This window comes from Brienomyrus brachyistius, chromosome 10, assembly GCF_023856365.1.
Source record: "Brienomyrus brachyistius isolate T26 chromosome 10, BBRACH_0.4, whole genome shotgun sequence".
NCBI classification, from domain to species: Eukaryota; Metazoa; Chordata; class Actinopteri; order Osteoglossiformes; family Mormyridae; genus Brienomyrus; species Brienomyrus brachyistius.
The window spans coordinates 29,145,680-29,289,858 of NC_064542.1; the positions used below are offsets into that span (position 1 = coordinate 29,145,680).

General features: G+C 45.9%; 4 protein-coding genes across 5 annotated transcripts; 1 reads left to right on the top strand and 3 right to left on the bottom strand.

The window, feature by feature from the left end:
- Positions 1-16,902: 16,902 nt before the first annotated feature.
- Positions 16,903-35,938, bottom strand: btk (Bruton agammaglobulinemia tyrosine kinase). 2 transcript variants are annotated; one of them, XM_049028632.1, is made up of 18 exons: positions 35,753-35,938; positions 31,174-31,339; positions 30,991-31,095; positions 28,208-28,289; positions 27,965-28,093; positions 25,393-25,451; positions 25,099-25,298; positions 24,264-24,326; positions 23,956-24,010; positions 23,117-23,196; positions 22,627-22,754; positions 22,433-22,507; positions 22,035-22,206; positions 21,543-21,756; positions 21,325-21,389; positions 21,093-21,211; positions 20,179-20,336; positions 16,903-20,057 (listed from the first exon to the last, which is right to left on the bottom strand). In XM_049028632.1, exons 2-18 carry the CDS (start codon positions 31,312-31,314, stop codon positions 19,986-19,988), a joined length of 1,917 nt encoding a protein of 638 aa, XP_048884589.1. In that variant the 5' UTR covers positions 31,315-31,339; positions 35,753-35,938; the 3' UTR covers positions 16,903-19,985. The 2 variants fall into 2 exon arrangements, with proteins under 2 accessions (XP_048884589.1, XP_048884590.1); XM_049028633.1 differs by lacking the exon at positions 35,753-35,938 and adding an exon at positions 33,557-33,654.
- A 422-nt stretch (positions 35,939-36,360) lies between these two features.
- Positions 36,361-43,717, top strand: LOC125750576 (60S ribosomal protein L36a). Its single transcript, XM_049028636.1, has 5 exons — positions 36,361-36,398; positions 37,069-37,174; positions 37,259-37,326; positions 39,452-39,574; positions 43,649-43,717. The coding sequence occupies exons 1-5, from the start codon at positions 36,396-36,398 to the stop codon at positions 43,667-43,669; spliced, it is 321 nt and encodes a 106-aa protein (XP_048884593.1). The 5' UTR covers positions 36,361-36,395; the 3' UTR covers positions 43,670-43,717.
- Positions 43,718-43,754: 37 nt separating this feature from the next.
- On the bottom strand, positions 43,755-48,205 carry gla (galactosidase, alpha). The gene is made up of 7 exons (XM_049028635.1): positions 47,928-48,205; positions 46,584-46,758; positions 45,748-45,925; positions 45,103-45,194; positions 44,713-44,874; positions 44,432-44,629; positions 43,755-44,328 (listed from the first exon to the last, which is right to left on the bottom strand). The coding sequence occupies exons 1-7, from the start codon at positions 48,092-48,094 to the stop codon at positions 43,978-43,980; spliced, it is 1,323 nt and encodes a 440-aa protein (XP_048884592.1). The 5' UTR covers positions 48,095-48,205; the 3' UTR covers positions 43,755-43,977.
- Positions 48,206-63,766: 15,561 nt separating this feature from the next.
- Positions 63,767-104,262, bottom strand: glra4a (glycine receptor, alpha 4a). The gene is made up of 9 exons (XM_049029879.1): positions 103,919-104,262; positions 85,645-85,778; positions 76,487-76,554; positions 74,645-74,868; positions 73,727-73,809; positions 70,474-70,611; positions 70,137-70,351; positions 69,901-70,050; positions 63,767-64,762 (listed from the first exon to the last, which is right to left on the bottom strand). The coding sequence occupies exons 1-9, from the start codon at positions 103,984-103,986 to the stop codon at positions 64,460-64,462; spliced, it is 1,383 nt and encodes a 460-aa protein (XP_048885836.1). The 5' UTR covers positions 103,987-104,262; the 3' UTR covers positions 63,767-64,459.
- Between the last annotated feature and the right edge of the window lie 39,917 nt (positions 104,263-144,179).

Below are 144,179 nucleotides of genomic sequence, written 5' to 3' on the forward strand. Positions count from 1 at the left end.
GATCAGAACCTTCCGGATCCTTGTGTCTGAAGGTCACAGCTTAAGCACCTGCTTCAGAACTCGGACACAAGCCTGTGACCGACTCGATAATCTGTATGCCGGATAACCAGTGGTGGCTGAACACCTGTAGTGACTGTCTGGAGACTCACAATGATGTCATTCATCCATCCATCCATCCATTTTCCAAACCGCTTATCCTACTGGGTCGCGGGGGGTCCGGAGCCTATCCCGGAAGCAATGGGCACGAGGCAGGGTGATGTCATTCAATTTCACACAAAAAATATTAACTAGAACTTGCAGATGGTCTAACCTGTCTGGTTCCTATCTGTAGTTTTCATTAATAATTGATACTTTTTCTGTCACAAATATGCTGAATTCAGTGCTTTTCTGTGCACGTGAAGAGAATCTGACATCGCTTCTGCAGTCCAGAGGATGAACTCATCACGAAATCCTCAGCACCCTCGCTCGACGAGGAGACAGCCTTGGGTCACATGATCTTCAGTCAGAAAATGCCCGGAAGCCTCCAGATAAGACCTCCAACTTAACGCAAAACCCATTTTTGAAAATGAGAATCAATCCAGTTTCATTGACAACACAGAAATGTCACGCCGAAAAAAATCATAAACTGTGAAATTGTAAACAGTGGTTCCGACCCGGGTCCTGTTAATGTCTTTGGGCCCCCTTCTGTGGACGCAGCTCAACATGCGTGTTCAGGTTCTGCTTTCATGCAAAAACTCCTATCTCTGCAGGTTCCTGGAAAGGTGAAAAATTAGGTGAAAAAGGACAGCAGCTGTTCGCTAAGAAGTCATTTTTCCGGCCTTGACGACTCTATCTGTCGTCTTGGAAACCCCCCTAACTCGACAGAGCTTTGATGCAGGGGTGCCTCAAAAACCTTCTACAGTGCAAATCACAGAAAGCGTCTGAGCATTACGTCAGTGAGAAGCATGTTCTGATACAGTATGTAAGTTTCATGGTTCCCTGAAAATAAGACCTTATATTAATTTTTGCTCCCTCCAAAACAACACGCTAGGGCTTATTTTCAGAGGATGCCTTATTTTCCCATGTACAGCAAACTACAGTACATTTACCGGTATTCAAATACAGACATCATGTAATCTTCTACCTTTCCATGTAAACAATCTAACGGTACATTTATTCATGAACAAAAATCTACTGTGTATGCAGTTATTCAAATATAGTCGTCATGTCTTCTCCTTCTGGAACATCATCGTAAATCTCCTAGTTCCAAATTCCAACCTGAATATCTCATCTTGTCTGGGGGGGGGTCAAAATATTATTTCCTGTTTACATATAATCGTATCGCAGTAACTAGGGCTTATTTTCGGGGAAACATGGTAGCAGTCCATCTACAAGTGCTATCGTGAGTATTATTATGATTATGATTATTATTATGATTATTATTATTAATGAGTATCCACTAATTATTGGCTCCCTTTGAAGTCACACTGTATGACCCCTGAAGTGCACCACCTGCAGCTTAAGCTGGTTATCTTAACACAAAAGAACTTAATTCAACCTCATTACCACAATCCTCAACGAATAGGCCAGGAAATTATTCACCCACGCCCCCCCTCCCACCAGTCACACCCATCGTCAAGGACACCGAGGTCAGCGGGAATCAAGCCTACGTAAAGGGGTTTGTGTTATAGAACAAAGCCAGGTGGCATTTGAGGACAGCGTTGGGACTGCCATCGCATCTATCGTCACCCTTAGTGTCGTCGGCGTCTAACTGCATTTCGCTTTCATCTGACTCATCGGCCATGTGACCGTACATGTGACCCAGATGCGGGTTCGAATCATTCTCTGAATCATCCTAATCTTTCACCTTGTTGAAGAATGACACCTCCAGCTTTCTATTAAAAATTCTGATTTATCATTTACTATTTGCTAATCTACATATCTTGTACTGTAAATGTGTACTTATTTTAAAAGTAACAATAACTGAACTACTCTATCTGAGCTCAGCAACCTTTTACCTAATTAAGTTCAAAAACTTCAAAGGTCCACAGTTTCTCCATAATTCCTGCTATGCTCTACCCCTGGTTTAATGTATTAAAATAAATTGCTCAGTAAGAAATAACTAGTTTTCAAGGAATTCCTCCCTCTAGTCACTTATTTTCAAAACAAAATCAATTAGTTAGGAGAATAATATCCTTAAAGTTCCTTTGAAAAGTGGATCTGAGCTTCAGAAAAGGAAAGAAAATGGGGGGAGGGCAGAGGAACGGAAGAATGGCAGCAGGTGTGTCAAAGCGGCACAAAGGGCCGAACGCAGCGTGGCTCCGTGCTGAATGTGCCGACTGCGTCGCTCATTCACGGGGGAAACTCATTTAGCAAGCATGTCCCTGCTGTCCCAGCCCATTGACAGGAGATTACCATGACAGCCCCCAGATCCCATTCACACGAGCCCTCAAACAATTATAACAATCACTGGACGCCTCCCAAAAATCTGTGGTATGGGGGCAGACTGAGGGGCCCGGAGGGGGACGCGCGCACGTGTGTGTGTGTGTGTGTGTGTGTGTGCACGCTCTGGCCTACGCACCTGCCGATGACGTGGGTGTTTGTAATCTATGGATAAAAAGCTAATATCCGGACAGTGCTTTCTGGGGGGGACTAGCGACACCTTTGAGGGAAATCAGTGCTGCATCGATATGACATGCAGTAGCCAGAGGTGCTCAGCTTGTCTCTTCGCAACTAGACATGGCACAGTCTCTAAAGGGGTTCATACGTACCAGCTGTGACTCTCAAACGAGTCACGACACTCTATCCAAAGGAATTCGTTCATATTGACTGTGACTCCTAGACACGGCAAACTATCCACAGGGTCCATATGTAGACTGTGACTCCTAGACAAAGGATAGTCCCCAAAGGAGTTCACATATATCAGGTCTGACTCCTCAACCTGAAACACTCTTCAAGAGTCCATACTATCAGCTGTCTGTGACTCCTAGACATGGCACATTACCTAAAGAAGTCCATACATATCAGCTGTGACTCCTAGCTATGGCACACTCTCCAAAGGAGTACATGCATATCGACTGTGACTCCTAGACATGGCACATTACTTAAAGGAGACCATACATATCGGCTGTGACTCCTAGCTACGGCACACTCTCACATTACAAAACATCACATAAAATAAGCACATTGCTTGTTTAAAGCAGGTGCATTTTTCGACTCTGCATCCACATGTATGAACTTGGAGACATTCAGGGACATAACAGAGCATGAAAGGGAGAGGGACCCCCACTCGTGTTATTCTCCTTATTAGGCTGCAGAATGAGACATTAGGAATTCCAAAGAAATTAAAAGCAATGGAGGATTGTGGGAATGAGGAGATTAACGTAGCCAGTAAGCCACTGGCTAAAAGGACTCTGCTAGATATTTTAGACCCAACAAAAGTGTATCGTACTCGGCTCCCAACCCAGGCTAATCCAATTATGTTCCAAATTTTTTGCCCCCCGCACTACTACCTGGGAATTCTGACTGTTCTCGGGGGCAACTGCTCCCTGCATAGAGGACGATGTCTCTAGTCATACCTTACTGGGTGACAGCACCACTTAGTTTAAATAGCAGGCCTATTATGAAAATTAGCGTTCAACTAAGCGAGAGGAGAGACCGACCACCGAAACGCTTCACGGGTGAAAAGGCAGAAAGCTGCCTTATCGAGAAACGGAGATTGTGGCTGCACCTCCGGCAATTTGGCTCCTGAAGCTACCGGTCGCTGTGTAAACAGACGGGCGGTGGCGTTATGGAGGAGGTAACAGCCCTGCTGGGGACCCGGCAGGCTGCGACGGGGGCCTGACGGAAAGAGGATTTCGTTTAAATTCATATATGCAGTGACGAGCCAAAACATTATCACCCCCACGTGAAGCAAACACCCACTCAGAGTGGTCCGGGGGGGAACAACCATGAACTGTATTGGGTATTCGGTGGCCAGGAGTCGTCAGTGCGGGGTGGGAATGCGGGCGATCCTGTCTGTTACAAACCAGAAGGGATACTGTGACACATATGGCAGATAATTATGATTATGATCATGCAAGTAATGTTACAACATTAGCATCTAATATATACCAGACCTTGACCGTTTTTACTAGATAGTTAACGTCATTCACTACACGTGGGGTGGTCTTATTGTTTTGGCTGATTCGTGTCAGGGTCAGTCCCTACCTGGCCAGCAGGTGTCTCTGGTCACCCCTTTCCTAGTGTTCGAGTCATTCATCATTATAACCCTCACCTGTGTTTTGTTGTTCCCAGTCCTAGTGTTTGGTTGATTGGTTGCAATTGGCCCGCACCTGTCCCTTGCTTGATCCCTCGTTACCTGTGTATATATGTGCCTGCCCTTGCCTTTGCTCCTCAGTCAGTCATTGTGTGTTTGCTGCCGTCATTCTCAGTTGTCACTGTGTAGCGCCCTGCCTTTGGGGTTTTTTTTGTCATTTACCTGCTTTGTCTTCACCCTCGTGGTCCTTTCGGCTTTTGAGTTTAGTCTGTTATAACATTTGTATAGTGAGATTCAAACACGCTCACGGTTATTATAGAGCTGTCCAGGGTTTAACAGGTCACTCCAAGTCCAGACGGTTCACAGACTGACACCGAGTATAGCTGATGGCACCGTTCAGGTCCTTCATGTGTATGTCGAGCTGTAATTTCGCCCCAGACCAACCCCCTCTGCATGCACTTGCCGCTTTTGCCCAAAGTACTTAAATTACTTCCCTTTAAAGATATGGAATTCCCCTTTAAAGAATCAACACCTTTCTACCGTCATCCTGAGCGAAAGGATTTGAGCAGCAGCCCCTAAAAAGTCTCAGCTGTTAGACCAAGAAAGGTTATTCAGTGGCAACTGGATTTGTTGGACGTTTCACCCTTCATTCCAGAGGGCTTTCTCAGTTCTGACTGACTGGTTACAGTTTCGGGTTTATAAATCCTGCAGAGCCCTCAAGTCGTTAATACTTGATGGTCACCTGAGGGTTGTTGTTTTCCCTGGCTTTCACGTATGTCCCTGTGCCAGTGAATAACCTTTCTTGGGATAACCATGAGCTGGATGACTGAGAGTCTTCACGGACATTCAGCCGTTAGAACCATTCTGAATTCACTCACAGTGGAAAGCATCTGTGAGAAAACGAAGCCCCAAACGCCACGCCCTTCCTGGCTCCATCTAGGTCCCCCCTTCCCCGCTTGCCTCTAATGGGGGACCCACAGGAGTCCAGGCTGCCAGCCCACCATCAGGCTATTCGTTTACCGGCTTCCCTGGTACGCAGGAATAACGCGCCAGCAATCAGCCACGGTGCCGTGCACCGTAAATTTGATGCCGGAGCGCTGGGCGATCTGTGCTCTAATTACTGCCGTCGTTATACCAGCCTTTGGCTATTAAATAAACAGCAGCAGCAGAAAAAAAAACATACCAGCCATAATTAACTTCTAATTTAAATGCGTCCCGTACGAGCCCCACGCCGTTTCGTTTATGCATTTCCGGTCAATTAAGCGTGAGAAGCAAGAAAGAAAGGGGAATGGAAACTGCATCAGGTGGGCTCATCTCCACATGGAACTTTGTTCACGAATTACACGCCGAATTTCCCATCTGTTTCAGGGGATTGTCCTGTCGTCCACTTTCAGATCCCTCTCAGATTCAATCAATTAAGCGAAAAATCAACCAATCCATATTGTACTGGTTACATACACAGTTATACTCCGTACAATGCGCAGTGAAATGCTTGGTTGCCTGATTCCAAGGCTGTGGTGACAGGAGACAAGTATAGACACAAAATATTAAAGAATTATCATAAAAAAGCTTTTAGTACACATTGCCACGCTATGATGGGTAAGGGGTAGCATGGTGTTGGATGGCATCTGGGGGTTGGGCGCAGTAAAGGAAAAAGTTGTTGATCGGAGGGCGTGTTGGTGAAAGCTGTCAAGCATGCTACAGGAAGTAAAAGACACGTTAATAATATAACTAAATAGTGTAATTTGTCTTTTAGTGATTATTGTTGTTTTTTTTGGGGGGGGGGGTGGCCATAGCTGCCAGCGGCACTGCCTCAATATCAAGTCTCCTACTTAAGAGCTCAGCCTGCTAATTGCTAATTGGCCACCTGGCGGTGTTGCTGGACCCTCGGCGGCCATTCACGTCCCCAAAATGCCAGCCTCTGGGCGGCAAGGTGTGCTCAGCAATCAGGCCGCTTCCCCCTTTCCCCGCATCTTGGCAGCAGAGCGGCCTGTAATTCCGTTTAATTACAGTGCGCAAAAAACAGCCTTTTTTTCCAGGTCGCATCTGCTGCCAGCTGCCTCTGATTCCCCGAAACACGGCCCTAATCACCGGATTTCTTAATCACCAGCACTATTTCTGATGTTTTTATTCAGTGGAATTGTTTGCTGTCTGTTTTCTTTTCAGATACAACATAAATATACAGAATGGGTTTTTTTTTTTTAAAAAAGCCAGAGTATAAATTCGCCCGAGTCAGTTATCAGGAATATCTTGCATGTGGTGAATCTTGTGGGTGTTCTGTCGCGTTAAGCTATTTTGTCGAGTCAGACTACCGTAGTGCTAATCGATAGCCCATACCCTAACCCTAACCCCCAAAAAACCTGTAAAACCCTTACCCTATAACCCTAACCCTAAAACGGTGAAACTGCACATGCGCAGAAAAGCTCGATAGCACATCAACTTGTCAGAACATCGGAGCTGAATGATCCCGGGAGTCCAGGCTGTTCGCATAGTGCACAAACACACCCTCAGTCGCATCTGAAGTCTCTGCCTTTAACACGCAGCTGAAAATGCAAAAGGGTGGATTAAAAAACTCACATCACACCCGTAAGGAATAACAATGGCGCGATGGCAACATAAAAGCAAACAGGGTCCGTTACAACGGGCACGTAAGTCCGTGCTGTGGCCCCAAGGGAAACGATGGATCCGCAGATGGTGCCGATTCTGCTGGGTCCATGCGTACGCTGTCACCCTGAGACTTATGATCAGGGGACCTGCTGCACACAAACAGCAAGGAATGAGAGACAACACATGGTATAAAGTGCTCCTGTAAACACTAAACTATTAGACAAAAAAAAAATTCCAGCTATACTGAGAACAGACCCAAATTTATTTGGGTAACGACCAGGAAATGTGCCGGAGGCTTCTCTAGATAGATTGACTTAATGCAGCTAAACAAACAAGCATTTCTAGCGCTCCGTGGACAGTGCCGAGTCACTGAGCACGATGATTAATCACTAATCAATGTCAGTAAGTTTATTCAAAGACTATCATCCCTGTGCACTCAGCGCCCAGGTCAGTAATGTGTTTATTCTAGATAATGTATTGCTCATCGACATCCAGAGCTTGGAACATACCGGATATTGCGGTGCAATTACGATGTGGCCACAGCATCCATGGCAGCCCTGCGCCGATTCCTGCGACGCCTAAATGTATTGCGCAAATATACTAATGAAGGCTTTTCTGTGTGCGAGAAGGCACGCATGGGGCTAATGGCACGGCTGCGTTCGGGGCGCAATAAAAGCAGGCAAATGCGATTTAGATCAGGGGGTTTGGAAAATGCGTCATTCCGGTGATCTGAGTGCTGTCGGGCTGAAAGAGGCTGGGAAATCAGTCTGATCACTCCCCGACTCCGTCTGGTCCGGGCTCTGAAGAGCTTTTGGAATGTGCTGGGTGGGGAGGTGCCTTATAGCCCCTGGGTGACTCACAGACCTTTGGATTCTCGTAAAGCCCCGTGCGCGAAGACAGGAAAATGCAGTTTTAACCAGGGGAACAACAGGAAAGTCACAGAAACGCAGGTAATGATCACAGAGGGGAAAAGTCAATATTATTCAGAGCTGAATTTAGGTCACTTTTTTTGCTACAAACGCGATTGTTTCCTTCATAGGCCATTTTAGGCTAAACAATTAGCCATATATCTTTTCACCAGTGAGTCAAATAAAATCGAGTTTAAAAAACATTTAGGTGACAGGGCCATTTCAGTGGCAGTACGATAAAAATTGAGGCATTTTAATAAAGGTGAAGTCTTCTTCATAGATTATTATTAGTCATTATTAGTCCGTAGAACCCCGATCCAGCTCTTTGTCTGATAAAAACGGCCGATTAAATGAGGCAACGTGGTTTTCATCGAGTTTGGGTACGTTTCCAAAGACCAGATGAGAACTTTAGGTCCGTTACTACCCCCTTGTGGACGTTCTCTGCAGTATCACAGATAATGTACTTTTTTAGAAGTTCCATCAAAATACTATTCAGGTTGCCTTAAGTGCTTCTTCCATTTGACCTAAGACAGAAAGAAGCTTCTTAATTTACTGTTGCTAGTTCCAGTGCTGAAGTCCCAAGACACAATGTGTTTTCCTTCCAGAACCAAATTCATTTAATCAACTTGTTTTTTTGGTTTTTGAAGGAGGTCTGTTGTTGTATGAGTAGAACAAGGACAGGATTGGAAATGAATGTCTGCGAAAAACACACTTGGGATTAACATGCTGTGGACGACTGGATGGCAGTAAGCGGGTGATTTTACATTGTTAATATGAATATCCAGTCAATGAGTTGATACCATATGACAACTATTCTCTTATTATTACTGTTTAAATGATGTAATTAGTGCTGAAGTACTTTAGCTCTGTATTGGTTTATAGTAGTCAGTTTTAATATCACACCTTTGCATACTGCACACAGGAAGAGACAAAAGCACTGCATGCCATCAAAAGTGACACATGGAAAGAAGAAAACATGTCTTCAGCTTATTGTGATTATAGAGCATTGAGATAATTTGATTTGACAAGAAGAATCATCTATCCCTCCATTCATCCATCCATCAATCTTCCAACTGTTTATCCTGGGCATCAAGGATCAATAAGAAAATAAGTTTATTTACATAGTAAATTACCCAAAATACTAATTGGACTTGCTAAATTGCCCGTAGGAGTGCATGTGTGAATGACTGGTGTGTGAGTGTGCCCTGCGATGGGCTGGCCCCCCATCCTGGGTTGATCCCTGCCTCGTGCCCATTGCTTCCAGTAGGATAAGCGGTTCGGAAAATGGATGGATGGATTACCCAAAATATACTGGAATGTTTCATTCATATCTCTTTAACTTAACTACGCTGACTGTTGGAGTGAGAGAGACACTCTGTCCCAGAGTAAGTGCTCCTTACTTGGAGGTCCATCACCGAAGACACTGGAGAGTAGCATCAGAGGAGCCTAATGTGTGTGTCACTAACCTCAGATGTAGACAGACTGACACCCCCCGAACTCTGCAGTCGCACTGGCGACTCTAACGTGCTTCACGCCTCAGCACTCGGCGACCCCGTTCGGTTACTTTGCCTTGACCCCCATTCCGCTTTTCCCCATGACGAATATAGCCTAGCCCTCTGCGAAGCGACGAAGATCACCTCAACACCCGCCTGTACCTCGACCACGATTTTGGATCAACACTTTTGGGTTTTTTTTCCCTTCTGGATTTCAGAAAGAATATTAAATTCCATTCTCCGGTCTGATCCACAGTAGTGTCCTCCTTATTCCCGCAACCCTCATGTGTGACTCTTTGTGGGTAATTAATGCATAAGTAATAGTATAATAATATATTATTTGTGGCTCGCAAGTAAAGTGTTACCAATCGATATAATAAACCTTGTCAGCGAAACAATTCTTATTGAGCTAAACATACAGTAATAATAAATAAAACATATCCCTGTTGAGCTGCATATACATTACTAACCTAATGTCGTTTATACTATCAAGCTAAATGTAAACACGTTTTTAAAACATTCGTAAACATATTTTATTGATGTGAACGGTTGCAGCAGTACGAGAACTTGAAACTTCCTGGGTAACTAGAATCTGCATCATCGGCCAAACAGCTGAGCGACACGTCACAGGGGGAGGCAATTTGGATGGGGACACAAGGTGGTGATCCCACTACGGAAACAAATATTTATATCTCAGAAACGAGAGCAGCACAAATGAAAAATGAAATGGCACAAACGCAGCACCAACGACTGCGACCGGAAATATGAAACTGCTTGTGCGTTTGATTCCACCTTGATTGTAACACACTGTGTTGCTTTCTGTCCCCACTGGAGATTTCAAAGTAAATCATTAGCAATGAAATGAGAGAGTTACAGTTAAATCAGGTAAGGAAATTTAATGTGGATTTTGCCGATCCAGGTTTTCAGCACCACGGACAGCAACTTGACTTTGTGTCATTTGACGGCTGTTACCCAAAAACCAGTATATGCACCTATCTATCCATGTTCTGCACCCGCTTGTAATATTCGGGGTCATGGCTGGTCCAGAACCTATCCTGGACACTACAAGCACAAGGCAGGGAATAACCCAGGATGGGGAACCAACCCATCACAGGGCACATGTACCATTCACACCTATAGACAGTTTGGCAGTTCCAGTTTACCTTAGCATGTTTTTGGACTGTGTGGGGAAACCGGAGTCCCCCCCAGTAAAACACACAGGGATATTTTCATTTGAAGTAGACCAATAGATATGAGATATACTTCTTTTTACTTTCGCCACATCCCCTTTGACACCTTATTTGATTTGCATGGGTTGCTGATAGCTGAGACAAGCTGACGTGTTTTTCCTGCAGAGTGAAAAGTGGAAGGTCACACTCTGAGACGGTCACTGATTGGTGGGCTCTGACAGGGAGGCATGACCTCAGTACCACATACCATTTACTTTGTTTGAAAAATTCTTCATTTTTAATAATTACCAAGTCCAGAAAAATACGAAACGCAGAGTAAGCCATCGGTTTATCAATCATTTATTAAATCTGAACAAATAATGACCAGAATACATTAAATATTTATTTCAGAGTTAATACGCAATATAATAAGAATAAATTTTACATAATTGCTTAATTTATTAACCCTTATTTAACATTTGTACTTCAGTGAAAATAGAGCTAAGTGGAAGATGAACAGAATGACAGACAAAGGGGGAAATGTAACCAGCAGGTGGCAGCAACGCACTCGTTAAGGAGAGATCGTCAGTAAACGTTTATCGTCAGTAAATCCAGTATTGAAGAGCAACCTCTCTGTGTTTCGCTGACTCTCCTGGTATGACTGGACAGACTGAGCTGGCCCACGTGACAAAGGCCTCACTGCAATTAGCATAACCATTTATTCTACAGTGCTTCTGTTTCATTTCATTCTGCTCCACAAAGGTCACCTCCCTCCCAGCTAACCTTTGGCTTCGTGCACAGAAAATGAGAGATTAATGCTCAAGAATATCTGTGCTGCTTTTCAAATATGAAGACAGATTTCATACAAGCACTGCATGATACTGCTGTTACTTACACTGTTGTAATGTGCATGCTAATCATTTTAACAGGATTAACGAGCTTGTGTATTTAATCAGAACTTCTTAGGACCTGTGGTTTCCAGTGGTCCCAGCTTTCAGTACAGCATCCGGAACCTGCTCCCACCTGTCAGATATATAATACATCACTGGGTCTATCAGTCACACGTATCACATTTAAACATGAAGAACTATGCAGTGAATCTACTCTGACTGAATTATAACCACCTTAGTGATCAACAGCCGCAGCAATAAGCCCAGTCCTACATACAGAGCCGGCTGCACCAAAGAGCTGAATAATAATGGATTTGAACAGTGAAGTTTTCCCTGCTTTAACGCGACATGGGGCAGCCACATCTGTACTATCACACAGGCGACATGTAAAGAATGGGAGACATTAACAAAGAGCATGGAAATAGTTAGGGAGATTTAACTGACAGCTTAATTACGATTATTACATTGTTTATGACACAACTTAGAGAAATCCATCCATCTCCTAAATATTTTTCCAGAACATGGTCACATGGGAGCCTATAGCCTCTTCCTGGCAGCACAGAACACATGGCAGGGGCTCACCTTGGATGGACCCCCACACTACTGTAAGTACTGTTGAATGGTTACCTTAGCGAATTGACAGTGATATGAACTGGGATCTGCAGGACTCCAGCATCACACCAGTACCAGCATGTGTCCTTCCTCTCCAGTCCCCCCACTGTCACACTGAAGACTCTGTTTACTTTGTCATCCCTGATCAGGACAGGATCTATCACTCAGATCTATCTGACACACAGAAGCCCCCAAACATAAACCACCCCTTTTGACCGTGAATGTCTGTGTAGCGACACTGAACACTGACGCTCTCTCCCTCCACATCCGTCACTTCCTGTTTGTCCACTGACAGCCATGGGAAACCTGAACACTGATTAGGAACAAAGTCACACCGCCGGACGGATCCCATTTAAACTGACTCCGTTACTTCTTTTAGGTCTCATTTATCATTTTGAGCAAAACTAAAATTTGGGACCTATTCAATCCAAAGTTTTAAAATATTTGAATATTTTCAAAAATATTTCCTTGTTCTTTGTGTTTAATATCTGCTATTTCTGAATGAATGGCATGTTACATACTGTGTGTCTTGTTGAATACAGTCTTCAGTACAAACATCTCACCATTAGTGACTGACAGCTGAACTGTATCTCCAACATCTGAGGCTCCCAAGATCTTCACAGCACACAAGTAGAGACCAGAGTCCCCAGTTGTCAGATTGTTCATGGTCACAGTGAAGACTCGTTGGTCAGGATCATCTTCGATTGGCACTTTACTCTTCATCTGTGTAGAATCACTGCTTACTATAGGTGGACATAAATCCAAATAAACTCTGCACCAGTATTTCACACGAGTTTTGTATCTGTCACCATATAGACATCGGATAGTGACAGATGCTCCACCCCAGCATTTATAAATCAGGTCTATGGAAGTATCCATATGCCGGGGTACTGAAAGTCTGCAGGTGAGATGAATTGTTTAAATAATAAATCACAATGAATTCGTGGTAGCACAAGATCAGTCATTGTAGAATACGACCGTAACACTAGTTTGTACTGCAATTTAGTGCGGCATACAAATTAGACACCGATGTATCTGAGGAAGAGCAGGATGTATATCTGATCAGGTCATCAGAGCTGTATTATGGGATGTCAGCAAGACAGGTAACGCTAATATTTAAAATGAAATAGCATAATCATACAATGATAAGAAAGAGAGTTAAAATACTTCATATATCAAGTATAATACAAGTAAGTAATGAGTTTATTATAAGAATGTCCTTTGAATCGCTGAAATTTTTAAAAAGCTAAAACTGCTTAATTTCATTCTTTTTAGCTTTACTCTAACCTTAGCTCAGTATTTTGTTCACCCTGGTGCTTGTTGGTAATACTCCAGTGAGTACAGTGCACCCCCCCTCCCCCAAACGGATTCTTCCCACAAAAATGCGCAGACCTCCTTCATGAGGGAAAGATTTGGGATCCATTTAGCCTTTATTTATTTGTAATAGAGTATAAATGACTCACATATTTTAATTAATTACTTACATTCAGTGCTGTATGTGGTTGTGGATTGACTTTAATATGAAGGAGGATCTGCAGGTTTCCTGCCACACACAGGTACCAGCCCGTGTCCTTCCTCTCCAGTCACCTCATTGTGACGCTGAGCACTTTATTAACTCTTTCATCACTGAGCTCCACAGGCCTCCCATCCAAACTCCCAGAATTCCCTACACAGGAGCCCCCGCCCATCTTACACCACATCATGTCGATGTAAATGTCAGTATAGTGACACTGAATACTGACAGTGTCTCCTTTCATAGGCGTCACCTCCTGTTTGTCCACAAGCTGCCCTGGAGATCCTGAAGACACAAATCGGGAACAAAGGAAGCAATAACGTTTGCATAACAATAAGATATTCTCACTATGATTATGAACCAGTAACAAGATGTTTATATCGTCTGTCCATATTTAAGTTCAGGCAGGAACTTAAATACAAAAACTGAACAGGGTGATGACAAGCAAGAGTGAAACAGACAATTAACCAATAGGGGAAGGTGCAGGACAACGAGCAACCAGGGAAACACATAAGGTCAAGAATAGGCTACAGGTGGAACTAATTAACTTGGGGACCTGAACAGGGAAACTAAGAACTAACCAAGGAAACAGGGAAACAGGAACTAAGACTGGGGAGTAACAGACAGGTAGGAACACAAGCATAGGCACAAAGAATTTAACCGAAACCAAATACAAAATCACCAGACACAAGAATTAGAAAAACTCATACAAATGAAACACTAGGGAGTAAAATATGAAAGGAGAGGAAGCAGGGTTTGAACATGCGACAGAGTGGTATAGATAACTGCATGATCGACAAGTTGAGCCATGTGGCAGAGAACAGAGGAAACACTACAGACTGACAACAGGGAAGACAAGAACGACTGACAACGCTTGGGACGGGATGAGCGACGACAAAAAAAGGAATTAAACCCAAAGATTTTTAAAATATTACAATGACCAGTTTGAACAGGAGTCTTAACAAATAGTCATTTATTTATTCTTATTTATTCATTTATTTAGTTATCTATCTGTTTATTTATTCTTTATTTATTTTTATTTATTTACTTATTTATGTTGCTGGATGTATATGTGGTATAATATTTTCAGTTGAATTGATATGCATTGTTATGTATTTAGACCATATATGTAGACAATATTTTACCTCTGGTATTGTTCGTTGTTATATAATATTTCCTGACGTTATTCTCAATAACATATTTTAAAAAGAGCGCCACGACGGGGGAGTCCCGGGACTGGCCTGCACCTCCCTGCACCTCCCGCATCATGCCACGTCACGTAAAGAATCACAATGCAGAGCGCGACTCACTTCGGGATGACAGTATATGATTTCTGCAAGTGATATCACTTGTTACCTGTCTGGCTCAAAGCTGTATTCACCTTCAAATCCATGCAGGGATATGTGATATTACTTGTAGACATCATATACTGTCATCCTTAAGAGAGTTTTCACTGGCTCAAAGCATTTAATAAATTAATCCGAATCGAAAGCCAGAAGTTATGAAGGTAAGTCTACGGGTCCCCCTACAGGCGCAATCGCGTCATTGCAAGCGGCTTCGCAGCTTTTAATGCATTTATTGATTACCAAGAAATGCTGTTCCACCAAGCACTTAATTTCTGGAATTATTTGTAAGTCTACATGACCTTTCGTTACAACTCTCTCTCTCGACACGACTCAGGTTACACAAGGCGAAATCTGGCCCCTTATTCGCAGTTCCATATTCGGATTTTCAGGTCCACCTTAAGTAGTCCAAAGGACCGCAGCCTGCAGTAGGGGCATTTCTATCTATTAAAAACATCAGTTCACCTGTGACCTGACTTTTTTTTTTTTTGAAGGAAGATTTGCATCAGGGTTAAAACACTCGGCTTGTTGCTTAAATTAGCCTATACATGATCGGCCTTAACGACGCCCATTTCTTGCAGCATTAATATCAGTCCATACCTGTACAACAAATTTGCGTTATTGAGTCGCAGTTCGGAGAGTGTGAAGAGTGTCCGGAGTTATTAAAATATTTCATATAAACATATATGAGATAAACTTTTAATGTTGCAGGAAACTGAAAGAAAATTGGAGTTATCTTTTCTCTTAATTCATTCCTCGCTGCGGCGAAGGAGCTCCGTTTCTTCGTAGTGGGGGAGTAGTGCGGGAGGTAGCCGAGAGTAGCTCTGTCGCCATAGAACCTAAATAACCGTAATGACTTAATAAACTCAGGAACACGAATAGCACGCCAGGCAGTTTCTCTGTGTCCTTTGCCCCACGCTATACTTGCCTGTGGTCTCCACCATGGTTTGCTGCATGTGCTGCGTGGGGATGCTTCAATCACTCAGATAGTTTCATTCGAATTTGGGGGGGAAACAATCACTTTGTCTTTTTGTACATTGCAACCACAGTTTTATGTCATGAGGTATTAAAATGCATGATTTGATTATCAGTTTGATGATTATTATTATTAAAGAGAAATCGGCATGCCATAGGCTGCCAGCTAAAGAGTATCTTGCTATAAGAAAAGTAAAAGTAAAAAAAATTATAAGAAGCGTAACTTTAAATAAATTTCTGTGGTCTAATTGTAATTAGCTGAGAGAGGAATTTTATTATTCTTTTGCTTGAACGTACTCAACTTTCAGACGCCTGGAACAGATTACAAGCCAAGTGAGCTCTGGGAGGAAGAGAGAACAGGAACAGAGAAATGGTGCGTTGGGTGCATGATTTACATGGAAGAGGAAAAGGGTGGATAAAGCTCAGAGATGCCTGGGGTTAACATGGCATATTCTGCAAGCTTAGTACTAAGGGTGCAGCGGGTGGAGTCTCCGGTTTCCTTCCACTGTCCAGAAACATGCAACTTAAATGAACTGGAGTGCCTAAACTGACCGTATGTGTGACCCTGCAATGGCTGGCTGGTTCCTACTTTGTGTTATATGCAACGTATATAATATATTACATGTAAATGATTACTGTTGTACAATATGCGGCACGCGGAGTGGAGTCAGAGGAGCGGCAGTCAGGATATCGGGGAACAGCAACAGGAAACAGCTGGTGAACAAGGGGAACCCACACGAGGTTAACGAGGGGGCGTGGCACACGGAAGGAGCGTACGATTTTGGCAGAACAATTACTTGATGAATCGTGAGATTAATTAATTGACTCAATTATTGTTAAAATCGATAGCGATAGCCCTAAATAATAATAATAATAATAATAATAATAATAATAATAAATCAGGGATAAGGTAAAAGGTTCAGGCAGTGTATTGAAATGCAAAAACTCACATTATGCTTAATCAATTTACTGTTACACTTTGTTACAGAATAAAACATTCAAGCAAAAGTATTTATTGGAATGTTTCTGGAAAAACACCACATTCATTCATTAATAGTGCAGATACGATACACAGATGCAGATAGTGCAGATGAGCCACATTTTAATCTCTTCACAATAGAACTGGAACAGATTTTCAGAAAGACACAGAAATGGTTCAGCTTTATGCAGAAGAAGTTTATTCTTAGTGCTGCAGAGCAGAGCAACTTCGAAGTATTTAATCTTCTGCAAAAAAGGAAGCAGAAAAAGAAGGAAGAATGGTAATCATTTTATTATTATTTTATTGACAGTATTATGTATTATGGTAAGTTAAAAACAAGTAGATTTGACAGACAACTCCAACAGAATTAACTTATTCTAGCTAGAAGCAGAAGTCTTTACAAACACCCAGTGATCACCATCCCATCATCCTTTGCCCTCCTAACTGCAGGTGATATCCATATCCACACACCCTTTCAGTAGGGCTCAGCTTCCCATCTGCATTTCATATTACACCGAAGGGCATATGAAGAGTGCACAACCTCATCCCAGACAATCCAGTGTGATGTGAAGAGTGCACAACCTCATCCCAGACAATCCAGTGTGATGTGAAGAGTCCACAACCTCATCCCAGACAATCCAGTGTGATGTGAAGTGTACAGACTGATCCTAGAGAATCCAGTGTGATGTGAAGTGTGCACAGAGTCATCCTAGACAATCCAGTGTGATGTGGTGTGCACAGACTGATCCTAGAGAATCCAGTGTGATGTGAAGTGTGCACAGACTCATCCTAGACAATCCAGTGTGATGTGGTGTGCACAGACTGATCCTAGAGAATCCAGTGTGATGTGAAGTGTGCACAGACTCATCCTAGACAATCCAGTGTGATGTGAAGTGCGCACAGACTCATGCCAGACACTTCGATCTTTAATCAGGGGGCACATCAGTTGAAGGTGTAGAGGTTCAGACAAAATTAGTTCCTACAGAACCGCTGTTACTCTAGGTTAAATATTGCTTTTTAAGGCCATATACAGTGAGGAGAGTTCATGTCTTCATTTAGTTAACCACACCACACCCATCACTGCCGAATAGCAACGGTGTGTGGTTCAGTGGGTTATGCAACTGCCTGTGATTGGAAGATTCCTGGTTTGAGCCCTGGCCTCAGAAGAATAGTCACATGTCTGCTGGGCCCTTAAGCAAGGCCCTTAACCCCCTCAAAGATGCTTCAGGGGGGCTGAATGGACAGATGACCCTGCACTCGGATCCCAAGCTTGGCCCTCAACAGCATTCACACTGATCAACCATAACATTAAAATCAAAAATTGGGAACGATCTGAGCGACTTTAACAAGGGCCGAATTGTGATGGCTAGATGACTGGGTCAGATCAATTGATCTTGTGGGGTGTTCCCAGTACGCAGTGGTCAGTACCTACCAAAGGTTGGTGAATTGGTAATGGGATCATGGGCAGCCAAGGCTAATGCAGCTTGACGTACTGCAAAATTAGTTCGGGAATGGTATAAGGAATATGAAAAATAGTTCAATATGTTTGCTTGGCCTCCAAATTCCCCAGATCTCAATCAGATCTTGCATCTTTGGGACCTGCTGGACAAACAAGTCTGGTCCATGGGAACCTCACCTCACAACTTACGGGGCTTAAAGATCTGCTGCTAATTTCTAAGTGCCAGATACCACTGGACACCTTCAGAGGTCTTGCAGAATCCATGCCTCGGATCAGAACTGTTTTTGCAGCATGTGGGGGGGCCTACACAATAAGGTGCAGGCAGGTGCTTTAATATTACAGCTGATCGGTGTATGTATGTCTCAAAGGAGAGCATGATGGAATATGCAAAAAGAAGCATTCCGATGTACTTGTGCAAATGGCAACTAAAGCTGCATTTCACTCATCTATAAGGGGATTTTGATACAATGTAGCAGGAAACTCAAAAATTCACACTTTCTGTTCAAAGACTCATATTCGAATTAATATCCTGAAGCGACATGAGCTTTTTCTATATAACTTCCCCTACTAAAGTTAACAATGGAACAGCTATCCATTCGCATAAGTGCATAAGTCAGATTTCAACGTGCTGGCTGGTTGACCCTAATGGGAATTAAAGTAACCAATGAGAAGTAGGTTATTCCATCATGTGACTGACAATGCACAGTCATCCCTCTCACCAGGCAGACTTGAAAGCCACAATCCACTCCCAGGCCATGTTTGGAATGTCCACTTGTTCACTCACTCACTGTACAGTGTTTTCTATGTAGAACACTCACTAGGGGACAAGGGCAGACAGCGGTTGATATATTTTGGACACTAGGCGGATGTTACGCTGCCACATAACGTGTGATGGATAGTCGTAATTTTCCTCTCTGTTGTTTAAATGCCAGAATGTGGACATCAATGTTGCTATTTCTGTCAGTAAACATTTTAATTGACATACGTCTTAACAACACTGAAATAAAAATAAAATTTTACGACAAAAATATGTGAACTTTATTTACAATATACTTGACTGCACTGTATCCACCTATGCAAGCATTGTGGTGACTGCAGTTGTAACTATGGTATTATAGTCTAATCTTAAGTATACTGTATTCATTACCCATGCAAAGCAGTGAAATATATTAAAATATTTGTTTTTTAAGCAGCAGTAGCTCTGCCACTGTTGTTATAGCTCGTGTGCATGTATTTCATAAGTGAGCTCCTTAACAGCGGTTAATGGTCACGGTTCAGACTGCGTTGCTACGGGGCAGCGATGTGTGTTGTGTAGCTTTTCCAAGTTTTTCCAATCTGGTTCCGACACTCACACGGCAGCCCATAATGCACGATGGTCTAAGTCAGCCAATGTAGGGTACAGCTTCAATGCACTAGATTTTCGTGCGCCTTGCGATGACTTTATATGGCGCAATAATAGTGAATGATATGTAGAGTTGATAATTCGAACAGCACTACCAATTGGCTAATTCAATCGTGATATAGCGGACATTCTGAACACAGCCTCAGTTTGTGGTGTTTTAACAAGCATAGAACTTCCTGAACTCTATGAAAACCTAGTTAAACAGGCTGTATCTACCCTAGCAACATTCAGTCGAAACATCACACAGTAGTTACATTGACAAGGAGTTTTCTGGCTTTACAGTGCTGGTATGCGTCTCTCTGACTCTAGGTAGGATGGATGCTTGGGCGGATGACTCTGCTAGCTGTAGACAGAAGATAGCGCCTAGACTGACGAGGATGATGCTTGGAGATTCCTGGCTACTGGAGGTCATATAGCAAGTCCTGAATAATGGACACAAGTTCTTGAAAAGGTGGACGATCTTCCGGTTTCTGAAAGGGGACACGAGTAAGGGACGCGAAACAGTCAAACAAGGAAGGATTCGATCTGTGGTTGTATGGATTACTTACAGTGACTTACACAAGTAAGGGAGAAAACATTAAAACCACACACCTCATTCCAACAGGCGGCCATAATGCTGTACACTCTCTCATTAGCCAGTTGGGGGCGATAGAGACGAAGTCCACTGGAGAGTTTCTGTACTATCTCTGTGTTATTAAGGCGTTCATAGGGCATCTTGCCCAGAGTGTAGATTTCCCACATGAGAACGCCTAGTGAAGTAAAACCCAAGCAAACAAAACATGTCGTATTTAGTGGGGCTCAAGCAGCATTTCAAAGACCAGCTACGGTCATTCAGTTCATCTTTAGCAAGGCGGAAGCTTTGGGCTCCCATGATGCTGTCAGTTTTGGTGCATTTAAATATAAATATGCATAAAAAATACATAATCTGAAAATTAAATGGCGTGCATGGTCTCCCACAGTCCCCCACAGTCTCCCACAGTCCCCCACAGTCTCGCACAGTCCCCCACAGTCCCCCACAGTCTCCCACAGTCCCCCATAGTCCCCCACAGTCTTGCTGAAAACATACTTCACTGCACATGTCTATGTCTTTTACTTCTATAGTACATTTATTCTACTCTATAACCACACAGTGCAATTATGAATAAATATGTATTGTGAGGTAACATAAAAGTATTGCGAGATAAATGCTGAGGTTATATGAAATGATGCAGAGGTATTATAGTATTTTCTCGCCAAAGGATTATTTATTTTAATGTTACTATAATTTTTTTCTGCCATATGTTTTTCCTTCGATGTCCCTTTACGGTCTCCATACCTCTTTTAAGTCCTACTGCGAAATTTGATCATATTTTGGCAGAAAAACGCAATCCTGTCATTTATATTTATATATTTTGTGAAAAAATCTGTTGCTCGGAAGTAATTTGACCCTATTCAGGAATTCTGGCGTTCCCGAATTTTCCGGGTGTTATCAAAGCAGCCCGATTTAACAACAAACAGACACTTACCGAATGCCCAGACGTCAGACTTGCTGCTGAATTTGCAGTAGAGGAGGACTTCAGGTGGCGACCAGCGGACGGGGAACTTGGAGCCCTCAGAGCTGGTGTACTCATCGTCCAGGACGTACCTGGAAACAGTGGAGGTGGGACGGGTGAGTACCACCATTCGCAGGTTTCATGCCAAGATGGTTCAGTCTGGTACAGCGGCATATTTATTATTTTTTTCCAGGAAAGGCCTTACCTTGATAATCCAAAATCCGTGACTTTTACTGTTCCGTTTGCATCCACTAAGCAATTTCTGGCTGCCTGAAAGCAGAGCAGAAGCATTTAAAAGGGCTCACAGTAGCATCATCGGCCTATGGGAAGCAAATAATGAACCTCGGCTATAAACCTAGAAGGGTTCAAAGCTGAGTCACCTATATGCAAGACGAAGCCTAAAGCTACAAGCTTGGCTCTCACCAGGTCCCTGTGGAGGTACTGCTTCGACTCCAGGTAGGCCATGCCCTCACTCACATCCTTGCACATTTCCAGCAGCTGGATGGGATGTGGGCTCATGACTTCGCGGAGGTAGCTCAGCAAGCAGCCGTTGGACAGGAATTCGGTGACGATGTAGATGGGTCTCTGTTTGGTGCAGACGCCATATAGCTGCACGAGGTTGGTATGCTGGAGTTTCCTGGCAAAGGGAAGCCGAATAAAAGAGGAACACCTTTAGCATCCTGGGAGATGATGTTGCTGCACCCAGTCAGGTTCATCGTCAAGGCAGATAGCATAGTAGATAACAGCAAAAATCCTCATCCTCATCTCACAGTTTAGGGCTCTTGTGGCCCTGGAAGAAACTTAATCACATAATATCCCTAAATATTTTGCTGTGAAAATGCTGTAAAATCTATAAATTATAACCCCCAGAATGCACACACTCTAGTGTCACCTTAAGGAGTGGACCACACCTACATCATGACTTTAGCCTCTTCAATGAAGTCATCTTCTGACATGGAGCCCTCCTTGATCATCTTGATGGCCACATCATGCCGGCCCTGCCACTTGCCGTACTTCACCACCCCGAACTGCCCGCAGCCTAGGTCCTTGATGCAGGTCAGGTGACGTGGGTCAATCTCCCAGACCCCTGAAGTCAACAGAAGCAGACAAGAAAGGAATGTCAATATCAATACCTTGTGATGAAGCTTTTAGATCAGGCAGTGCATAGGACAGCCCCCTACAGCTCAAGGCACCAAATGCTGTCTTTGCTGTTCTTCAGACTCTAATCATGCAGTTAAGCAACAGGCAGGGTCACCCATCCTTCTAACCGTGACATTTTGGCCTCCATAAGCCTGGCTCCATGCCTTACTCACCATATCCAAGGCCAGCCGTAGACGGAGCATTTTGGGTCTTGTTTGACACAACATACTTCAGCCTGCTCACCATTCCTTTGGATAGAACACACAGCCATATGATCACCAACATTATTATTACAAAAGGATGTTATTTGACGTAGTTTGGGTTCCAGGTGAGAGAGACGCAGGAGCGGTCCTGTGAGGAATCCAACCTGCGGCATTGTGCTGGTGGTATTTAATGAGATCAGATATCGTGTCGAAGTAGTGCCTCTCGGCGAGGTAGAACTGGCCCTGCTGATTCGTACAAATGTTGTAGTGTCTGCATGCAGGTGCTGCATCGCTTGAAGGCCAGAGAGAGAAGAGCAACGTTTCAGAAGCAGGACATGACAGTTCAGGTGTCAACATGGCGGGTGGCAGAGTTCCAGAGAAAAGATAACTTGTTATCTGCTGATAAAACATGTTCATCAGAACGTCATTAACCCCAGAGTGGCAAGGAACCAAATATGGATTTTGCATAAAGAGATTTACATGTCTTTGCAAGCTCAGACTTCTCAGTAAGCTATGGTCACGTGTACAGACGCACGCTCGCATATTCATATGCTGATATACTCATACACACTCATATGCTCATACACTCATACACACTCATATGCTCATACACTCATACACACTCACACACTTCATATGGACGTTTGAACTCACCCTCCACCCTTAGTGAACACGGAGACGGTGTACTTCCCAGCCTTGCTAGAGTCCCGTACCAGAAAGCCGCCATCTTTGTTCTGCAGGACAAATGCAAATAGCGTGATGTGCAGGCGGCATGAAGCTTTGGCGGGCGTGTACACATCCACGGCATCTCTAAGGGCAGCGTCAGTGACAGACGTGTGCGGTGATGTGATGGATCCACTGATGTGGGATAGTGATCCTCACTTAACCTGCATGTGCATTTACTGCTCCTGCAGACCATAGCTGTGTCCCAATTCAGGGGCTGTATCTATATAGTCTTCGTAGGCTGTGTCCTCCTAAATCTGCACAGTGAATCCTGGGAAAGATTGAGCCATGAAGGATTCATTGGGTGGATTCTTAGCAGCCTGGCAAAAGAAGGAAGCATTTCTCCCCCCCTTGCAAAGGGACAGCCTTGTCCCATCGCTGCGACGCAGTTGGTCTTTGAATGCAGCTGTAAAATGCTGCAGCCCCTGAATTGGGACACAGTTTATGTCACAAACACACAAGTTTCAAGAAGCTACTAACTCAGACAGGGTTAGCAGAGGCAGCTTATATTAAACGTGGCGTTTGTGATTGGTTATAGCCGCTGTTAGCAGTTGTCCATATTTCCATTCCCTATGCAGTTGATCCTCAGCCGACCTGGCTGCTAACTGGCAAGGCTGACACCAGTAGCTAAATGGTAAACTGGCAATGTAAAACAGGAAGAGAATGAAAAAAATGCTCGTCTGCACTTCCATATGTGAGAACAACGTCTTGAAGAACCACAACAAGGCTGTGGTGGAAGATGAGGGAGCCCACAGGTCGCCCGCCTTTACCTCCTTCCTCAGCAGGTTCTCTGCTTGGCTGCGGTTCATGTTCTTGCAGTACCATCTGCAGAGTGAATAAGGGCAGGAGGAAGTCTGTGTTTTTTCTATGTGCGCTGACCATAACGAACTTTTAGCAGAACAACCATTGAGTTTAACTAGACACAAAATATCTGGGACCCAGATCTTTGCCCATACGCTTATGTAAATCAACCTTTGTTTGCCATTTTCAGAGCACCATCGGACTGCTAAGCAAATTCCTGGGGGTTGGTTAAGGGTGTTCAGTTGTTGGTGAGAAGGTTTCATATGGTCTTACTTACTCAAACTGCTCAAGTCCATTCTGAACTTCACTGACGAAATTGCTAGGAATGTAGCCCTCATTTCTGTAGAAAAAACAAAAAATACAAATGACAGCCTTACCCGTGCAAAGTCAGTCTAAGTCTTTTGCTTTACTCAGATACTTTAAACATTTAACAAATGTCTAGTTACAACAAATGAATTGTCATTCAGTACAGTAACCTTACTCTGAAATTCACTGTAGAGTTGACTGTTTGAAAAGGGGGTCATGCTTAGATGATCAAGGGACACTTTATATATTTTCTGACAGCAAAAAGATATGACAATCTGGTCTTTAAATGTGTTTGAAAGCTGATCTCTATTAATAGTAACTACTGCCACTTCCTGTGGAAAATCACAACTCTAGGTGTACTTTCGTCTGTTAACCTCTTCGGTTTGTTTCTTATTGGAGAAAGTTCATTACTACCTTCAAGACCCAGACGTCTTCTTGACTTTTTACGGGAACGAAGGTCATCAAAATGACATCATTCACATCAAGGTGTGAATGAATATCTTATGATTTGGACAGTGTGACTTGGCACTTAACCATCTCTCCTATTTGACTCTCCCTGCCGGCACCTGGAGGATGGGCTCCCCCTTTGAGTCTGGTCCCTCCCAAGGTTTCTTCCTTGCCACTGTCGCCTTTGGCTTACTCACTGGGGGCTTTGGGTGAGGATGCTGTAAAGCACTTTGAGATGATGTAATGTCGTGAAACTGCGCTATACAAAAATTAATTTTTTGTTTGTTTGTTGTTGTATGTTGGAAGGACCAGCACCATCATGCATGCTGGCTATCCGCGGGCATGGAGCCCACACCCACCCGTATCTATCCTTGGCCTTCCACCAGTTGGCACTCTCCTTTGCCAGGACAGTGTACTCTTCTCCTTTCCTCAGCTCCAGGTCCTGTTCGCTCTGAGGTACATAGTCATACTCTGCGATGACCTTCATTTCCAAAGGCGTGGCAGGCTGAGGGGGCTCTGCGGGCAACGGCTGGAGGGGCAATGGCCTTGAATTCTTCTCCTGTGTGACAGGGAGAAGGTGGGGGATGGAATGTCAGGTGACCAGGGGACTGATGCAAGGGAGTCTTTCAAAGTTCAAATGTAATGAGACCAACCTGGTTTGGAGTTGGGGGGAGCGGCTTCCTGGACTTCCTGGAAACCTGGGCTGAGAATACTTTACAGAAACAGAGGGAAAGAGAAAGATAATGTTGGGCTCACAATCCTTCACAGAAAGAGAGGGAGAGAAAGAGAATGTTGGGCTCACAATCCTTCACAGAAAGACAGGTAGAGAAAGATAATGTTGGGCTCACAATCCTTCACAGAAAGACAGGGAGAGAAAGATAATGTTGGGCTCACAATCCTTCACAGAAAGAGAGGGAGAGAAAGAGAATGTTGGGCTCACAATCCTTCACAGAAAGAGAGGGAGAGAAAGAGAATGTTGGGCTCACAATCCTTCACAGAAAGAGTAACAGAATGCTGGACTAAGAATCCTTCACAGAAAGAGAGGGAAAACCACATCAGCATCACTCTGCCTCATGGGCACCAGGCTCAATCTGCCCCTTTTAAAATGGCTCCTACTAGCACAGCGAAAAGTTATTTATCTCAGCTTAATTTATCTCAATCATATTTATTGCACAGTACGTTGTTTCTACAGTGGGGCAAAAAAGTATTTGGTCAGCCACCGATTGTGCAAGTTCTCCCACTGAAAATGATGGCAGAGGTCAGTAATTTTCATCATAGGTACACTTCAACTGTGAGAGACAGAATGTGAAAAAAAAATCCATGAATTCACATGGTAGGATTTTTAAAGAATTTATTTGTAAATTAGGGTGGAAAATAAGTATTTGGTCAATTCAAACAAGGAAAATCTCTGGCTCTCACAGACCTGTAACGTCTTCTTTAAGAAGCTTTTCTGTCCTCCACTCGTTACCTGTCTTAATGGCACCTGTTCAAACTCATTATCTGTATAAAAGACACCTGTCCACAGCCTCAAACAGTCAGACTCCAAACTCCACTATGGCCAAGACCAAAGAGCTTTCGAAGGACACCAGGAAAAGAATTGTAGACCTGCACCAGACTGGGAAGAGTGAATCTACAATAGGCAAGCAGCTTGGTGTGAAAAAATCAACTGTGGGAGCAATTATCAGAAAATGGAAGACATACAAGACCACTGATAATCTCCCTCGATCTGGGGCTCCACGCAAGATCTCATCCCGTGGGGTCAAAATGATCATGAGAACGGTGAGCAAAAATCCCAGAACCACACGGGGGGACCTGGTGAATGACCTGCAGAGAGCTGGGACCAAAGTAACAAAGGTCACCATCAGTAACACACTACAACGGCAGGGAATCAAATCCTGCAGTGCCAGACGTGTTCCGCTGCTGAAGCCAGTGCATGTCCAGGCCCGTCTGAAGTTTGCCAGAGAGCACATGGATGATACAGCAGAGGATTGGGAGAATGTCATGTGGTCAGATGAAACCAAAGTAGAACTTTTTGGTCTAAACTCAACTCGTCGTGTTTGGAGGAAGAAGAATACTGAGTTGCATCCCAAGAACACCATACCTACTGTGAAGCATGGGGGGGGAAACATCATGCTTTGGGGCTGTTTTTCTGCTAAGGGGACAGGACGACTGATCCGTGTTAAGGAAAGAATGAATGGGGCCATGTATCGTGAGATCTTGAGCCAAAACCTCCTTCCATCAGTGAGAGCTTTGAAGATGAAACGTGGCTGGGTCTTCCAACATGACAATGATCCCAAACACACTGCCCGGGCAACAAAGGAGTGGCTCCGTAAGAAGCATTTGAAAGTCCTGGAGTGGCCTAGCCAGTCTCCAGACCTCAACCCCATAGAAAATCTGTGGAGGGAGTTGAAAGTCCGTGTTGCTCGGCGACAGCCCCAAAACATCACTGCTCTCGAAGATCTGCATGGAGGAATGGGCCAAAATACCAGCTACTGTGTGTGCAAACCTGGTAAAGACCTATAGTAATCGTTTGACCTCTGTTATTGCCAACAAAGGTTATGTTACAAAGTATTGAGTTGAATTTTTGTTATTGACCAAATACTTATTTTCCACCCTAATTTACAAATAAATTCTTTAAAAATCCTACCATGTGAATTCATGGATTTTTTTTTCACATTCTGTCTCTCACAGTTGAAGTGTGCCTATGATGAAAATTACTGACCTCTGCCATCATTTTCAGTGGGAGAACTTGCACAATCGGTGGCTGACCAAATACTTTTTTGCCCCACTGTAAGTATGTATACTTTAGTCTTTTGACTAGTCTTTATTACATAAATTGTTATGAAGGCTGAGCAAACATCACACACTGTCAAATACAGTGATGCAACTAGTAATCTGTAGAGATTTTAATTCAGCATATCGAAAGATTTCCTAGATAAAATGCTGCATTTTGACTCTGTGTGAAGGGAAAAATATTTTAAGTGTGTCATACATTTTATCACAAAATAACAGAAAAGCTTGTGGTCTTCAGTCTAATAATATCTGCTTGCTTCTGCTTGGGTTTCTCTGTTCCTATATGAAGGGGAAGGTGATGTGAAATTTAGCCAATGAGTAACAGGAGTTTATGTAACTAATAGAAACAAATATAAACACACACAGACACATGAAACGGCGCAGGATCGGGGTGAAGCGTGAGCCTCTGCAGAAGATCTGAGAAGCACTGACCAGTGCTGCGGGTCTCCAGCACCTTACAGCCCATGGCTTGCTTGACCTCCTGATGACAGCACAGCCAGACGCCGTCCACCCAGAAGCAGGGGTGATACTTGGGCAGTAGGTCCTTATTGTACTTCACCTCTGGTGTGAGACAGGCATGGGAAAAGGGGGGAGCATTAGAGCATGGGAAAGGGTGGGCTTCTTTCTGCCACGCCCAGGCGAGGGCAAATCCGTCTCTGTCCACGCCTTACTGACCTTGCTTCAGCACATGTATCCATCTCTTCCGGATCTCTTCCGTCTTGGCAAAGATATACAGTGGCCCTTCATCGTAAATGATCTGTCACGGGGGGGGGGGGTAAATGTTATCATTTCCTGTTTCTTTTAAGTTGGGGTTGCATGGTGGAACAGTGGGTAGTACTATTACCCCCCCCCACATGATGAAGTGGGGGTTCAAATCCCTCTGCTTTGTGTGCGTGAAGGTCACATGTTCTACACATGTTCTAAGTCTGTTTCCTCCCATGTCCAGAGACACACGGTGAAGTTAGGCTTACCCATAATGTGCCCCCAGTGAGGTTCCACAGCTCCCTGCCATCTTGTCCAGAATGGAGGAATGGATTCTTCTCACCATGTAAACTAACGGCCCACTACACTATCATCTTCCACTTATAATAAAAAAAAAAAAATTTATCTGAGCCTTAAATGAGCCTACCATTTGTTTGTTGATTTAACCTTTTCATCCAAAAAGATTTTCTACGATTTTTTTTTTCACTATGCAACTGAGATAAACCACCCACTAAGCTCCACACTAATCAGCATATATGACAGAATATAACATTCTGGAGAGCTGCAGAGAGCACTGCGATACCCCCGAATTCAGACCCTGCACGTCGCCTCTAACCCAATGCCTAGTTCTCTGCCACCCAAGATAACAGAGCTTGTCAGGCAGAAGGTAAGTGCTGAAGTAAGGGTGCACTTCCTGTTGTCAGACCAAATATGGTTTCGGATCTGGATGCCACAGTGAGTTCAGCCCTGGGCCTGCAGATCCCTATCAATATTAAAGACACATTTCGCTTCCCTTTAAATGTCCCTGCCAGCCTCACTGCCTGGTGCTGGACTTTATTATCTGTTTGCGATACTTTACTGATATTGTTAAATGATCAGTTATTTAAGGTAGGGAGCTGTGATGGCTGAGAGGTTAAGGCATTAAACTTGAACTCCACTGAGGTTTCCCCACACAGGTTTGAACCCCAGTGGCATGGGGAAGTTCAGTGTGGTGACCAGGAGGTTAGAACGCTGTGCCTGTGTTTGGAAGGTTGTTGGTTCACTTCCCAGGTTAGATGGGCTTTGGGTGAGTGCTAAGTAAATGTACAGTCGCTCAGCCCACAGAATTCCCACGAAAGGCCCACATGCTTACAAACCACGGATTACATGACAATCCCCAGTTACTTTCTGCTTCCCTGTAACCAAGGAGACATGAGAGAACAGACGTTCTGAAAACTTTCTGGCATTTTCATGGCCATATTGAATCTCTGCCTGAGAAAGTCTCACCTATTTTAAAAACATTCAGGTCTCCAATATAAACAAAGTAACCAGTTATAACCATCTACAGATGATGTCATATCACTGGTACCCCATTCCAATGTGGCTCACTCGGACAATAAGGACATAATTTAACACCTCAGCTGAGGGCAGACCACTGGCGATGAAGCTATGAAAAGGATCATTAGGTTAAAGCTCCGATGTGTCATCATCACAGACAACCTGAGCCGTCTGCGGTGTGAGGAGTCCTCCTGGGCAGTGAGGTGCACCTGTCTCACTGTGCTAAGCGTGATAAAAGCTGAGCTGTCTGCGGTGTGAGGAGTCCTCCTGGGCAGTGAGGTGCACCTGTCTCACTGTGCTAAGCCTGATAAAAGCTGAGCTGTCTGCGGTGTGAGGAGTCCTCCTGGGCAGTGAGGTGCACCTGTCTCACTGTGCTAAGCCTGATAAAAGCTGAGCTGTCTGCGGTGTGAGGAGTCCTCCTGGGCAGTGAGGTGCACCTGTCTCACTGTGCTAAGCCTGATGAAAGCTGAGCTGTCTGCGGTGTGAGGAGTCCTCCTGGGCAGTGAGGTGCACCTGTCTCACTGTGCTAAGCGTGATAAAAGCTGAGCTGTCTGCGGTGTGAGGAGTCGTCCTGGGCAGTGAGGTGCACCTGTCTCACTGTGCTAAGCGTGATAAAAGCTGAGCTGTCTGCGGTGTGAGGAGTCCTCCTGGGCAGTGAGGTGCACCTGTCTCACTGTGCTAAGCGTGATAAAAGCTGAGCTGTCTGCGGTGTGAGGAGTCCTCCTGGGCAGTGAGGTGCACCTGTCTCACTGTGCTAAGCCTGATAAAAGCTGAGCTGTCTGCGGTGTGAGGAGTCCTCCTGGGCAGTGAGGTGCACCTGTCTCACTGTGCTAAGCCTGATAAAAGCTGAGCTGTCTGCGGTGTGAGGAGTCCTCCTGGGCAGTGAGGTGCACCTGTCTCACTGTACTAAGCGTGATAAAAGCTGAGCTGTCTGCGGTGTGAGGAGTCCTCCTGGGCAGTGAGGTGCACCTGTCTCACTGTGCTAAGCGTAATAAAAGCTGAGCTGTCTGCGGTGTGAGGAGACCTCCTGGGCAGTGAGGTGCACCTGGGTCACTGTGCTAAGCGTGATAAAAGCTGAGCTGTCTGCGGTGTGAGGAGTCCTCCTGGGCAGTGAGGTGCACCTGTCTCACTGTGCTAAGCGTGATAAAAGCTGAGCTGTCTGCGGTGTGAGAAGTCCTCCTGGGCAGTGAGGTGCACCTGTCTCACTGTGCTAAGCGTGATAAAAGCTGAGCCGTCTGCGGTGTGAGGAGTCCTCCTGGGCAGTGAGGTGCACCTGTCTCACTTTGCTAAGCCTGATAAAAGCTGAGCCGTCTGCGGTGTGAGGAGTCCTCCTGGGCAGTGAGGTGCACCTGTCTCACTGTGCTAAGCCTGATAAAAGCTGAGCTGTCTGCGGTGTGAGGAGACCTCCTGGGCAGTGAGGTGCACCTGGGTCAGCCCACCTGGAATGGGTAGAGCCTTTCTGAGGGGGCATTCAGCTCCGGCTCCACGTTCTCCACACACTTGATCTTCTCCAGGTCCACAGACCCCTTCAAACTTTTCTTCTTCTATGTGTGTGAACAGAAAGAGGACATGAATATACCAAAGGGCTTTAACTCCCCAGTACCCAATTCCTGTGCACATACCCCTTTCTCCACATCATAGTCGTAGTAGGAGAGCTTCCCCTGCTTCAGGGTGAAAAACCTTTCCTTGTAGTTCAGTGGAGAGGTTTTCTTCTTCTGCTGAGAACGTTTAATGAAAAAGTCCTCTAGGATGATGTCCCCCATTGTGGAGTCAGCTCTGTCCCCTTACCTGAACACAAAGAATATGGGAATCGGTTCTGATAACTGTATACAAGTCTGATCCACATACTGAACTTGTGACTGGACAAGTCGAGGTGGCGCCCTAGGCAAGCCGTACCTACAGAGCCCCCTACAGAGTCTGCGACCCCTAAGAAGGTGGCGTCCTAGCTGGTCACCTAATGGGTTGGCGGGCACTGCATGGTAGCAGAAATTTATAGTTCTGAAGATAGCCTGGTTTGAACCCCCTGAAACTCATAGCATCCAGAAGTCCAAATATACACCCTGTCATTTCTCAGTGGCAAATTTTTAGCATATCAGAGTGCGTACAGCTCTGCAAAAAATTAAGGGGCCGCAGCAAAATTTTCAGCTTCACTCATTTCTCAATTTATGCGTATGCACCCATGTAAAATGCCTCTTCTGAACTGTCCTATCAGAGCACTCCACACCACTTAAGGTTTCCCCTTCTCTTTGAAGGTCACCTGAGGTCATCCTCTGATGAGGCTCTACCGGATAAGTTGACGGTCACCTCTGGCATTAGAAAGCCGCTTTCTCCCTCTACCTGGCTGGTTTCTGGTCGTTCCCAGTGTATCCTGCTTCACCTTATTCTTGTGTGCTGCTGTCTTAGAAATTTTGAACATGAAAGCACCATGCCACTCAGAACCAGGATAAATCCAGGAGTTAAAAATGCAGATATATATTTATTTATTATTATTTTAAAGTATACTGTGGTCTCAGTTTTTTCCAGAGCTGTATACAACATTAGAGTACACAGTAATACACACTCACAGATTTGTAATTATATCTTTGTGGGGACTCTCCATTCACTTCTATGGGGAAAACTAGAATTTCAAAATGTCGACCTTAACCTCTACCCAGGCCAGCCTTAATGATAAGTACCCAAACAAAATACTTTTAGCATTTTTAGTTTTTTTGTTTGCATTCTCAAATCTTTGTGAGGACCTGACAATGGTCCCCACAATGTAAAAATACGTTTTTATTACATTGTGGGGAACATATGGTACTCACTATGTAATATGGACATAATACAGATGTATAAGTTAGTTTTTACGACCCCACACGTTCGCGCATTCTGTTCACATTTGGAAAAAAATTGTAACGCTTAATCCCCCCGCGGACATCAAAAGGATGGAAACCCCTATGTCGCAGAAACCTGCGGTATCTTTACCAACTGCAAAAAAACAGGATAATGAACAACACAGGAAGTTCTCACAAAATGGAGAAGCACTTTACCTGAGGAACTTCGGTAAAGCTTTTCTCTATGCAAAAAAAGGTGAAAGCAAAACTGGAAAATTATTCTAGTTATCCGAGATCGATGTATCGGATTACAGGAAACATCGGAACCAGCATGCATCGTGCGATGTGCATGTCACTATTCTCGACTGAAAGTCACACCACTGCTTCAGGGGAACCGCTGGATAAGGTGTGACCATTCACACCAGCCCCAGCGAAGCGCCTTCGCACGTCGGCTTTGCACACAGACAAAGGAGCGTTGCGCTTACAGTCATGCCTGCCTTGTACATAATCATTCCCAATATTAAGCACCTCACTCCAAAAATGTACAGATCTCACTACCAATCAATAGCCTTATTTTGAATTGCACGTATGAATAATCTATCTACATTCACTGATTGTCTGATTGCCAAGAGGCAGCTCCGGCTCCCCACCGCCCACAGGCACCTGCCATTCAAGCCTATTTGCCGGTACATGTAAATATGCAAATCAATTAAGTTACAGCCTGTTATTCTCAGCTTCCATACGAAACCTGACTTAATCTTACTGAAAACAATGCGTTTTGCCTTGTGCAAATACAGGCATGCGAAGTGAGTAATATATGCAATGCGAATTTCGGTAATATTGGTCACACTCTTCCCGTCATATAATTAGCAATCGTTACAATATTCACCATAATCCCAAACCACAATTAGTTGTTGTGGGGGAGGACAGATGTACCATTTGGTCCAATACTCCTCAATCAGTCGAAAGGAAAATGCTAGCAGTTTAGACAAGTTTTACTGTGATGAATTTGGCTACAAACTTTTTAAGAAATGACGTAGGTCTATTTTCGAGACGCGATCAGTCACAGTCACTGGGCAACATTGAAACCATAAACCGGTCTTTTTAAGGGTAACATATTACAAAGAAACGTAAGAAACCTCGTTTTGAATTTAACGATACTTGTTTAGCTAAGCAATTAAACCAAGCCTACCTTTCCTTCACTGATAGACCACGTATTGCAGCTTACTGCCCATGTTTTGATACAGTAGTTACACGCAGGCTTACTTTTTAACCTCCCCAGTCATTTCCTGGTCTTGTGCTTGTTCATTGACACCTTCACCAGACATGTTACAAAAGGTTTGCTTGTCTCTAAAATGTCCTTTTTTCGTGCATCATACTAGTCGGTGGCTTTAGGACACCAAACGGACCCATTGTTAAGGGACAGTAAAAACCACATTTCTGCTTATGGTAGAGTGACGGGAATGGAGATAATGGTGGGAGAGACTGCTGGAAATGGCTGGCAGTCACGCAGGAAGTTAACTTTCAAATTTTAGTGCCCTTGGTGTGACGGCCAGGTGTTGATGTAGCTTTCCTGTTAAAAAACAATCCCTTGTGTACTTTTCCCATTAGCAACTTACGTTCAGTTATACGGTTCAGTTATATGGTCCTAGTATGTAAGTTACTAACATTGTTAGTGATTATGCTTTTGGGAAATGTACCCCCCCGAAGTGTGAATAAGCAATGTGCATCCCCTGGTTCACATACAGGGGCAGCGCCAGGGGGGCATTGGGGGGGAGGGGGCTAAAGCACCCACTGGAAACTGCTGAGCACCCCCAGTAACATCCCTGCAAATGTAACATCCATCCATCCATCCATTTTCCAAACCGCTTATCCTACTGGGTCACGGGGGGTCCGGAGCCTATCCCGGAAGCAATGGACATGAGGCAGGGAACAACCCAGGATGGGGGGCCAGCCCATCGCAGCAAATGTAACATCACCGGAAAAAAAATTAAGCGCCACATCGCATGAAGAGATGTGTGTGCTCCTCTTGCAAGTTCAGCGAATGGCACCCAATTGTTTTACAGCGTTTTGAAAATGGACCGATGCCTTGTATCTTTGCCAGCAAAAGACCAATCAAATAATAGACTCATTCGTAGTAACAGGTGGACTCTGCTCTTTTTAAAGGTGAGTGAAATGATGCTACCTTAAAATGTGGCATTTATGCAATAGCACATTTACTATTGCTCACCGAAAAGCACCCTGTCCAAATGCATTAGCTCCTCTGAAGCACTCTTCTACAAAATATGCTGGTACATTTGTAAGGTTTCAATCTGATCTACACTGTGTGTGTGCCCTACACTGTCTGGGATAGGCTCCAGCACTCTCACAGACGTGCCCACCAGCAGAGGATGGATGAGATGTGGATGTATTTGCATATTAGGGATTTTCTTGTATGAAAAGTCACAGTTGCTGTTAGAAGCGCACAAGATGTCAGACAGCCTTCTGAAATCAACAGGCAGTGGCAAGGAGCCAAACACTGCAAATCAACCTAGTCAAAGTACTTGTGTTTATCGTTTGATCATTAAAACAAGTAGAGAATTCGCAGCTTTTGAAGACTGGGGAGATAGTTTCATGATTTCAGAGTCTCTGACTGGCAGACAGCAAAACACGCCACAAAACACTAAGAAAAGAGCACCTACTGCTATATGCAACCACACAGCGAAGTGGGCTGGGCTGCAGTTTGCTGGCTGCCTGATGGAAACCTTTCACCCAAAATCGGCTGCAATGTTTAAGACCATGTCGGTCAGATAAGTCCTCCCCTAGCTACCCAGATTACTTCAGTGTCCATCGATCTGTTACTAAAACGACTCTGAAATAAGTTGAGCTCTGGGTTCTCTTTTAGCAATTTTCTTCAGGAAAGTTTGTTTCTTCCTGTCCTACTGAAGCAGCCAGTTGAAGACGTTGGCGATGACTGCCTCTGTCCGATAATTCCTGCACTCTTTGCCCTCGAGAGACCTTGCTGACATAATATGATCATGCAGAGAACAACTGGTCAGTATTTGACGAAAGACTCCTATCATCAGAAAATCACCCATAAATTTTATGCACCACGGACTAGCCGTCTCATCTAAATAACACAGAGCAGGCCGGTCCTTCACTTGTCACCTATTAAATACTACATAATATTATAGTATTACTTATAAATAACTTCAGGTCTGTCAAATTTATGCAATCCAATTAGATATGAAGTAACTTTTTTATCTACTTGGTTGCACTGCATATAGGCCTATTCAGATACCAGTACCATTAAGTACCATTAATCACCCCCATACCCCTTTCCCCTCCCCAGACAGTGGGTACTGTTCACACCATAATCCCTCTCCACCTCTCACTCCATCACACTTACCCCCGGGACTCGTCACAGTCAGAGCGGACGAGAAACGCTGAGCGCTGTGGCGTAGCACCAAGGGGGCGGCGGCGGCGGCGTGTCTAGCCCGTCTGCACTATGTCGGTGCAGGACACGGACGCCAAGCAGCACCCACCACACACAAAAGCCGCTTTCATTTCCTCTTTTTTGCTTCCTGGTTATTTTTCTTATCATACGAGTGAGCTTATAGTAAGGGGCTGTTAAATTGTTTCATATTTAGTTTCATGGTTTTAATTTACAATATACCATATTAGACGTTTTGAGCCAATATAAAACACGAAAAGCACATTTCTGCAACTTTAGAGAAAACAGCATATTTTATTTATATTTATATATTTATTTATCTATAATAATTTATCTTAGTATGTAGTGGTGTTTATATTAGGTATAAATCTGAGATATAACTTTAAAATGAAAAAGCGACAGTTCATCTTAAACTTTTTTTTTTCTCAAACTTAAAAGGTATATACAGCAAACACCCCCGGATTACTTTTATTGTTTATTAATTCCTCCAGGCCAGAAGGGGGCGCTTTGAGTGTTCGCCAATCAAAAGAGCGTTAGGGCTATTTAGACTGTTTCCGGTAATGTACTTCCTCTTCGCTTCTGCTAAGGCTCCGCAACCATGGTGAGTTTATAGTTGGAAACTCTAGAGTTACCAATCTAATGCCATCCTTTAAGTGCCAAGTGACTTTTGGCTCCATGAAGTAGCTTGTTTTGTTTAGTAATACCCTAAGATACCTTCCTCCATGCCATTAATGATTAAGACGGTCTCAAAATGTTCTGGCATTTACAAAATTGTTCCCATTTAGCCCTGATTGGAGTAGCGGCCAAAAATGGCCGCTTACAGTAGACTTATCTTCATGTACTTATGCGGCACTGGCACGCTAGCGTACACATGGCACATGCAGCGCACGTTTAATTTATGTTAAAGGTTGTTGTCATGAACGTAATATTGTAAAAATGATTGCAGTTATCTTCCTCGACGAGCTTATCTTTTGCAATAACGTAAGCTGGTTTACTGGGTGTCAGTTTGACGTGACTACAGTTAGGGATAAAATGCCCAGTTTGCAATAAAGAAGGTCTGTGCAAAGCTGTGTTCCCCTCCTGCATCTGCACACCAAATGTACTATGCCCTGCTTCGTGTTACACAGCAATGGATGTTTTATTGTCGCGCTTTGTGGATAGTTAATAAATTAGTTCAAACTATAATCGATTATAATCCGATTAAGACTGGCATCCTGGAGAGGGTTAACTGGTTAATATTGTACAAAAAACTAGGTTTCTTTCATTTTTAGGTGAACGTGCCGAAGACCCGCAGGACTTACTGCAAAAAATGCAGGAAGCATCAGCCCCATAAAGTGACGCAGTACAAGAAGGGGAAAGACTCCCTGTATGCCCAGGGTGAGTCAGGTCACATCTGGGACCAGAGTTTAGCAGGAGATGGGGTAAAATACACTGACAATGACTGCTTTTGGTTTCCCACAGGTAAGAGGAGATACGACCGGAAGCAGAGTGGATATGGTGGACAGACTAAGCCGATCTTCCGAAAGAAGGTATTTGAGAAGTTTTGCTGGGCACCCTTGTCACTATAAAAGGCTGATGTATTTTACCTGTAGATGACAGCAACCCTGTCAGTAGTAACGCTGGGCACCTTCGTCACCCAGAGAGCCTGATGTACTGTTTTACCTGTAGATGACAGTAACCCTGTCAGCAGTAACACTGAGCACCCTCGTCACCCAGAGAGGCTGATGTACTGTTTTACCTGTAGATGACAGTAACCCTGTCAGCAGTAACACTGGGCACCTTCGTCACCCAGAGAGCCTGATGTACTGTTTTACCTGTAGATGACAGTAACCCTGTCAGCAGTAACGCTGGGCACCCTCGTCGCCCAGAGAGGCTGATGTACTGTTTTACCTGTAGATGACAGTAACCCTGTCAGTAGTAACGCTGGGCACCCTCGTCACCCAGAGAGGCTGATGTACTGTTTTACTTGTAGATGACAGTAACCCTGTCAGTAGTAACGCTGGGCACCCTCGTCACCCAGAGAGGCTGATGTACTGTTTTACTTGTAGATGACAGTAACCCTGTCAGTAGTAACGCTGGGCACCCTACTTTATATTCCAGATAGACCCCAAGCCCTGCACTCGTGACTCTTGCCTTGCATTTAATGGCAGAGGGGGTGGTTGCCACTATAGTGTTTCTCATACGACCGTCACCTTCTGTTCAGGTCGGCGCCCATCGCATTGCCCCCAGGGTGACAATGCAGATGGGCCGGGTGCAGTTTTCCGCTGAGAAGCAGTTCAGCTTTTAAGCCCGTGCTTAGCTCTGGGTTCGTGCTGTGCATTACGCTGAGCAGTTGACTGGCCTCTTCAGCTACAACCCCACTGTCAGCAACTACATGTTTTTATCACAACCTGAACATTAACTGTCTTTGAGGACGAATCTCGCAAATTAAATTAAAAAAAAAACCCTGTACCACTGAAGATAGTGTGTGTGTGTGTGTGTGTGTGTGTGTGTGTATGTGTGTGTATGTATATCCATCCATCCATTTTCCAAACCGCTTATCCTACTGGGTCGCGGGGAGTCCAGAGCCTATCCTGGAAGCAATGGGCACGAGGCAGGGAACAACCCAGGATGGGGGGCCAGCCCACCACCGGGCACACTCACACACCAGTCACTCTCACACGCACACCTACGGGCAATTTAGCAACTCCAATTAGCCTCAGCATGTTTTTGGACTGTGGGTGGAAAGCGGAGTACCCGGAGGAAACCCCACGACGACATGGGGAGAACATACAAACTCCACACACATGTGACCCAGGCAGACTCGAACCCGGGTCCCAGAAGTGTGAGGCAACAGTGCTAACCACTGTACCACCATGCCGCCCCGTGTGTGTGTGTGTGTGTGTGTGTGTGTGTATATATATAAATAATTGTGTGTGTGTGTGTGTGTGTGTGTGTGTGTGTGTGTGTGTGTGTGTGTGTGTGTGTACGTACACACCTATGTATTTTATGTAACTTGTGTATTCTCCCATAAAAACATTTATATTTATTTAAATACTAAATTTGACGCTGTTTTATATGCTGCATTTTTATTCAGAATGATGGGAGCTCAGGGCCGGTTTAGTGTTGTCAAATCCCTTCAGACTAGAGCTGCATATCATCACATTGCGATATTATCACGATTATATGGCGTTTTTGCAACAATTGCAAGGGTTTTAGATGTCGGGTGCAAACATTTGTCCAGACGCCGGCTTTTCAGTATTATACATGCAGTGACTTGCGCATGTGTCGCATAATCGTGATGCGATATGCAACCCTACAAACCTCTGCTAAAGCCATATGTGCAGCTGCGTGTCCGTTCCATTGGCACAGACTGGCTGACTAATACACAAATATCTCCTTCCTGTCTGCTTTGGGGAAGTTGGGTTAGCATTATTATTGTCTTTGGGGCTCTGCACTTAGCTCCTGTTTTCAGTAGATTGCAGGACAGCTTAACCTCATCAGAATACACTGGTATCAGCAATTAAAATTGGAATGAAGTTTAATAACGGCCATTAAACAGTTTCATGTTTGAGCTCATGTTCTACAATTTAGCAAAAGACAGAACAGCGCCCGTATTTCGTCATACAAGGCTGTGTAATCGGGTCATGATCATGTGACCCCTTCCCTCCGCAGGCCAAGACCACCAAAAAGATCGTCTTGAGGCTGGAGTGTGTGGAGCCCAACTGCAGGTCCAAACGAATGCTGGCCATTAAGAGATGCAAGCACTTTGAGCTGGGAGGGGACAAGAAGAGAAAGGTGAGAGCGGCCCGCCCTTCAGTGCACCTCATTGGCCATAATTCTTCTGACGCTTTATTACTGTGCTTTGAACCAGGCTGCAGGTGCCATGATATTTCATTGTGAAGGAAAACTAAATAACCGTTGACCACAATTGAGAATGTCTTTTGAAACACTAGGGGGCAGTGTGTGTTTCTGTGGGATAGAAAAGAAAAGTTCGTAACCCCCCAGTCACTCCAGGGACTGTGATACAGGATAAATTTTAATTGGCTAATCAATTAAGTAACAAGCTGTTCCTCACGGCTGTCGCATGAAATGTGATTTATGACTGAGAAATGTATGTCGCTTTGGATAACGGCATCAGGAAATGTAAATGTTAGACAAATTTGCATTAGGTTATCCAGAATTATAAATTAATATTTTGTCAGTCACGTAATGTAGCGAGTAGTACAGAGAGTACTGCCAATTTTATTTTGAGTGTTGGAGAAAAGAGGCTTATGGATGTGGCCTCATAGGCTGAGCTGCTGGAGGGCGACTGTTGCAGCTCCAGGAACAAAGTGCCTGATCTAGTGAAGGTACCCAGCTGACATCCCAGCCAAGCACAGCGTGTAGTGAAAGGGAACAGCCTTCCTCCAGGACCACAGAGTAGCAAAGGGATAGCAGACCACATGAGAGACCACACACAAGGCAGGGTGACAGTGCGAAAAATACATACAGCGTAATAAACCACATGCATAACAGGACGTGGAACATCAGAGGTAGTAGAATATCGGGATGGTGGTCCTGGTGGTAATGTCATTAATCATTAAGACAGTTTTAAGGAGTATAGAAAAATTGAACTTCATTATAGATTAATGCCTAGTTGATACTTTAATCTAAACCATAAATTTTAACTGTCTGGGTCACTGTTTGGGAACTGGTCGTTTTCGGACTACAAGTCGGTCCTGATTACCTGAGTCGGTAATCTTCAGGGTAAGAGTCGGTTCTTAACCTGAGTCGGTAATCTTCAGGGTAAGAGTCGGTTCTTAACCTGAGTCGGTAATCTTCAGGGTAAGAGTCGGTTCTTAACCTGAGTCGGTAATCTTTAGGGTAAGAGTCGGTCCTTAACCTGAGTAGGTAATCTTCCGGGGCAAGAGTCGGTCCTTAAATTGAGCCGGTAATCTTTCGGGGCAATAGTCGGTCCTTAAATTGAGCCGCTAATCTTTCAGGGCAAGAGTCGGTCCTTAACCTGAGTCGGTAATCTTTCGGGGCAAGAGTCGGTCCTTAAATTGAGCCGGTAATCTTCAGGGAAAGAGTCGGTCCTTAAATTGAGCCGGTAATCTTCAGGGCAAGAGTCGGTCCTTAAATTGAGCCGGTAATCTTCAGGGTAAGAGTCGGTCCTTAACCTGAGCCGGTAATCTTCAGGGCAAGAGTCGGTCCTTAACCTGAGCCGGTAATCTTCAGGGCAAGAGTCGGTCCTTAACCTGAGCCGGTAATCTTCAGGGCAAGAGTCGGTCCTTAAATTGAGCCGGTAATCTTCAGGGCAAGAGTCGGTCCTTAAATTGAGCCGGTAATCTTCAGGGCAAGAGTCGGTCCTTGAATTGAGCCGGTAATCTTCAGGGCAAGAGTCGGTCCTTAACCTGAGCCGGTAATCTTCAAGGCAAAAGTCGGTCCTTAACCTGAGCTGCTAATCTTCAAGGTGTGATTCAGTTTCAGCCTCCATCTTATTTTTGACCTCAGTATCAGCTAATAGCTCAGTTAGGGAAACAAAAAAATCATGCAGAGTGATGGGTAGAGGAAATGGTGGTTACGTAGAACAGCAGGCGTGTAGAATACTCAGATACATGAGAAATGTTTACAGGGAGATGTACTACAAGTAGAGTTGTCACAGTACCAAAATTTCAAACTTCAATACATTTCAAAATTCAATACATTTTCAATACTAATACTATATGATATAAAATTATTTAAATTATTTGTTTTGTAAACTCATGTCACAGAAGACAACCTTTGCAGTGCATTGACAGTCATGGCATAATATTAAGTACAATAGTATCATTCTCATCCTGTACAGAGATATTCACAAGTAGTAAATAAATACTATTAAAAATTATACTTAACTTTTATATTATTACAATGCATAATAGAACAGAAAATTACTTTTAATGCCTTTATGTCTCAAAGCACAAACGCTTCTAACATTTGGACAATTCTAACAGTTTGTGTCTGAATTAGGGCTGCCAGTAATGAGAGACGTTCTATGGATTAATCTATCGACTATTTTACCGATTGGTCGATTAATCTAAATGATTAATTTTCCTCCAGAAAATCAAATAGGCCGTTTATTTTTATAACAAACTGAACGTTATAAGGCTTTAGATTATGAATGCCGCATTTTCAGCATTATACAGATGATATTTTCACCCACAATTCAATAAGCAAATTAGTAGTATGCCCAAAATATCAATGAGATGTATATTTTTGATGCCCAAAAGTTAGTAATGTGTGTAAATTTGGCGTCTCCTTATGCTCCTTAAGCTCGGTTAGCAGTGTGCCGCACGCTACTCTTTTGGTAAATCACGGACACAGTAAGCAGTGCAGTGAAGAAAGGGACAGCCGGGCAACCAGAACATCGTTTAAAGAGGAGAAATTGTGGATAAACAAGGCAAAAACATGGTGGTGTGTCCATTTCTTCTTGAAGTACAATGTATTTTTTATTTGTTTTTGTAAACGATTTTTATTTCGGTTCAGTTCTAGTTTACACTAATAACACTGATCCCAAGCATGGATGTTGTTGGGTCCAATCACTTGGGGCTATAGTTTTTTTTTTTTTTTAATATATTTTAAGCCCAGCCCTGAGTATTTTAGCCTCTATACCAGTCTTCCTTAAAATAAAATTAATCCCCATCGTTTAGCTAGAAAGTCCCCAGACACACTGGCGACATCAATCCACATAGAATAAGCCCTTCCAGTGAAGATTCTAAGGTAGCAGGCAGACTACTTAATGGCTTTAATAATGTGTATTTGGTAGCTACACAAACAAAAGATACCTCCATATTAATGGTAATTTAAAAAAACGTGAGGAGACGACGCTTACGCTGGTTTCCTTTATTCTGCCGGTTCCGATTGGCACCTGTGTGTGTTCTCTCCTCGGGGAGCTCTTGCATAGCGTTAGCGTCCCTCTAGTACGCCGTCGAACTTTGCACAGTGTAAAACCACCTTTTTTGTTTTGTGGTAATTTGAACTACCTCCATAATTGCGTAGTGAAATTAAAGGAAAACATTTATTTTAATTAAAATTAAAAAAAGATGCGTCTGCATTTTCAGCATCTACTAATCGCGGCAGCCCTGGTCTAAAAGATCAACACTAACCAACACAACCCATATCACTGCTTCAACTGGAACAGGCGGGTTTAATATTTAGAAGGGATTCTCCTGATAAGATATCTGTCGAACCTTGTTATATTGGGTAATGTGTCGGTCCATTATGTTTAATTTGTGGTGTGTGTGTCCCTTTGTCAGTACTGCTTGTATACAGGCCTGCATACGACTTGTGGTGTAATGTGCTCATTTGACACAAAGCCAAAGTATTTCCAGATGCCACTCTGGCGACACTCTATGTTGACGCCTCTGAAGTTGTCGTCTGAATAACACCCCATGTGGGAGACTGCAGTCAGGTCTGTGCATTGGAAGCCTATGAGCCCCAGTGGTCAGAGTGACCCGAAAGTGGAGGCTTGTAGAATCGATACCATAAAAAATGGGATTGATACTTTCGACAACTGTAACTTCAAGCGAATAACGTGTAGAACACCCAGAGAAACGTGTGAATCTGAAGTTCACAGAACGTCCATGCCTCGGCCGGTCGGGTCAGAACGCGCCCCGTTCCCGGGTCAGAACGCGCCCCGTTCCCGGGTCAGAACGCGCCCCGTTCCCGTGTCCTGGTGACGCTCTCCGCTGATAGTCACGCAAGCAGCCCTCTGCACTGCTTGTTTCATTCACTCGCATGGCCAGGAAACGCATAAATATACATAACTGACGGACCCTTTTCTCTCCTCCAAATGTGCTGCCTGTACCTACCACTCCAAAAACTAACCCTTCTCCCTTTTTGTCCTTTCAGGGCCAGGTCATCCAGTTCTAAGATGCTGAATCTTCAGGATACGATTGAATAAAAACTAAAACATACAAATCGACTTGTCGTTCATTGAGAGTCTTCATGGTCGTGATTTATTCACCAGTGGTAGTAATGTGTGAGCAGACTGGTAAAACAACTTTATTAAAATTAATTGTATAAAAGACATTGTGTGTGCACGATCTGGAGGAAGATGAAGGCGGAGTGTCCGTTCGTTTGCCTCCGTATTGTTACGTCATTAGTAAGTTGATCGAGGTAAATAGTGGACCTGCCCCATTGAGTTATTCAGCCTTCGAGAAGCACTGCCGCTCCCGTGGTTATAGAATACGGTTGGTTTTGCCCTTGTGGAGTATGTGATGGAGTGTGGGCATCCTTTCTTTGCTCGGCTGGGGTTTAGCTGAGCCCTCGACTTGCTTGATCATTAACAGGGTGGTGCCAGTTGGGTTGACTGAGACTTTAGTCGTGGTGTTCGGGTTATGGATGCCGAGGTCCTTGTACAAGGGCAGGATTTGGGTGATGTTGCACTTGGGGTAGCAGATTTTCCCATTGGGCAGTACGCCCAGAGTGAGGAAGAAGGTACGAGGACCACCTATATCCTGCTTGTTGGTCACCGCCAAAGCCAGCCTGTTCCCGGACAGAGGTCGCTCCCATACCTCAAAGTCGTTCACCTGTGGAGAGATACATTTATCCAATGGTACAATTGTTGTGGTGTTGTGAGTATAGCTCAACAAAATGCCTGTTGGAGGTTCAACCCCTTGTTGGGAAAATTACCTTTAACAGGAAATATCCCTGTTTTCCCAAAGGGTCTTGGTTGATAGCAATGACCTGCTTGTTCTGCAAGAGGTCCCTGGACTTTGGGTCAATAGCCCTCAGGTCATTCGACATCAGCAAAGGGGCAGCCATGACAGCCCACAAGGCCATCTGGGTCACTTGTTGATCAAAGCTGAGCCCAAAGTTTCCCAAGACCAGCTGGTGGAAAATAGAAAAGTTATTGTGCAGTGGAGTCAACTGCAGACACTTGGACAGAAGTATTGAGAAACACTCAACACTACCATGTCTGGGTCATTCCAGCCTCCTGGTCCTGCTGCTGGAACTATGACATTCTGGTGTTTTGCAGCCCAGTCGGTAATGGCTGTCACACTCGCCCAAGAGTCAAAAATGTCGCCAGAGTTTCTCCACTGGTTGCAGGTCTTCCGGATGGCAGTGTAATTTGGCTATAAAGAATTATGTTAGGGTAGAGGCAGAAAAACTATGGTACAAAACTGACTAGAAAATCTTTGGAAATGGACCTCTCTTGGCCATGAGAAGCCTGCCTGACTCTCATGAGGCAGTGAGATACCTTTGGATGTAAAGCAACAAACTGCAGATTCTCTCGTGCCCGGCTGACTGTCACCGTCAAGAAGCCCAACGCTTACTATACCACAGCAAATCTTGTGACCTACCTGCTGATGATCCCACTCATAAAGGGGCCATTCACAGGAATATAAAATACTCCTGCCAGTGTTGTTCAGTGCTCTTGACATGTTCATGTAGCCTGCAAAGAGTTCAAGGTGGCAACAAACACGTGACTTCTTGTAAGTTAACTGAACTGTACTTCAATTAAAAATGCTTGAATGGGCAGTTTACCCCAAAACTGAAAAAGACATTTTAGAGCAGTGATTCTCCTCCCATGGGTCATGACGCAAATTTGGGTTACAGCAAGTTCTGAAAGGGTCACGAGTTGGAACTATAAGGATTTTAAAATCAGAGTTGCCGAATTTTGGACATATCTGCTGTAGAAATGTTGGGCTTCTTTCGAGTATAATGGTGCCAGAAAAATACATCCAAAAATATTCAACAAATTGAAATGTCTCTTACTGGGAATCATGACCTAGTTACGCTTGTTAGACCACAGACTTCGTAGTGAGCAATTTAATGTAGGAACCATTTTGTTCTACCGAGCTCCACACACCAATCGTATCACTACACAGAAGATTTCACCAGGGTGCTCATTCCTGTATCTCCTCTGCAGTGGTGTGATTGATGTGTGGAGTTCGGTAGAAAACTATCAGAAAGACATCATGTATTGCAAATGGTTTTTCCTTCACCTTCTGCCAGCAATTTCCAGTCAGGCATGTAGCAGCCATCAAACTTCAGCAGGTCGACCCCCCACTCAGCGAAAGTCTTGGCATCGATGTCGTAGTATCCAAAGCTGCCGGGGTAGCCCGCGCAGGTCCTGACACCCACGTCGGCATAAATGCCCAGCTTCAGACCCATCGAGTGAACCTGCGGGCACATGGCATGGTGGCGCATCATAAATAAGCGTCTGTGATGTCAGCCAGCGGAGACATCCAGAATCTAGCTTCATATAGTGCACGGCATTATCAAGTTATATTACCACGTTATCTTTGAAAAGATCAGGACAGAATGAACAGCAAGACATATTTCATCCGCTGAGTTTTTATATATGCAAAACAATACATTGTAGGTTACGCTATGCGGCAAATCATAGTTAAAAACGTCCACTCCAAAGTCAATATCTGTAAGTTTAAAAAAGGAAAAATTAACGCCGAATGTTGCAGAGAAATTTCCATGCCTAACCGTCGATACACATTTTGTCCGGCAGAGGGGAGTGTTGCGCTGATAGTTACTTTTAAGGAGTAATTCATGGATATTTACCTCAGTAACTGAAGGCGTTTGCTAATTTTACTTTTTTTTTTTATCGAACTAACTGAACATTTTCCAGTTTATTAAAAAGATCATTTTTATTAAGGTTTTTTTTTTTTTTTACTTTTATACTTAAGGTTGTAATAAATTTCTTATATTTACTGCCTAGATGTGCAGATGACACAGGTGTAGGCTTCTGTCGGAAAGCGTTACTCAGGGACACCCTGTCACCCATCTGGGTGTGGTAGGTAGGGGTGGGGGGCACAGGTAGACTCACATAGTCCGCGAGCTTCTTGATGCCCCCAGGGAAGCGCTTAGGGTCGGCCTGGAGTCGGCCCTGTGCGTCGCGGCTAGAGGCGGGCCAGCAGTCATCCAGGCACACGTACTCATAGCCGGCCTCCTTCCAGCCGTCCTTCGCCATCCTGTCGGCCATCTGCATATACAGCTTCTCGCTGTGGGGGGGGGGGGGGGGGGCGCTATGAGCAAGGCTGAGGACACTGCAGCACAGTCCTTACAATATACTCCTTATAGCCCAGCCCCTAGCCCACCAGCACAGCGGGGGGGTTGGGGAACGGCCAGAGCTCTCAGACACTGGGGGAGGGGTAACTTCAGATCAGTGTCCCAATTAATAAAATTATCGCAGAAGCTCTGGCACAACCTGAAAATAACCCAGAGTGGGGCACCAACTCATCTTAGGTCCCCACACCCACAATTCGGTAAGTACAAATGTTTTTGGACTGTGGAGGGTGGACTGCAGAACATGAAGGAAACTGGGAAAACATGCAAACATCACACACACACACACACACGAGGTCAGGACAGATACTCGAACCCTGGTCCTACAATGGCAAGACAATACTAACCACTGTGTTACTGTGTCTTACCCAGCTGTGTAATTCCTTGGCTGATATTTCAACTATTGATATTCAAAGTTAGCAGCATAGGAGCTAAAGACACAACTACCAAAATAATGGAGATGCCTGCACTGGACGATCAGCCATTTTCTGTAGTGGAGGACGAGGGATTGCATCTGATCATTCACCAGTTACAAGAGGTGAGATCTCAAAGAACTGGACTGTGACATCAGTTCTATCATCTATATCATCAGGCCTATCTTTCGTTTCCTACAGAATAATAAATAATGCAATGTCATTCCACACCAGCCCAGTAGTTCCTGCTCAAACAGTAAGTAGGCTGTCAACCCTGGAACAGGGACTAAAAAAAGGACCAAGAACTACCTCCCAGGAACTAAAATTGGGCCGAATTCCTGCCGTGGTAAAGTGACATAAGTTTCTGAGAACCTAAGAATTTCCTGCTTCCTCAGAGAGACCCTGCACTGGAAAGGGCCTTACAGAATGTTCTGTGAAAACACAGAGGATTTTTGAGGGAAAAAGTGAATGACCAGTTTTAAATAATTTGATGTAGGTAAGAGAAAGTATTTGTAAATGATACCAAAGAGGCAGCTTAAGACGGTGACAGGTCATTTGAACTGGAAACCGCAGAGCCTGGTTTCACCAGAATGAAACTTCATTAAACAGAAGCAGTCTCCTTTATTTGACTTCCAGTTCATTTGCCGTCCGGCATTCGTCTTGTTCGGGGTTTTAACGTTTATGTATCTTACCTGATGCAATTGTCAGGATCCGTCTCGCAGTCTATGTTGCACATAAACCTCTCCCAGTGCAGCCAGCCCATCGGAGGCGTCAGCGCGAGCCCGTTGTCCAGAGGACGGACCCCGGATATAAATGCACAGAAAAACAAGGCAGTCGTGCTCAGGATTACCCCCGACATGGTCACTAAAGTGCAGTGAAAGTTACCCGACGAACAGCCCAGAGTTTAGCGCTCGGTGTCCGAACCAGCTACCTGTTCCTTGAATATGAAAAAACACCCGCCCTCCTGCTGTGACTGACGGCAAAATTAACCAATGATGGAGAGGAATGAGCGCGAATCGGCCAATAAACATGTAGTTTCGTTATAGACGAATGACAAAAACAAGAAGCTCGTCCACATTCCTTTCCAGGAGCGTGTGACCTGTTTCATGTGATTTCTGTCGCTTATTGATCTGGAGGAAGTATCTGAATTTCCGCGTTGCTTTTACGGCGATGCAGGTTCGCTCCTAAAGATTAAACTCACAATCGCAATCCCCCCCAGGGGTGTCCGGTTGCACTTTAAACGTTCGAATAAATCTTATATTTCTACACATCTAAAAGAAGAAACGCTGGATAATTACGCGAGGGTTTTAAGTTTTCACCCAGGTTCAAAATTACGACATAAAATTACTATTGATTGTGTGTTTTGGTCTTATAATCAGTTTCTTCACACAGCATATCACATTCGCTGCAGGGCCAATTCAAGACGATCCTGTTCTGGTAGTTTGGTACGGATAGTACATAATGTATGATTATTGTAATTCATCCACTTTCCATAACTGCGGGGTCGTGGTGACCCTGGAGTCTATAGAGGATCCTGTGCAGGATAAGCAGTATGGAATATGGATGGCTGAATTACAAGTGGCACTGCCTGTATCAGTGTGGGAGTGCCCTCCCCTTCCACTGCGGCCAACAGTGAGAACACCAGCAATCGAAGCAGAAGAAGCGATGTGGCCATCGTGTCTAAAGCATGTTTTCATCATTCTGGTGTGTCCTGTGCATCAAAAACCAGATCAGACAAATACACATGAACACACCTGTCCTTCTGCTGCCTGTAAGATTTTTACAGGTTGGCCAACTTCTGGCCCAACTTCTCTACACTGGGCAGCTACTTTTAAAAAATCTCCCGTATGACAGAAACCCAGACGGTAAATAGCTGACAGGGAGCCCGCATCACTAATAGGCTGTTTGGGGAATAATCATGTGCTTGCGTGCTTTTTTTTGTCTGTATTGGGGTTGTGAGACGAAGGCTGAGACTTTAAGCATCACAGTAAACAACCGGCAGCTGCAAACTGTATATTTCAGCGTCTAATTATGAAGCAGTAAATCGCCTGTTTGACTGTCGTGACTAACAGCACCAGGTAAATCATGTCGCGTAGCAAATACAGAATGGAAAGCGAAATATTTCACCTGGTGTAACTTACGAAGCCGGCGCTTAAATAAACACAAAGCCTGACCTTTCTGCAAATGTCACGAGTATGTACATCGACCTAAAACATTATCAGCCACTGTACCAAAGGACAGGCTTGATGCAAACAATTTGTCATTTTCTGTAGTTCATATCAACTTTGACTGAAGAGGTGCCGGTTTTAAATGTCAGTTTTCAATTTTACTGGCCCCTCCTCCTGCCCTCGTCCCCCAGAGATGAACCAGTTAGCTCATTTCGTTGTGAATCGAGCTGTTTTTAATTTCCCAGGTTGGTGACCCACTGATGAGCCGGGGTGACTAATGTGTGGTGGCAGTCGGAGGTTTCTGGTCACATCGGGCCCTTGGTGACCATTCACTCCACCGTCACACAATTGTCCAGCTATATACGTGTTCCTGCCGTAAACACTATCGCCCAAGTGAGTTTGAGAGTGATCAGAAGCATCACTATCGGTTCCGTGTCTTTACCATGTTTTAGTTAAGCAATCTCCTGCCCCTTCTGCCTGCATCTTCACCTCCTGCCTCGGGCTTAGACGAGGGACAATGGCGCCCCCGTGTGAGAGGATGGTCATTCACGCCCACCTTTTGATAACCCTCGGAGGCATGCGCCCACACAGCCACGCACCCTGTTCTGGCAATAACCTTTATTTGGCTATGTTTTCATTAGAGGATGGTCACTGATAGTTTCGGTTGTAACACTCAATGAGGTGGCTGCGTTGTATGTTGCTTAGAAATGCTTCTGAATGTACACGTTTGGTGACCACCTAATCCATGTCAGGGGGCACTGTGAGCCAGGACAGGGTTTGTAAACTACCATTTCAATTAAAAAGACCTGGATTTCACTTCAGCGCCGAATACTTGCTGTGTGCTGATTGGTCAGTCTGCTGTAATCATGCACGTGTCACTGGTGTTAATGTGAAACAGCTGGATGAGTCTCTCAATCAAGGAAACAAACCAATAAAAGCACAAGAGAAACCAAACAATTTAGCTGAACATGGGAGCCTTTTGGTTTTATAATAGTTTGTAAAACACAAAGTAACTCATAGTCCCCCCCCACCATGTAGTAGGTGGGCACACTACCTACATCTCACTTTACTATTTATAAAGTCCTCGATCACTTGGATCTGGTGTTTGTGGACATGAACAAAAATGTGCATGGATTGGGGGGGGGGGGGCACTGAGGACCACTGATGCGGACCGAGGCTCCTTCTTTGTGATTCTGCTTGTCCATTCTTCCCAAGGCCCTCTATCCTGCCCATGCTGCCATCCTGCCCCCCCCCCTAGATCTGGCAGGCTCATCCTTTTTCCTCCTCCAGTGACCCCTGGGGGGGTCATCCTGAGGTGATGCTTTCCGGTCATTCTCAACATAACTCCTGGGAGAGCCCATGCTTGACACTTATTTGACTCTGATTGCATGTAGATACCCTTGGTATTTTCTGAAATGGCCCACGGAGGCTCGCAAGGTGGCAGCCAACGAGCTGAGCTCTGCGTCTGGGGAAAAAAAAAAAAGAGATCGATATTTACTGTGCAATCGATATGAGCTCGAGCATGTAGCCTATCAAAAAAGTCACGCGTTCAAAAAAAAATGACCTTCAGTCAAGTTGCGTTTATTATGAATCCGTGGTGCCTCTGCTCCTCATCTGGCGGTTCGGGGAACGGCGTGACCTTTGCTTTGCTTGTATAGAGGAGAGAAAAAAATACTTATTGCCTGTTGCAGAAATGAAGGCTGTAAAATTCACAAGATTAACGGGAGGAGCTGCCCATGGGGAGATGTGTACGGGTTGTGGGCTCAGGCGTACGGAACAGGAAAGAGGCGCGTGACCCGGAGTGTGAAGCATGCGGAGTGCACCACTTGTGATCGTCATGCAGCAAGATGAGCCCTGGCATTAACCCATGTGCAAAATTGGAGGGGGTTGTGGAGGAGGGGCGGGTGATGGTAGTTTCAGTAGGAAAGAGAAGATGCTGATTGTGACAGGTGCTTTGTTTCAGATCCTGATGACGTAACGGGAGCTGTGGCGGGAACTGGCCCATCGGGATTCCCTCGGTGTGTTCATTTCAGATGCCGTACTTGGCCGGTTCAGGGCCTGCCAGCAAAGGCACTTATTATTACTTGGGGCAGTAGTGGCCTAATGGTTAGGGAAGCACAATTGTTATTAGAAGATTGCTGGTTTGAATCCCGACCAGCGAGGTACTACTGCCCTCTGCTATGTCACATATGGGTTAAATACAGAGGACACATTTCATTTTTGTGTGTTGCGGTGTGTCAACAATGATCGCTAATCACACTTAAATGCAGACGGCTGGAGAATCGGGATGGATGCAGGAGACCCTTTGAGGTGTTGAAGCACTTGCTGTGTATCAGCATCAAGGGGACAGTGATTTAGAAGCTGTTTAAGGGGTGTGAGCAGGTAACATTTTTGTGCCTCAAATCGTCACGGCGAAGCTTCTTACGTTATCTGCGGAAAAAAGCACAAGGCCACACCCCTATGGGGCAGTCCCACATATGATTAACCTGACAAGCTTACCCAATCAGAATGGCTCTGAGAGGAATACTAATCCGAGTTGAATTGAGTATTTAACTATAAGTCAGTCTTCCTGACAGGCTGAATGCCAGATTATATTTAAAAACCAATTCCTTTTATGGCTTGGTCATGCTAATTAATCCATGCACTTTTAGCAGTTAATTAAGCACGGGTACTTAAGGAGGAGGGATTATGACATACTCTGGCTTTGAAAGCAGCGGCATGCTGTCCGGAAAGGAGGCGAGATAACTTTGTGGGGCCTCTTACGAGTGTGAATGACCGACAATCTCATTGTCTGTTAATTAACTGGCTGTGGACCCAGCATCCCCCCGGATTCTGATTGCTCTGCCCTCAGCTCTCTTTTCTTGCCATCTCTCCTTCGCATGACGGACACAGAGGCCTTATTTGATCATGGGGCAGATGGTGAGGAGAGGCTGTGTGTGTGTGTGTATGTGTATGTGCCGTGAGCTTGCCTCTTACGGCCGTGGGTGGAATACGGCGGTGGGGGAGCGAGGGGGGTCCTGATGCAATCACAGAGTAGGGACCATGAAATCTGTTCCGCCAGGTAAAACCCCCCCCCCCCCCACCCACCTCGTGAATTGCATTTCCCTTTTTTTTTTCCTTTTTACTAGCAAATCCAATTGCGAATCAGTCCAAGGATAACTTTCACTGGGGGTTTCAATGAACGTGCAGAGAGGAGAGAATGGGGGAGGGTTCTACGGGGGAGGGTTCTACGGGGGAGGGTTCTACGAAGCGGGCGAGATAATTTTGCAGGGATGCGAAAGCCTGCGAAGAAAGCAGCGCCGGAGAGACGACGGTGGAGACGGAGAAAGACGTCTGTAACACGGGAAGACAGAGGGCTGCTCTCAGCCGGAGGCGCGGCGTCGTCTGCCCGCTTCCTCACTGCGGCTGAAAGTCGCTCTCTGCAGAAGGCAGACGTGCAAAAACGATTACGCGCGTAAGTCTCCAGAGCGGGTCCGGGAGCCGCTCAGTACCGCAGAGATTGCACTGGAATTAGTCTGTAACCTGGTTAAAAAAATCAATTTGAGTCAAATGCAAGAAATTGGTCCTGCAGGACTCCTAGAGCATCGGGTGATAGTGACAGTAATTTGTTTTGCAAATATGGTGCGGTATGCTGGGGGTAATAAGCCCCCCCCTGCCTTCAGTGGATTTCATTCAGGTGCCCCCCCCAGCCTTTTTAACAGTCACGGGGGAGTCAGATGGAGGACATCATGGACGCTCACTGCATATGACTGTCAGGTCTTAAATTACCAGTGTTGTGCCAGTGAACGGCAGAGGAGGATAAAGTACGTCAGTCAAAGTATCAATATTACTCCTATACAAGTGAAAGTTGTTCCGTCAAATTTTTACTTGAGTTATACTCAAGTATTCATAAGTACATTTTCTTTTTATTGTCAATGTATTATTTCATTGATGTTATGACGTAGTTACAGAATCAACTGAATCCTACAGTCTAACTGACACCCCACTGAATGCACTGGCTTGCTTGTGGAACCTGGACAATAAAAAGTTTGTCGAATGTGAAACAAAGCATATAGAAACACAATTAAATCTACAGCCGTTGTCATTTTCTTCTTGTAATTTAACACCCCCACCCCACCCTCACAAAACGGCATGGTGGCGTGAAACAGCTCAGGCAGTGTGTGTGTGTGTGTATGTCTGTGCGTTTTTCATGCGCATGCGTGCATCAGGCAGACGACGGAAGTGCCGTAAATGCAACTTCCTCTGAAAATAAAAATGAAATAAAACAAACAACTTAGTTACACGCCTCTAGCTTTATAACAGCCCTACACTGTCAGCAGAGGAGTAGTTTACCGTGATTGGTCTTTCGTCTGTGACTAACAGAATACAGCCTGTCGCATTGTAGAAAGGAAAGTTTGTCTGTTGACGTCAAAGCTATGCTTCAAAGTAGCAAGTAGCACCTTCATAGAAATGCAGTCTACTCAGAAGTACAATATTTATCTCTCAAATATAGTGGAGAAAAAGTCACAAGTTTCCAAAAACAACTGATACTCAAGTAAAGTACAGATACTTGAAAAATGTATGGTACTCAAGTAAATGTAATTTGTTACTGTCCACCCCTGGTGAAGGATGAGGGATAGGCTCCTCTGCATTGCTTGAACAAGCCATCGCCTGCCGACCGCTGTGATCCTGGAGTTCGTCAGCCACTCTGTTTCAGGGCTGTCCGTCCTACTGACTGTCTTGGTGCCCTGGGTGTTAACAAGCTGCCAGCAGCGGAGGATTCAGGACCTGGACCTGTGCCCAAAAAGATGCAGACTGTTTGTGAACATGACACCACAGGGAGGACTATACAGAGGAACTGGCTGGGCCAACCATGGGGTCAGTAGGTAGCGCCAAGGAGACAGGGGCCCTGGGGAATCCTTCAGGAAACCGCAGGAAGTGATGTCATTTGTTCTGAGAAAGGATGCTTGAATGAAGATGTTTACGGCAACACATTTCATTTATCCACGTCCTGTTTGTGGATCAGTCCCCTGGTATTTCTGCCTGTTTCTTGCTATCATGTGTAACTTGATGTAGAATCACAGTAATGGGCATTGCCCTCCCTCCGCTCTCCTGGAATGGGAATGGGGGCGGGGGGGGGGGGGGGGGGGGGGGCGGTGACGGGGACCCCTTTCTCCTTGTTGGTTTACCAAGATCTGCTCGGATGGAGCTGTTTAGCAGATGTGATTGGTTGTTTTCTGTGCTGGTATCAGTGTGGCAAACTGTCAGCTTCCCACAGTGTGCTTTATAAATACCATATTTATATATTTTAACTTCGGAAAATGTTAATTACGTTTAACAGCTACCTGCCACCCACTTTCTTACCTGGAGAAGGGGGAGGCTCTGAGAGGCTGTGTCTCCGTGGCGACAGTGCCAACACCCTCGCTTGCATTTCAGGGTGGCGGGGGCCTGCGGAGGCGTGCTTCTCTGCCATCCCCCCATCACCGTACCCCCCGGGTCTCCCGTCTCCTCTTCCTCCCACAGACTTATTACCTTCCCAGCTCCTCACAGGCCCCCGTTGTCATGGTGACGAGGGCCCCAGTGTGTACCCGCGATTCCCAACTTCTCTTCTTGACAAGCAATTAGTGTTATTTTGTTAACAGTGATTGTCGGTACAAAGTTTGCTCTGTGCGCCTCCCCTGCTCCTGGGCGCTCCTCTCAGGCGCTCCTCTCAGGCGTTTGTGACGGACGCCTCAGAGCGTGGCACGGAGCAGGGTTACGAACCTTTCAGTCGCATGCTACTGTCTGCTAATAGGGCTTTTTCATGGTGAGTTTTTTTGTAGAATTTGTGCCAATTTACTGTTATATGATACCCAAGGTACAAAAACAAGCCTTTAAAATTTTATTTTAAAGAAACAAAAAAAATGCATATTTAAATACGTAAAACGTATATTATTATTGTGTTGTTACCATTAGGGGTCTTGGTTTTTTCGATTGTGTTTAATTCTCAGTAGAGAAATGACCAGTAATCAAATTAGAAACCTCTTTGTTTTCATTTTGGAAAAGCACGGATGCCGCTTGGAGAAACCCTAACCTTCACTGCCTCTTCTGCCTCATTCCTGACACTCAGAGCTTCATTAAGTCGCTGTCCACTGTATACGGCTCTGGTGGCCATTGATCCATTATGGATCTGTCACAAAGTATCAGTTGCACAATTGGTTGAGAAGCGGGACCATTGTAAGACCATCCACGCGATGTGGTGTTTGGCCACATGACAAACGGATGTAATCATATATTAGGAACTTTACAGTCCTTTGGGAATGAATCCCATTCCGCGGGCAGGCCGGGAGCAGGAGCGCTGTCCGGTCCGGTGAGCCTGCAGAGGAAGATGCTAATTGAACTGTCCTCTGACACCCCTCCTCCCCACCCACGGGAAAACCAGGCCGGTGTCGCTACATCCATGGAGCTGCAGAAAAGCTGGGAGGCTCGATATCAGACTGTTAATGTTAGCTGGAGAAGAATTACGGTGGAAAGGTCAGCATGGACTGTAAAGGAATAAACAAGTGCAGAGCAGTGATTTACTGTAGCAGCAGAGTGCTTTTATGGGGGGGGGGCACGGGGACAGCAGCATGCGGAGCTAAGTGTCACCATGCCGGGGGTCATGGCACATTTAGCGATGTTGCCTATGCTTCTTCGCTAATTAGCCCGGAGGAAAGTGACCTTCGCATTTACTGCAGGTCGCTGCGGAGGAGGCTGGACTGCAGGGCAGTCGTGGGCAGGGCCATAGAGAGCGGGTGTGGTGATCACGGGGTGGCATCGCGGAGCAGTTTGGGACAAAGCCGGTCACATGACCGGAGTGCTCTCTGAGGGTTACGAGACACACGGTTAACTGGGCCCCAAGTGAGTCACCAGGCTGTGAGATTCGGCCGATGACACACGAATGTCAGGCTGCATTCAAAGGCACCGGAATGGCTCACAAAGGTTACGGATGACGTTGGGCTCTCACCTTCACTGGAAATTTGGCTCTAAAAAGTGCACGTTCTTCGCCTTCCCCAGTAATGTGGAGCTGCTCTCACAGAGGCATCTCCTTCTGCAGACCTCCGTGTTCTGCTGGAGGCCGTCAGCTAAGCTTTGTCCTCCGATGCCTCTGAGCTGTCGGTACATCAAAGCTGGATAAGCCACAGGCTGGGGCCAGAAATTATAGTTGGTGCCAGCCTCTCATTCACTGGGTAAAGGGTACAGCACTGCTGCAGTGGTCGCCGTCAGAGAAAGTGGCACACGTGTTTCTCGTCCTCCTCAAGTGTCCGCAGAGGGCGTCCTCTCGTGCAGTGCTCTTTGGGAGCCTCTTCTTTGAAGCGAGGCTGAATTACCAGTTTGAGCCATTCCAGTAAGACGACCAGGAAGCCTCGTAACCGGGGCAGGGTTAATGGTTCCCAGTGGACGCTCCCATTAAGGGCAGTAGCTTGAAGTGTGTGATGGTGGCAGCCAGAGATGGGGGAGGGGCAGGTATCCTCTGAGAGTGACAGGCGTCGTCAAGGAGCCGGGGGGTGGAAAGGGGGGGGGGGTGCATTGTTATTTACTAGATGCTTTTATCCAGAATGAAGTACAGGGTCAAACAGTCCCTGAAGCAGTTGGGGTTAAGGGTCACTCTGCTGCACCAGTGACCCCCAGGTACGGCACTGTACTGTAACCCGCACACTGCAGCCTGCTTCCTCACACTGCCCGTCATTAATGTGTCTCCTCCAGTGGCAGGAATGTCCTTCACTGCTTGTCTCTTGCAGGAAAGTCCGCATGCATCGCCCTCCCATCGCTGTGCCCCCCCCCCCACACCCCCCTCCCCACGTTACTGAATCACCGCTATCTCGGTGTACTCAAGCAGAAGCTGTGCATCACAGTTTCCAAAAAAAAGAAACGTTCAAGAAGCAAAGCTCCTGCCTGGCCCCCTCCCTTGGAGGCCAGGGCTGAGCTCTGAGGGAGGATGGAGATAGATTATTGGGGGGTGGGATGGAAGGTAGGGCTGTATTTAGTCTTAGAGGAGCTGTTTGAGCCCCCCCCTGTAGTTGGAAGTTGAGTGAAAGCTGTGGAGAGGGGGGTTATGAGATGGGCAGACCTCCAGGCTTTTCTATCCTCCCACACTAATGAATCGCTCCCCAGATGATGGGAGCGGGAAGACAGACACTGAACTGGCCAGACATCGAGTTTCAGACCCGCCCATCAAGTCTGAGGTGACCAATGGCGGCTCGGATCTGGACGAGCCAAACTGGGTTCACGGTTTTCTTGTGATATACCCTCTGTTAATATTTTAAGGTTTGACTCCAGATGATTCACTGTTTTAATATTGTATCACTTCCCTCAAGTCTTGGTTACGCTGGTGGAAAAAAATGAAAGATTGGAGTAGCTGATATGAATTTAATTACGGCCGGGTGGGATGTATAACCCTGTGCCTGCCCCCACCCCCACAGTCACCGCCTGACACCTCAGTTGTCGTTAAATCCTCTAGACTCTTATTTTTAAACCAGGGAAGACTGGTAATTTTCCAACAGAGCAGTCTGCTCACGCTGCTCGTCTTCTGACGCGACTCTCCATCGACACCAAGAAGTCCTGTTTTTATTCCCGGTTTCACTCCCCCCTGAATAAAGCCCCCCTTTCTTCCTCCCATCTCGGTGCCATGTGATTCTCTCTGCCATCCCTCCCTGAGCAAATCTCGCAACCTATTTATGCATCTCGATATTATGCTAAAGCAATTCCTTCTGAACAGCACAAAAACACAACCCCCCCCCCTTCCAGGTTACGCGCAGGCAGCTTACTGCTCCATTCTTACTCCACCCCCAAATCTTTACCCCTTTTTCATGTTAAGACACTTCCTTCTCATTTCATTTTCTGTGCGAATTTTAAGAATCCAGCTGCAGCCGTCAACGCCTGCTGATACCTTACACTGACGTTCTACGTTCTTAACTCAGAGTTTTGATGGGATCACTGACACAGCAGATGCAAAACTTGATCCTGTCACAAGTGTGTCTGGAAAAGGAAGTCATTCTTGTACTGTGACATCTCGGCATCCAAACATCGCTTTCATGACGCATGCTATATTTCATTGGGGACCTCATTGAGCTCAGCTGTCCATCACCATGAAAAGCGTAAGGTTATTTGCTGCAATACGCGATTGGGTATAAATGCCATGTGAGGAGAAACACCTCTTCAAGAATCAGAGAAGACACTCAAGACACAAACTGATTAAAGGCAATGCTGTGTCAGTCCTCAGGGAAGTGCTTAACCTGAGGCGTTATTCAAATGTAATAAGATAAGCTGCTTTGGAATACTGACATCTAGAAAACAGATATTAATAATACGAGCAATAGAAGAATGAAACTAATGTTGGTGTTGCAGCGTATAGTGGACAGCCGGCCCTGATAGACAGGACAGGTTCTGCAGCGTCTGTCTGAATGTGGGTGTGGGGCTCTGAATGGGGGTGTAAGCAACCCTGGCAGGCGGCACTATGAAGCTGTTACAGAACATTTCAGAGAAAGGGTGACTTGTGAAAGGGATCAGTCTCCATGGCTGTGTAATGCTGCGAGTGGGGGGGGGGGGGGGTGGGGGAGAGCGAAATTCCTCAGTGTCGCTCATCATGAGAGTTGTGCTTGTTTAGTAACGTGTTAGATAAAGTGCGAAAGTGTCCGTTCCCATTTCCGAAGCTTCGCTTTAACATCTCAGATGGGTGACGCGTACACCCCCCTGAAGTTTCCCCTCTTCTCTGTGGGGGCCGGCACTCCTCGCCTGACAGCCCACCTAGTAGATTTAGCTTTGTTGGTACGGGCGTTCCCCGCGGATGAGGCAGACAAAGCACCCCCCCCCGCCCCTCCGTAACGACTAGCCGTTTTTATCATCTACAAGCCTTCCCTCTCCTCCAGGAGATCCAGCCTCCTCCATCCTCGACACAATCGCAGTCAGAGAGCCGCTTTTTATATCTCTCGCACATCCTCGTCTAGACTGAAGTTCGTTTTAGGCAGAAATTGCTGGGTGGGATTTTCCATTAGAAATAAGCCAGCTCCGGCCTGGTGGGATTTTCCATTAGAAGACACCCCCATTGTGTTTGTGGGGCTGAAGATAAACCCAGAGGTTTGCAGGAGTCTGTCTAACTAACAGATTGCACGGCTGCTCTATGTCACGCCTTTTTGAGGATAGGTTTCTACGTTGATTTATTTATTGGGTAGTTAAATCACAGCTCTCAAGCCCCCCCCCCATGCTGTTTACGTGTTCCAGCAGACTTTGAAGCCTCTGCAAGCCGTTATGAAAGTTGTCATTTTGCTGGGCTGCTCATGAGTCTCATTGAGTTAAGAGGCCAAGCCTTAGAGGTCTCCTTCAGAAGCTATACTGGGATTCAGCCTTATTGAAATCAATTAGACCCCCCCCACACTAATGTAACCTCCCCCTCCCCCGTCATCCTCCAGCAAAGTGATGTCCAGCTATAGAAATGGATGCTGTGTGTGAGGCAGGGTGTGAAGATTCTGCGCTACTGCACATCAGTCATGGTTTGCCGGTTTGGAAACCTTCTTAGGGCCTACAAAGGAGTGTATACTTCCAAATGACACAATGCCTCTTAAGTTGGACAGCTACAATTCAAATGAATGAGGACACCCAGGAGGTCTTCTGGGACAACCTCCTCATTCCAGCCCCCTCTAAGAAAACATGGCAATGAATCCCTTAAAGGCAGATGTGGTACACTGCTGAACATCACTCTCTGGAAGAAATGGCCGCGTTATACACGATACCTAATCTTTCTGACGTTTGCTCACAGCTATCAGGTTTTGTAAGAATAATCTCCTTAAGCTTTCAATTAACGTCGGGCTCAACACGACATGCCAATATCCCTTCTGGGTCACCCAGTCCTTAATGCCCCCCTCCCCCCCCCCCTACTCACTATATTCACTTTCAAGGTGGAGCGAAAACCCACAAGGTCCTGCTTCTCCATGTAGTAGGTAGCATCTCCGTAGGTGATAGGGGAATATCATTATCAATCTTCTCGTGACTCCTCTTGGCTGCTCATTGAGTTGCACATATCGCATCTTCTTGTGACAGCTGACATTTTCCTGTGACAAATCAGAATGTCTCAAAGGACCACTCTGTCAAAAAAAGTGTCAAGGCTTTGTTAATTCTAACCTCTCATTCGTGGACTAAACCAAAGTCAGGGAAATGATTTGGCCTGATTTGTACAAACCTTGACCAGGATAAATCTGTCTAACTTTGGTGCTTATCTTCAGAGCACAGCTGTTGGTGCACAGCTTCTGTGGGTCCATCTCACTAATTCCTGAGGACCTTTGGGAGAACTTGATGCCTATCATGCTGGACGGCCCTACAAAGTTGTGACACAGGAATGGCCGTCATGCTAAAATGACAGGAGCGTTCAATCGGGCTCAAGTCTTTGTCTAACTATGGATAATGCCTGTCTAATATTTTTGGAAAACCACTTGTGTGATCCCGGGGGTTCTGCACCAATATTCTGTGGACAGATGTCTGAAACGGGGCCCTCTTGCTGTAACAACCCGTAAAGACTAAACATTTGAAGCATCGATCTCAAACACGCAGACAGAGATGTAAATTCTGCCATTGACAGTGTGAGAGACCATAACTGCAGGTCAGTAACCACAGGTGTAGTTTGGTTGTTGACATTGCTGATAAAGATGGCTTAGCAGTTTTTTCAGGAAGGGGAACATTACGTTTTCACACTCTGGGAGTGACATGCCTAATTTATACTAAATAAATAGAAATTCTTGAAATTTCATGTTATTTGTTCACTTTGGTTTCTTTAGCCTAAGACTCATGTTTGGTTACACAGCCCTTAACAGTGAACCACATAATACTGGCACATTCAGAATATTCGGGAAATCACAGCATTTTAAATATGTTACTTTATTTAAATGATCCAGCAGGATGAATGTCTGCACTAAGGCCATGCGGCGGATTCTGTCCGGACCAACTGCCTTTGAAGGTAACTGCCCTGAACGGCTCAGCTTACTCGCACAGAGCCGGAACACACAAAGCTGTGTTTTGAAAAGCATGACAACATGTGAGGCATCGAGCTACTCAGCCATGTTGAAAATAACAAACAGAGGCTTCGCGTTTGTCCTTATCAGGACCGTACAGCCGTCGCACGCCGCTCCGGATTGGGGGCTCCGGTAATGAAAATAGTCGCGTCGTTTAATACTCGGTTAATTTAAGCTTTGGAGGAGAATAACGATATTTTTATCTTTGCGTTTTTCTGCAGAAGTTCTGCGCTATAATTATCATTTTCAGGCCATAATCGAAGATTTTGAGTCTTCGAGTTCCAAAGATCTAGATTTTGCCGGGGAGCAGATAAGGAATTGTGGTGTGCACAGACACGCTTATCGCGCTTCCTGCAGAGCGACGTCGGTCACAGATTACTGGAGGTTCCGCTCGTGTGCTGTCTGCTCGTGCCGCCACTGCTCTCACACACAGCACACGTGACACTGAAAGACAGTGCCCCAGTTAATGAACCATCTGTCCTGACAGCGATGGGGATCCCCAGCCTCGGTCAACAAATCTGCAAGGCCTGGGTATGTCGAGGTGAAAACAGGGAGCGGCCCCACTTTGTTATTGCCAATGTGGAGAAACAGTTAGCTTGCTTATCGTATCTAATCAGGTGTTAAAAAGGGCCACGGGTCGTCACTGTGCTGCACCGACACTCAAGGGCGTAGGCGACAATGGGAGACATAGAGCGGTTTTGATTTGTTTTGGCAGAGCGGATCTTGTGGGGAATTCAGCGAAGGATAAAAAGCCCACTGGCTTCTGTCACTTACGTCTGCTGGCCTCAGCCCTGATCCAAAGCGGGACGGTGCCGCAGATTAAAGATGCTGTTCCCAGGGCAAATGAACCACAAACAGGGAAAACAGAGGACAAAGCACTCAACAGGAGTTGGGATCACTCTAGACAGGATGGAAAAGTAGAGAATTTATTTGGATGTACAGTTTTGGCACCAGCATGTGCACAACACACATATAATTATGAAAGGGCTATGGATGGGCTATAACTGGGTGTGGGATTGTCCATCTGGGTCTGGGCAACAAGTGACCTGATTGGATGTTCTCATCCCTTGTCTTAGTCCCTCCCCCACCCAGCAAACTGAATTTGAATTTTAGTGATCAGTGGTCATTCTTGACAGCACACAACAACAAAATGTGTCCTCTGCCTGGGGAGCAGTGCCTGGGGGCGGTACCATACTCGGGGTACCTCAGTGGTGCCTTGCTGGTCGGGGATTCGAACCTGCAATCTTTTAATTAAAAGAGCACTTCCCTAACCATTAAGCCACCACTGCCCACTGGGTAACTGTGGAATATTGTTAGTATACCAATTTCATAGGCTTCAGCAGTTCACGGTGTTTCCATCCATTCATTTTCTGAAACCGCATGTCCTATTCAGGGTTACAGGGGTCTGGAGCTATGGTCCATAGGCACAAGGCAGAGAAGAACCCAGGATTGGACACCAAAATGCACATGTCATTTGGCAACCCCAATTATACCCAGTGTAAACCCCATGATGACAGAGGGAGAACATGCAAACTCCACACACGTGGAACCCTGGAAGGGACTTGAACTCAGGTCCCAGCGGCATGTGGAGACAGTGCTAACCACCATACCACCATGCTACCACTCATGGTATTTCTTAAAGGAAAAATGTGGAGGACAAACACTAGTAACAGAACTTCTTGCGAAGAAACTACAAAATCACTAAAGCTATGTAGGGGTGGTGAGTGGCTCACTGGGTCTGGACACTACCTGTTTTCGGAAAGTTACGGGGGTTTGAATCCCAGCGTCATAGAGGTATTTCACTGTTAGGGCCTTCAAGAAGGGCCGCGCCCCCTAACGGGTAACGGACTGTATCACCCTGCTTTCGGATCAAATCATCCACTAAAATTATGGAATGTCCCATTTACAGCACATGTTTCAAAGGAGTGTCTCCCAAAGCGAAGGTATCTACTAAGGCACCAGCATTGGAAAATGTAGCTTTACATTTGGCTGTTGGAGTGCAAAAAACCCACTGATGAATCAGAGTTTGACACAAACAGGAAACGTTCATTTCATCACCCTTGGGACTTTTTTTCTGGTGCTGTTGTTCTGGGAAAATGCGATTTTTAAAATTACCACCTGAGCATCTGAAATTCTTCCTCTAAATGCTACGGGCTCACGCATTTGGCATCGCGTCCATCGTTGTCATTAGAATGCGTCATAATCCTCAGATCATCTCCATTATCTCCACTGTGCTCAAACAGAAGAAGAGGGATTATTTACGCCTGAGAGTGCTTTGGATAATCTTTTCACGGAGGAATATCGTATGGATAAGGAAGGAATCCCCTCATCGAAAATCGAATAAAGAGAGGCCAGAATGAAGAATTCTTGGCAGAATATTAATTTATTCAGTTTTAGACAAAAGGCGATACATGTTGTGCTGTTTCCTTATATACAGTTTATACATTTTTATATATCTGTTATCAAGTAATTAAAACAACATCATCACCCAATGAATATTCAGAAATATGAAGTACATCTTCCCAGTTGCAATCTGATCGTTTGGCATTTTAAAAGTGTAGAAAAACATTCAATCTGGGAGAGCGTGTGATGAAATTCAAGTTTGTTTCGTCCACGGGTTAGGAGGGAATTTTTTGGAGAACATTTTCCAAGCAACTGAGACCTTTAGCCCATGCCAGACTGTCAACTCAATAGGAAACGGTAGACAATGGCGATTTTTTTTTCCTTTGTTACAAAAATGCAAGGAAACAAGGGCTTTACATTAATTTTGAGTTCACCGTCCAGAGAACGCCACCCTCATTCAGATCCATAGCTGGTCGCTGCTTGGGCCGGCAATCTTACTCAGAGACCTTGGAGCTGCTGTTCCACACACACGTACAGCCAACAGTGTATTTGTCCAGAAGTATAAAACAGGCCTCATCAATACATCGAATGTGAACGTTTTAAAGTTTGTCCTCAATCTGTCCCTCAGTTTTAGCTCTGAGAAAAAAGTAACGATGACAATAAATACCGCAGGAGCTGTGAATGCTGGGTAAATCCGCCCTCCTCCCACCTTCCTTATAAAGCGGCATGAATATCTTCATGCCTCAGCACTTTGTAGGTAATCCAGTAGAAGATGTTAAAGATTAGGAAACTCAGCGGGAAGACGGCCCGGGAGATGGTGTCGATCCGCTTCGCCCGGTCCACGAAGCGCTTGCGGACTGACTCACTGTCGTATGCCATCTGCATGGGGGGCGGTGGCTGGGGGGGCGTGAACATGGTGGTCCCCTCCATGGCTGAGCCATCCTTCACCTGTAGACAATGTCCCAGTCCATAGCCGCGGAAGTAGAAGCCGCGACTTTCCCGTACGAGATCATCCTCCTAAACGGAGAGGCAGACAGTGGGTTACCGGAAACCAGGTGCTGGATCCTGCAATACCAGAGTTTTGACCCAAAGGGTGTAGGTTCAGACGACGGGTGGGGGCAGGGGGTTAGAAAAGAATGTCAGAAATCTGCCCACATTAAGACTCCTGAGCAACCAGCAAAGCAATGAAATTTCAAGCTCATTTAAGAAATACTTTTTTTTTAAATAAAACAAATAATACACAGTAATTCTGCACAGAGCCTTAACTCTTCTTATTGCAGGCATTTGTCTAAATTTGAGCTTTGACGTGGTTATCAGCAGGCTAGGTTATCTGGACTTGGATTAGCTAGTGACATGGCTGTCTTAAGATTTGTCTATTTGATTACATGACTGGATACTTGTGGACCTGGTTACATGGATACCTGGAGACTTAGCTACCAAATCACAGAAGCCTCGTTTCCACCCCTGCAGTGCCGGTGCTGATGTCAGACTCTTCCCCGGTCTGGCACTGGTTCCGCGCGTTTCCACCACAAAAACACACAGAACTCCGCAGCACGGCACCACAGATAATCTGGGGCCAGAATGCGGCACCGCAACGTAAGTGAAAGTGGGAGCGGTTGGGAATAAGGTTACATCGCTTCTTTATTCTGAGAAAAACGATCTGCTGCTCAGATTGAATAATAAAGTATAAATATGGCAGGTCGAATAAATAAAAATTATGGCATCTGAGTGGCGAGGACATCATGGACCGGCAGCAAAGTCCAGTTTTTGCACGACTGCATGATCCTTAGAAGGACAGCAGTGAAACAGCAAGCGAGAACAAACTAAGACACGCAGCCTTTTCGGAGCCTTTGTGGAGACAAACGTGGATGTAGGCAGTAATGAAAGGGAGCAACGAGTTATACTCCGGAAATGTCCTTTTCGGTTCAGCAAAATAAATCCATAGATTAACCTTTACTTTACTTTCACTTCCGCCTAAGTAACATTTATGTTCGGTTCATTTTTCAAACTGGTAGAAACACAGGCTGGTTATCAAAAGGAACCAAGCGAGAACCAGCCCAGCACTGGCACCAGCACTGGAAACTCATATACCTGCTTACATGGATATCTGCAGCTTGTCTGCCTGGTTACATGGTTATTCAGAAACCTTACACGCCTGGCGATGTGGCTGACAGTCACTGTTCAGACTTCGGCCTTATTTTCCCTTCCTGCCCCATCCTATATGCTACCACGCATCCCACGGCCAGCTCCAGTGGAGCATCTCGCTACAGATAAGAGATCCTCCCCCTCTGGGCCGGCCGAGCAGGCTTTCCACTGGCCGATTGTGATTGTGGTGCAGCCCGTTTGTATGGTGGCGATGATCCCAGGCATTGTGAATATTACTTTATGCTTCAGGGGGTTTTTTAACTACCAAAGTAACCATGCAAGGCAAAAGGCTTTAGCAGGAACTCAGAATCATGGGGAGCCACCTTAAGATCATCAGCATTAACCTAAAAAAATAGTAATGACTCAACAGGAGAGATACCAGGGTCTAAGAGCTTAAAATGTACTTTAATGCTTCAAAAACCTATTATTAATCAGCTAGCTAATTACTATCCGGACAGGGTGGCTGATACACGCAGAGAATTGTTTTTTCTTATTTTTTTCTTAGGACTAGACACTGAGGTTTACCACTATTAATGAGTTGATGAATAGGGGTAACAGTGGAGCAATTTCTGAGAAGAATCCAGCGAATGTTCTAATATACGGACAGAAGGAGGTTCTGGTTTATCTCTTGGTTTGGATCAGACCATGGGACTGAAGAAAGAGTGGGAATGAAGTTTTCGGTGGGAATGTAAAGGAATAGAAGTGCTGGCTGTGCAGTGCCAATTTAGCCCTGTAGGGTGCAGCACTGAAGTGGGGCAGGTGGATCGGGTTCAAGGCTGGTTAGACCAGGAACTCTGCGGGAGCGGTGATGGTAGCAGACAGATAGGAGGCAATTAGACTGCTCAGCGCACATTGTTTCTTTCCTGTGGGCTGAAACCCACCCACTCCCTTCACCGTGGGCACATTTATATCCACTGTAATGAGGCATTTTATCCAGGTAGGTTCGGGGCTGTGTGTTCCAAATCCCAGCTGAGGAACTTCATATGAACTACCCATTACAGATGCACCCATGCTACATCCATGAACCCCTATCACCTACGCCCATCTCTGTTCGCAGGCCAAAGTATAAAGCTGCATTCAGTGAAGAGTGAGCAGCTCGGAATGAAAGACAGTCCTTCACCGAATGCTGACCTGTACTTCTCAGGACTATTGAAGATAAGGGACCTTCTCCAGCAGTAAGAGGCCTTCAGGGCAGATTTGCCCTCTCTCTCCATCACTGCTGTCCTCCACCTGCCTTGCCGTGTCTGTCTTGTTTCTGACATATATTAGCTGGTAACCCCTCCCCTGCTTTCCCTCACGCGGGGCCCATAGGTTACGAGAAAGCTGCAAACCAACGTGGGCTTCTGATTGGCTGTCAACAGCCCTAAGCAAATAACCACGCAAGAGGAAGAAAAAATATGAAGGTGCTATCAATAACGGCATTGTGAAAAAGAATGATTGTGATTTAGTGTTTTGTCAATCAACTCCAACAGCTGGCTCCATTTGAAACACAGCACCTCAGCTGTGGTGTTCCCATCCATTAGATTCCCCTTACTCTCTGTCAAGCATCGTCTCACATTCCCGCCGAGAGTCTTCCGTTGCCATGACATCGAGTAATGTACCTGTTTTTCCCCCCGAGGAAAGATGTGCCGTTAGGTGACCGCCATGGAATGGGGAGCGGATTTGGAGGTATGTCACGGAGATGAGCTACATCGGGAGAGGTGGTGTCTGAGCCCCAAGGTTGAAGCGGAGCTCCAGGGGGAGCAGCCAGCGAGACAACATCCACATGTCATAAGAGGGGCAGTATGCAGGAGCTGAATGTTGTACTTTTCTTCAGATGATGTTTAGAGAAGTCGGGGGAGGATCTGCGTTGGCGGGATATGTGAGTGCAGTGCATTGTGGGAGCACTGGGGGCCTCGGTAGTACGATTAACATTCCTATCGATCTGGATAGCTGCAGCGTGCTGGGAAGCCCCTCTGGCACGGGCTGCTGTAATCCTCGACCCTTAATCGGAACCCTCTAACCATCAGCGAGGACTGCGGCTGGATTGAGGAGGACTGCCTTTGGGAGGGGGGGGGGCTGGGCCTGACCTCTAGGGCTCTTTGGAGCACATGGCTCGTGCATCCACCTGAGCCGTTTCAAGTAAATACTAAATTCTGTGAGGGTGAGAGCAGGTGAGTAAAGGTGCACGTCCTGATTTTGCTGAATTCGACGTATCCCTGGATTAACAAGGGAGGGGCTTGTGTTTTCCTTCTGTCAATTCCACAGTGTTGTACATACATTTATATTTAAATATAAATATTAATGTTCTTAATTTTCACTGCTCTGTTCTTGCACTGTCCACTGACGATGCAAATTTCCCACTTGTGAAACTAATAAAGGATTATTTTACCTTATCTTTAACCAATCACAGTCTTCATTGTATGACATCATCGCATTAATTAAAAGCAGTGTTTTCTGTTATATGATGCCCATTTTATTATGGGACATTTGTCTACAAACAGACAAAACGTTACAAAAATTCTTGCTTGTCTGCAAAGGCTTACGGAGTGATGTACAAATGCATCTTCATTTCATGACGATAAAAATAAAAATATCAACAAGTTTTGAACCAGCAACCTTCCAGTCACAAGCGCAGAGGCTTAGCCACAGACCACTGGCACCCAAAAAGCTGAAAGCCTTGAGCTTGAAAACGAGAAAAAAAATAGACGAGTGTGGTGATGTCATATGATGAAGACAGTGATTGGTTACAAAAGAGAAATGCGAGCCCCTCCCATGCTGACCTGGGGACACAACAAACTCGGCAAAATCAGCATGTCCTAGTATGGGTACTTCCTCCACCCTATCCCTGAGGAAAGCTAAGAATGCACACTGGGTTTAGCTGAGAGTATGTGTGTGTTCGCTCTGGGTAAGAAACCCCGCTAGGTAAGTAAATAAAAATATAATCATCTCTTTTTGACAACCCAAGTCTCCGAAAGCTTGTTAGACAGAAGCTATGGCTAGCCTCCTGTGGAGAGTGTTTCATTTTCAACTCTAACATGCTCATTAATTACTGTTTTATCCTTTCATTTCCTCATTCCTATTGATTCCAGGACAGGAGAGGGACCACGGGGAATCTGGGCAAGATCTTCTGTCAGGACGGCAGTGCTTTACTTCTATCTGGGAAGTGGACCAGCCCTGTCAGCACTGCACAATGCCATACGCCAGGATTTCCTATCAGTCCTCGAGAGCTAGTGCTACAGAAAAATGCTGCCCCTTTAGATCACTGTCCAATGATCTGCATTACGCCTGGCAGACTGACCCAAACTGAATCTTAAAGTTTAATTCGCTAACATAACGAGGGCAGTGTTTTTAGGCTAAAGGATCCTAATCTGCCAGATGACTTGCCTGAGTATTTCTGTACCTGATAAGTTGATATAGTAGCTACATTCAGTTTAAGTCTGACTATGAGACCCTGACCCTAACCCTGGCCATAATCCTGACCCTAATCCTATCACTGACCCTAAATCTGACGCTAACCCTGACCCTAACCGTAACCCTAACCCTGACTCTAATCCTAACCCTGACCCTAACCATAACCCTAAACCTGACCCTAATCCTAAACCTAACTGTAACCATAACCATAAACCTGACCCTAACCCTGACCCAAACCCTGACCCTAATCCTAACCCAAAACCTAACTCTGACCCTAGCCGTAACCCTAACCCTGACCCTAATCCTAACCCTAACCCTAATCCTAACCCTAACCGTAACCAAAACAAACCCAAAGACCTATCCTATCCCTTGGCTCTGTGTGTAAAGTTCCACTGTCCTCACCAAATGTACCAGTGTCTATGCTCGAGTACGTCCCAAAGCAAAATAAATCGACTGATATTCAGGTGGTGTTTCTTGAGGAACATTTATCACCCTATTCCTTCTGGGAAAAGAGTCGTGAAATTGCTCCAGGGGTAGCTTCCCCCAGCAGCTTAGCCCTTTGCAGACAGTGTGCCAGCTTGGGGGCTTAGGGGAGCAATGCAGGCTCAGGTTCTCACCATCCTCTGTCTCCGCTGCTTCTTACGCAGCCGGATGAATTCCTTGTGCTGCCGCGAGACGAAGTTGACCGCGGCGTACTCCAGGAGCGCGGCGAACACGAAGAGCAGGCAGACAGCCATCCAGATGTCGATGGCCTTCACGTAGGACACCTGCAGGAAGCCTCTGTGTTATTGTACACTCATAACCGGCCCCCCGCCCGGCCGGAGCTGAGAAGCTTACTGAATCTTTCCTTCACCTTAGGCAGGGAGGCCCGCGACCCAGAGCTCTGCGTTGTCATGGTAAGCACTGTGGTGATTCCCAGGCCAACTCGTGCTGGTGCGGCATCCATGTTGATCCAGAAGGAGACCCAGGACAGGATGACGATGAGCAGGCTGGGGATGTACATCTGGATCAGGTAATATCCCATCTGTCGCTCCAGGTGGAACTTCACCTCGATGCAGGTGAATTTGCCTGAGGTCAGAGGAACCATAGAGGGTGAAAGAGGGGCCATAATTGAATCATGACTGGAGTTAGAATGTAGTAAGACCCCCCAGAGTCTATCGGTGGCCAGCTGTCGTCCCACAAAGCCTCACCTGTGTTATAGTGTTTGGTACAATAGCCCAAATCTTTCTCCTCTTTCAGTACAAACTGTGGCAGCATCAGATCCTCAGCCACCTGCACGGGCGCAATGTCCAGCCACTCAAAGATGAGGTCATTCATGGTGTAGCCAACTGAAAGAAGGAGGGAGAGAAGGGTGGGGGGAGGTAGGAGAGAAGAACAGGTACCGCCGTCATTCAAACAGCCGCGGATGTGCGAGTCTCACGAAGCTCTCAGCATGACACGTCACAGATGGGGAAATATGGATGTTCACACGAGGCATAGGTCTCCAGGCTCAGGTGCTCCGTGGTCACAGATGTTTGGGGGGGGGGGGGACAAACGCAGCACGTCACTGTGGAATCCGGAAACGGACAGCTGCCAGTGCTACAGCGCGCTAACCCTGACATGCTAATTGCGTTCAGCGCGCGGCGCCACCACGCGTCCCCCACTCCTCATGCTCTCCAAGCGCGTGGCAAACGAAAATAAATGCCGGGTCCATTAAAAATGCATAAAGCATGCTATAACGCCGCTGGATGCTTGACACATTTGAATAATACTGATGTCTCCCCGAGTCTCTGGGGGCTCCACGTTCCAAAGACATCAATTATTCAGGACATCCGTGCCCCTCCGCCGCCGCCCCCCCCCCCCCCCCCCCCCCCCAACTAGCAGCCAGAGAACAACAAAACCCGCAAAAAAATGAGCATGTTTTGCTCCTCAAAGCTCCCCTTTCAAAGGACCAAATAAATTATTTCACGCGACCTTAAAAAATGTTTGTTTTGCGACACCACAAAGCCAATGGGATCCTGATGTATTACAGGTCTGGCAAAGGGTGATTTGACTCATTGTGAAGACCATTAGCTAATGACAACAGCCCATTTTTTGGGCAAATACGTGATGCAGCAATACAGCTGCTGTTTCTCTGGGTCAGTTTTGGCTGATAAACTTTGATGCAGATAAGGCTCCGAAAAGCACAGAAATACAGATTAGGAACCCAAGTCCTCCTGCTGGAGGATGAGATTTGCAGTTTAAAATTTACTAAACTTTCATTGGCTCTGGTACAGGTTGATGTAAATATAGTTCCCAGACATCATACCTGAAAGAACTTCGGCGACCTTCAGAGGGTCATGGACTCGTAAATCTGATCGCATCAGAGTGTTTATGATGCAGGCGGTGGGGTGGCTCTGTAGGATAGCAGCCTGTGCCACAAGGTCGCTGGTTTGAATCCTGCCACGCCACTTTTGAGCCCTAGAAGAATACCCTTAACCCAAAAAACACGGCTCCAGGTGTTCCAAAAATGTCCGAGTCTGAGCTCAGACCTGAAGCTTTGCTCTCACCTATCACAGGACAGCAAAATCACAACACTGACGTGCACCAAGATGGCAACACAGCCACACAGCAAGACCTAGCGTTTGTCCGCATTTTGTTAATAAGTGCTTGTCTACCTAGCATGCAAAGAACAGGTAAACCCGACAAGTCTTTCTGGACGTTAAACATCGATGCAAAGACGGCATGTTTTACTTTGTTTCTAACTACTTTGAACTCTTGGAGATCACCAGGATAATGTGAATTTTTGTAACAGCTCTTCCGACACCAGAGGCGGAGGCAGGGGAGATGGGGAGGCCTTGACCCCCCATTGGTTATCTCTACCAAGCATCTTCCTTACTAACACATGGGCTCTGGTACACAAAATGGACAAGTTTCGACTCCGGATTACGGAGAAAACGCAACATCACGATTTTTTCAGAAACATGACTATACAATAATGTACCAGACAGCATCATTAAGCTGCAGGGACTCCATGCCTTTGGTACTGACAACAGCTAAGGACACTGGCAGAGCTACAAGCAGAGGTTTGTATATCTACATTAAGAAAACTTGGTGCACAGATTCTACTATGACTTGGAGACACTGTTCTGTCGATCTGGAATAGCTGATGAACAAGTTAAGAATCTTTCAACAGAAAGGGCAGGTTGAGAGGGGGGTGTATTGTTCCCAAACACCTGACTGTGCGGCTGGGCCTGACAAGGTGACCTCACCCTTACGAAGCTTTCAGACACGTTACCTCTGGGGTCACAGCAGAGCACTTTGAGTAATCAGAAGTAATTACAGGCTGGTAATAGGCTCTCCGGGCAGAGGGTCAGCTTTATTGCACACTGATGTCCCTCACCAGGTATGGTGAGGAGTAATAGTAGTCAGCTGAAATTGAATTACAGTATCCTTGTTCAGCAAGGAGCAGGAAGGTGTGTTTGGATACATAAATGCTGATAAATGGCATTAAGGCCCTAGCTCAACAGCCCAATGATGAAGTCACTCTGTTGACCCCAGGATTTGAACCAGCAACCACCTGTTCACAGGGACACCATCCTAACTCACCAAGCCGCACAATGCCCCCCATAATTTCCACATACATCTAATGCTTTTTCTCCTGTATTGATTTGCCTTCAAGGAGTAGGCAAAATAAATCACAGCCCCCCACGTCCTGCATGAAGATGTCTCACTCTGAATGTAAACAGTTACTGGAGGATGGACCAGCCAATCAGAGAGAGGCAGAATGGGGTCTATGAGCCTGGGGGACGGGCCAGCCAATCAGAGAGAAGGCACAATGGGGTATGTGAGCCCGGAGCTCCGGAAAACAGCTGCTGTTCGGAGATGGAGGGTGGCCCGCTCTGCCTCGATGAAGACGGGGGGGCAGGGGCAGGGGCGGGGGCCAGGGGGGTAATAAAAGGAGCACAAAATGAAAGTTTCATTATTGATATGCTGGAAATTGTTTTGGAAAGCAGAGATGCCTTGAGAGCTGGAATCTGGAAACGGCTGAGTACAAACCCGGAAATACTGCGTATTTATCCCTGTTCTCCTGACTGATTCTCCCACTAAAATAGATGCATATGTTACGCGGAGCATTTTATTGTGTTTTGTGATCCATGCCCCCTCCCTGTGCCTGTAGTTCAGTTACACATGCTGCATTTATAATGACCTTTACTAGGTATGGGGATGAATTTTCGGCTTTTCAATTCAATTCAATTTATTTTTGCATTGTGCATTTTCACAGCATTACATTGTCTCAACGCACTTTACCCCAAAGCCAGTTCTGCTAAACCGGTCCAAGTGACAAGGATCCCTTGGATATTTAACATTATTTTTACTGCCAGTGAATGACAACAGGCTTTGTTGCAAACCAGCAGTATGGTGATTGGGAGATGGTGGGGGGTGGATAGACAGAGAAGGACGAAAAGCAAGTAAGCAACTCACAGCTCTCGAGCTGCATGGTGCAGGTCTGAATATCCATCGGAAAATTCTTCAAGTCCATAGGACAGGACAGGATGAGAGTCAGCCTGAGTCAGACGGCCAGAGGGAAAGAAAGGGGGGGTACCGAGGGGGTTGAGAGAGAGAGAGGGGGGGGGATTGCATTACAATACACAGCAAGAAAGAGTGACGAATGAAGAAGAATAGGGACAGAGGCAGAGAGGTCCGGGCACAAGCGGAAATGCAGAAAAGCAGGAGAGGACGTGTGACTGTAAATTACTGAGATGTTTCATTTCATACTAGCCTCCAAGTAAGAGAACAGGATAATAGTGCCTCCACCAACACCACCCCCCCAGATGAGATAGTGTATTAGAAAAGAGGCTGTGAGTTACAGTCCTGAGTGCTCTGCACTACTGTAACAGCAGACTAATTGTGTGTTGGGCTTTCAGAGTACCAGGGGTGGGGGGGGAGTGAGGCATGGGTGCGGCGTGGAGGGGGGGAGGGCCTGAGGCAGGATTATTAAGGAGTTTGGGCAGAGAGAGCTGTATAATTATCAGCAGTAAAGTTCAGCTGTCAGAAGATACCACCATTACGGGCATAAGTGACCACCGATTGCAGCCGCAACTGACCGGCGTCACACTCCCATGTCCCTCACAAATTCCGGCGAAAAGCTACACTGGCTAGAGGTCTCAAAGTTTTTAACTGAATAACCATCAGGAGGAGCACTGATATCCTCCGGAGAATGGTGTCGAAAACATTCACCTCGTGAAGCCCACCTGCCCAGTGGGCTTCGTTAACGAAGCAGAGGTGGCAGCTTTTCAGAATAAACGATGCAGGACAGGAATGCATTGGACGCCATGCCACCCAGCCTATCGGTTCAGGTGTGAAGACTAGCAGGGAGTGATGTCAGGCAGCACGTGGTACCTGATGCTATACAGCACGTTCCCGTTCTGGAAGATACGCAGCAGCTTGTTGTCGGTAGTGACCTCGTGGAAGTTGGCTCCCTTCTCGTTGGCAAAAAACAGGTCGGGCTTCCAGATGGAGTCCAACATGGAGGGGTCCAAATCCAGGGAAGCGTCCGGGTACTCGCTGTAAGCCAGCCGTGGGTCGTTCCACTGCTGCCGCAGGAACACGTTGAGCCGGTAGTCCTGCGACATAGTGGATGGCACGAGCTTGTCATGACAGGTGGGGGGGACACTGGAGGTCATGCGTCACTGCTGAACCTTCACCCTTGATTAAGTGTCATGTGCTTTTGTTTAGAGTGACTTACAGGTCTGTAGCAATTGTACACCAGACAAAGATCTTCAAAACAAACATATAATCAGAAAGTGCAGTGCAGAGTGCTACCTGTGATATACTGACTATTCCTATATTTCCACATCGCAGTAAAACTAACATCACTGTACAGTATGCATCTGATAACAGATTCAAACTTCTCTCCGTCATTGGCCTGGTAACAGAAAACCACAACAGCTAAAACTAATCAAAATTATTAATCCTCAGAAAAAAATCTCTGCATCAAAAATCTTTGGGTAGTGGTGACATTTTTGCTGGAACGTATATCCACGTACATCCCAGAAGCGCTCGTTCAATGCAGGGTGGCCGAGAGCCAGGAGGCATGCGATCCAAGGCACTGAACGCCCTGAATGGGATGTCAGTCCCACTGAGGGCCATTTAGCAACAACAATCCACCTTAACCACATGCCAGTGGATGGAGGGAAGACAATGGAGTACCCCCACCCCAAGCAAGTGAAACCCCCAGGCACTGCTCCAGCTGGGAAGTGAATGAAAATAAACTGAAATGTAATAAAGAAGCTAAGATTACTGCACTTTGATGGGCACCTTTCTCAAGCCACAACCAAACTTTGGAACAAAGGTTTGAGTGATGCGTTAATTACTGCTCATCTGACTGTATTGCGTAACTATATAACTTTTACGCCGTCTTGAGGTATACTCGAGCCCTGTCAGAGGGCTAATAGCAGTTTCCCAGCAACACTTGCACCACTCGCTGCCATTATATACTGACTAAGGTCTTTCAAAAGCATGGAGGACACCCTGCATTATTTCTTTCTATCCTTCCACACTCCCCCATTTAATTACAGAGCAGACAGTTAATTATCATCATGTCACCACAGCTGCTCATCTCATTAGATATCTATGGTGACCAGCTCCAAAGGAGGGGACCCAGGGAATACATGTATAAGAGGTATGGTCTAGCACATTTGGTCCTGATATGCTAATCCCGAGCAAGCCCTTCATTGTGCTCGGGTGACTGTGAGGAAGGTGAGCCAGGTGTGTTGATGACAAATTGAGAGTGCTTGGCCAACTGGAAGGTAGCACTGGGCCAAAGCCTCAAAACTGGAGAGAGCTTATAATTCCAGTCTGACACTATATTCCAAATAAGACAAATGTTCTCATGCTGTGCTGGTTCTACGGAAGAGTGGCCTGAAAATCCACTGTGGCACAACAGGAGATTTGCCAGCTTATGATTTAACCAGAGCAGGAAGCCAAGAAAACAGTGTCTCTCCTATGAGTTCGTCGACGTCATTTTCTCCCACCCAGATGTTTCCCGGGTGACGTAGGTGTGTGCCTTTGCGTCTTCCCTCTGAAACACGGCGGTGAGCAAAGCTGGTGGCTTCCAGATCCCGTAATTGGTAGCTAACAGATGCACTGATTTTGCCCCAATTAATGGCACCCATCTGGATGCAGTATAAACGTCAAAAGCAAAGCAGAGTTTCAGAGCTCACTCCCGCATGGGCGTCTTACCATCGTCGTTTCAGTGATGGATCCAAAGCTGTTGATAAAAATGTTGCAGGTGACATTCACTGGAGGTCCTGCATAAGGAAAAACAGGCATTTTTACAGATTGTATCATGATGTGCAAATGTATACAACATCAGTAAATGAGGTGCAACTCTATCAACATGTCATATTAAATAGTCATGAATCTAATTTTTAGAGAAAAAGGATAGGACCGAGGACAGAGCCATGGGGAACACCCTGACACTGCACTCAACAAACAATTTTCCGATTAAAAGCTTACGAACAAGTGCAGGTGATGTAGTCATGCTTCCAACAGCCAGGATAAGTTTATTACCTACTTTATAAAACTACAACTAATTAGCATATATCATACTGTGCCGTTTCCTTTCCTTCCAAAACTTAAAGCATCAGGATTTAGTTGGCATCATAAAAAATTCGAGGTTTATATGCTTCTGAACTTGGATATTATGAGTTTAATCAATTAGGAATGAAACCTGACTGAAGGGGGCAGATGGAAATGTACTCATGGGTGAGGCCATCGCTACAGGAGAGGATTTTAATCAGGTAGAAAAATGGTATCGTAGACTAATCGGATTAGCTCTCCCTCTAATCAGTGAGATGAATGTGTGGATTAAACACACGCCTCTTTACCAGCCATGATTATCTGCAACAAAGGCAGACTGGCTCCCATCTCTTTGAGAAATCCTGCAGTGTAATATTTCAGAATCGTCAACTGCAGAGAGTACAGAGGGTTCTATGCATAAGGCCATCAAAGGTTATGATCACACTCATAAACCTTCAAAAATAAGGCAGTGAATCTTGTCACTTATGAATCAGTTCACAATAAGTTATGCACATTTAAAACCAGCAGCAGAGACCTAAACCATAAACCACAGTCTAAATCAGTGGTATTCATACATTTTTTGGACAGGTCCCCTGTAGGGCTGATATATTTCTCCTAATCCACCCCCCCCCCCCCTCACACACACACACACACACACACACACACACGTAAGGTATACCTATCCTTATGGGGCCGGCTCATTTACTTCTATGGGAAAAATGCTAATGCTAACTATGACAACCTTAACCCCCACCCTGCCCTAACCATAACCATAAGTAACCAAGCAAAATACAAGAGTTTTTGCATTTTTAACTTTTTCAAAGCAGTCACAGATTTTTATACAATAGAGTTTCCTGGTCCCCATAAGGGAAAAAAACAGATATTTATCACGTTATGGGGACATTGTGTCCCCATAAGGACAGGTATACCCACTCACACACACACACACACACACACACAAAATTGTATTCCAGATATGTTGTCATATTTTCTGTCTCTACTCGTTTTAGGTGTTGCGTTGCCATCACATTGTACTTAACACCACAAGCAGCTAGAAATTTCTCCATAGTGCCTCTGAATAAGTAAGCATTAACTGAACAACTTTTCTATACTATAAACTTTTGTCATATTACTAGTTGTAACAGTTTTATGTATTCAGTATGCGGCGTCTGTCTATTTTACTCAGTTTGATCATTTCAATTTGTTAGCGTCATATAATGTGCTCCCATTATGTTTCATATTTACGAAGGTTGCAATTTCGAAATAGATCTGTCCCCAGCTCAACCCCATCCCCTGCTCCTTCCCCACACAGTTCTACTTTTTTCCCTGCTCCTCCCTGCAAATCCGTTACACTGCACCAAGGTGGGCCTGCCCTACAATTTATATCCATCTGGTCTAATGATACGGCCTTTTGCATGGTCAACTGAACTGTACAGACACAGTATTATCCACAAAACAGAAGAGTCCTAACAAATTTTTTTTATATTATTACATTACTTGTTAAAATGGGCTTTGTAGCTTCGCTCAGCTGCCTAAATAGCAGAGCTGAAAAACTCAGTTATTTATCTCCACGCTTCAGTTCCGTCCTCACAATTATAACACTATTCCCAGAACTGTAAACGCATTTCTTGTCATTTCATTCATATCACAGATTGGTTGCACCATTTGAGCTGACACTTAGACATAATATGCATTGCTAAACCACAAAGTCACACCGTGCACTCATTCCGCAAACACTAGTGCCAAATTAATAAACATCAGGTGCTATAACTTAAGATATGTCAGAACACAGTGCTCCAGTAGCCATTAGCAAGAGCAGATAATGGAATAGGCCTGCCTTGAATGTAGCCTGGGGGTGATCGGGGGCCCCTATTGGCCATCTAGTTTATTATTTTTTCGAAGTGATCCTTAATCTTTGATGTAGTTGATTGGGAGTTGGTAATTAGTTAAGGCTGAATGAGGAGACCAATTCTAAATGTATCTCTTTTTATATGATTGCTTATTTTATAGTATGTATAATCATGGTCTGTTTCTGCTACATGGAGTCTGTCTTTATCAAAAATGCATAGAAGAAAACATGTTAATGGCAAGAACTTGCTTTATTTTCTTTCGGAATTTGCCTCTCTCTGTACAGTTATCTGTGATCTCTGCTATCTATAGTAAATGCACATTGTGGATGCTTTTGACACACACTGGATCCGAGGGTAATGTGTTATAGTTACCGCCACTGGGATGTGTTTATCCAGTGAGGCCTCTTCTCTTGTGCTCTTTCTGGTTACTGCATATGACTGATGTGAAAGGGTAAGCTTGCTGGTTTACTGATCCTTTGATCTGACCGCCTTTGTTTGATAGCGTCACAATCTTCTAATATTTAATAGCTTTATAGTTAGTCGTTGTATCGTTTTAGGTCGTTAGGCAGGAGATGGGCCCACGGAAAGTGTAGCCAGTGGAACACACTGCACACGGTTCTCTAAGCCACAGGAATTTGACATAAAGTCACTCATTTGCCTTTTCGAAACGCTGACACCCCTGAACAAACTCGTTAATACACGTTCCACCTGACCAAGCACCTAATTGATTCATTGTCAACTCACCATTCAGGATGTAAGCACTATAAGGACCACGCATGTGTAGATTTTTATAAAAACAATGGATGCATCAGGAGAGGAACATATTGAGGGAGGGTGAGAGTGAGAGGAAGAATGAGCATTAAGGGTAGAGCTGGAGGGGGAGAGCGAGAACAAAGGGGGACACAGATTTGACAAACTTCGGGAAGTTTACATGGGTTACAGTAAGAGAGGTTGTACAGAGGGTTCAGCTCAACTTGAGCCGATTTACTGTTGCCTCTATCATCGGGCCATTTAAGCTTGACCACAGGTTTGTAACCAAAATTCCATTCACTCTGTACACGTAGTTCAGGATTCCACAAATCATATTGTGTACATCAGTTTGTGCGTGACAACTATTTACACGAATAGCTGCATTCTATAACTGTACAAGAATCCTGAACAATTTACTGTAGAAAAAGTTCTTCTGGCTACACTGACTAATTACAGGTCTGTTCCAATTGATAACACAATCGGCAGTCCAAAAACAATTCTTCAAAGCCTTACTTCAGTTGCCATATTGATAACTGTTTTTGCGGTACTTTACACACAATTTCCTGAAAGATACATACAGAATTTGCAGATTTGTGTGTGTGTATCCCCTTGAGTCCTTATATTGTGCCATCATCACAGAGATAACTTCGGTAAAGTCATACCTGTCTTTCAGCATTTTCGTACCATTGAAAGGCATCCAGTCAGTGGTGGAAGGTGAAATATTCATTTACACATTCCACAGGGTTGCCGACTCTCACACATCTGGATCTCAGACTCAAACTCACGCCATAAATCTTATGCCAGATCTCTATTATTCCATTATAACCCGAAAATGAACTACATCAAAAGTGTTGGGGTCGTTTGCAAAAGCTTTTGAAGGTAATGCAACCCGTTACATACATGTACATGTGTGTGCTGACTTGTCTTGAATTGAAAATCTCACACCAGCCAGCTGCCTGAAGCTGGAAAACCTGCATTCCGGGAGAATGCTATTGTTGACTTGGTCTGTGTCAACAATGCATTAAGCTTAAAGGAAATGCAAAGGCAAATAATAGAGGATGACACAGTTTTCTGAGAAACATATATATTATTCCCTGTAATATACAGAAACTTGGCTCTTATTTTAATTACTTTTTAAGGTATTTTTGCAGGGGGAAACAATTGGGTTGGGTTCAACCTCACACCAGGAGCAGTGGAGCTTCTAGACCATTTCAACTGGGCATAGGGCTGAAAACAAGTCATTTTTGCAACGCTTTGCAGTTACATTTATGTTTATTTATGTTCATGATTTTTATAAATATGTAACTCACTCTGATTTCTTGTTTAGACTGTCTTGCTTCCACAAACCTGATCATTTTATTCTGTCGTTTACTTTGCTTTTCACCAACTGCAGCGACTCGACCCCCCCGCAGACCCGTGTTAAGTGTCCATCAAGATAATGTGTTTTTACGTTTGTCTTTCTCCTGTCCCCAGCATGCAAAATTTTAGTCCACATATATAAATGTAAATAATAATAACAGTAATCATAATAATACTTTTATTTCAGACTTAAGTACCATATGTATTTTGGGGGCGGGGGGGGGCACAGGTAGGGAAATGCATGTTGTCAGAGGGGCACTTGCCCCCTGTGCCCCCCAGAATTGCCCCTGATCAGGAGGAGAAGAATTTTCACAAAGCCATTGTGCAAATAATGGTGTCCTTCCCTGCCATGCTAACCTAGGGCCAAACAACACAGACCACATTCTCGTCTGTTTGGACAGACTGCACAACACTGGCAGACCATATGGGTCATGCAGGGCAGCACAGTTAAGTGGTAGAATGGGACAATGTCAGCTTCTATCATGCAGTACTGGTCCAAAACTGGCTTGTTGACCACCCATAATTTCTTGCTCGATACCTTCCTCCATACTTTCCATTTCTCAATCCACTTGAGATCTTTTCAGGATGGTGGTAGAATGGATATGACCATCAGCCCAATCTGCACAGGCCTCTTCTTTTGGCAGTGAATAGGCGTGTGATGATATTGCATGACATGTTGACGAATTGCTGTGGCCAGACCCAGCTAGGCAGCAAGATGCAGTCTAAATATTTTTTCTTGTTTTTTTTGCATTTTTTTCTGTATTTTTTCCCCTCAAGTTTCCTTTTCATGTTCACTATATTTGATAGAGCATTTTTTCTTGTTCCTACAATTGTAATGTGGCTGGTGCTGTGCATTTGATTGACTGACTGATTTGTTGCGGAGAAAAATAAAAGCTTTTGTTTAAACAGTATTTGTGTTCTGCGCTTATTTCTGTAGACTTCAACAATTTCTCTGTGTAGATTCTCTGCATGCAGCAGTATGATGACAAGCCATCCAACGATGAAAGTACTTTTGATTGAGCACAACAGTGTGCAGTTGCTTAGACAAAAATGTGGTAATATGAATGAGGTGTGTGCCATTTGATGCAAAAGTTTGATTTTGATATGTTTCTGTGTATTTTGTTTCCTGGACATAACTAAAGATCCTAAACCACGACACCATCTATCAAAATATAAATCCATTTCCCAAAACTATAAACACTTATTACCCTGTTTTCACATTATTCAGATTTGTTGAACTTTCCGTAAGAAACTCCACAAAAAAATGCCTTGAAAATGGCTGCAGTGTGTTCTCAGTTAGAAAGCACTGGCATTCAACACCATTAACTCAAGTCATCAGAGCTCGAACCCAATTACCACACAAGTCCCCAGGTGGGAACGCAAAGAGTCAAAATTGTTCATACGCCAGTCAGATAGATAAGTTGGCCATGGGTCAGTTCACTTGCTTTGGAACAATGGATTCAGAAAGACCGAAAGGTAGGGGAGGAGAGGAAATGAGATGGAGGTGGAGGTGTAAGAGGAAGGGCAAGGGCGGGGAAACAAATAGCTTCTGGTGACGTTCATGCGACTCTCCTTGAACATGGCGTTGTCCATGGGATGTCACTGTGGGAAACAGGGCAAAGCGTGTAGCCGAATCGGAGAAGCTGCACGGTAGCCTCTATAATCTGTAAAATATTTAACAGGTACCTTACATTCTGCTCTATAATGTAACTTTGGAGTGTTGCACTGTTACAGCACAGACAGGTCCTGTAGCTGTTTGCTGAATTGTACTAAATGCTGTCTGACCTGCATTGTTTCACTGTACCATATCACATACAGTTACAGTAATTTGGAGTTACTGATAGAGCATTATGTAAAGTGGATGTCTTACAGTGATCCCGTAGGTACTTCTATTTTTGCAAAACTGAGAGATGACCACCTAATGGAGGCAGAGATAGCAATTTTCAAAAGAGCCAGAGACAGAAAGTCTGTACAGTATAGTCACAGCCAACAACATCATTCATTTGCTGTGATAAAAATGACAGTAATTGAGGAGTAGGGAATATTCCAAAGCATTCGGCATCTCAACAATTGACCGCATTCTTTGACGGAACAGGCTGAGGATGAAACGGTCCTATAGTGCTCCTTTCCAAAGGAACTCTGATAGTCAAGGACCAGTTCTTAGAATGTGTACAAGTATGGTTTTTCATACTGTATCAGGTATTTGACTACAGTTATGTATTACAGCAGTATACACTGTAGTGCAGGCTATACTGTATGAAAGCCTACTGTTGTGTGCTATAGCAAAGTGTTTCAGAGTAGGCTAGCACATTCTGTACTATTTCATTTCTTTTGTAGAGAATCTTTGCAGTTGATGCCAGTGACACCCCTCATGAACTCATCTTTACCGATGAAGCAGGATTTAATCTTACCAAGGAGGAGAAAGGAGAAGAACATAACTGGCCACTGGGTCACTGTGAATGTCCCTGGCCAGCAAAGAATGAATGTGACCATATGCCACCATGCCACCCTCGGTTCTAAGAGTTAAGACCCCTAAGGGTCTAAGACCCCTAAGGGTCACCTTTCAAAGCAGACTACCAAGGTCACCCGACTGCGAGTCCTGCTACACCCTAAAGTCACCTTACACCGGGGGCAGGCAGCCCTGATCCAGGAGTGCTAGAATCCAGAAGATTTTCTATCCTATGTGATGAGTTACTATCTGTCTGAGATGAAGAGTAGTTCATCATAGACCAGGTAGGACAGAATACCTGATAGATTCCAGCACATCAGCTCTACACTCTAATTATAAACAGTTAAGTCATATAAGCGTTTGAAACAGCTGTACTGCATTTTGAAATCGTCAATAAAATTAAGTAAATAGTGATGCTGTCCATAATATTACCTTGTATTTGTGTAATAAATATACAAATGTCAATTAGATAGTAATCTGCCTGAGACGTAAAGAACAAAATGTATTATAATGATCATCCACTTATAGTAATCAATTTCACCCAGACAAATGTGATCACTATAAGCGGTTTCCACTGTATCAGTAATTGTTAATTTAGTTAACTACATTTAAAAAATCACAGTACAGTATGTTGTTAAATATTGTTAGATGTTAATACTCATGATTGTTACAGAGACTGGAAGTGTGGCTGCATTACTGCTACTACTGCCCAGAATTAGTAGAAAGTATCGTACAGCATATGACTAGCCCAGGAACAGATTGGAATTCAAAACAGACTAGCAAATGTGCGTCACTATCATAAAGCCGAAATACCCTAAGTCACACTATCGTAAAGCAAGAAGCGTCTGTTACAATTGCACTTGGACGCTGGCTACCAACAATGTCTACAGAACAGAGGGACACTTTGAAACCTTTTCCTTGTTGCACTACTTTGTGAGAGCTTTTCTTTAGTTTTTTATTTATTTATTAATACTTTGCTCCACACTATGACTGTAGCCTGCTTTTTCCAGCTCTTTAATTTCTGCAAAATTAATTTCACTTTTCTTAAATGACTTTCTAACTTACATTGAACTTCTGCTGACTGCCAGACTGCCAATAAAGCATTTGTCTCATCAGTCAACTGTTAATTTAATTTCTCCTCAGTAGCATCAATGTCCATGGTCATTTTTTAAGCAAACGCGGTTCTGCTGAACTGCAAAGCCCGTTATAAACCCTTCCCACATGCCGACGTCACAGGTTATTAGTTTTAGACCAGCAATTCTGTGGTGCTGGGTCAGAGCCAGTTTTCAGGGTGCTACACTAGTTAATTGACAATGTAAAAGTGCAGAACCAGTTCCAAGTTAGGCACTGGCTTGAGTCCAGTACAATGTAGGTGGAAATTGGGCTATAGGAGTTACCCTACAACCTATGGTCACCACATGTCCTTAGGTCACCCTACACCATAAGGTCAGTCCACACCCTAAAAATCACCCTACATCCTAAGATCAGTCTATACCCTAAGAGTCACCCAACACCTAAAGATCAGTCTACACCCTAAGAGTCACCATATACCACAAGGTCAATCTATACCCTAAAAGTCACCCTACATCCTAAGATCAGTCTACACCCTAAGAGTCACCCAACACCTAAAGATCAGTCTACACCCTAAGATCATGCGGAATGGATGCACATGGAGACCAAAGGAGACCCGTGCCTTGATGGGGAGAACACTCAAAGATATGAGTAAATTCAAACCTGTAGTGCTGGAGAATTGATCACATATTTATTCCGCAAATTTCTTATTTGCTTACTGTATCGTATTTTTCTCACAGCTGGATCACTGTCTCCCTGAAAAACGAACTGCCGGGTCATTGGGATTATAACTGATGTTGGAAAAGTGAGTCTGCGTGTGAGTGACCCTGAACGATAGCCAGAAAAAAGACCACACTGTATGTATCACACATACTTTCCATGATTATTTTTGAGCCTCTGTGTGTGTGAATTGGCCGTTTTCCTAGAATGCTGCAGATTTGTTGACCAACAGCAGGATAACGGCATCCAGGCAAACGGAGCAAACATATGCACCAATCCTGACAGGCTAACGGAAGATGGAGAGGCCGTCTTTTGGCGAGAACGCGGCAGCCCCCGCTGGCTCCACAGGGTAACGGGCAGGACATCTGCGCTATCATTAGCTGTCTCCGACAGGGAGCCCAGCACTCCTGCATGCTAAGTACGACACCAAGCCCAAAACAGCAAAGAGCAGTGGCAGGATGAACTTAGCAACAAAGCTGCTCAACTGCTCGGTGCAAACTTCTCCATCTCCTTTGAGGTGGCCAGATGCCCATGCGGCTCCATCAGATCACATCCAGTATGCGAAAACCCGTCCCCCCAGGTTTCTCCTGTTCCTTCGGGGCTGCCATCCACCAACTCACCTTTGAAGTTGGGTCTGATCCGGGCATCGTATCCAGATGTTCTCCCCATGAGCTTGTCCAGGAAATCAGATGGGGACATGGGCTTTAAGGTTGTCCTGTTTGGGGACTTTATCTCGTCTTTACAGGAACCTGGCCTGCCGTAATGGAGGAGGAGGAAAAGAAGAAGGAAGTGAAGAAAAAGAGAAGAGAAAAAGGTCACAAATCAGACTGAGGACCCAGTTATTGCAGGATGGTTCCTGAAATCTGCAGAACTATGGAGCAAACTGAATCCTGCCTTAATCACAGTGGCTCAGAGAGGGGAAGATGTGGGCTGTCCAAACGCCGCGAGGGTGCCAGGCCATCAGGCGGACAGTTCAATCGAGACATGGTGGATAGCTTGAGGTAGGGGGGCTCTGAGTCCTTCCCGCCAGAGCTGCAGGGGCCACACTTTGACACGGCTCAGCCTTGGCCCCCCTGCCTAAATCCTCCCTAAAAGTAAAAGCTTATGAACCTGCTAACACCGTTCCGTACCCAGTATCCACAGAAACCGCAATGTCCTTCCAAAAAACCGTGCCTGGCTGTGTCCCTCGCGCGTGCGGTTTGTTGACTTTATGCACTATAGCCAGGAGTTTGTTTGGATGGCACCAGGAACCTAGAGACTGAGTGGTTTGTGACATTCTACTAGCTTGGAAAAGCTCCAAGTCCAGGCCAAGCCTGCAAATAACACCCCCCAATAGTAATACCCCTGAAGGAAAACTGCCCCAGGAACTGAAGTTAATATATGTGGCTATGAAAGGAACCAATTCTAGGAATACTGGGGCTATACGAATGAATAATAATTAACAGATTCATCAATAAGCTTCTGTCATTACTGGCTTGGAAAGAATCTTTAGTTAATTGGTCTGGGCAACTACTACACAGTTAGCTCTAGAGTCTAGACAGACTGTCACTTCCCGGTTAAAACTGATTAGCAGTGACGTCTAGAAGGGTATAAAAACCACTATTCTCAGTGCTTCAAGGGTCTTACGTTCATAAAAGTTAACTTTAAACATGCAGTGAGTACTTAGCACCATACCTCTGAATGCCAGTAATTGTGAAAATAAGCGAGGAAGACAGCATGAGGGAAACATTGCTGTGTTTGTTTCATCAACACTCCTATGAAGGTTTAATGTTCCTCTGATGTTCCATACACCCAGCTGTGTTAAGTCACCAGGCCGCACTGCGTAACAGCATGAAGAGCGAGTGCAAAAAAGCTGCTGCTGGCAGCTCAGTGTGATCATCGGTGAAAAGATCCCAGCATCCCTGACAGAGAACAAGCATTAGCCTCAGCGGCAGCACCTCCAAGGGGCCCCGTGACTTATCACCGTGAAGAATTTGGTTTCTAGCTGCTAATCTCTCCGGATGAGATGCAAATCGAGCTCTGGGTGAGAGACGCCAGAGTCAGTAGCCAGTCAAGCGTCTCGCATTAGTGATTGAAGACTGACGTATAGACATGATGGAAAAGGGGTCTTCTGGCTAAACTACAATTAGCAAGAAATTGAATTTGTCACCAAAAGACTGTGCTTCAAATCCCCATGACCTGACCTCTCTGGGCTGCTAATAATCAGCTTCAAAAGCCCATAGTAATCAGAATTTCTTGTCTAAACTTCTATTAATGGTAATGGGTATATGTGCCCCTGTGGGGAAATAGTTTTCACACATCCCATCTTTCACACAGACATATATAGAGGTGAGAACCATTTTTGGGGTCAAAGCTCAGAGTTAGCCAACATCCCGGGAGCAAATGGCGGCATCACTGACCATAGGATTTGAACCAGCAACCATCCAACCACAGGAGTTCAAACCTGTATATACAGTATAGACATATCTTCTTTTAACAGTGGAAATTTTGTGATGCTGTTAGCTAATGTTTAAGGGTGTCACAGCTGAGCACAGTTGACCTGCGGTTTTCTCAGGGGGAGGACAGATTCCCAGGAGCGGGAAGCTACTCCCAATTATGCTGAGTGAGAATGAGACGCTTTACAAGACAACGACAGGCATTCCGTCAGATGAGGGGTGCAGGGAGGTCTGGAATGGGAAGGGCCGCCGCATGGCCTCCCTTTGGCATCAGACGGGGAAGAGCTCCTTGCCTTCCCACTCGGGGGAGTCTCTTTCACCTCCCAATCTGTCTTTCATCAGCCATCCATAATATGGCAGTCAAATGTTCAACTTTTCCCTGCCCCTCTCCTCCTGCGTACAGATTCCTGGGACTCTTCCGAGGAATCCCATCAGAAATGGTCTAGCTTTGGGTGTTTCAAAGGGAAAACAACCAGTCTGCTTTAATGAGATGGCCACAGCATCTAACTAATTCCCCCCCACATCATGGACCGCATATAAACCATCAGCGAGATGGCAAATGATACTAGTCTTCCGGGTTCCGGGTTTGGGCCGTGTGTGATGTTCAGTGAGTGCGTGGTCGTCTGATTATGGATACCGTTCATTGTGAGAGTCCCTCGGCTCAGGATGGAGAACAGATACGGACCATGCGATACGGGGGGTTTGATTTTAATCTCTTCCGGCTGTGGGCCACAGACACGATGAGTGTGAAGCAAGCTGAGAAATACATTTTGGTTGACAATAACAAAAAAATGCATCAGTGAGGGTTTCCCAAGGTACCAAAGTGAAATAACATTGTGATTACAAATCATTACAAAAATAGGAAGAGAAATCAGCTTGGCCCCGGGGTGGTGTAAATCAACCCCCATTCTGCATCTAATTTCAGGGTTTTTCAGGGTTTAAACCATCCAACCATCCATCTTCAAACCATTTATCCTGACTGGGGTAACGGTGAGCTTGGAGCCTCTCCCAGGCAGAGGTACACCCAGGACGGGATACCAGGTTTAAATTACATCTAATAAAAACGTTCATGTTGCTGAGTACCATCTTTGGCGATCATTAAGCACTCTGACTTGCAGCATAAAATAAACGAAAACAGTCCGTGGCAAATAAAGAGCTTTTCGTTTGGATTGACGCAGCTGTGTCCGATTTAGCCTGGATTTTGCTTGCCAAGGACAAAACATGACAAACGTGACATTAATTTGCAGGCCCAGGCGCTGGCTGGGTCCCTGGGAAATCGGCGCAGTTGTGTCTGGTGGCATAACAGCCGTCGGCATTTGAAACAACCGTCGGTGGTCCTCTAGGGTGTGCTTAATCTGCTTTTACAAGCTTCCCGTCAAATAACCCAACAAGGCAACTTTTCCCACAACGCTGTCAAGACTTCCCCCCAGCCCATCCCTGTTACGCGAGCTCGAAAAACAGTCAAGGACAAAGCAGTAGCATCAGACTAATTTTTGTCGATAACTCAAGAGAGTCTGAGGCCGGGATTCATAGCCGCCCTGACTGCGATGCTCGCCACCACATTGCTGCCACACTTATTTCCTTACTCCTCTTGAAATATTGACACAAGGGTCTCATTTTATGCAACTGCTTGCTTTACTGAAGATTTCCGTGACTTTGTGGAGGAGGGCAGCTGAACTATCATCTCAAATGAAACATAAATTCAGAATCTGGTCAATTTTTATATTGCCTCGGCGGACGCTGGGGGACCCTCTCTGGGACCGATTTTTTTACGTGACTGTAACACCGCATAGGATTCATGTCCATATGTGAGTGTTTCAGTCTTACCAGAGAACCTTTTACAAAGACAAAGACACTGCAAACAACTGTAGTCCTTTGAGACGCCAGCAGGATTAGCACGATGGGCTAATTTAGCTACCTGCCCGCGCAAAGGTCTCAAAGCAGCCAAGGCATTTCAGTACTTTTTCTTCGAGTCCAATTAACAAGACTTTACACCTCAATCCTGCGTGGCTGGTCACATGTTCCCATTCCGAAGCCACTCACGTTTCTCATCTGAGGTAAAGTTGGGGCGTCTTATGGACGGGCCTTGGCATTGGTTGATAGAATATAGATAATTGTCTTTGTGCGCCAATTAAGTGGGCAGAACGTCTTGGAGTGAGAAGCAGTGCGCTGACAGGTCTCCAAGAACTGAGCAAACGGATCTCATTCCATCTGCCCAGCAGGGTGCGCCACACCCGGATAGTGGCACATTGCCAGGGAGAGGCTACCACCAGTCTACCAGCATCTTATCGTTGGGTTTTCCAAAAAAGATGGCAGAAAGTGGCCAGTAGAGGTGCTTCGGTTCGTTGCGGTTCGCTGCGAGGCCTTCCTCTCCTAGGGTTAGATGCCACGTGCACATTCAGAGCACGAGAGACCGACACATGCCGCTAATCGCTTTTCATTATTAAGCCAGCATTCAAAAGGCATGCTAATTGGTGTGTGTAGAGGGGGGTGTTTCCGTGGATCCAACAAAGTGTGTATGGAGTAGCGTTAGCTATATACCCCCTTGTGATCCCTTGGGCCGACACACGAAATGTCAGACCGTGTGAAAACATCTTCCAAGCTGGGCTCCGTGAGAGATCAACGGCTCTGGCGATAAGAAGATGAACAGCTGCAGAAAAGTAATTACAAAACGGGAAACATCCCCGGCACGGATCATTTAGCCCACTAACGACACCTGTGGCGCGACGGAGACTGGCCAATCTGGCAGCCCGGTGACTGATCGGTGATCGAGAGACATTTGCGTGATGGGATACTTGCAGGGGAAGATCTAGTTGCGGAGTTTATTTCCAGAAGCCAAATTGCTACGATAAGCTTGGAGTCAAAGGCTGGGTGCTGGAAGGCTAGGTGCTAGCAAGACATTGGGGGGAAATCAGTCACAGAACAACAACACGATCCAGTGGTCCATTTGGTATCCGAGAAAGGAGGAGGGCATTGGCGATTACACTTAGCTGCAATTTAAGCCAGAATGGAAGGCAAGAATTTTATTGCACAGTTAAATTTGTTTTTGAGACAAAGGTTGCCGTTGACCTCTTTTAACCAGTCCACCTATAAACCTCACAATCATAGGATCAGAATGGTCACCAACGGTAGCCTGGCATGGTAGGAAACCGATTGAGCTGTGTGATGTCGTCTGTCACAGCAGTCACTCCCTTCTGTGGGAGTGCCAATTTTTCTCCTGGAATCTCCTGGAACATTCCAGAAGCAGAATGTCACTATTACTTGTGGAGAGTTTGTGCACCATGAGAAACTGGCACATTAATGGCTGTTTGAACGTGACACGGCACAAAGGCAGTTTCCTCGCATCTCGCTAGTTTATTTACGGGTGACCTTTAGCGGGATGTTCATCTCCCTGTGGCCATTAAAGTTTAAAACGTGCCGTCGAATGGAATCCTCGTTGATTCTGCTCTGAGGGCACTGAGCTCATCTTCCCCTGCCCTCGGAGACGGTTTTTACAAAGTCAGCTTTGAATTTTTATCCAAGCAACGAAAAAAGCCAAACCGGTTTTCAGCCAAAATCGGCAGGGTCACAGACCCCAGGCACACGGGGAACTGACCAAACGTCAGTAAGGACGAGATTGCGGCGTTACGGCTCATGCAACCTTCAGCTGAACATGACAAACAAATACAGCCGCACGTTTTCCCTGCTGGCTATCCCCTCCCCATTAGCGACTGCTCCTCCAGCTTTCACATTCTGCGTTTGATAACATAATTAATTTTCAGACTGAGGCGACAGTGCCGCTGAAATTAGCCTCCGTGTGAAATGTTTGTATATTTAGCCAGCTGCCTGTAAGCTGAGGTTTTAATCATTCGGGCTAATCCAAATGAAGCCGGAGAGTCAATCATCCAGAGGCTGCCGGTCATGGTTTTCCGTTTGTAATGCGATCTCAAATCCCACCGGGAGAGGATGTCCCGCCCCAGCCTGTCGCAAGCCGCACGGCCGGGTCGCCATCTGGCAGATGAAGGGGGATCTTGTTATCGCTAACATGCATCAGCAGCCGTGGTCGCGGGTGGCTCTGCATATAAGGGCTCTCTACCTAAGAGCATAAGGTCATGGGTTTGAATCCCAGGGTCGGATTAACAGAGCGATTATATCATTTCAGTGTTGAACCGTTGACCACGACCATTAACCCTAAATACTCCAGGGACTCTGCCTCATCCTGCTTTCTCAGTTCTGTGTTGCTTTGGATGAAAGCGTCTGCTAAATAAATTAGCTTAAAATTAGCCTCCATACTAATTTTACCCAGTCAATTCTTACTACTTAGCAACAGGACAGAAACCCAAAGAAAAGCAAAGAAATGGTGCCAATGTTTGAAATTCATCCTCAAATCAATCAAAAATGATAAATGTATTATTACATACATTTTTTAAAAAACCCAGTATGCTTTACTCTGGCTTAATGGAGGATACCATAACATCCCAATTCGCTGTCAAAGGGCATCAGTGAGCTCCCAGTTATCTTCACGGCCTGTCAGCTGAATGTATTACCCAGAATACACTTTGGCTTACAACATTACTCCCAGACAGTACGCTTTGATTGGATGACATAAGACAAGTTATTGGGTCATCATCAAATCACTGAAGGTCAGCCCCAAAGGAGACTGTGTAAGCTAGCAAAAAAATAAAAATAAATATTATGGAATGTAGCCATGTTTGAATGTCTTCTTCCTTTTCGTATTAAACCTGCCCTCCAGGCCAGAGATCTTGGAATCAATCCTGATTGCTTCCTGCATCGTTTCCAGGAAACGGCGCTGCAGGCTCACAGATGAGACAAGTGATTGCGTTTCCTGCTGAAAGACAGAGTGCATTTCTATCTGCCTTCCCAGCTCGAAAATGGCAGCCAGCCCCACCCCTCCCTTTTGTCTGATCAAACTTGTGTTCTCCTGGGACTGATATATAAAAACAAACTGTCTATTACAGGTAGCAATAATCATAATTCTGTCAGTAATGCTGCACCCGAATGTTAACTCTGTTCATTCCCGCTTTCCTTTGCATGTCCTTGATCAGTGCTGGATAGATGGTCACCCTCTTTGCTGCTAAACATTCCAACACCCATCTATCTTCAAGCTGATTATCTTGGTGAGGGCTTTGGGGGGGCTCGTATTTCTTACAGTCTTCCAGGCTCATGCAGGGTTCAAGGCCAGTTCATTGTAGGGTACATTGTCACATTCCATGGGCAATTTCGAGATGCTGATTAGTGTAACTGCATGTATTTGGACTGCGGGAGGAAATGAGAGTACAGGAGGAGTAGGAAGGATCCGAAGTGCTGGACCTAAAGGCAAGAGACTACCAGGTGACAGAACAATGTAGCCGTGTGAATGAGATCCAGGCTGAACAGCTCATAAAGAGACATCCAGCAGGGGGCGCTGAGGAGCAATAACCGGGATTGTCACTGCATTCTTTTACACATAAACACTGCTAAGTGAAAAACAGGAAGTGCAATAATTGGCAGCTCTGGGTGAGTCTCCTACAGAAAGATTGGGGAGGGGGGGTTGGTTGCATTGTGTGTCTCAGTGGGTAATTGGATTTGCCCCGGCAGAATAGTGACATTGCTGTTGGGCCCTTACGCAAGAGCCGTAATCCCCCCCAAAAATGATGGATAAATTGCATGATGGGAAATGTGGGAGGGAGCCTACCAATATACCTGCACCTGCACTCATGCAGACGGCAAGTTCAGCTCCCATTGCTTACATTTGCAGGCAGCCAGCTCCACATGCAAGCCTCTGCATGAGGCTTCAGCTCTGCACGGAAACACGAAGCAGACCAGGGGGTATGAGTGTTTCGTTCAGCCCCTGCCGTGCTCTGGACCCCCCCCCAGTGACAGGGTGCGTATTGGGTGCACGCAGACATTATCACCATGGGAGGAAACGGAAAGTGAGCCAGTGTCTGATCAGATGAGGGGCTCACTGTGGGGGGGGCTTTTACATCACTGCCTCTGGAGGGGACCATAATGACTGACTGTCTCCCTCGGGGGAAGGGCGTGTGGGGGGTGTGCACCTATTTATTCATTATGGACTTTTAGTCTGCCATAGAGGTGTGTGGAATGCCCTGATTGGCTACCTGCAGATGGACAGGAGCTGGGGTAGCAGGATCTGAATTCCAGGAGAAGAATGTGGAGACTATGTTCAGAGAGGAGCAGGTGAGGAATCTGAGGGGGTGTGGGGAGTGAGGGGGCGGAGGAGGGCTGGCTGGTAGGGAGTCGGGTGATTGATGTGGCTGATTGCCACCAAGCGGGGTTTCTCAAGGCGTGGACCTCGAGACAGGGCCGCCATCAGGCAGGAGGAGGAGAGACCCCCCCACGGGGGCAGAAACACAGACAACGTCGGCCCTGATTCACCGCCGCATCCTCAGAGTTTCCATTCCGGTTCGCTATCAGGTTCCCAGGTACGCCCTCAGAACAGAACGCCCTGTTCCTCTTCGGGGATCCCACATGATGAAGTCTCAGCTTGGTGCCTATCACCAGACATGGAGGGGGGAGGGGGGGGCAGGAATCACATCAAAAACGAGGGACCACTTTACACTTCACTTTCAAAGTGAATTTTCGCTGCCCCCACAAACAGCAGCTATTGATGGGCTGAACAGCAGATTGTGAAAAACAGAAAACCTAACAACCTGACAATCCCTTTCTTTGCATCCAGGTGCCGCGGTGACTCAGCCTCAGAGATACGAGCAGGAAGGGGGGGGGCAGGCAGTGGGGCGCCTACAGCCACACAGAGGCTAAGGGCCAGCAATCGCGTCTGGCTGCTTGATGACCTTATAACCTCGCTTGTGTGCTGCCTGCCAGCTCACATGCCTCTACAATCAACGAGCTGCCCTGCACCAAGCCACCACTGGGGGGCGCTACAGTGAGATTCCTCCTTCATATGTGAACCTTCATTAAAAGCATGTTCTTAACCATGCATTAGAGAAGAATGTCTGCTGAGCCTAGGGCTGGCCGGCCTATGGGCGACATAGGCAAGCGCCCGGGGTGTCATTTCACTAGGGGGCGCAAAAGAGGGAGCAGGGAAAACAAACTGAAGAAAGGCCACATCGTGTGACATCACAGCTCGATACGCTGCTTTTCACTTTCCACCACTTTTCTAGTGAAATAGGTGCAAGCTAGTTAGCAGTCAGATGTCCTATGTCTGTAAATGAACTGTGGTGGGTGTGGCTGTGAGGGAGGGGGGTGGTCAGCAGAATCTCGCTTGGGGCAGAAGAACACCTAGGGCTGTTGGGAGGGTGGACATAGGGTGCATCTCCCAGGTCCTGGACTGGAGGGAACCCAAGGTGACATTTTGCCAGGGGACCTGGAATTCAGCACACTGCAGCTTTTTAACAAGCTGTTACACTTTCTAGCAGACGCTCTTGCTCTACAGCCTAATGATGTCATCGCACTGCTGACCCAATGATTTGAACCTGCGACTTTCGGGTCACTTGCAGAGTATCCTGTCCCACTGAGCCACACCCCCAAGGACTGACATGCGTATCTATCTGATAATGACGAATGTAACCCCCCACAGCCCAACGCAGATTGATCTCCCTCTGCAAACTACCTACAAAGGGACACAGTGTCTGCCAAGTAGGCATTGTGCGTAATGCTAAATGTGTTTCAGATGTTGTACCATGACCCCACCCAGTGCTTCTAGTGAGGCCTGGCTGCAACCGCCCCAGTGGGAGGGTGAGACAGGCCCCTTAAATCAGCTGATTAATTGGGGTGTTTCTCTCACAGTGATGCCGATGGGAATTCTACGCCAGCAGTTCAGTGGCAAAGTGCTTAAATTGTACATTTCCTCTACATCTGGGTCCTTGAAGAGGTAGGTGAAATGGGCAGGGAGAGGTCACAGTCTGCACCCAGATCTCCCAGCCCTCGCAGAAGGTTTAGCCTTCAGACAGTGGTCCAACAGCCTTTCCTGGCCAGGGTGTTGATGAGTGTTCAGCATGCCTACAGAACTGCAAATGCATGGCAGCTCTGGGATCGTGGCGGGCCCCCTCCCTGTTTGCTGTCCATTAAGGGAGTAGGGGACAGGAGAAAAATGCAAGACAAACTGATTACACTTCGCAGGCATTAAGAGAGGCAGAGATGGAGACAGAAAGAGAAGGAGGGAAAATGTTAAAGAGAGAGAGAGAAACAGAGGGTGACAGGATGAGAGAAGGAAGGAGAGAGAAAAGGGGGAGAGAAGGAGAAAGAGGGAAAAGAGGGCCTCGCTGGGGCAGGGAGACGGGGCGTGGGGCGCCTAAGGGCCTCGCTGGGGCAGGGAGACGGGGCGTGGGGCGCCTAAGGGCCTCGCTGGGGCAGGGAGACGGGGCGTGGGGCGCCTAAGGGCCTCGCTGGTTCCATCCCAGAAACAACAGGCAGAAGTTGGAGAAAAACCCATGATGAAGCTCCAACCCATCATACTTTATAAACCATCACACTTAATATTTACATGAAGATACATGAAATATTGCTGGATTCAGCTTAAGATGTCACATTTATTAATGAAAAATAATGGGAGTGTGAATGCCCTTCACATCTATCATTTATGTTACCCAAAGACAGAACGGGAGGCAAGGTTTGCGTTTAAATCCCCAGTTTAGTTCCATGTTTGGAAAAGAGCATCATTCGAAACTGAGACTAGTGTCTATGGCCGACATCAGGAACAAGTGTAGGGTTAGGACAGTGGGGGCCAAAATGTAAGTGATGAAAGGACATAAAGGCTTGTTATTCAATCTGACATGTGGAGATGTGAAAACGCTCACATCTCCGTGTCTCTGTGAAGTCAGTCTGCATCCACACAGAAGCCGTTTTACTGTCTTTGGCTGACGATCAGCCTTTTGTGTATTATTTATCACCCGCTCAGCTGATGCGTTTACCCCCCAAAACTGAATTTATAACCATTTATAATAAATGTTTTACAGTAAAAACCTATACTGAGGACCATGATGTAAATATGCCACAAATTCACCATAAAAATTTGGTGTCTGAAAAGTTAAGTGCAGAGGAATATAAAATGCAGGAGACTGTGAGACTGCGATGCAACTCAAAGATTACCTGCAATTATATATTACTAAAGCACTGAATTAGTAGGCTTAGCTAGTTAGCATCTACTGAGAAAATAAGTTCTCTTGCCCATACAGATTTATAATACTGCAGTTTTACAGGTGAATACATCAGGACTAATTACTGAATTCATTTTTCACTGGAGTGGCAACCTTCCACAGACATGAATTCACTCCCTTACCTTGCTATGCTAACCCACTGTCCTAATCTGGCCTGCTACCTGCTAGCTATTTCCAAATCTGTCTCTCAAAATCTCCACGGCAACAATGTTGAACAGCCAGGCCCTGATTGAACTGCATCTCAGGTCTTTCACACTGTCATTCCAAAAATGTGAATATTCACAAGTCTAGGTCTTCCACCATGTGTGTAATCCGATCTACGTGAGAACAACTCGTTATACCTTCCGCTCAATTAGCGAGCCGCAATCGCTCCGGCACATCGCGTTTGGGGCTCCGTGTGGGGGTGTTAGCCTGTGGTGTCTGCATGCAGTGTGACTGATCGATCTACCAATTACAGTGATATGAGCTGCTCAAACAAACAGGCCAATCAAAATCATTCACATGCATTTTGTATAGTCAGAAACAACAAACAAATGCATCCGCAGAGACAGATTCCCCACCTGGGTGCCCAGCATGGCGGAAAATTTGCCTTAACTCCCACAACACAATCTATGCAGGGCAACATGGAGCTCTGGGTCTGAATGGGAGCAGAATGGTCCAAACATTCTACACATTTACATGTATGTAAGAGTTTATTACCATGCAAATAGTCTGTATGGTTTGCAAACTACCTCAATGCTTTTGATGCAGATAATTTTAGGTTCTGTACCAAGATGTTCAGTGCTGTCCTGGGATGCTCAGCAATGTACCGGGATGCTCAGCAATGTACCCAGATGTTCAGTGCTGTCCTGGGATGCTCAGCAATGTACCGTGATGCTCAGCAATGTACCATGATCTTCAGTGCTGTCCCCAGATGCTCAGCAATGTACCAAGATGTTCAGTGCTGTCCACAGATGCTCAGCAATGTACCGGGATGCTCAGCAATGTACTATGATGCCCAGCACTGTACCAAGATGTTCAGTGCTGTACCGTGATGCTCAGCTAGTACCCGGATGCCCAGCACTGTACCATGATGCCCAGCACTGTACCAAGATGTTCGGTGCTGTACCGTGATGCTCAGCGCAGTACCCGGATGCCCAGCACTGCACCGGGATGCTCAGCGCAGTACCCAGATGCCCAGCACTGCACCGGGATGCTCAGCGCAGTACCCAGATGCCCAGCACTGCACCGGGATGCTCAGCGCAGTACCAGGATGCCCAGCACTGCACCGGGATGCTCAGCGCAGCACCCGGATGCCCAGCACTGCACCAGGATGCTCAGCGCAGTACCCGGATGCCCAGCACTGCACCCGGATGCTCAGCGCAGTACCCGGATGCCCAGCACTGCACCCCGATACTCAGCTAGTACTCGGATGCCCAGCACTGCACCGGGATGCTCAGCTAGTACTCGGATGCCCAGCACTGTACCCGGATACTCAACTAGTATTCGGATGCCCAGCACTGCACCGGGATGCTCAGCGCAGTACCCAGATGCCCAGCACTGCACCCGGATGCTCAGCGCAGTACCCGGATGCTCAGCACTGCACCCAGATGCCCAGCACTGCACCCCAATACTCAGCTAGTACTCGGATGCCCAGCACTGCACCGGGATGCTCAGCTAGTACTCGTATGCCCGGCACTGCACCCGGATACTCAACTAGTACTCGGATGCCCAGCACTGCACCGGGATTCTCAGCGCAGTACCCGGATGCCCAGCCCTGCACCCGGATGCCCAGCACTGCACCCGGATTCTCAGCGCAGTACCCGGATGCCCAGCACTGCACCCGGATGCTCAGCGCAGTACCTGGATGCCCAGCGCTGCACCCGGATGCCCAGCACTGCACCGGGATGCTCAGCTAGTACTCAGATGCCCAGCACTGCACCCCAATACTCAGCTAGTACTCGGATGCCCAGCACTGCACCGGGATGCTCAGCTAGTACTCGGATGCCCAGCACTGCACCCGGATACTCAGCTAGTACTCGGATGCCCAGCACTGCACCGGGATGCTCAGCTAGTACTCGGATGCCCAGCACTGCACCCGGATACTCAACTAGTACTCGGATGCCCAGCACTGCACCGGGATTCTCAGCGCAGTACCCGAATGCCCAGCCCTGCACCCGGATGCCCAGCACTGCACCCGGATGCTCAGCGCAGTACCCGGATGCCCAGCACTGCACCCGGATGCTCAGCGCAGTACCCGGATGCCCAGCTTGTACTCAGATGTTCGGTGCTGTATCGGGATGCTCAGTACTGTACTGGGATGCTCAGCGAAGTACCGGGATGCTCAGCAATGTAGCAAGATGTTTGGTGCTGTACCGGGATGCTCAGCAATGTACCAGGATGCTCAGCATGGAACCAGGAAGCGCAGCACTGTACTAGGATGCTCAGTGCCGTACCAACATGTCAAGTGCTGTACCAAGTTGCTCAGCATAATAGCAGGAGTCTCAGAAAACACTTTCACCCAAAATCACACACACACACACACACACACACACACACACACACACACACACACACACACACACACACACACACACACACGAGTCCTACAGTTTTGTGCCAACATAGGACAGATCCCCGTCCTATGACGACAACAGAGTGTTTTCTCCTACGATGTTATCATCGAGCTTTTTAATTACACACACCTCCTGCAATGCTACCCCTCACATCACATAATCACATTACCCCAGATCAGAATCAGGTATGTGAAAGGTGTATAGGTAAGGCAAGCTGAATCTATAAAGCTGGACAACTGTCACCCCCCCCCACACACACCTGTCACATTAATCAACAATCTATGAAACAGTTTGTTTCACACTCCTAATTGTTGCACACTATACAACAACAACAACAACAAATTTATTTTTATATAGCGCATTATCACAACATTGCATTGTCTCAAAGCGCTTTACAGTATCCTCACCCAAAGCCCCCAGTGAGTAAGCCATAGGCGACAGTGGCAAGGAAAAACTCCCTAGAAGGAAGAAACCTTGAGAGGGACCAGACTCAAAGGGGAAGCCCATCCTCCAGGGGCCGGCAGGGATAGTCAAATAGAGAGAGGAGAGCAAGGAAGATAAGCCAATGCCGAAGCCGAGTCTTCTTCCAATTGCCAGGCAACCAGAGGTAAGGCAGCGGGTCATACATGGAAGCCACTATACCAATATACCACTATACCACTATACCAAAGGCTCTCAGCAGTTCCATGGATCAATATTTACTTGTTTCAGTTTGCCACCAAATGGCCGCACCCCCATTCCCACCGCAGCTGACCTGGCTGCAGTTCTCTTGGGACATATATTGTTGACAGGAGGGACTGACTTACTGGGGAATGCAAACTTGATTCACTTGATGTCCCCTCCCCCAAATCCAGTTTCCTCTAGCTTGCTGTGGTTTTCGTCAAACTGTAGCGATGTTCTTGCACACCAGGGAAGGCTGCTGGGAGCCGGAGCTGCCTGGTGCCATTTGGCGGAGGGATGGCTTCTCATGCGTGCTTCCCTGGTCATTAGGGAGTGTGTCACATGGCGGTTAAGAGCTCGACGCCTTGCTCATCCATGCTGGCTTCACATAATGCTCTTATCATCCAGAGTCTCTGAGCGACCAGTGCAAAGACAATGAATAATTTCTCTGCAGGCTAATTCAGAACCTCATTTGGACCTCGTCATCATGACAGGAACACAAATCTAAACAAATCAAAAATAAACAACCGATATGGAGGTTCTGCCACATTCTGTTATCGATTCCGTTTATACGCTCTCCTGTGGCCTTCCATGAAGAAGCAGCTCCCATTAATTAAGCCAAACAGCTTACGGGTCCTTGCAGATCTCCAGGTTCCTGCTGGAACCAGGCTGTAGGGCATTGTGGAAACCAGTGCCTGGAGAGTTCGCCGGGAAGCAGACACAGGTGGTGTATGGAAGAGCTGATGCCAGAAGGTACATTATTGGCTCCTAGATTCGTAAACATCTCGAACCGGGATCGGTTTCGTTTTCCTTCATGTTTTCGCAGCCTCACTTGAGTAATTGACACCCGCAGGCTGTGATGAATTGGTCATTATTTCTGCATTGATGGAAATGAGGTAAGACAAGTGGAACAAGGGAAGGCTGTGGAGCATGGGGTGAACAAGCATGGCAGACCTGTTTGAGGGCATCAGCCGTGCACACTCCTTAACCGGCCCCACTCACCTACACCATTTATTCGCGGTCTTCATGTCCTCAAAAACTACACTCTCTACATCTGCTGGTGTTCCACAGGGCGTTAGTGAAGGCTGGCACCAACCTACATCCACATGACTGTGATGGTCTGAAGATTAGTGACCAAGGATTTAAATTGTCATTGTGCAAGTGGGTTACTCATGTATAACAAAAAAATACATAGTAGCAGTTTCGTTAACATAACAGATACATTCTGCACTGGATACCAGCTTTGGTGCCTCATAATTGAACTGAAAGACTGCCAATTGTTTATAATTGCTGTCCTTGCTAGAAATAATCGTGCAGGAGCAGGGAGTAAGCCTGACGATGACTAATTCTAACTCCTCCTGACTCACAGCGGTCGCTTGTCACTCATTCCCAGTTTGCACCCGCCCATCCAGCTGTTGTCCTGGGCAGAAATCTAAGAACGACTAGATAGAAGAAGCTGAAGACTCTGTATCTCATTCAGGTGAATTGAATTTAGCACGCTGTTATTATCTTAATTGCCGAGTCACGATGTCATTCGCACCAACTTTTCCTCCGTCCCTCTGGGATTCCTCATGCTCCGAAGTTCCATTCTGACAGATATGTCCATTTGCCACAAAACCCGACGAATGCATTATCTGATGCTGCAATGGCAGGCTGAGACTCCCGCCGCGAGCCTGCCCCAAGGCTGCAGATGGATCTGTTCCAGTCTTGCGTGTGCTTGGCATGACCCACGCTCCAGCTGGGCACATACCTGCGGCAGCTCACAGACACACGCGGCTGTAAGCGGTATTTTATAGAGTTTGTCGTTTCTGTACTAATTCATCTTAATGTCAATCTTAAATTAAAAAGAATCACTTTTATACTAGTGCTTTTTCTTCATTTGATGCAGACTCTATTCTTTTATAGTTTCCTGGTTAAAGGACTGGACTTGACACCTGAAGAGAAACAACAGTTTTACATTTGGCAGATCGGCAGGGGTGGGGGGGGGGGGCACAGCTCACAGTGACAAACACTGTTTAGGGTAAAACAAGTTGCCGAGCAGTGTGTGTGACAGGCGCCCCCCCGACGCCTCGCCTGTGTGATACCTGCCCCCCCGATGCTGCATATCCCCCCACCACTGCGCCAGCAAGCTTGTGCAGTGCGATAACTGGAGTGCGTGTGATAAGCAGGTCTCGGGTTCCATTCAGAGCTCCTCATCCCCTCACAGCTCAGTCACCCCCCCCAAACACCTCTGTTTTCATGTCCCCCTGTAGTATTTATTCAGTAAAAGGGTCTTACTACTGTCCAGATTTGCCCCCCCACCCCCTTCCCCACACATACTCGGCAGTATATCTTCCCCTCCGGCCCCCTCCCCCTTCCCCCACCCCAGGCTGAAAACACACGCTGTTACATGCACACCTCCAGCACCCAGCTGTGCTGCTGGCCAGCTCCAGGATTACTGAGATACTAATTCCGTGTCTTTCACACCTGGAGTCGACAGGCCATGAAATAGAGCAAGTGTCCCCCCACGCTACCTGCTGCTAACCAGAGAGGGGCTGCTTTTTACCCACCTCCTTCTCAGTCTGGGGTATCCCCTATCCCTACCATCCACCGATTCCATATGAAACTATTTAGAAACAAACAGCTGATCAGCAGGTGGCGCAGTGATTAGAAGCTTGAACTGATTCCCTGAGGAATTCAGTTTAAATCCCTGGCAGGACCCCGCAGTAGTATCAAGGATTGTATTTAATCTTGGATTGCTAGTTAAAACATACAGCCACTCTGGAGAGATGCAAAGTAATCGAATTAACATAAAGTGTAGCGAGTATTTTTATGTTGCGGTGAGTATTTTCAACGGTTAGATGATATATAACGTGTGTTGCTATAAATTAAAATACCCTGTAAAAACGCTGAGAACCTTCTCTTAGTGACTGTGTTAGCTGGAAGATAATTGTGCATTTTCGGTTTCTTGCCTGGGTGGTTGTTATTTGAAGGAAAGCTCCGTCTAATTACAATATTAATTAATTTGATTACAATCTCTTTAACAGAACCCTGCCACAGAAACAGTTATTCATTTCACATAGGAGCCTTCTTAAGATGACACGAGACACACACACAACACATAGAGTTTATCATCTGCCTGCCGATTAAACGAGTATATTCATTGATGTTTTATTCCAGGATTTGAACATTTATCCACAGAGCCCAAATCTGCTGCTTTCAGACGTTGTTTCTTTATATATGCAGTCAGACGATCGTCTTACACGTACGTGGACAATGAATCACCGACACAGTTTAACTTATTATAATATTAGATATCACCGGCAAGCAGGCGTGTCCAAGTTCAATCCTGGGATGTTATTTTAAAAGCTTTCGTACCAGACACCGTCTTACGGGATGAATCATTTAAACTCTTTAACTTTAAGGTGTAACACCAGTGATTAAACTGCCTTTCTGCCATTGCAAAATTAATTGGCAAACACCTTGCACTTGTCACACAGCATTCCCCTTACTTTACACCCTTTCTTAAAACTGTTTTACCCTATATCGGGATGTTTTCACCTTTATTTCTACGTCTACACATTGTATTTTAGCCTATTTATTAATAGCATGATCAGATTGTTCTTCGTCTATTTCATTTTTATTCTATTTACTGATTTGAGTGTTTTGTCTTGTCACTTAAACAAATTCCTTGTACTTTTTGTTCATGCAGAATAAAAGGATTCGGACTCAGATTCCTGCTAAATCCCAAGGGAGACCTCAAGACCAGCCAGTCTTTCTGAAAGCGATTCATCGCCATTGTTCTTCGTTAAAGACCCGGCGTGTGGATGTGGGTGTCAATGTGCCAAAGGGCTCATCCATCTGGGTACCACGGTCCAAGATCTGCACGGGGCCGCCGCCTTCGCCCCCAGCCCCCTCCCAGCCAACACGCCCAGGTAATTTACGCTGCATTTCAGCCAAACTCTCGTAAAACAAATAATTTTCGCCCAACTTTTGCATCCCTGCGCCGCGCATCGCAGAGTTGGGGGGCGGCAATGATTTCACAGCATTGCATTACACAGCATATCGACTCACCCCCGTGCCTTATTAATACAAAGTAATGTTGCATTTCCGAACACACGGTAGGTCGCACGCAAGGTTTCAACTCACCTGATGAAGATGCATTGAAAAAAGCAGATCGAGACGTATGAAATCCTTAGAACTTGTGAGAACATCATCTGCTTCAGACTCAGCCTGGTGAAAAAAAAGATGTGCGGGGGAAACAAATATGAGCGATTAGCAAATCCTCTGAGCAGTTTGTGAAAGTGGACAGTAAGGCATCGTCTGGCACAGTGATCCGGGCTGATCCCGGGGAACAAAGTTGTCCGCCGCCCCCTCCCACTGGCTTCCAGCAGGTGTAAGATCCAAAGCCGCGCGTCCCTTCTGGGTCTGTGCAGATTTGCATGTGTGTGCACGTATGTGCTTTTAAAGGGGGGGGGGCTGCGTGCTTTTTCTCTCGCTTGCTCTTTTTTTACGAGCAGCTGCTGGCTCCTGGATAATAAAGGAGATTTAAAGGGCCAGCAGCGTCTCCCTGACGCGCGTAAGATACATTGCGCGCCATTAGCACCCATTGTGGAGGAAAGGAGGGGGCATTTATGAGCGTCAAATCACCAGTATTGGGGGGGGGGGGCTCTCCTGAGGCTTGTAATATTCCAAATCACCCCCAACTCAAAATTGCGCCCCTCCCAATTCCCATATACAATGAAATGAAAACCTTTGGAGGGCAGTATTTAAATATACGTGTCTGCATCAGGAAGGAGAAGGTTTGGGATGTTAAAAGGATATCAAGACTGGAGATATGAACAATGTTTAACCGTCACTGGTGCCGCAACGAAACAGAAAAACAGGATCTTCTGGAAAGGTGGACACTGGTCGAGATTTGCTGAGAAAAATCGGTGGAGAGATGCTTGTGGCGACAACTAGCAAAGGAGCGTTTGCTTAGTCACAGGCCGTTGGGCGACTTGAGATGTCAGAGGCCACCTACTGTATATTCTATGATGATGTAGTTGTCAACTGAGGAGGATGGGGGGGGGGGGGTGGCAGCTGTGGACTGGGGCGAGGTTAACATCCTTAGAATTAGCAGGGGTGGGGGTCGGTCCAGATTAAATTGCATTTTATGATTGTATTCATAAAAAATATGGGACAAATTGTGTCTCGTATTGGTTCAAAATTGTACACAACATTTTATTTTCACTATGGGATATAAAATGAAACAGGTGGCTGCTCTAGATTAAAGATTGTATTAGACAATATTAGTTGAGGCCCCGTTTTAGTGGGTGTGCCTGCACTTCAGCCAGGGTCAGCCCATCCGTTTTCAGGGCCCCTTAGTGACAGTGCTTTGACGCTTGACAGGAGGTGGCACTTTGAATGCAGTCCGGGTTCGTCGCAATCAATATATCGAGCTATTGATCGATCTGTGAGACAGAGACACCGAGACACATTTTCAGGGAGGAGTGGACTGGTGGAGGCCATTAACGGGTCTGTAAATACGGCGGAGCGGGGTAGGACACCAGCAGATTCTTGGCCAGCAAATTGCTCCTCCGTTCACCCTCCCGCGTGGTCAACTGCCTGGATCGAAGTTCCCTGATGAAATAAAGGCCATGCTGTTTGGTACGTTAGTTTATTTATTTATGTTTTTTGTATTTTGAAAAAATGGGGGGGCTTGGCTGAGGCTACGTTCCCAGGAACCATATGGGAGAGGAAGGTATGCAGGCAGTAATCCACGTTCCTTCTTCTCTGAAGCACTAGTCTCCCCAGTATTATTGCATTATAATCATCGTCATGTTCCATGTGGATCTGGTTAAAGGTTGTTGGATTGGCCCGGGGTTCTGTACAAACGTGACATTAGCCTTTTCAAACCACAACTGAGACCCCTTCCACCCCCCGCCCTGTGTAACATACTTTGAGAGTCTTTTCTGCTGAACTTTGTTTTCAGCGTCAGCCCCGTGGTCCGTGATGAGGGCCAGGGACGGATCATAGACCTGTGAGCTTCACCCACTACGCAAGTTGCTTGACCGGTGGTGAGCACCCAGCACGGGCCAACCGTCTGGTTAATTGGATGGCTTCGGACCAGCGCCGGTCATGAAATAGTGCCTCTATCGCTCAGCGTGCGATCCTGCCTCACACTGCCAGGTCGTTTTTTTGAAGGTGGAGCCCTTATGCCTCATCTCTCCAGCAGATGGCAGTGATAAGCACCATGGTGTGAAAGGCATCTCTTAACATCTCTTCGGGACACAAAACAGAAGTGCGAAATGAGACAGGAACCACCCATGAGCAAAAAAAGTACCTGGTACATACTTTCTAGATATAATTTTCAATAGAGTAATGGGACCATTTTATCAGGCGTGGTTGCCAACGGGAGATAAAAATGTGGAAGTCTGCCTTGTTATAAATGCACAGAACGGTTTACAGAGAGATGCAGGCAGCTAATTAAGACCCCGACTGAGACTGAGAGAGCATCACTGATGGCGGACAATGGCCCCATGCTGGCGGCAGACACGAATCATCTTCAGCTCTGGCATCCAGAGGGAGGTCACAGTCGCAGAGGTAAGACGCGGTTCGGACTCAAAGTCCGAGCGTGACCTCAGTTCCTGTGTGAGAAGTTGTCTCTGCCAGATCTTCCCTGCTCACTGCACTTGTGTGACCGCTCTACCAAGGTCTAATGCATTCCACACGTCTGTTATTGATAAGCCTCTGTGCACCCGCCTAGCATTTCGGGCACCGGGGGATGCGTGTGCTGTGAGGGACGTCAACGCAGAAATGCAAGTTCTAGAGAGGCAGGAGTGGCTTGAACTTGTGGCGGTAACATTTTTTTTGGGGTAGATTTGCATCTAACGGTGTGCCAACCCCAAAGCCCATGAGAGGGCTGTTGCAGAAAGTCAGGCTTATTCGCCTGTCTCATCTGTGTCCTCAGACCCACGCCTGTCTGAGCTATCTTATAGTCCACCAGCTGTGCCATTTCCCCTGTCTGCAATTGTCATTCTTAACAAACCAGAACGGCTGCAGATCTACAGTAGAGAAGTAGGTGCTGCTATCTTCTCCCTACTTGCTCTGTCAGACAGATGTAGACGCAGAGGATACGTGGTGAAACGAAACCTAAGCCTAGATTTGTCTTCTGTTTACTTTGTTTGAACCTGCAAACTACCTCAAGCAAACCACTTCTGAAGATTAGCTGCTAAGGTCTTGATGTTGATTATTTTTTTTCGTTTTAGTTGGGGCATCATTAAATCTGAGGACTGCCCACTTGCTTTTTGTGTGATGATGTAGGATGACATTGTATTGAGAGTTGCTTTCTTCACCTGCAATAAATAGAAGTGGAAAGTTTGTCAGCCGGACTCCTGCAGTAACAGGAATCGTTATTAATGGAAATCGATACTCTCCGATACGTAATAGCTACCAGGCACCCCAACCAGCCGTGATATTTTATTTATCATATGAGTGCTCCGCCTACCAGCTTTATATCTGGATTTCGTTCGTGTTTCACAATGCAGTATGTAGCTGGCTGAGAAGAGGAATATCTTGTAGCTGTATTGGCACTACCGTGTTAGCAGGCCAAGCCCAAACCGCATTCATCCCCAGCCAATCAGCAAGCAGCCTGGTGATGATGTTCTTTTATGCTCCCGCTGACTGCCTTGTCCTCTGGAAATTTCTCTATGTGAGTTTGCACTGTTGTCACTACTGATACCAGTGGTCAAACCCCTTTTAGTTGTCTACCCCAGGATATTCTCTGCTGTCGTTCTGGGATATTAGACAATTAGATTTTTTTCTTCCAACATTTCTCTTAAGAAGACATTTGTATGATGGACATTTCTGCTTCTTGTGGACCATGGGGCAATTCTGCAACCCATTAGTACCTCCCCATCAAAACATACTCATACTGTTGGAGGTTTACTTACACAAAAAAAAAGATTTGTTCAGAGAAATAACCAATCGTATTTTAGAGGAGGAGGGTCCAAGCAGCTAGAAGAGGCAGAACCAAGACATCTGATTGATTGGTCCCATCTCCTCTGGTTGTTTGGACCCACCTCTTGTACAATCTGATTGTAGAAAACATGTGAAAGAAATTTGAAAAATAGTTTCACCTTGTCAAAATACCTTGTATTGCTGACAGCGAATGACTGCTGTCTTACCTGATGTGTAGCCAGGGAAATCGCCGTAGCTATACACCCTTAGAAAGTTTGCTTGGCTGAATATTAAAGGGAGAGATCTTTTACATTTCAACAAATTAGCAAGTATAAATAGAATTCAGGAAGACGTTGGGGGATTTTTGTTTAAAGATAGCTTTTTAAGTCCTCTTGAAAAAGTTCCCAGTTGGGCCTCTGTAAGCTGCTCAAAACTTAATTTTCTACCCCTCAGTGCAGAGTGTAGAAGAGTTAGTTTTTTTTTTAACTTTCAGTACATTAGTAGTAGGAGCTTAAGTGTGCATATCACCCAGTAAATCATATTCGGTCAGAGTGAATTATTAATGAGTTATTAATTTTTCAGCAGAGTGCGGACAGAGCCGTACACAAGCTGCCGTCTCGTGTGGTAGGTCGGGGGGCAGAGGTCTGCAGCAAGGGTGGGATGAAGGAACCAACTAGCAGAAGCTGAACAACAAAGTTAGAAGCAGCAAGAGATAAGTAAACATATCCACCCGAATCAAAGAAGCTCCACTAACTGAAAGCAGACACCTGTAACCATCGGAGCAAGATTGTGATTCTGCTCAGCTGGTCCGATTTCAAGCCCAGGCAGATAGCAGAGCGGGCCGGGCTTTGCTGCATGAGGTCTTTGTACTCACAGGGTTGGAGATCAGTTAGCATTTTAGAGCAAGTAAATGCCCTATTTAAAGTCCCACATTTCAGTTTTGCTTACAGTGATTATCAAGCCGTATAATTAACTGAGCAATTCAACACTTTTACAGAAAATAAAGTTACGTGTACAAACTGCCATGTTTGTGGCAGCGGGGTCATGTGGAGGCGTTGACAGTGTGACACAGCTGCATGGCCTTACAAGTCAACTCAGGATGGTCTTACATAGGGCCCATACCCATGTGAGATGTACGGCAAAGTGCATCCGCAGGAGAGCCGGAAATAACAGATGGTGACTCTGGATAAGGGAAATTTTCAAACTGTGTCACAGACTGGCCCTCCAGGACCGGAATTGGGGAACCCTGCCCTAGATTAGCAAAAGGACAGTAACAAGCTGGAAATATGAATAATGTGAATGTTTTCATTTGAATACAAAGAGCTGGCTTTAGGAAGCCCGAATACTATAATGAAGGAGATACTCCTCCATCAGTTTAACAGAACATGCCATTTGATGTTATCTCACATCTAAACAATGAACCTTTGATTAATTCAACAAATTGATGTTGACGAAAATACAAGACGAAAATATCCAAACCCCGTGTGTCATCTAGGGGAATTTGCGTATTTAGTGAAGATTTTAAAAATACAATTGAGCTATAATCACATCACTCAACGCTCATAAAGGTAATGATTGCGGGCTTAACCGAAACACGTCAAGATCTTCTGAAAGCACAAAACGAATCTTGACGACTTGTCAAAGGCTTGCTTAAAAAAGCCATTTATTACTTGGAAGCTAATTATCATTATGATGACTCAGGCTTGACCAGTGTGGGCTTTTTGTTGACTATGCCTGGCAGAAGGAAGAGGAGCCGTATGAAAGGACTGGGGTGGAGACTTTAATGGAGGCCCAGGGGACGCTGAAGGTCTATCGGATCCTTTGGTCTGTCAGTTTGCAAAGGAAAGTTGCTGATTTGCTAATGCCTTGTTTCTAGAAAATGACTTTTATTCACATAACGCACAAAAGGACATAAGCTACTTCGGCTGAGTCAGTTTCAGAGCAAATATCTAACAAAATCACATTTAATGTCGCCATGCACTTGATCGACAAGTGGTGTAAACAATGAAAAGCTTAATAAGTGGCTGTGAGAGTGAGATGTTCCCAGGTGTGAGTTTTATGAAAACCACACGAATTTCTGTCTGAGTGTAATGAGGTTCCACCAAAAGAGATTCTGATGGGCTCACAAACTCGTTCTCTCTACTGCACAGAGACACAGAGAGAGAAAAGATCCATCCATCCATTTTCTGTAACCACTTGTCCTATTCAGGTTTCACAGGGGATCCAAAGCCTATCCCAGAAGCTATAGGTACAAGACAGGGAACAACCCAGGATGGGGCACCAACCCATCACAGGGCGCAAGGCAGAGAACAACCCAGGATGGCGCACCAATTCATCACAGGGCACAAGGCAGGGAACAACCCAGGATGGGGCACCAATTCATCACAGGGCACACTCACACCTACAGGTAATCTGGTAATCCCAATTAACCTCAATATGTTTTTGGACTGCAGGGGGAAACCAGATTACTTAAAGGAAACCCCACACCAACACAGGGAGAACCTGCAAACTCCACACGGAGCCCTAGTGGAAACATGAACCCAAGGCCCAGAAGTGTGAGGCAGCAGTGCTGACCACTGCACCACTGTGCCACCCCAGGGGAAAATATGTGAAATATAAATTTAGTCCACCAAGTTGCTTTTGCAGTTTCTCTCCATTTTACAAAGGAAATCCTCAGTTGGCTCAGTATGAAATTCAGTAAATCTGATACCTTTCATTGCGTTATTTCTCTGAAGAGAAAGAGGTGTTTTAATAATAGCACACATGACTGTAAATAGGCCTTTGTAAGAAATGATAGGTAACAGCCATCGTCATCCTCCTTGCATCAGAGAAGTGAGCTTGGTGGTTTAATGGTTTCAGTGGTGAGGCAGGGGCCATCATCTTCTGGTTGACCTAGGGTAAATGTAGAGAAGGTTTTGTGGATGGTTGGTTACCACTCCATCCCATAGTCCATGGAATTTTTTCATATTGACGTGTGCAAATGTGAGGTACTTCAACTATTCAGCATAAATACACTTTACACTATTCTGACCCACTGCGATAGGTGTGTAAAAATCAAGCACTGAGCCATGCAGTCAGGTTTACCAACATTTGTGACAGAATGGGTCATTCTGAAGAGCTCAGTGAATTCAAGTGATGATGTCATAGGATGCCAGCATTCCTTTCCTGCTAAATATTCTAGCTGGTCAACTGTAAGCGGTATTATTGCAAAGTGGAGGCATTTAGGAACAACAGAAACTCAGCCACAAAGTGACGGAACCACGTAAAGTAACAGAATGGGGTCACTGAGGACTTTGTTGAGTTTGCCTTGGATTGTGTTGAGTTTGCCTTTGATTACATCACGTTTGCCTTTGGTGGCATCAAATCCGGCTTGGGCTTTGTTGAGTTTGCCGTGGGTTGTGTTGATTTTGCCTTGGGTTGTGTTGAGTTTGCCTTGCGTTACATTTAGATTGCCTTGGGTTGTGTTGAGCTTGTTTTTTATACATGGTGCTTATACTTGAGTATTCCTTGGTTCAGACTGGGCATACTTTGGTCATTATCTGTTCGTCTTGGGTCACAAGGTGCTTAATTTGAGATTTAGGGTGCTCTAGCTTCAGAGAGAAGTACTTACACATCCATGCTCTGCGCGTCATTTTGTCATATTTCATCACATTACTAAATCCTTGAGACCCTTCCTCTGTGGATGCTTTGAGCCCTAGCAGGAAAAGGTATGAGGAACTTCTGAAGTTTTGGATAAGCCCTTAAGATCATCGGACCTGAAGAAATCTGTAGCATTTGGTGTGTCTCTTCGCCCTTGTATAACCTTCCTAGGCTTGAGTCTGGTGCCTCACACCGATGGCCACCCCAGTCTCCATTCGCATTTAGCTTTCTCCTATGATTCGATCCTTCGTCACAAAGGTGATTGTGTGGTCCAGGGAAATAAAACCTCCATGTGCCTCTTTGATCCTGTACCCCAGCAGCACCCTATCTTCTCAGGCTTTAAAAACAAACCCACAAGAGCTGCCCCCCCCCCTCAACTCTGCCTCTCTCTCTCTGTCCTTCCAGTGAGTTGATGCAGTTTTGTGATACCACAATTCTGGGGATGGTCTGAACGGCCGATGAAGGGGCTATTGGGTGGCTCAGTGGCTTAGGACAATATACCTGTGATTGTAAGGTTACAGCCCAGGGCTGACAGAATAATGACACTGTTGGGTTCCTATGCAAGACTCCTAACCCCCAATTTCTCCAGGGACTAGCTACCCCTGCTTCCTGAAAGAGTTAAGTGGATAGATTTGCATCTTTATCACATGGGAACTGCTATGAAATTGATCACACACGAGGAAAACCCACACTTTCAGCTTCAGAGGTGGCACATTTTTTTTCCAACGTCAAAACAAATTTTCTTGTGTATATCTATACATTAACGTCTATAATTCTGTCCTCTACATGTAAACCTCTAACCCATGGACCTGAAGGAGCAGTACCTTTAATGAAAACCGATCAGCATTTTCCATTTTCCCAGTATCTCCTCAAATGTTCTGCTTCAGAATGTCCCTTTACAAAAGGGATGACCTGCTTGCTGTCTGTATACATGTTTCTTCCTGCGGCTGCCAGCAGTCACATTTACAAGGACAGATGCGCGAGATTTTCTCGTTTCATTTCTGTGAATCCCCGGAGAAAGGACACGCCGCTGTGTGCAATGCGACCCTTACAAAAGTGATAGTTCGTCTGCGACGCCCCACCTTTCCGGAACCTTCTTGAGGATGAAGGCTCATTGTCACGTCTTCGTTGTAGTTTTGCTCACTTGTTGCGCAGCTTTTAATGATAAAGCGCCTCATATATTCTGTTTTGCTTCACCAGGTCCTTCTCCTCTTGACTTTGTCATCTGAAGGTTTTGCTTGCATCGCGGTCATTCGTGCTGGACTTTGGCTTCCAGCAGGCCCTGCATATATAAATCTTATATAACTTTCTGTTTACTCGCAAAAATTGAACCTGGCTCAAGGTTTCTGCTTTGTGAGGGACTTTGGGATGTATTACTTTTGTGAGTAGTCCCATTCGAGCTGGGTTTATGTTACATTCGGTGACAGTGGTAGACAGTGTTGGAAACCTTCATAGGTTCCCCTTGAGATTTAGAGTACAGTATATCTCCTGCTAGCTTTTTACTGTATGTGTGGGGAGAGGCCACAGGAATTTTTGAAATTAAACGCAGAAATATTGATGTACCTTTGGACATTATTTTACTCTTTTATAAAGGTAATTTTGCAGGTATTCTGGGCTTTAGAGACATTTGCTGCTGTTCCTCATTAATGATTCTTCTTAGTGCAAGGAGGACATCTGCTTCACCTCTTGCCTCTACACAGCATGAAGGCTGGCTCGTGCAAGCGTGGACAATCGATGGAGTAGGCTGTGACCAGCTCGAACCAGTTTCAAGAGAACAACTGGTTTCAAGAGAACCAGCTTTAATTGCCACTGGGTTTATGAGCTATTTCGTGAGTGAATCTCGGTGTACCTTTGGGACTTTGTGCTTTATGGTGGACTAGTAGCATATCAGAGGTTGTGGGCCTGAAGATAACAGGAATTATAGTGTGTTCTGCCTGTTACATGTGGCTTATATCTCAGACTAAAGATGTCACCAGTGACCCAAGAAGCTTTAGGAAAGAAGAGTAAACAACCACATGTAAAAAGGAGAGAAAAAAGCCTGCTGAGATACAGCACTGGGAATGCATCGACTGCAGAGATTTAACCACACACCGTTTCTGAAATATACATTGTTATTGTGAAATCTCATTCTGATGGACTGTAGGATGAGGCAGCGCTGATGAAAGGTGAGGGAAAGAACAGGCTCGAGCCATGAAATACCAATTTCCCTTTTGCGATTGACTCCCCAGTCTTGTTGATTTTGGGGGTTGCTAAGCAACAATGGACATTCCAACATCAAATGACCCCATCTAGGACACTCCTGATTGGCTGCCTGTCATTTCTAACAAGTAGCTTTTATATAACGGAGTCGGATGTTGGCAATTAAAAAGATGCTGCAGAAAGAGAGAGTCACTAAGACACTGTAATAATGAAGGAGTGGATGTAGGCGGACCTTTATCTCCACAGCTCCTCGAGATTCTGCGCATGGGGGGTCCAGCTGACATGGGTGGGAAGCAAGCGACCACACAGGAGAATTTAGACTTTTTTATGATTTAAATGTTTCTTTTGTCTAGTTCTGTTCCTGGAGCCACAGGAAGTGTTGTACCGCTCATGCTGATGTGGGCGTGGTACATTATTCAATCCTGATGGTATCCCCTTCCTGTTGTGTTAACCCTGCCCCACTACAAAATGAAACATCCCCCCCCCCGTGGTTCTTTTTAATGTCCTGACTCGTATGAATCTCACATCTTCTCGTTTCTACATTCTAATATTCTGATAAATTCTATGAATTTTCTCCCATGTATTTCAGTTTTAAGAGAAACTTTCAATAGTCTATAAAGTGAAATGAGCTGACAGCAGCCCTAAAGAACCAGCTTGTGGCCACTGAGGATTTCCAGGTCACGGCTGATGAGTGACACTAGCACTCACGTGTTCAAATCCCTTGGCTGTTTGCCCCACATTCCCACTTGGGATCTAGTCCCCAGGCACACACACACACACACACACATACAGAAACATACAGACAGACACACAAATGAACACACAGACACACACACACACATGCACGCATACACACACACACACACACACACACACACACACAGAGCCCAGCGTGGGTTAACCGTCTCACACTGCGCCCGGCTAGTTCATTAAACCTCAGGCGCCCCGTTCCGACAGAATGACCCTGCCGCTCGCAGGAGCGTCTGCCTCCCATGCCCCCCCCCACTCTCTGCCTTCTTATGGACACCCCCCAGCTGCACTCCACAGGGCGGGGACGTTGATTCGTCTGTCTGGGGTGGGAGCGTTCAGCGGAGAGAGGAGAATGTGCTGCTGTAATTACAGCCTCTATTCATACATCACCAGGTCACATATAAATAATTTGGATTTGTTTTCTTCAGATATCCCTGGATATGAGAAGAACAGGAGAAATAGCCAGCTGATATCTCCGCAGGTCTCCTCAAAGGCCGAGTACAGTATGGACGCAGTTCCCCAGTCAGACCTCTTGTGTCATCTCACATCTGTAGCGGCAGCAGCTGGCAGAACTGTCCACTCAGTGCCGTCATCACCTCAAAACTACTCCAGAGTAACCGACTCCCCCTTGTGGCCCGGATCCCTTTGTTCTCTGGCGTCCTCCCAGCATTATTCACTTTGGTGACAGTCTTTTCCTTCTTGGCCACTGAACAAAGACACCTGACACAGCCAGTTATAGCAAACCAGTGTCTTATGCTGACTGTTTCTCTCCAAGGTAGGGGGGACAAATGTGATTCATCAATCCTGAGGAAAACGATGAGACAGACACTGATACCTTCTGACGCAGCCCTCTCTCCATCTCTACTTGAAAAGGGGGTGAGGATGGGAATAGAGAGAGTTGACTTCCATCCTCAGATGGAGCATACAGTACCATCCTAATATAAATGAGACTCTCTCCGTTCAAACTGGGCACCTTATTCAATGGCACCAAGATGGTGTCCCTGAACTCCAGACTAAAATTCAGCTCTGAGAATATATAAGTATACAGATTGATGTGTAACGCCTCCGAGATGCTCCACTCTGCCCAGCAAATGCACCGCTCAGTTTATGCTATTGAAATCCAGCTGTAATGAAATGTGCTCTTTCCGTTCTCCTTCCCACACTTCGTTAAGGGTCTGCAGGTTCTGTAAGATGGGGGGGGGTATAACGTTCAGGCTCTCTCTCATTTGCATATCTCCTGACATTTTCCCTGACCTTTCCCTGGCATGTTAAAGACAGGAATAATAAGGTCAGACATGCCCCCCCCTCAACTTCACCCCATCCTGCAGTCCCCCGTCTGTCCTTCACCGCATCCCTCCGTCACCCCCCTTCAATCATTCTCTAAGAAGTGTGCCTGTTTTGCAGCCCCTGAGACACTGACCTGCTTTTACCCAGCAATCTGTAGCCCCAACTTCCTCTCTGGGGGGTACAGTTTTCTCCCCAGCATTGCATGGAGGGTAATTTTGTAATGGTTCTGAGGACTTTGTTAACCTAGTGAACTTGTTCTTGGCGTTGTGGCTGGAAGACAGATAGAGCAGATATTGTAAGTGAGGTCGCACGGGGCTTCTTCATGCTGTGATGGCACTCATTATGGGCCAGCAGGGGGCGTAATGGGGAAAATGGGCCGATAGCGTAAAGCAGGGATCATACCCTAAAATGCTGCTCTAAATATCCATTTGTATTAATGGGTAACTGTGCAATGGCACTCATTATTTTCTTCTCATTATATGAAGTCTGCTTACTAGATGGGCTGTGGCACTGCACTAGTCCTCAAGTAGGGGGCACCAGGGAGCCTTCATCTCAGCGGCTCGTGATGGACAGCTGCTCCTCCTTTTCCTGGTTCCCAGTCTAGTTCTGCCCCCCCCTCCCCCCCCCCAGCCTGGCTTCCATAAACTGCACAGCATGCCGTCCAACAGAGGTCTTTACTTTGCCCGTTAGAGATGCAGCGAGGGGATGGGTGGGGGCTACACAGGACATGAGGGTCGTCCTCTAGTGTTTACTTTTAACAGCCTCTGTGTTCTCCTTTCTTCTCGAAAAAGCAATCCCTGAATTGCAAGGTCCCAGAGCCAGAACACGCTTGTACTCAGTACTGTACCTTCTTTGGTTGGAAACATTGTGAACAACCACCATTTAAGAATTGTTCTCTCAATCTGTTACCCCTCCTCCTCCCCACCGGCACTGAGCAGCATGTCAAGCTCTCTAGCCTAATCCTATCCCACCCTCTCAGCACTGTGTGGCACCACACATCAAGTCAACCTTACTGTACGTCAAGCTAGTACCAGGTAGGACCCATTTTATTAGGTACACCAAGCTAGTACCAGATAGGACCCATTTTATTAGGTACACTAAGCTAGTACCAGGTAGGACCCATTTTATAAGGTATACTAAGCTAGTACCAGGTAGGACCCATTTTATTAGGTACACTAAGCTAGTACCAGGTAAGACCCATTTTATTAGGTACACCAAGCTAGTACGAGGTAGGAGCCATTTTATTAGGTACACCAAGCTAGTACCAGGTATGGCCCATTTTATTAGGTACACCAAGCTAGTACTAGGTATGGCCCATTTTATTAGGTACACCAAGCTAATACCAGGTAGGACCCATTTTATTAGGTACACTAAGCTAGTACCAGGTAGGACCCATTTTATTAGGTACACTAAGTTAGTACCAGGTAGGACCCATTTTTGTCTACAAAACTGTTCCCACTTCAGCCCCACCCCCATTCTGTGGCACTTACTGCTGCCCCCTAATGAATACAAACTGTAGTGTAAAATTGAATAGAACAATAACGGCATGGCCCAAAATTCAATAAGTGGAAGGAAATTGGGGTTTTCTACAAGATCAAACAAGCGAATCTAATCCCTTTAATTACAGGAAAACAAGATGTCTGTCGGTGTTCTCGGTTAGCTGTTCCTGTCTCCGAGCAGATGTTTGTCTCTGTGTTTGCAAGAGTTATTTAGTCCATGTTCATCGCCAGCTTAAAGTAAACTATAATAACACTGGCAGCTGATGAAGTGCATCTGTAGCACTCTGATTAAATCCATGAAATTAAAAGTGGGTAAGGAGAAACTCTGATATCTACGAGGGGGATGAAGTATGGATCACAGTGCTCAAAGACAATCAGGCAGAGCTACGTGCTTCTGGGCGCATGAAACGTCGCCCCCTTGCTAATTAAACCGGAGACACGCGGATATTAACCGCCATCTGGCCTTTACCGTGCCTTCATACAGCAACGAGCGCGGAGCAGAAGTAGCTAAATCAAACCAGAGATTTCTCCCCCGTTGGCCATTTCGGGCCACACACCCTGCCTGCCTACAGGTTTCTATGGCGACGGGTGGGAGGGCTTGGGGGGTCTCACGTTTGTGGACGTGGAAAACGGGGCCCTCCTCAGAGGGACCTGCTCTGTCTTGCTGTTTCATTGGCAGAGACTGCCTTCCTGCATGATCTATCACGGTTCCAAAGCAAAGAAGAAGTGCTTCTCTCTGTTTCCCCCTCACCCCATAAAACCCCGAGCAGCATCCACACCAGATGTGTCCTCACCCGGCAACAGCCAATGCCGCTGGCCGGAGGCGGGGATTCCAGCCGAAATGTCCGTCAGAGGTCGACCTCATCCATAAATGATAGCACTCATTTCCGGTCATCTCATTTATACCGAGGACGTTTGATTAATCTCCAAGGTGAAGCAGTGTGACCTTCCTTCCAAAATACCCTTTGTTTCTAAAGAGGTTTTAACCTTCACAGGCGTCTTCGTAACAAAATGGATGCGGATTATGCTTGTTTCGTCGCGGTCAGCAAAGCGAAGCAGTGCTTTTGTAGCAGTGAAGAGTCCGAGTGGGTGAATGGGGGGGAGGTTGACTTATCTTCTACATATTTATATCTACATACAAGCGACTCAGCGAGGGTGGGACCCTTAGTCACATCTGGTGCAGTTCGGGATGAGGCAATGTTATATGATGGCGGTTTGGGGGTCTGAGGCAGAGCTGCAAGAACCCAGAGGCCACCGATCTGCCTGGACTGTCTCTAGCCTCATTTAGCCACAAGAGAAATGCTGGTCGTGAAGGTCTAGTTGTGTTAGTAGCGGACAGAGTATGTAATCGTTCAGAAGGGGACTCTCACTCTAACCTGCAGTTCAAGACAGGTAAAGCTACTGTCCTCGTTTAGCCAGGTGGAGACCGGCAGTCAGGGCCAGCCTCACAAACACGCATCCACCCTCCGCATCCACCCTCCGCATCCACCCTTCTCCCTGCCCTGTCTTATAGGCATCTCCCGTTTCCCCACATGATCCCTCTGCTATATGTGCTGTTTCCATATTTTGCCAAAGCCATTAGATTAAGTTTCCTTTTCTCTGGCTCACAAAAAAAAAAATCATATGCATGATAGAAATTATGACCAGAGCTTAAGTGACAAGATGGTTATTGCTCCTGGAAATGTCTACTAAAACTCTGTTGAGATCACAATACAATATGTTTTCCACTGCATTACAAAATGTGATTTAGATTATAGCTAGCAATAAAATAACTGCAACTGGAATGTGTGTACAACCGTCAACGAAATGAAACAAAGCATCGGGAAATCACAGGGCTGCTGAATTAACCAAAGTGCCAAAGAACAATTAGCAAGGAAGCTGTAGGGATGAAGGATGATGGAGCCGTTCCTGTCTGGCTTCGATCTCCTGACAAGCGGACAGTGTCTCCTGACCGCGGGGCCGTCTGGGCCACCATGCCAAGCCGATGAAATTATGGGCGTAATGGAAGCTTCTCCGTGGTGTTTAATCCCCCCCAAGGCCATCTTTCTGCGCCCGCTGTCACGCAAGCCCTCCTGGCAATTCTGACACGTGCCGCTTACCTCCGGCTGGGACACAGGGGACAGTCGGCCGTGTGAGAGGAATCATCACTGTGATTTTCTCATGCTCATGTCTGTCATTGGGTGGCTGCTCCTGTGCTCCATTGGGTCTCCTTCTGTGAGTTACTTTGGCCGGTGGAAAGAAGAGACTCCTTCCGGTGGTCCTGGGTGGAGGACGTTCTCATACGCTGTATGCCGCCCGTGTCAGCTGCTGCCGGTTTATGACCTAATATGACCCTGGGTTGTTCATGACCCCCAGTGTCCCTCAGATTGCTGTCTCAAGGCTCTCACGTGAATCTGGGCAATGAAGGTGATTGACGGCCAAAGGGGGCGGGGCTGTCACTTTCTATAGCTGTCGTGATGCCTTTAGTGTGTGTTGGAGACCTAGACACTCATCACGATCCCACTGGTGAACCACCCCAACAACAAATGATCTCGCAATGACAGATATTCATCTGGAACTACTCGTAACTAAGGATTGTGGGCCCCCTTCTGCGTACCACAAAAGAACTCTAGATAATGGCTTCAGAGCAATAAAGTCATGTTCTTAGTATACTATCAGTATGATTTTTTTAATGCTTTGGCTGATTGTAAAAATAAGTGCGAAATATTAAGATAGCATGAAACCAAACCATCTAAATGAAAGTACATATAAAACCCAAACGCATTTTATAACCAGTGTGAAATGTAAGCAGTGAATTTGGTAAAGCTTAAAACTTTAAACTGGGAACTTCTGAAATGTTAACGATTCAGACTAAACACACATCCGAAGTTCATCGTCCTGATTTCATGCAGGTAAATCCAAATACAGGATTAAGGTCTGTGTTATACGCTAACAAAAACAAAAAACAGGTCACTTTGAAAGCTTACTGTCCATTATCTGGGACCTTCATCTGCATATGACCTCACTTTCTCATTAGTCACACTCCTGATGTTTTCATTCGCAAGGCATTATGGGAAAAGATATCTTTGGTGTTTTTTCCACCCCTGACATTGCTGCGCCGTGTTGTCATGTGATTCAGCCATGACTTAGATGGCACTGACCTTTTCATGTCCGTGGAGATGGTTACAGCATAGTGTAGCTCTATGATGTCAGAGACAGCGGTGTACTACCCATGACTGAACGAACCAGCCAATTACTAAATATTTTGCAACAAAGGCAGAAAATGTCTCTGATTTCATGACTTTTATTTTTTCTGCATGGGACCTCAGATATGTGCACATCTACCGCTGCCTCAGACAGTCCCACAGTGACGTACACATCACATTGTGATGGCTTCATCCTTACGTAAGCTCAAGAGCCCAAGATGATCCGACCGTGAATATTACTTAGACGGAACAATGTGCGTGCCAGGCAGAAAGCTAATGAGTTTGCTTTAAATGTGGGCCAGGAACCTTCAGAGAGCTCGCTGGATGATTAAATATTGTGCACGCTGTATTTAAACAGGGTGTCTGAAGTCTGGAATCATCCTGCTCAGTTTGGCTCTTCAAACACCACACACATGAAATACCTTAGCACAAAGCATTCATGAAAGAATCACTATTTCAGATTCACTAACTTATATAAAGAATAAATGCAGACAGAGAATTAAGCTGGGCAACTACGTTTCTTTGCACCCTTCTGGGTTCAAACTCCGCCCCCGCTTGGCGTGTGTGTGCAGGTCACATGGTCACATGCTGTGTTTCCTGCGGGTGCTACTTGGGGCAAGCTAAACCCTTCCCCCCCCCCCCTCAAGGACAAGGACATAGAAACTGGATGAATAAAAGTGAATCTGGATTTCAAACTTTAGAATTAGCATTGTAGTTATATAATCAGTTATATAATTCCAAATTGAGAACACGGTCAAATAGGGGTGTGTAACACACGTTTCGCCCTCCTCGTTAACATACGAATCTGAAAGATTTCTGAGATAGCGGGGCTTTCGTGAGACACGCAGATGGAGTGCAGCTGAAATATCATTTATATTAGCTATCGCAGTATCACCACAGCGGGTTAAATTTCTAAAGAAAGTTATGAGGATAAGCAAATAAAAGATGGATGGGGCCTTTATTTGGATCACAAAGCACTACACATTCATCTTTATACACTCACAAAAGCGTTTTCCTGAAAGGAAACATTACATTGTTCACTGAAGTATGAGTCAGTGCTGCAAACGATGTGGGCTCTGGGAAATAAGCATCGACATGATTACACCCCTAACACAGCAAAGCCCCTAAGAGCCAAAATGTCAGCAATAGATCTTTTCTCTCCTGCACATTCTGACACTGATGTCACGAATTAGCGCAGCCGAAAACTTGTTTAGGCGGCACAGGCTAAGCCAGCTAATGCAGAAATGATAATAAGGCCCACGGAGATGCCGCGGCCTGTAACTGACACCGTCGGGGTCTCTGCCTTTGACGGGGGAGGGCACAGCTTCAGCCGGTCGGCGTCAGAAGAGGGATGTGGGGAACTATTTGGCATTTTGGTATCACAGCTAAGGATGCTGCTTTCGAGGTTGGAGGTTAGGATCAGCATCTCGACACAGTCTGCCTGCTCAGCTCCTACAGTATTTTAAACATACTTTCTCCATTTGTCTTGTAGTGTTTTTGATGTCTTGCACCAACATCCTACATCACGATTGGCATATAGATAGAGAGCGGAAGAAATAATGTGCGTAGCAATTAAAGCATTATATCTCCCAGGCTGGTATTTGGCAGCTTCTGCTTTGTTCGTGCAGTTTGCACATTCAGGTACGCTTTACATTAACTGCACCTTCATGACACATTCATTCTGCATTCATGGATCATTCATAAGCAGCATGTAAGCATACCTTAACATCCTAACTTACTTTAACAGCTTTAATATACATTAATAACAAACATTGTGTGATAATAACACACATTATAATCGTTTGTTTGTTAAGAATGTATATTAAAGCTGTTAAGGTATGTTAGGATATTAAGGTATAACATGCCGCTTATGAATGTTCTATGAATGCATTATATGGCATTATGAAGGTGCAGTTAATGTGAAGCATTACTTTATGTTCTTCCCATGCTGTTTTGGTTTCCTCTGTGTGCTCTGGGTTCCTCCAGCAGTCTAGAGACATACTACTAGGTGTGCATGTGTATGTGTGCATGTGTAGGTGTGCATGTGTATGTGTGCATGTGTATGTGTGCATGTGTCTGTCATCACGTTCCCCTACTGTGTGCCCTGTGCTGCCTGGGAAGGGCTTGGAGAGCGGATGGCTAATAATAATCATGATCGCCACTATCATCGTCATCATCATCATCAACTGTAGTTTGCTTCTGTCAACTGTGCAATTCTGTCTCATTAAAAGTTTGAATATTCTTCTTGTAATATTAACACATAAAATGAGCTCCTGCTTCCCTTGCAGCCAAAATAACACAGACGAGGTGAGAGGCACCGACAGTAACTGCCATAAAAAAAGGGTGAGGAAATGTTTACCTTCCGAAGGCAAAAGAATAGCAGCTTTATCTGTTTCAATTAAGGATGAAAGCTGGCCTATTCTGGGCTGCTGTGACGGGACTCCTGTAGGACAGGCGGCCCAAGCGCAGCGAGAACAGGGAACTGGAACGGCAAGTAAACGTGATGATGCACAGGGCAACTAGTTCAGTAATGTTGCCAGGCAACTGCTAACCAGTAGGAGACAGAAAGGGCAATTCATCTGGATCTGGATTGTCGCAAAATATTGCACATTGCTGATTAAAGTTTTTCAAATAGACATTTGTTGCACAGTATCAATGGGAAAGTGCCCAATCCTCATTGGTCAGCAACACTGCGTGGCAACATTGCTCAAAAGGTTGCCCATTTTTCTTAAGAGTCATGGTCAGGGACAAAAGCCCAGGTGGGGAAGCCAGGGGGTCTGTTCTAGAGCTTGAGGGTAAGGCAGGCATGTGAGCAAACACGAGAGAAGCGGCACACGCACTTGCACTGGGATGGGGGATGGGACACACACTCCCCAGGAAGGGTAACAGGAGAGACACACTCATTATACCTTACATCAATGTGTTTCCCAACCCGGTCCTCAGGGACCCTGAGGCAGTCCACATTTTCGCTCCCTCCCAGTGCCCTGATAGACAGTCCACATTTCTGCTCCCTCCCAGCACCCCACGTGGGGGATGGAGCACAAATGTGGACAGTCTGGGAGTCTCCGATGAACGGGTTGGGAAACACTGCCATAGAGGACCTGCAGAAGCCACGACTCGGACGGCCTGGGTCAGCATGATCTTTGTTTCATGAGATGTAACTCATTACCCCCAATAACCCCTTGAGTGACATTGTGGATCCTTTTCCAACTTGGATGGTGGATCAACGACATGCCCTTGTTACAGAAAGCCACCTGAGCCCTTTGACAAATATAAAACCAGACTGAAGCATCCTGTCAGGAGGCGGGTCCTAAGGCTCTTTGCTGTGAGATCAGCCAGCTCTTTGCTTAAGAGCCATTTCAAATACTCACATTTTAAAACAAGATCCAGAGACATTAGCCTTGTGTAACTTGCTGAATTAAGCAATAAACTGGCACCATATCTGAATTATTTATCACCATTCATCCCATTATTTACATGCATTGCTTCAAAGCATTCTGTGCAATTTAACACATCTATGTAGCATTTAATTTCCCATAGGGATGTAGGTTTAGTGCCCCTCTGAAAAGCACACAGAAATCCCTGACGGGAAGCGGTACACAGTGAGATCAGGGCCTGATCCGCATTAGCATAGGAAAATATTAAAATCAGCACTGCAGCTGTTCTTCTCTTCCAGTTCAGTCCAAATTATTCCAAACTCATGCTCATTTATATTCAATTAAAAAAAAAACACAATAAAATGCGAAAGCTTGCAATTCATCCCAGGACTGCACATTTTGTGGGTGTTATTTTATGGGTGTTATTTATTCTTTTATAAGTTTACAAGAGAAGCTGCAAATTGTTTTACCTTTAAAGTTTTGGAAGATTGTTCACAACTTTCCTATTTATTTGCCTGCATTTTATTTGTGTTAAGTTTGTTTGTGAGATGCATTAAAGTGCTCTTGCTGGACAAGAACCCCCCCCCCCCCCCCCCAGGCTGTTTTGGTATGTCTTGATATAATCCTTTCTTTACTTCATCCATTGTTACTTTTCAGAGTCGTGTATGGAGCCTATGGGCAGAAGGCAGGGAGCAACCCAGCATGGGGCAAGAACACACACACACACACACACACACACACACACACATACACACACACTGGGGTGGGACTTGTACCCTAGTCCTAGAGAGGTAAGGCAATGGTGCTAATTGCTATGCTAACATGCCCCCCCCCCGCCCACTCAGGGTAACCTTATTTTACCCAAATAAAAAAAAATAATAAAAAGTGACAGGGCACATGAAGTGCTGGAAAAAATTAAGAGATCTCTAGATAGATATAGATTTTATTTTTTGACAGAAGTCTATGCTGAGCAACAGGGATCAAAATTTCTAAGACAGCAGCACACAAGAACAAGGTGATGCAGGAGACACTGGGAACGACCAGAAACCAGCCAGGTAGAGGGACCGCGATAAGGTTAGAAGCGGCTTTCTAATGCCAGAGGTGACCGTGAACTTATCCGGTAGAGCCTCATCAGAGGATGACCTCAGGTGACCTTCAAAGAGAAGGGGAAACCTTAAGTGGTGTGGAGTGCTCTGATAGGACAGTTCAGAAGAGGCTCGTAGTAGCAGGACTGAAGACCCATAAAGCAAGGAAGAAGCCCTTCATCAATGAGAAGCAAGGAAGAACCAGGCTGCAGTTTTGTGCTGTGGTCTGTCTACAAAAGCAAGTTCCTACTACAGATAGTTTATAAACACTAGGGAACAGGAGTACCGGCAGACATCCCACAGGAAGAACATGCAAAGTACATGTGTACTCAGTGGAGACAGGATTAATTTGGCCTGTGAGGTGACAGCACTACCCCACACGCCCTTATCATTAGTAGGGTTGTTATTAGTATTTTTCACAATCTGCTATTTGTTCTTGGGACAGTAACCACATGAGCTGTGATCTGTGAGGTTTTAGTGTGAGGAAATCTTGCCATGTACGGTGGACAATGTAATGCTTGTAATTCACACCCCTGTCCAGTTGGTGGCGAGTCTACATATTAATAAGGTATTGGGTGTTTCTCAATGAGCGAACTTGACTCTACTTGTGTTCTCATATACCCATATTATGACATCTTCCATTACTGAAGACCCATTCCAATACTCAAGAACAGAAGTACAGAAGATGATGAAAATCCCAGAATGGCGTTCTTGTCCCGCCCCAAATATCAAGGATACATCGGCTGCATTCTCACCAAATGAGACCAACCCCTTGATTCATTGCCTCTTAGGAGGCAAGTTCGCAAGACAGGTCTTGCCAAAACCACAAGTACAATTTTTGTGTTTTTAGTATTGAGAAACACCCATAGTATCACTACGGGTTCGGAGTCAAACGTGGATTTGAGTCACGCATACGCTGCCGATATGAGGCATCCGTGTTAAACTACAGTATTAATGTACGCCTATTAAACTATTCAAGGACTTTAGGCTATATGCAAAACCTGTACCCTTACCAGTTCTAGAAAGTTAAGGCCCATATATTTACAAAGATTTTTATAAAATGGCCGATTACTTTTAACAATCTGTATTGACACTAGCAAAGCCCCTCACAGGACCTGGACATATACCTGATTTTTGTATTTAGTTTGCTTTTACTTAGACCTCAGTTTTTTTTTTTTTTTTTGAGGTTTTAGTTGCTTTTATAATTGACTTTTAATGCAGGTTCATTCGTGACTCAAATCCACAGGTGACTCAGATTATTTAGTGACGGTAGTATTATTGGAGCGAAAATTGAGCAAAAGTAATTTTTGTACCGCATTTACATTTAATGCATTAATGAAAACCTTATAACTTGCATCTCCATAATTCTGCATGACAAAATTTTATCGGTAATCGATATACTTCTGTCTATTATCGCCGGTGCCGGCAGTGAAACCTGCCAGTGTTTATTGGCGGAATAACATTTCAGCTATTTTATTCTACCCGAACACAACAAAATGCATTGATACCTGGAAGGAGGGCAGGTGTTCATAATAGCTGTCACCTGGCCCCCCTTTGCAGGATGGCTCCAACTCCCACCCCCCCACCCCCCGGGTTATTTTGATGATCGTGCTGATGTTCTGTCTGCTGCTGCCACTCATCATCACCCTGCCCCCCCCCCCCCCCCAGCTGTTCATGATAGGGAATTAGAAGGACCACCAAAGGAAAACAAAGCAGATCTGCCCCCCCTCCACACTAACACATGAGACTTTAATGGCTCTTTCCCTCCCTCTTAAGAATTATTCAAGTAAGTCGGAAAATGGTGAGATTTGGTCAATTTACGATACACTTCTGTGGACACCCTGAAACTGGGGATCACAGTGAAAACCACAATTATATCTATTCTCAGTGGGTGGGAGGCAGGAAAGGGTTAATGAGAGAAGCATGCTGGGACATCAGCTGGTGATGAAAGACATCAGGCTTTCAGGGCCAACTCTGTCCTTCCATGCTGCCCCACCACCTTTGGAAGGGGGGAGTATAATCGAAACGCAGATTGCAGGTGGGGGCTAGCCGCAGCTGATTAAGGTGATGTGTTTGAAAGCGGGGGGTTATCTCAGCCGCTTCTCCTTGGTTTACACGGCAGCATTTTATCGGGGATCAAACGTGGCAGGTGATGGGAAAAAAAATCCTTGAGATCTCGTCACAGTGACAGCATGGAGCTGTAAAGCATCCTGTCGTTAAGATTCTGGCACCTCGTCTCGACGGTCGCCGGACCTGTCTGGTCTGTGCTAATGTCCATACCTTCCAGACAATAAGAGATTGTCAGACACGGAAAACCTGTTGCCGTCTGGTAACAGACCCACACCCTAGTGTGCCATGAAGAAAAAGACCCTGGTGGTAATCATCCGTGAAATTTTCATTAACTCTGGTCATTGCTGCTTTTTAGGCAATTTCCCAACCCCCCCCCCCCCCCCCCCCTTCATTCCCGTTTCCGGATGCTTCCATTTCCCTTCCCACATGACGGATGGACCACTATCTGTCAGCCAGAAGACATGAAATACTCCTTGCATGTAGTCTCTGCCAGCTCCTGTGTAATAATGTGCATTTTTTTCTGCTTCTTGGAGCGTTGGCTGGTTATCAAGGAAGGCGCATCTGGGGCCTGGATGAAAGCTGCTTTTAACTGACAGATAAAACGCAAAACCAAACAAACAGATGACACATTCTCCTGATGTTGACCAAACCGGACTGTCTGCATTGGCCCCGGAGTACAGTTGTGGGAAATCGATGTTTTTGTGTGTCTGGATAAGCTGACCATTCCATGGAAAACGATCCAGTAAGCAAAGGATGGTGGTAAATCGATGTTTTTGTGTGTCGGGATAAGCCAACCGTTCCACGGAAAACGATCCAGTAAGCAATGGATGGTGTTAAATCGATGGTGTCCGGAATAGAAGCGGTTCGGGGGAATCTTTGAAATGATTTGCAGCGGTATATAGAGGCCTGTGCTTTGGCGAAAATCATAGGATGTCAAAAGTTAGCGTGAAAATTTGTGAAATGAGAATAGCATGGCCCATCTACACATAGGAATGAAATCCTTGTTATTGGAAGCTGGAAATAATGGATCTGAATCTTTTACCTGGGCTTTCACCTGTCAGTAACGAATGTGAAGCATGTTAAGGTGTGAATGGCACAGCCAGGGATGCTGTACATATTCCGTAAGGCCAGAATAACAACATAGTATCTAAAGCATACAGATTCATTTATTCGCTGACTCATTCATTCATAACTGCTAATCCTGGGCATGGTTGTGGAGAACCTGGGGCCTCTCGCAGGGTGCCCAGAGCACAGGGGTAGTGACACCTCAGGCAGGAGGAATCCATCGCAGGGGACACCCCGGGCAGGATACCAGTCCGTTGCACGGGACTCCTTGGGCAGGACGCCAGTCCATCGCTTGGAACACCCAGGGCAGCATGCCAGTCCATCGCAGGGGATACCTTGGGCAGGATGCCAGTCCGTCACATGGAATACCCAGAGCAGGACGCTGGTCCATTGCAGGGGACACCCAGAGCAGGACGCTGGTCCATTGCAGGGGACACCCAGAGCAGGACGCTGGTCCATTGCAGGGGACACCCAGAGCAGGACGCTGGTCCATTGCAGGGGACACCGTGATCAGGATGCCGGTCCATTGACGTGGACACACTGACATACATGAAGGATGTATAGATACAGTCACTTACATTGCTGGTCAATCCTATTGGTGACATAGATGGCCACCTAGAATGCCAGCATCTGAGGGGGTGTCAGGCAATTTCAGCTGAGAGAGAGGAGGGGCTCTGGTGGTGCCACATGAGCTAGGGCGGGCAGTGGTCTATCACATATTACTGTACACAAGCCCCCTAAACCTTATCAAGTATATAACAGTACTGGGGGGAGAGCTCTCATTTTGGGGTTAGCTTCCATGCTAATGAGCGGATGCTAAAAAAAAATCCCCCCCTCCATTCCTCTGGGTTTTCACAGCGTCGGTGAGTCACTTCACTCGTGAATATCGCTGCTGCGCTCACGTGTGCAATCACGCCGGCCTTGGAACAACCAAAGCTGCCGGCGGCGCAGGTGTGAGATGCTGGCGCCAAACGTGCAGCGCCCTTTTGCTATCCGGGTAGCAAAGGCGGCAGCCTCAGCTCTGGCAGGAGAGGAGTAGGTCAGAGTAATGAAGGTTAACCGCCTGTCGCTCTGCTGAAGGGGCCATCGGAGTCCGGTGTACGTTCAGGGGGGGCGCCGTCTCCCCCCAGCCGCACAATGCAGCCGGGAGCTTCAGAGCTTCTCTTCTCAGACATGCAAAGATTCGGCAGCCACTCGAGTTCCTTCGCATCTCCTGCGTCCTCGCAATCCGGCACTGGAGAGGACATCGGGGTCATTCCTGTGTTCTTCCCCTCCTCGTCAGACCCTTTACATCTGAAGGGTCTGAATACCTTGATGAGCGACATACTTTAATTCCTGAACGAGTTTTTTTTTTTTTTTTTAAAGATCATGTGCCTTTCTCCAAGCTTTTGACGGGAGATGAGGCATGTTGCCTAATTAAACAGAGATTGCCTCGTCGGTATAGCCACAGTCCCGTCGCTTGCTAAAATACATCTCAGGTGTTTCTGCCTTTTGTCTAAGATCAATGACATCTTCCTGAAAGAGTACTGAGACATTCTTTATTAACATTCCTTCCTACGGTCCTGTCCTTGTTTAAAATACAGCAGCTTTTTTTTTCGCTTATTAAACATTTTTCTTGCCGTTATTCTTCATCTCACAGGACCAAGAGAAACTCAAAGTCCTTTTCAGTGTCAACAGCATTATTCTTTGTCAGGTGTTCATTTTTAAATTATTCCCCCCTGCTCTGGTGTGTGGGGGTGTGGGGTATGGGGGGGCTGTATTTTTTAGCAGAACTGCTTGCTCAAACAGCCGTGGGCAGACGGTGGCAAGGCCCCTTGTTGCTACGGGTGCCGTGATCTGCTGTGTATGTAATAATGCGACCCTTATCGCTCGTAAAGGTCCACGTGGGGCGACTCCCATTCCGATTCGCAGAATTGTATTACTGCTTTTTCTTTTTGGTTGTCCCCAGGAAGGCTGCGATCGACCCCTGGCCCCTGGGATTCATGCACCTGACAGTATGATGGATGGAGCCCGGGGCCCCTGGGGAAGAATCCGGGGCTAAATGAGAGTCTGAAATGGCGACTCCCCCCCATTTCTACACTCACTGTTCATGGCCTGCTGCTTTTAAACAGATTCGGGTTGGGGAGGAGTCTGATCAGGAGGGCAGGGGCACAGCCGTGTGTTGTCTATGTCTGTGCTCTGCAGAAACAGCTGTGTGTCATGTGTGTGTGTTTGCTCTGCAGAAACAGCTGGTTACATTCCTTCATAAATGTGTTACACTAGTGAATTATATGTTTGTGCATAACAATTATTTTTTGTTATATTGCAAAGAAATATAGTCATAACCTTTCTGTAAAATGAGAGATATAAAATAAAACAAACAAAAACTTGTTGAATTCTAATAAAAGTCTTAAATACCCCTTTTCTGCCAAGTAAGGAGCCGCATTTTATTTAGTTTTTTACTCTTTCTGCCGTGGTCCGTGGATTTGCGAACATATTAACTTCATGGCGGCTGCTCCCAGGACAGAGTAAAACAATCGATACAGGGTCGCTGCATGAATGGACTCTTCTCCTTGTCTGGAAACCCAATCTGAAGGCGCTCATTAGCGGAGTCGCTACGGCATTAATCATGCTTAACGCAGGAGTCGGCGCCCCCATGAGCACGCCCCACCCCCCCCCCTCACCCAGAGCGTGTACACCAGCGCCTGGTTATTTGAGTAAGCAGGTGAGTGTGTAGGCCGGCCTCATACAGACAGATGGGGTGTGTGTACTTCTGCACCAAGCACCGTGCCCACGCTGTGGTGCTTTAGACTGTGGGGATACAGCTGGTCAATTCAGAGCGCTGGCACCGATGGGAAAATGCTGTTCATAAAATAACCGTCATTTCTCTACAATTCTAATTAATGAGCTGGAATTGATCTAAGGGTCAGGCAGCAAAATGGCTTTAGCAGGCTGGTTCTGTTTGGTGAGGTTTTCTGTCTGTAAGTGATTGAACGTGCTCTACTCCTGCTTCGAGGAGAAGGCGGAAAATGCCCCAATCCGTGAGAATTCCCTGGCTGTCCCCAGCTTATGGTTGGACTTAAATCTGCCCTAATCGCTCCAGTGAAAAACAGGGAGAGAACATTAAGAAATAGACCCCCCATATTTTTTGTTTTTATTCTGTTTTAGTGTTTTATTTGTTTGATCGTCTGTCTTGATGAGTGACGTATGACACATGGTCGGGCAGGGGCCCAGCTAAAGAACCCAGAACCACAATGAAAGCATCCTGAGTTTCTGTTTTTGAATAATGCTTTAGATTAAAAGTATCATGGCGGAGGGGGGAGGGGGTGCTGGAGGATGGTGGCACCTGCGAGCAGAGTGATGACATACAGAAGTGAGCCCACTATCGCTTTCGTGTGACAGTGGAATGAAAGTACCCTGGATGTCAGCATCGTTAGGGACACCTGTGTTGCATGAGAAATGTAAATCACAGCTTCGCTCGTGTTCCCAGAATCGTGGCATGACTTATCTACAGGCACCCCCTACAAGGGGCGCCGCCACCCCCTTCCTGCCAGACAGAGAGCCTTCCTCTTTTTACTGCATCCTCCCTAAATATGGCCACGCACACAGAGTCACGCCATGATTTCTCCTCAGGTTCCATGCGCGTCATCCCTGCAGGGGGCGCCGGTTCTCCCGCTTCCTGTCAGACACTGTGCCTTCCTCTTGTTACCACGTTGAGCTCTCTAAACACAGCCACACACACTCACCTGCCAGTGGATCAGTTCACTGAATTTAACCCCAAAGTCACATGCTGTGAGGAGGCGGGTCAACCTGTAGTGATCCTCCTGACGTTTTTCCTCAGGGTTGCGTTTTGGCCAAGAATCCAAAAGGTGCCGGCTGAAAGCAGCTGTCTGGCCTCATGAAGTCATCACATTTAATCAGAATTTCCCCACCAAGACCAAGTTCAGCTGTAAAAAAGCGGCTTTGGATCAACGTGACAATGTTGGGACGAGGGAACCGGATGAGACAGGCGGCCATGTTTCAGGCCGAAGCGTAAACATTGTGGAGCTGCCCTGATTATTTCTGTCCAAAAGGTCATTGCTGAAATAAAACCCAAACATCAGCATGTGGTTTCCTGTTTTCATGGGGACTAATTATTGCTTCACCCCCCCCCCCCCCCCAAGAGAGTGATATGCCTCAGCCGTACTACGGCATCCTAACCTGAGTTATTGGGTCATTTTGCCGTAATGGTCGTTGTCCTGCAGATGGATTCTGGTGCAGTTCGCTCTGGATTTCACTTGGTGTAATATAAAATGGAGATATGCATCACAAACACAGAGCGAGGGTCGGGGGGGGGGGGGTGGTGTTCACGCGCACCAACTGCAATTGTTGTTGCCGAGGAAACTAACGACTCGGTGGTCGACGGCATCGAGCGAACGAGCTAACGAATGCGCTGCCACCACTGCTGTGATGCATTCCTCTAGCCGGGAGCATTAGCACCTGGAATTTGATGTGAAATCAAACAGGAAAGAGCCCCCGGTGTGTTGGGGGGGGGGGGGGGGGACACTGGGCGTCTGGTGCCTCACGTTGCCGGTGTAACGTGCCTGACAGACATATGCTCATGATGATCAGATGTTCCTTAGATACGACTGGAGAAGGTAAAATAAACAATCACCCACATTGAGGTAAAACTGGAGCCAGAGAGCAGCTTCAACACGCCTTCGGGAGAAATGGAAAGTGAAGTAACTGGCATTTTCGTCGGTGTGGATCATTAAAAGCTGAAGTGCTTCCCTCCACGGGTCGATGACAGGATGCTCGAATGCAGGATTTCCTGGACAAATGTGGATCTCTTATTAGACCTGGCAGGCCACACTGCACCTTTCCAGGCAGGAAGAATGGAGGAGACAGGAGGCATGGTGCGGGGGGACCATGTGACAGGAAGAAGGAATTGTTAGTGGGACGTGAAACGCATTTGGGGAGAGATCGACTGCCTCTTCTGTGTCGCTGGGCTACCACAGGACTCTGGCCTCCTGCCAGTATCTGGATCCACCATCAGCCATCAGAACTGAGTCAGTTCAGAGGAGTCCAGGCAATAAGCCGGTACAGGTACTGGGTACAGTGGCAGCTGATCGGTGCTATAAACATCACCTGTCTGTCGAGCCATATCAAGAGTCAGACTGAAAAATCGCCGCTTGACAGGGATGGACAATCAGCTAAAAGTGCTGCTGAGTGGCTTCGTGGGGGAGCGGGGAGGCGGGGCCACTTTCTCCAGTGGGAGACTCGAGCTCCCGCTCCAGGGTTAATCGATCAATATAACAGCGGAGTGGGTGTGCATCCAGCTACGGAAGTCTCTACCTCCATTGTCCTGTTTATACCTCACCTCCTGTCTCCGCCTCCTTTCTCCTGGTTGTGCATCACCTCCTGTATCTACGTCTTTCCTTCTGTTTGCACCTCCTTTGTCCTGGTTGTACCTCACTTCCTGTCTCTGACTCCTTCCTCCTGTCTCTGCCGCCTTTCTCTTATCTGTACCTCACCTCCTGTATCTACCTCCTTCCTTCTGCCTTTACCTGGGATCCTGTCTCAACCTCCTTCTGATAACCCTATTTAGGTTAAACCGAGACAAATTGGACATTATAGGAATGTAAGGCATGTGAGGTTAATCACAATTTAAGATCTTGATGGAAGGGCAATCACATGTGCTATAATGTTCTGCAAATCTGGCCTTAGGTTTTCTTTAGGCCAATTATATTGGGAAGGGCACTATATACAAAAGATACTGAATTAAGAAGGAGATAAAATGAAGGGAGGCAAGGCATTCAGCACCTCCAGGGAAAAGTGCGTTTCTGGTAGGTAAAGACGCCTTATCTCTCCTTTTTGTCAGACAGGAACCACACAGAGGTGACCTTGGACCCGATCCCAGACTCTCGTTCCGCTGGATTGAAATGTCCTGCTCTTTTTCTGGGTGTAGGGGGGTGTTGGGGTGAGGGACAGCCCACAAGATCGATATCTGGTGCAGCTCCCCAAACTGCCTCCTTTTGTTCGAGTGGGAATGGTTAAATGTTCATCTCATCGTCACGGCAACATTGGTGACATCGCACAGTGAGGTGTGTGTGGTAGCTGCTCACACGCTCAGCCGGTTCCATGTCGTAGAAAGACAAGTGTGCTGTCCTCCCGTGTTCAATCGATAGTGTCCGCCACACGTCATGCACCCACCTGCTCGTTTAGAGCTGAGCGTTTGGGGGGGGGGGGGGGGGGGGTGTTTCCGAGCCACACCTCTGAAAATCACAGGGGCATCACAAAGATGGAGCCCTTGACAGTAATGTCTTAATGGCCCTGCAAGTGGGACTTGGGCCCACACAAACGGCACCATTTTAGAATGATCAAGGCGCAGTTCACAGGCAATAATTATTACTCTTCTCGGCTCTGGGGACGGTGCTTGAATGACTCACTCTGCCAAAATGGATCCCAGGCAGACATTCACTTTACTCTGATCATTATTTACCTATTTTGCTGATGAATATGGTCTCTCTCTCTCTATTTCTTTCCCTCCTGCCTTTATCTGTTTCACAAACACACATATACACAATTCACCGGGGAATAAAAGTAAGGAAATCATGCTTCTGCTCAATGTCATTTGTACAGAATGCAGAGGAATAAATAGTTTCCCACAAATCAAATGACTTGTTACTGAAGTGTCACTCAGAATCCACCAAAGAGATAAAACGCCAATCAGCTCATTCTCAATTCGCCGATCTGCCAGTCATCTCAATGTCAGTCTGCCGATCTGCCAATCAGCTCATAGTAAACCTCCGACTCTGCCAATCAGCTCATTGCACAGGTTCCATAATGCCAATGGCTGAGTGGGATGCCTGGTGGAGCACAGAAGGGTGGTAAGATTGGGTAGAGATAGAGCCAGTGACTTGAGCAATAAGGATAGTGTCCAAGGGGTGACTCTTAATAATTTCCCTCTGGGATCAATAAAGTTAATCTAATCCAATCCAATCCAATTTAATTAATGGATCTAGACTGTAGTTTGACAAGTATGGACTGCCTGTCTAACGACTGGGTGTGGACATGGTAAAGTGGGCAGTGGCTTCAATGAAATAGATGTGTTTGCGTAAAATGGGTGATGGCTTGATTGAAATGGGATGTGACAAGCCTGTGGCTTTGGACAAAAGCATCTGCTAAATGTATCGTAAATCTGACGTCATGGGTGTCCCTACGACGTTGACCAGGATGAGGTAAGATGTACTGGAGAGAAAGCCACCTGCCGGTTCGTGTGAATTTAAACTAAAATGAAGTTATGACAATAAATCATTATTTCGCCATTCCGTTATAAAGTTTTCTTAGAGTAAATCCGAGATACCGAGAATCACCATTTTAATTCGGGCTGCTTTGCGTCTCGGCGCTGTTGACGTCGTTTGAATGCTGTGCTTGTTCGTGCGTCTTTTTTATTACGATGTAATATGCGATGTAAATGCGACGCGGGTTTCCCTCGCCTCTCTCCGTTAGCCATTAGCATAATGTGCCGCCGGTGCGGCCAGCTCGCCGCGTCATTATCCCATTAACCCGAGCCGCCATGCGAAACGGCGCCGCCCAGCAGCCGCGGAGAGCCCAGGGCATCACCGGCGACTGATACTGACACCGCCTGCAATTAATTAGGGGTTTAAAAAATGATCTATGTCGCAAATCAAATAAAATATTTTTTCCTTGCCATTAGTTTTTCTGTCAGGTTTATCTGTATAAACGATTTAAATATTTATCCTTAAACTGAGCTTACATGTTGAGCACAAAACAAACAGCGAGTAGCTAGAGGTTCTTGTCCATTTTCCCTTTGATTGTGCCCATCGAATTAAGTCAGAGTTTCTACAGACGGAGCCGAATATCACTGATCTCCCCGACTCATTAAGCCTCTTCCCTTGGCGCCAACCTCAACATTCCTTCATATTAAAGCTCAAATGAGCTCGTCTCCATGTGGGTGCAGGTCTGAACTTTGCCTAATTGCTGCAGGATAAAAGCTGACCAGTAGGCAGGCAATGAGATTCTTAGCAACTCACCATTAAAAGACCGTGATGTACATAAACAAATGAACCATATTCTGACCACCTTCTCTGCTGCGACCTAAATCCCATGTGGAGAGCACGCTTGCTGAACTCACTGAGCAGAGTTGGAATTCAAACCCACTGACCCACCATACCACCCATGAAGCTTTGGTACTCAGAACATTAGACAGTTTAGCATCACACTGGCATTGATCTTTGGAGCAACAAAAATGTAAACTTGCTTATTTTGCAATGAATAATGACCTTCTGAGCCACATTAATTGATGCATACTGCAAATACTAATTATGGTGTGCAGAAAGAGCCAAATATGTACTTATTTTGAGTCGTAAATCATTAGGGTGTCACATAATGAAGCAATAATTAAGATGGGGTGGCATACTTTTCAGTAAATTGTTACTGATTACCGATGTTTCAGTCCATTATCCGGAATTGCATTGCCTGTCCTCCCTGACGTTAAATAGCCATTGATTACAGGGCCTGATGGTTTCTCTCGGCCTCTTCTCTCGTCTCCCTCTAGTCGCCCATCTCATTCATGCTCTCGGGAACAGACGCTAAATAGAAGGTTTTCTGCTTTAGTCCCGGTCAGGGTTGGAGCTACTCAGAGGTTGCTTGTGTACACAGTATAAATAAATAGAAATTGCTAGCTAAAGGCAAGCGCTGGTCATCATAGACTTATCTCCAGGTCTTCAGGTGTTTACATCTCAAACTTTTAGGCTGAGATGAAAAGAAATTGTCTCTGTCCCTGTTTCCCCGGGTCTCCCAGCCTGGTTCTGAGTAAGATGTTCGCCAGGCTCTCCTACCTGTGCTTTGAGACTTCATTGTTTGTCTTTCTATACCTCGACATCTTTTCGTTTGTTTTTTGTGTTTGTCTTTTGTCTTTTTTCCCTGTCCCTGTTCCCATGTTCTCTGTGTCTGCCAGTTCTCTCATGGGGGCCACTATTAAACTGCCAGGCTTTGTATTGGGCTTTGGCATGCAGAGCTGTGGGAGCTTCAAGGTTCCCTGGCTGCTGATGGGACACAAATATTGCAGTGGGCCGGACCTGGTCTCAAGTGGCTAGAGGCAGAAGAAGTATCCCATCATTCATGGGAGCTACACCATGCGTGTCCATCACTGAGGGCTGTGTTGTTGGAGGTCAGACTCTTGGGGTCAGTTCAGTCCAAGCAGAAATTGAGGAACTGGAATGGGTCTGAAAATGGATGTGTAGGGTAGCCAAATGGGCCACAACCAGTGGAAGCAACGATGTGAACCTACAGGGAAGATGCCAGTGAGGACTATGAGTTTGCCCACAGTGGGAGACGACTGAACAGATGGATTTGTTTGAGTGTTTGGGTGAGGTAAATGTGGTGCTGTTCTGTTAAAAAACACTCAGTGCTGTAGGAATAGGACAGAGAAACACGAGACGCTGATGGGATTTTGAGCTGATTTTACCTCCCCTTCCACATCCAGGAGAAGTTCTTTAAACCTCATCCATACCTGCAAGGTCCTCTTGTGGGTCACACCACAGGAGGCATCCAAGACGAGAAGAAGGGGGCGATGGGGTTCTTCACAACATAGATGCCTGCAGGTGATCTCCTGCTCTCATGCAATGTAGAGATTGGTGAGAGAGGACCGCTGGACTCACAGATGGCCTTAGGTGACAGGAAGGGGTTATAGGGGCTGGCCAGTGCAGCTGGGACCATGTCTAAGGGCACGTGATGCCTACCTCACGAGGGGTGATTTCAGAGGGCAGGGGCTTTAGGAAGAGATGTGTGGGAGAATCGCTTCTGTTGAATTTTCCTGAAGTTACTTATTGTTGGAAATGACAGTGCTGAGGAGCACGTGGATGAGATTTTCTGACCCCATGATGAACAGAAGCAGTCTGATAAGAGCAGAATCGCGCTGGTCTAAATGCTGCAGCGCCCCCTGTCTTTCTCTTTGTGAACTTGAAGAAAAGAAATGTCTATGTCCTGAGGTTTCAGTACACTGAGTGACTTACTGTACGCATTGTTGGGTGCTCTCAGTGGAGTGGTCTAGCTTGAGACTTGCGTGGGGGTGGCACACTATGGCCAAAGTGGAGTAATATTTGTTTGTGAGTGTACTGCTGCCCAGGCCTAAGAGAGTTGTAGCATGCTGTGAAAGCAAATGTTGAGCATGCCGCTTTATTGAATCGGGATTAAAGCCTCCCAGTTCCATAAATGCCCCCCACAGTTACCTCATTGTTAGATTTCTTTGGATCTCAAAGCCATGTAAGTAGCTGCAGACCCCTCATCCTCTTTCCCAGCTGATTATAGTATGACCATCTCATGCTGGGTGCCAACCATATAAAGAATGGTGCAACCCATAAGCACATAAACTCAATTTTGCGTGCAGTGAATATATTTTATTGAGCCACTCATACACTGATACAGTGCATGACATGCACGAAACATGAATAAATAACCAATCTGAACAAAAATATGTTTATCGCAAAATTAATTCTCAGTCCATGCCAGAATCGAATGAAATAATCTCATGCAATTTAAACAAAACACAAATTCTACTCAAACGTTCCTGTTGAAGAGAAGGTTGTTGTTTGGCTTCAATGAGAAGTGGAGTAGTCATTTTCATTCTGACCATCACGGACCCCCTAAGACCCATTGACAGACCCCTGCACTAATCCATCCTATCTTGATTTGTAAATAAAGATATAAAATTACATGGGGCGGCATGGTGGTGCAGTGGTCAGCACTGTTGCCTCACACCTCTGGGATCCGGGTTCGAGTCTCTGCCTGAGTCACATGTGTGTGGAGTTTGCATGTTCTATTAAGAATTTTATATGCATACAATTTGTTCTGTTCACTCTAGTACAGTATAACACCATTTGCTGGGGAGTGGGGGGTGTATCAGTGGTGCCTAGTGGGGTCATACCCAAGCTCTGAAGGAACCTCCTTTAAGGACACATCTGCTTCCTCACCCTAAGTATTGACTGACAGATCAAGTGATCGATGGGATGACAAATCAGAAATGACATAGAAGATATGTGTCAACGATCAGGCTGGTCTCCAGCCATCTTGTTTGTGCCCAAATGGAAGTGACCGAGCCACAGGACCATGCCCTACATCGGGTTACCTATCAACCAGCAAAGTAGGTACGAGTCTTTCTTCAGTCTTGTTAGCCATTCATTTCCCTCGAGTCTTTCATACCTATTCTGTCTTTGGCATATTTGCTTTATTTCATTTTAATTCCTCATGTTTCCTGTTGAGCTTTGTCCCCCATCCCATTGCCTACGGTGGCTGAGGAAGCGCAATGCAATTCAAAATAAAAACGAGGAAGACCAATGAAATTCCAGATAAAGAAACGCACGTCTAATAGAAAAACGCACTGCGGAGGATATTATCTGAGTTCGTAACGCATGTGCAAACACACTGAAAATCCACAGACATATTCAGAAAAACGACAAAATGGCAACACATGCGAACCGCATTTTACAAACGTGCTGCACAGTCGCCGAAGCGCTGCAAATGCAGAACGCAACTGCAACTTCGGAAAAGGAAAAGTGCTGCAAATAGCCACGACACAACTTGCAGCGCGTTTTTCTATTAGACGCATGCTTCTTTATTGCGCATTGCTTTGGGCTTTCTCGGGCCGCCGTAATTACCACCTCGCTGTTCACTGACACCGTTATTCTCCATCGTCTCCCACTAGCGTTTCACTTTCATTAAAAAATATGTATAGTTTATCTACTCCTTCACTTATCATCCATCCATTCATCCATCTCATAACCACTTGTGCATGTCATTATCGTTCACACGTGTATTCTTGTGAGTGAGGCATCCGCAGATCGTGAGGCAATGTCTTTATTTGTCGGTTGACCTTCAGGACGCCTGACCGCGATCTTTGGGGATTTCCATAAAAAACGCAGATGCTCTGCAGAGTGAATATTTTTCAGCCTGCTGTTTTTTTTCCCCCCTCATCATAAGTGTACAACCAGGCCAGAGAGTTCCATAGAAAAACAGATAAATGTAATATATTACCCGGCCCCCGGGATGGCACGGCGATGGCATCGCGATGTATCGCTCGGTCGAGCCGATGCATCTTTCCTCCCGAGCAAAAGGACAAATTGAGTCCAGCAAAGGGCTAGGGGGGCCTTCCCGTCCCAGCGGGTTGGGGGGTGGGAGCAGGGGAGGCAAGGCGACATAAGATTTACACTACGGATGCGTGCCCCGTGATTTTTAAATCTCTCCTGGTGATGCTTTTTTGGAGATAAACTTTCCTGCTCCTGATCTCGGCCCTGTTATTCCCATTTGGAAGTGATGACAGGAATAGTGCAGCTTGTCACTCCCCCCAGGGGGCGCCACCCCTCCCTTGCACTGGAGCAGTATATACTGTACCCTGTCTTTCCACATTGTGAACAGCCCCGCAGGAAAGGTGGTCCCGCACCTTACGTAGAGAGTAATAGCTACATAAAGACTAGGCACCTAGACATCCTTCCTAATCATCAAAATATGTTTCCTTTCCCTGACTGGCATTAGACCTTTTCTGGCTTTAATGTCTCTTTAGTTTATCTTCCACACATCCCAGTAGTTTTTATAGTTTAGTTTCCATACATGCCAATATTAGCCACTGTCACCAGTAACTATGCAGTTGATCTTTGCTAACTGTATTTATTCCTCTTGTATCTCAAATGGAGATCTGCTCCAATGCTTCAGAGCTGCGTTAAGCCAGAACCTTCATCTGGAGGCTTGGTCACACCCTCCACTGATGTTTTCTGAGAGCTTTGACGGTGTGGAAGATCTGAGCCATGGTTTGATTGGACCTACAACCATGTCTGTAAGGCTCTGCGAATAAGATTAACTGATTTAACGAGAGTTTGAGCCTGATTACAGCTGCCAGTATGAAAATGCGTGACATTCTGTCATTTACACCCTAACTTTTGCAGGATAATTTTAAGCAGTTAACAGTCCAGTTGGAAAGGGTTGGTTTTACTCAAATTTACAGCCCTCAGGCAACAATGGATTATTAGATACTCCTAGTAATGTATCGTAAAATTGCTTGGAGATTACCAAAGGGCATTAGTCAGTTTTTTTAAGATGACTGCATGGGCAGACACTTCATATACTACAAACCACTGAGCGTAAGGCGATTACAGGGCTAATTCTGATTATTGTATTAATTGCTGTGAAGTTCATTAGACTGTAGAGGGAAGGTCATTGAATTCCACTGGGAGTCAGAGCTGCAGATTTACTGTATATCTGATTGGCTTCTTATGAATTAGAGCTTGCAGCTTAGCTCAGGATAATAGTTTTGTAAATCTATATACACAGTCACTTTAGAGATAGCGACCAGGCTTTGTTATTTCTGCTATTCAGCAGAAGATTGGTACAGCCTCTCAGTGCAATAAACACATTTTTTTGTATTACAGATCGAGTTCAAAAAAGGCAAAGCTGAATAGCCTTTTTGCGTCTAAATGTCCAGGCCGAGATGTTCTTCTTCGGATTGGAAGGCCTGCAGTTTGATTTCTTTATGGTTATGGTGGTGAGGATTGTTCCAGAATACCTGTTCCAGAATAATCTGTGAGCCAGGTTAACAATTTCTTCATAAATTCTCGACATCGGCAGCATCTCGGAAGCACAGACACTGTTCAGGTTTCCTGTCTGATCTGCTCTGGGATGTTGCGGCCTCCATATTCCAACGGGGAGCTGTGTTTGACTCACCTGGTCCATCCTGCTATGGTCTGGGAAAACCTTGCCTCGATTCACTATAAAGGAGACCTGCTTATTGGGTTGAGAACAACTGAAGCCTAACAGAACTGTTTTTAGTGTTGATTCACCCTGTATGAAACTGTATTTGAGGTGGCACGGAGTCATGACCTCACAGTTTGACATGTGGGAGATGTTCATAAGCTCCTTGTAGGACAACCTGCCGTTCATGTGAACGGTATATGTTCCCTCTGCCCAGCAGCTGTTCGGATCTCATGGGCCGGCCTGCAGGACCACTGAGGCCCTGCCCTGCGTCAGCGGTTCTGGGAAATGACTGAATTTATCGAATGAATGATTCATTAATGGTTGATTTTAGACAGCCAACCCAATGAAAAGAGCCCACTCAGCCAACAGTGAGGATGGGTTTGACTTCTGATGAACGATTAACGTCTGCCTTATGCTGGAGCGGCCCTCTGGAAAGGGTCCCGGGAGGTCGCTGTATGCGGAAGTTAACATTACGCAATATATCACCTCATCAAACTGCTCTTTCATACCCAGGCAGCACAGACTTCCCTGTTCAAAGCCAGTGTGATATCTACAGAAGTTGGGAGCTGTTACTCTTCAAACATGAACTTGAGCTCTGTGGAACATCAAAGCGTTTTCCGTGAGAATCAGAGCGACGGAGGAGTGCTCTTAGGACACGAGGAGCATCTACGAGCTCCAGAAGGTGTGCTCTGGGTTCTCTGCTTGAGAAGTGACTGCACCCAGGATGAGGCCAATCACCTACGTCACAGACAATCTGTTTGTTGCTTCAGGGAGCACCATAAACCCAGGGGCAGGTTGGTTGTGTCTGCCCCTCTCCTCCAAAAAAAAATGTTTCAACTAAATAAATAGCTAGTGAGCAGAGTCAGAAGATCATAGCAGAACATGCTGCTTCAGCACCTCCTAAATATGCGGAGCATTTATTAAATACCTATTGTAGTGACTATTTGTGGCCAACAGGGGTCCCCCAAACCTCAGGGGCCCCATGCAAATGTATAGCTTGAGTGCGGACAAATGCAGCCACTGCCATAGATCTATGATCCTATCATGGGTCTGCTGCTCTTCATTTCATTTTAGATTGTCAGAACTCGAGAAGTATTTCTGAAGATCTGGATGTATATCTCTTTTATTTAATTATGCCAGTTATATAAGTTTATATCTCATCAATATGGAGCTTACTATACATCACGTGTCCATGAGTTCCTCGACACGCTGTTGTACTTGTTCGATGAAGCCTCCATTTCTGCAAAACACACATCCCTGAAATATGGGATGTGTGTCCCCTGAAGGGGCCCAGGTCCTTTGAAGCCAATCGCCGAGAGGAGAACTGCGAAATAAATTAATAAAGGAAACCGTGGGGAGCGTTATCTGACAAAGAAAAAACACACACACAACAAAATCTCTTTAATAACGCATGAGGCACTTGAGGGATTGGAGAAAGTAAGAAAGAAGAGAGGAGGAGGGGCAGCAGCGCACAGCTCCCCGAGGAGGAGGGGAGCGAGAGCAGAGGGCTGCGTGATCTATTCGATTGGAAACGGCAGCCTTTCGCAAAGCCCCACGGGCAGCTGGGCAGAGCCAGCCGTCCATCAATGACCAGGAGAAGCTCGATTTGGCTTTCTGCTCAGGTTCTCGAGGAATCATCAAAATGAAACTCATATGCATGTTCAAGATTCCAGCAGCTGCTGCAGAACTCACCTCTGCCCTGGTCTTGCACTATTATTACGCAAAGATCTGGTTTGTGAGGCATGACTATGAAAAGATCAACTTTAATAAAAAAAGTACTGGCATCCTTTCCAGGCTGTACTCTATACCGTGGTTAGAAGATGGATGGATGGATGGATGGATTGAATAATAATAATAAACATTTTCTACTGACTCCAGTGAACCAGTGTACAGTCTGGAACTGCATGTGGCATTGCGATGCAGCCTGTTGAACTTTGACCTCTCTGCGCCGGGTTCCTAATTACGTAGGCCAGATGGCCAGCTTGCCTTTGGTAGGATCGATTCCGAAAGCGTCGTGCACGTTTGCTTACGCCAGCCTGCGACATCACACTTCAGTGCCAGGGGGGAGATCACAACCGCCTCCTCCCCAACCACACCTCAGCTCGAGCTCTGGGTGCAGGAATGCGGAGTCTTAACCGGGGTGTTCTCTAGATGTGTGCTCTTTGAGGGTGTGAGGATGTATGTATGCGTCGAGGGGGGTGGGGGGTTTGGCACCCAGGCAATTCCCACATCTTTGGGGCATTTCCAGAGTTCAAAAAACCTTTTATGAATTGTGTCGCTGGTTCAGATTCCACTAACAAGTAGTGTAACAGCAGAGGATTAAAATAGCCCCCCCGGGTAATGGGGGCCAGATTTCATGGAGCCCAAGGTTTCAAGGTGGTCCTGCTCTTGAACACCAGGCACAGAAAGCCCCCTGGACACATGTTACCATGTGCCCCCCACCTTGTCAAACCGGGAGGCGGAATATAATATCCTCACCCATGAACCCATTATGAGGATGACATTTGTATCTAGTTATTGGATTTCAACAAATATAAATATTCCCCAAAGCACCATTCCGGCTAAACCGACGTTTAACAGCTGCTCTG

What these genes read in the sequence shown, in the direction of transcription:
- btk (XM_049028632.1), bottom strand. Translation starts at nt 31,314, where the DNA reads ATGGGGGACATCATCCTAGAGGACTTTTTCATTAAACGTTCTCAGCAG. An exon ending in TCCCCCCAACTCCAAACCAG is followed by an intron (nt 25,299 to 25,392) that starts GTTGGTCTCATT and finishes CCTGTCACACAG; the next exon opens with GAGAAGAATTCAAGGCCATT. An exon ending in ACGGATTTTGGATTATCAAG is followed by an intron (nt 21,212 to 21,324) that starts GTAAGGCCTTTC and finishes CACTGTTTCCAG; the next exon opens with GTACGTCCTGGACGATGAGT.
- LOC125750576 (XM_049028636.1), top strand. An exon ending in AGCCGATCTTCCGAAAGAAG is followed by an intron (nt 37,327 to 39,451) that starts GTATTTGAGAAG and finishes TTCCCTCCGCAG; the next exon opens with GCCAAGACCACCAAAAAGAT. An exon ending in GAGGGGACAAGAAGAGAAAG is followed by an intron (nt 39,575 to 43,648) that starts GTGAGAGCGGCC and finishes TTGTCCTTTCAG; the next exon opens with GGCCAGGTCATCCAGTTCTA.
- gla (XM_049028635.1), bottom strand. Translation starts at nt 48,094, where the DNA reads ATGTCGGGGGTAATCCTGAGCACGACTGCCTTGTTTTTCTGTGCATTT. An exon ending in TCAAGAAGCTCGCGGACTAT is followed by an intron (nt 45,926 to 46,583) that starts GTGAGTCTACCT and finishes ATGTGCCCGCAG; the next exon opens with GTTCACTCGATGGGTCTGAA. An exon ending in GCTGGAATGACCCAGACATG is followed by an intron (nt 44,630 to 44,712) that starts GTAGTGTTGAGT and finishes ATTTTCCACCAG; the next exon opens with CTGGTCTTGGGAAACTTTGG.
- glra4a (XM_049029879.1), bottom strand. Translation starts at nt 103,986, where the DNA reads ATGATGTTCTCACAAGTTCTAAGGATTTCATACGTCTCGATCTGCTTT. An exon ending in CACCATGCAGCTCGAGAGCT is followed by an intron (nt 70,612 to 73,726) that starts GTGAGTTGCTTA and finishes TCCTTCTTTCAG; the next exon opens with TTGGCTACACCATGAATGAC. An exon ending in AGCAGCGGAGACAGAGGATG is followed by an intron (nt 64,763 to 69,900) that starts GTGAGAACCTGA and finishes CTCTCCGTTTAG; the next exon opens with GAGGATGATCTCGTACGGGA.